Source organism: Nerophis ophidion, linkage group LG07 (assembly GCF_033978795.1).
Source record: "Nerophis ophidion isolate RoL-2023_Sa linkage group LG07, RoL_Noph_v1.0, whole genome shotgun sequence".
Classification (NCBI taxonomy): Eukaryota; Metazoa; Chordata; class Actinopteri; order Syngnathiformes; family Syngnathidae; genus Nerophis; species Nerophis ophidion.
In genome coordinates, this window is record NC_084617.1 from 18,700,407 (window position 1) to 18,844,585 (window position 144,179).

Consider the following 144,179-nt stretch of genomic DNA (forward strand, 5'->3'; position numbering starts at 1 on the left):
AACCCTCCCGATTTTCCCGGGAGACTCCCCAATTTCAGTGCCCCTCCCGAAAATCTCCTGGGGCAACCATTCTCCGGAATTTCTCTCGATTTCCACATGGACAACAATATTGGGGGCGTGCCTTAAAGGCACTGCCTTTAGCGCCCTCTCTCACCTGAAAAGGAGACTATTATGTATGTCTCTGTTATCCATAGGTTTATCTGTAACCCATAATGTAGGCAGGCACGGAGCTATTTCTCAGTGTGTGTTTATCCCAGCCGGCACGTTAATACACTGACACACAATGTCCGGATTCCCATTATGCATTGCTTCGAAAGTACGGCAAGTAGTAATGTCCAAAAACCTAACAGAGACGAAGCAGAAGAAAAAAGAAGAGACATGGTGACGACGAGTAAGAAAAAGAGGTACGCTTGCAAGTTCCAAAATGATTGGAAAAAATCATTTCAGTTCATCCAGGACAGCTCGAAGGGGCAGGAGTGTGCTGCCTGCAAATTTTAGAGATCAGACTTCTCCATTGAACACGGTGGCCGAACGGATATACTCATCCATGAATGGATTATTTTTACACACATATATATATATATATATATATATATATATATATATATATATATATATATATATATATATATACATACACATACATATATGTATATATAGGAAATACTTGAAAATATATACACCCCCCCCCCATCTCCCGAATTCGGAGGTCTCAAGGTTGGCAAGTATGGTGTGCATGAGTGTGTGTCTTCACGCTCAGGAACAGCAACGATCCGACGGCCCCGACCCCCTCTCAACTGGCGATCTCCAGGGGTCGCGTCTCTGGGCGTTTGCTCGGCTGAGCCAATTAACCTCTGAACACAAGTCAGTTAACCTCCACCTGCATCACAGGTGACGAGCAGGTGTGGAAATAAGACGGACGGTGCCAACAAAAAGGTTGGATCGGAGACAACATGACCCAACGCCTTGAAGGTTCAGACCAAAGTCCAAAGTTCAAAGTGTCACAGCCTTGACAGACAAAAGGAAGGCTGCCTGCGCCTCTTATTAACTGAGCCGTTGGGAGCTCAGCTGCTGCTAATGAACTGCACTATCGTGGCTGCTCTTTATTCATCACAGCACACTGAGCGTCTCCTCGTATATGGCCTAGAACATACCTTCTACGGATGACCTTCGATCGGAATATGACACCCAGGAAATGTCAGACGATCTACTTCATTTGCTCTTAAATACCAGCATGTACGTGAAATAAACACACGCGTTCACCTGGAAGCACTTGTTTTACGGTCGGTTAGTCAACGGAGTTAATTTTTAAATGCAACAAAATCATCTGAACATTCTGGAGGACTGGAATTAAACGTAACGCATCAAGTAGCCTTGAAGTAACACTTTTAGGCATCGTTCACACTGCAAAATACCATATTTTCTGGACAATAAGGCGCACTTAAAATCCTGTCACTCTCAAAACTCGACAGTGTGCCTTATAACCCAGTGGGTCTAATGTAAGGAGTAATTTTGGTTGTGCTTACCGACCTCAAAGCTATTTTATTTGGTACATGGTGAAATGATAAGTTTGACCAGTAGATGACAGTCACACATAAGAGATACATGTAGACTGCAAGATGATTCAAGTAAACAACACCAACATTTTATATATCCAAGGGTGTCATCCCATTGGGTTGAGTTTTTTTTTTTTTTCTTGCCCTGAAGTGGGATCTGAGCCGAAGATGTCGTTGTGGCATGTGCAGCCCTTTGAGACACTCGTGATTTAGGGCTATATAAGTAAACTTTGAATGATTGATTGGTATGTAATATAGAACATTACACACGGTGCTCAAAAATATATCAAAATGTTTTAGTACAACTTCGGTAAGCTACGAAATCGCACCGCTTGATGGATTGTACTGTGCTTCAACATACAAGTATTATTATGGTGTGTATAAGGTAAGACCTATTATCTGGCATCTTGTTTCGCAATATTATGCAAAACTAACTTTTCTTATGTTCTGGTACCTGCTGATCTGTATTTGGGATCTGCATAAGTCCTGAAAATTTGCGCGCATCCGGCTTTGTTGTCCAAGGTGACGCCGTTATCAGCAAGCTTCATCTTTTTCTCTCTCTGCTTGTTATGGGACATTCATCCTCTGCTGTTGCCATTTCTAATATGTAGTAGTGTAAAATTCTTACTTATTATATCTGTCAGTAAAACCGCCATAAAAGTCTTAAAACATACCGGTGTAGTGAGTTTAAATTATTCACCCAAGGAACGTTAGTTATTACAGAGTTCCGGTCGGACGTTTTTTTTTTCCCACGGGACACATTTCCGGCCTTGTTATTGCACTGTTTATCAATAATAAGAACAAATTTGACTCAAAAGTTCTGCACTGTGACTGCAATCTTCACACTACACCCCCAAAAAAGGCCAATACCGACATATGTCAAAATTCCAAATACCAGGGCCAATAATCGGCCCGGCTGATAATCAGGCAATCTCTATCTGTTTTACGACAAATTATTATAACATATTACAAAAATCCATTTAAATGGAGAATTAATTCTGAATAGAAAAATCACCCTCAGAATTGTTCTTTTTTTATATTTCCATTTTGATCGATGATTGCGATGAAAATCGATATCAAGCGCGACATGCCACTCCGCCGACTTCTTTCCATTCAAACTGTCACTCGCGTCAAATGGCACACCATTTAAATCGCTGACATGTTTTTTTCTTATAGTGACACACACATCGTGGGATCGACAAACACTGTATCACTCTTGTTGCTCCAGTATCGTTAAACCCAGAGGTCGGCAACCCAAAATGTTAAAAGAGCAATATTGGACCAAAAATTAAAAAAATAAAAATCAGTCTGGAGCCGTTAAAAACGTCAAGTGTTACATCTGTTCGGCATCGTGGTGCCGGGTTCGTTTCCCTCGAGGATGCGTCGAAATTGAACACAGCAAAGGTAAGGTTTAACTATTTATTTGAATAACAAAAGGTGCTAGAAAACAAAAATACTGGAGCTAAGAGAAGACAAAAAAAAGACGCTAGCATGAAAGCTAGGATAAACAAATAGTAAACTAAACTGGCACATAGGCACACAAAGGAGAAAACAAAACATTTAGCATGAGAGCTAAGAATGAATAAAATTGCACAACGTGAGAGCTCGCGAGAATAATACAGGAATTGCATGTAAGCAAAAGTGCAAAGCAGACGTACCGTTGTGTGAAAACAAACTAGAGTCCCAGGCAGAAAAATGAAAAGAAGATGGCTTATAAAGGGAAGGTGATTAACAGAGAACAGGTGTGCGAGAACTGAGACTAGCAGGTGGAAATAATAACTGACCATGGAAACGAACAAAACATGAAGTAAACGGGTCAGAATGGAGAATGAAAACACAGATGGAAAAATAAACAACAACGTGAAGATCCGAGTAACGGATCGTAACATAAAGCCTTATATAAGTGTTAAAATGAAGACAACACATGATGTCAGTGTCTATATTACCTATACTAGCCTACATAGGGACGGCGTGGCGCAGTGGCAGAGTGGCCGTGCGCAACCCGAGGGTCCCCGGTTCAAATCCCACCTGGTACCAACCTCGTCACGTCCGTTGTGTCCTGAGCAAGACACTTCACCCTTGCTCCTGATGGGTGCTGGTTGGCGCCTTGCATGGCAGCTCCCTCCATCAGTGTGTGTGAATGGGTAAATGTGGAAGTAGTGTCAAAGCGCTTTGAGTACCTTGAAGGTAGAAAAGCGCTATACAAGTACAACCCATTTATTTAATTTATTTATTTACTATCAAAATGACAATGTGTCGCAGGCTGATGCAATCTTTGTTGACAGAAATGTTGAAATGTAATATTTGTTCGACACATTTTTACAACATAGGAAAACATTACTAAAATGGAGGCTTCTCAGAGGGTGAGATAAATCCTGAAAGTTACTGGCTAAGAATGGCCAAACGTAAAGATGTGTGTGTTCCAGTCGAAGGAAACGGAAACTATAAATAAAGTGAGCTCAAATATACCTAAAACACAAGGCATAATGATGCATTATGTACATACAGCTAGCCTGAATAGCATTTTAGCATTGATTAGCTTGCAGTCATGCACTTACCAAATATGTCTGATTACCACTCCACACAAGTCAATTACATCAACAAAGCGCACCTTTGTGGATTCACGCACAGCATAAACCGTTTGATGGACAGATAGAAAACAAAGAAGGAGTGGCATAAAACACGTCCTTCTGTGGCAGCATCAAAGAAAGTTGTACATGTAAACAAACTACGGTGCGTTCAAGGACTACCAAAATTTGCACAAAATGGCGCACGCCAAATACTCTCACTAGTGAAGCATATTTAATTTAAACAGTGGGGTTTCTAACAATTAAGAAGGTTTGTGTCATGTTTCAAAGAACCATAGAAACCATATCAAAACAAAACATTTTTTTTTCATTATCTTTTTCCATTTTTATACATTTTTGAAAAAGCGCCAGGGCGCCACGAGGGCAGCGTTAAAGAGCCGCTTGTGTTCGAAATCCGCAAGTTGCGGATCCCCAGTTTAACCCATTATTAATATTTTGCATTTGAACAGAAACATCTTCATTTGCTTCCAAATCTAATATGATATAACGTGATAGGCTCCAGCACCCCCCACAACCCCAAAAGGGACAAGCGGTAGAAAATGGATGGAAGGACAAATGTAAAAAACCACAATTTTGAATTATTTAGTTTAACTTTACAATTGAAGTCTACAATATCTTCTTGGTAGCCAGTGTCCTCTGAGATGGATTTATTTTTATCAGTTACAGATTTTGCAGAAAAAAAAGCCCTGCTATGCAAAACACAGACGTCCACTGCAGAGGACACTGACTGTGGCCGGATCACGCAACGAGCACTGCCTAATTGATATGTCAACAGTATTATATGACTTTTACAACAAACGAGTAATCAAATGAATCACTTTTATGTACGTTACAACGTCAATACCAACGACGTTTGAAGTAACATGGCTGGCTCCTTTTCATGTGGTTGTATGTCAACAAGACAGCTTCAGTAGCAGAGCAAGTTCAATCTTTTTTTTTTTTTACAAATGAAAGCAACAGCCAGCACCACACTAAAATGAACTTGATGTCAAATAGGAGGAGGCAACATCACACTGCAAACACACATGTAAGTATGAGGACACATGCACGCTACTACTTCGAGGGAATAACGAACAACAAATTATTGATTGAAGTGACAAGCTTGCAGTCCCTATAAAGACCTCGTTTGTGATCAAGGAGACGACAGCCATGGAAGCACATACAGATTGTATTAACAAGCACTAACACAATACATTGCAAAGATTCAGCAGAGTCTGCACTAACAAACACAGCTGAGCTTTTTTAAACCATGTGTAGTCATGTGTTTTATGAAATTGCATTGTCCCCTTTGGCCCTTTCTATCCGGCACTCATCGAGGGCGGACGCTCCACTTCCCTCTCCCTTATCTCTCCTGCCTGCTTCTTTGTCTTGTCTTAACTTTCTTGTTGGCTCTTTTTGCACTTCTCTCCAAATCAAAACATTGGAACTATTTAACTGGCATCAACGAAATTGACAAGATCTTGGGTTTGGGGGAACCTGCTGTCGTGACAGAGCGGTTGTTGCTGGACACACGACGAAACTCTTAGGAGAAGAAGGATTGCCGCGTGTCTGGCGACCCCTTTCTGTCGAGGACGTGAAGATATCTGCCTATTCGGAATTATGACAACAGGACATCTGCTGATTGGAGTAAGCCTTGCTCTGGTTTGTCCACAAATTTGAAGTTGCTGGCAGTCTTCAAAGTACCCCAAAGCTGCCACAAATGATTGGAGTATGCGGGAAGAACTGTGGACACCATTGTGATTTTGGATAACATCGGAATGTCTGCCCCACATGATTTTGAGGACCAGTTAATTTCCCCTCAGGGATTAATAAAGTATGTCTGATTCTGATTCATAGACAATTGAGAGTAAAAAGCAAATTTTATCTTCACTCGCATACAAAACTTTCTAACTTGGATTGTTTCCCTTACCATGAGTTGATTAACGTGGACTTAAACAAGTTGAAAAACTTATTCGGGTGTTACCATTTAGTGCTCAATTGTACGGCATATGTACTGTACTGTGCAATCTACTAATAAAAGTCTCAATCAATCAATGGCTTCGAGACTTTCCTGAAGGACAGTGAGGCGAAGACACAACAAACTCCCTTCTTGTCTCTAATGGACACACACCTGTTGTTGTTGACTTTGGACTTACCGGCTGCACGGCATCAAGGCAGCGGAACAGAGACACGCTACAGGCTTACACGCACATGCATCCACAAAAAATATACGCCACACACACATACCCCACCCCCAATCCAACGCCCTTGACGCGAATCCCTCAGGGGTGATGGACGGATGGGCAGCTCCTGAAGAGCTGCAACCGGCCACCGTGGCCCCTCACTCCCTCCCCTCTGTTGCTAGATATCTCGAGTTGTACGTTGTAATATGTATGTGTGGTTTGCTATGGAGTTTTTTTCCCACTCCAGACTGGGGTCTAGATTGTATTTTTTTTACTCATCTTTCCCCAGCGTTTTTACCTTTTTCCTTTCTTTTACGGGGCGTCTTGTGGCGACCCATCAGCATTACTCTTCTGAAACCCTGTACACTGTTTGTCTAATCTTGAACGGGTTTGTGCTGAAAACAACGTTGTGTTGTACTTCTGCAATGACAATAAAGACCTACCTACCCACCTACCTTTGAAATAAACTAATCTTAATCTTGATCTTAATCTAATGCTACTAAATCTTGGCGCTGAAGTCACACGTCACTTAGCAACACGCACCTCCGTTTCAAGGCACATACACTCTGGTTTCATGAAACATCTTAACTGCATATGCCAGATATTTCAAGTTGTTTTTGTTTTAAGTAACATTAACTACTTCCCCATGTAGTTAATTAATTAAAGAGTGATTGCTTTAGTTAATCAGTTACTACTTTTGTAAAGTAACTAATAACTAAAATGATTTACATTCCAAATACATTTTAATTAAAACTGCAAGGTCTTGTTCATGAGTGAGGAAAGAGTGGATCGTGAGATCGACAGGCGGATCGGTGAGGCGTCTTCAGTAATGCGGACGCTGTATCGATCTGTTATGGTGAAGGACCTGAGCCGAAAGGCAAAGCTCTCCATTTACCGGTCAATATACGTTCCCATCCTCACCTATGATCATGAGCTTTGGGTTATGACCGAAAGAACAAGATCACGGGTACAAGCGGCCGAAATGAATTTTGTTCCCCGGGTGGCGGGGCTCTCCCTTAGAGATAGGATGAGAAGCTCTGCCATCCGGAGCAAGCTCAAAGTAAAGCCGCTGCTCCTCCACATCGAGAGGAGCCAGATGAGTTGGTTCGGGCATCTGGTCAGGATGCCACTCTAACACCTCCCTAGGCACGTTCAACCGGTAGGAGGCCACAGGGAAGACCCAGGACACGTTGGGAAGACTATGTCTCCCGGCTGGCCTGGGAAGGCCTCGGGATCCCCCGAGAAGAGCTGAACGAAGTGGCTGGGGAGAGGAAAGTCTGGGCTTCCCTGCTTAGGCTGCTGCCCCCGCGACCTGACCTCGGATAAGCGGAAGAAGATGGATGGATGGATAAAACTGCAAGTAAAACGCTAACTCACTAAGGAGCAAGAACAAAAGAAGTTTATAGGGAAATTCAAAAAATTTAATCTGGCAAAAGCGTATCGCAAATTCCATTGTTTATAATTTATCGTTTATAATTTATTTTGACCATTTATTATTATCCAAGTTACCTAAGACATCAAAGAGCCGTTTCTATATTTTTCCATATATTTTACATTTGTAAATGTAAACAATGTTAATGACCTTAGGAAATGAGTTTAAAGTTATTTTGATGCAACTTTCAGAAAGTGTCAAAAATGGGACCAGGAACAATATTTTGGGGCTGATCCGCATAATTTTCTTTCGGTACTTTACATTGTTACACATTTACTCTGTGTCTCCACGCACAGAGATCAAAGAGAGTGGATGACCAATTAAGAAAGTTGTCAGGACATTTTTGATCAAACCTTCAAGGAATGCCAGAAATGCGATACAGAAGAAGTGATTACATTCCGGGGCTGATCTGGATCACCGTCTTTTCTATTTTGTCTCTATTGAGAGGTTTGCAAATTGAATGTTTTTCTAGTCAACAAACCAATCAGTTACGTTTGGATAGTCCCTAGTGTTGGGTCAAACGATACTGTAGAATGGATGCACCATGGATACTGTGATACTGTGTCCCTCAATACCTGGATGTGTGTGTCACTTTAAAAAAACAATATGTGGCCGATACAACTGTCATATAATTTGACTATGAAGCACCAAATTATGTTTATCAGGAAGCACTTATTTCTGCTCATGAGTGACGGATCGCACTGAAAGAGGCCAAAAGAGTGGTGTGCCGCAGTTGATATCAGTTTGCATCGCCATCATCGATCTAAATCAGAGCTGGACAAATATTTTGACTCGGTGTCCACATTGAGAGAGAAAAATGTGTCTAGGGGGCCAAAGTGTACTGTATGTATGTATAAATGATATATACGCATTTAACTGTAAACATCTCCTGTACAGTATGAGTTTGGGTCCATTTTTTTTCGGAACACTAATACCAAAAGTCACAATGACTGATAGTGTTGCGATCCGCTACTTGGATCACCACATATGGTTTATACTTCCAGTTGTTGTATCACTGTTCTACACTCTTACTTCCTGTTTAGTCAGTCACCATGGTTCCTCATTGATCCCACCTGCTAATCACGGTTTCTGCACACCTGTCCCTTTTTGATTACTCCCCTATTTAAGCCCGTCCCTTTTCGTTATTCTTTCTGGGACTCTAATTTGCCTTCGAGCAACATTCACGACTGTCTACTACCTGTATGTATTTTCTCGCTAGCTCTTACGCTAAGCCACTCGATATTCCAGCTTTCATGCTGAATGTTTTTTTGTTTACTGTTTTGTGTGCTTCGTGCCAAGTATAGTTTTTGTATTTTCTATTCCTAGCTTTCATGCTAGCGCCCGTGGTTTATTTTTGTCTGTTTCCAGTGTTTTTGTTCATAGTCTGTTTTTGTTAAGTATAATAAATCATTTAAACTTACCGTTGCTGTGTTCATGCCGACGCATCCACGAAGGGACCAATTTGGCATCACTATGCCAACCAGTCGTAACAGATAGAATTCTAAAAAAGTTATGCCAGACCACCTTTAAAAAAATGGAATGGAATTTTACAGTTTTTTACTGAATGGGAGACCAAAAATGTACAATAAAATAAATAAAGTGGAATTTACAATATTAACTATGAACAATAAAACACTGAATATTAACAACATATGAAAGTCGCTCCCGTTTAATTTTCAGACCAGCTGTTCGGTAGTTGTGGATCTTTTACAATCAAGCAAAACACAGGGTTTTCCACACATTCATTCATTTGTGGCGGCCCGCCACGAAAGAATGATGGCCGCCACAAATAAAAAAACAAAAAACATAAAAAATATATATATATATATATATATTTTTTTTTTCTTTTTATTTTTATTTTATTTTTTTTCCGTCTTTTGACTCGCTTGATCGCTCATAAAAGCAATGGGACTCTGTCTGTGAATGGAGCTTGTAGTTACATATTATATAAATACTATATAAATATGTATATAAATATGTACATAAAGTGTTGTGATTATATTCCAACTCCGCGTTCTTCTTGGTCATCACCGCCGCCGCTGCCTCTGCCACCCCCCCACCCCCCACCCCCACCTTGCTCCCCCCCGCCCGCCCGTTCACACCACACCACCACAAATAGATGCCTGACCTGTGGGAAACGCTGAAACATAACACAAATGTAAAAAAAAACAGCAAAACATGGATGAAAAATGTTATAAACACCTACAATTAGGGCTGGGCGATATATCGATATACACGATACATCACGGGTTTGTCTCTGTGCAATATAGAAAATGACTATAACAAAATATTCGAGTATACATTCTCACGCAGTTGCTTTTAGCTGCGGGCAATACACTACAGGCTATCCTCGCTCTTTCCTGTCTCTCCTTCTCACAGACAAGCACACTTTCTTACATACGTCACATACTGTCACGTCATACGTCACATACGTATAGGCCCTTGCGGAGCAGAGAGCTAGCAGAATGGGTATTGTTAGCCGTGATGCTAGCAGAGCCATGCGTGTGGTAATACGAGAGAGAGAAGTTGCGAATGAAGGAAGAATTAATTCCCAAGAAAAACAGCAGGGGGTCCATCGTCTGGCGGTGGTTTGGCTTCAAGTGGGAATATGTCCAACAAACAACCGTAATTTGTCAAGCATGCGGCAAAAGCGTTGCTACCAAAAGTAGCATTACTGCTAATATGTAGCATTGTTTGAAAAGTCACCCGCTAGAGAATGAAGAGCATTTGAAACTGCATGTCAACATCTCGGTTTGGTGTCACACACCCACACTATCAAAATGCCAAGGCAAACATTTCCAGATCAACAGCGTATGAAAAAAATATTCAACAACAGAATTTAATAACATCCGTAGCAACCAACCACATAGCGAAGGACGAATACTATTTGATTTTCTATTATGCAGCTCATTTTTATTTGACACTTAAAATGTCTCTGACAATCTTGCACTTTCTGTTTTTGAAATGACATGAATGTTTGTGCCATTGTTTAATAACTGTTTAATAAATACAGTTTTGGTCAATTGACTTAGTTGTGATTTCCTTCTCTGCATGAAAGTTTAAAATGAGCATATTTGATTGCAGTATGAAGAACAATGTTTTAATGTATACACATAGAATCATCATACTGCTGTGATTATATGCATCAAGTGTTAATTCAAGGCCAAGGCAAAATATCGAAATATATATCGTGTATCGCGATATGGCCTAAAAGTATCGAGATATTAAAAAAGGGCCATATCGCCCAGCCCTAGTATACGCCCTCGCGGAGCAGAGAGGTAGCAGACTGGGTAACATTAGCTGTGATGCTAGCAGAGCCGTGCGAGTGGTAATACAAGAGAAAGAAGGTGCAAATGAAGGAAAAATTAATTCCCAAGAAAAACAGCTGGCGGTGGTTCGGCTTCAAGTGGGAAGATGTCGAATAGACTACTTTAATTTGTCAAGTGTGGGGCACAAGCGTTGCTACAAAAAGTGGCATTACTGCTAATATGTAGCATCATTTGAAAAGTCACCTGCTAATAACTTTAATAAATACAGATTTCGTCAAATGACTTAGTTGTGATTTCCTTCTCTGCATGAAAGTTTAAAATGAGCATATATTAATGCGGTATGACACATAGAATCATCATACTGCTGTGATTATATGCATCAAGTGTTAATTCAAGGCTAAGGCAAAATATTGAGATATATATCGTGTATCGCGATATGGCCTAAAAATATCGACATATTAAAAAAAGGCCATATCGCCCAGCCCTATGTAAGTATAAATGTTTTTTGCCCTGATGTGGGATCTGAGCCGATTATGTCCTTGTGGCTTGTGCAGCCCTTTTAAACACTCGTAATTTAGGGTTATTTAAGTAAACATTGATTGATTGATTGATTGATTGATTGATTGATTGATTGATTGATTGATACTGGTGCTGAAAAGAGAGAAGCGAGTAATCGAAATATCAGAGCAATCTCTAGAATGGTTGCCCGTCTCTCATGCTTTTGTCCACCTAAGTATACAATGTTCATCTTGTCTGCATCTCTTCTAGCAGAACACGCGCCGATTCTAAGGCGTTCTATTCTGCATAACAATAGAACATATCCATATAATAAGTTAAAGCTGTAAAGGGAGAGGGAACTACTTCTACCATTGCCTTGTTGTAGGAATAACCAAACACTTGTCCCAACACCGACCAAAAGTGTAGCCACCAGAACACCAATGAGCGAACAACAGCAGTTTTTATTTTTGCACCTTAAAATGAAAACTAAAATGGAACCCCGATTTACAAACTTAATTGTGTGACGCTCTGGTCGCATGACGGCGATTAGTGGCGTGTTACCAAGATGCAGAAGATCGAGGAGGCAACGTGCAGGTAAAATTATTTAATGACGCTCAAAACAAACAATGATGTGTGCCGCTGGGAAGGCACCGAAGCATAAGGAGGGCTATGCAAAAACTAAACTAAAACTGACAGGTACAAAAAAACCAAACGGAATGCTGGAACAAAGCAAAACTCATGGCAGGAGGAAAGTCCCGACAAATAATGGTGGCTCACACTCAACTTAAATAATGTTAATCACCAACAGAAAACAGGTGAGGGGAAAAAGTGCTTGAAGGAATGTGTAAAATAGTTATGAAAAAACATCAACAAAACAGGAAGTGTCACCAAAATAACCACTAAACACGGAAGAACACCAACAAAACCCAACATAAAGGCACGGGCTGCTGTAACCAGCCATGACTAATTGGTTTGTGAACAGGGTTTGTAAATGAAAAAGTGTGTATGCTGAAGCAAATTTCTCCATCAGAAACAATGTAAATATGAATAATGGGTTCCAACTTCAACATAAGTCCATATTTTCGTGAAGGCTTGTACACTTTGAATACAATATAAAGTACTATACAATTATGTTTATCAAACAAACAAGGAAGTAACGAAACCACTATCTTTAATAACGAGCTAAAAGAGACTGTCAAACAGTTTCTACCCATCAGGCATTGTGAATGCTAACTTGTGAATGCTAGTACCCCCAGCTGTCCCCTTTTTACTTCTATCTTTTGAACAAAAGACAGCTACAATGACCAACCCACAACTGTGAACCATCACTGTAGACACCTTTGATCACTAAAGCCACTTTAAACTGCTGCTGTGACCCAATGTCAATTCCATATTTATACTGTTGACAGTGAATCAGAATGGGCAATCATGTTATGTTACTCACTGTGCCTTGTATATAGTTTATACTTTTTATACCTTATTTTAAACTGCTAAACTGTCATTTTTGTATTTTTTATTTTAGCTAAGTACTGTGTGACTTGTTGAAAGGTGGACTAGCGAAGTACGATTTTTATTGTACGGCAAACTGTCTGTTTAACTGTGCAAATGACAATAAACAATCTTGAATCTTGAAAAGAACCACTAAAACGCCCTTTGGTGCCTTCACAAACGTTCAGAAATCACAAAAAGTGCCGCTGAACAAGAGGTCGTCTTTTTCTCCTCTGTAAAATCAATCAATCAATCAATCATAATTGACTTATATAGCCCTTAACCCATGTGTAATGTCCATATTGTTGTTACTCAGCCAGCGTTTGTGGGTCTTATGGACCCGTTGCATTTTGTGGCTTTTAATGCCTCACAATCAAACACTTTTATGTTAAAATACTGAACAGATGTTTACCTTATCCCAATAAACATCTGTTCAGTATTGTTTAACTTATCCCAATAGGGTTTACGGGTTCAAATTTATTTGTCACATGCAGAGTACACCACAGTGAAATGCTTTTTTCCATGCTCTTCAGATATTGCGTACGGTGGGATCCAAACACTAGTTGCAGAATCTAATACACTAAATACCAAAAATACAAATATTTGAATAGCTCTGATGTACAATAATCCCAATACAATAAGTTGCACAATAAGTTACAGAAGTTATAGTAGAGGTATCAGTACAAGTAGAAGTACAGTAGTCAAACACAGTACCAGTGCAAGATTAAATAGTATATACAGTATAGGAACAACACATATTAAGGTGTCTACAGTTCTTTGGCATTTGAGTAGTGGCAGTAGAATAAACAAAGGTGTGGCAACAGTATGACTTCTTAATACTCTTGTTTTTATATTCTTTACAGTATAGGGAGCAACAAATGTTAAGGTGTCTACAGTTCTTTGGCAGTTGAGTAGTGACATGAGTATGAACAAAGGTAATGGAACAGTATGACTTATTTATACTCTTGTTTTTGAATGAACAGTATTGTAGTCCGGTCATTACAGTGTTAAATAAAGTGATTAACATCACAATAAATATATGTTCAGTATTTTAACATAAAAGTGTTTGATTGTGAGGCATTAAAAGCCACAAAATGCAACGGGTCCATCAGACCCACAAACGCTGGCCGAGTAGAAACAATATGAAAGTTGCACGGAAAATTTCTCTGCCAATTCTGGAAAATCCCTTATCTGCTTATTGTGTTAATAGTGTTTTAGTGAGATTATAAAATCATACCTGAAAGTCGGAGGGCTGCGCTGACCGCCAGTGTCTCTGAGAGAAGCCAATGAAGGAGCCAAGATCACAGCTGCCTCTTTGACAGCTGCTGCAGGAAGACGCTAACTCCGCACAAGTCTCCGGTAAGAGCCAACTTAATATCATAATTTTCTCATCCAAAAACTTGCTGGTTGACATGTGGTAGAGAAACATGTTCGCTAAAGCTTCACAACAAACAAAGAACCACCGGCTGTGTTTCGGTTGCAAAAGGCAGATGCAATCCACCGCTTTCCACCAACAGCATTCTTCTTTATAGTCTCCGTTATTAATTGAACAAATTTCAAAGGATTCAGCAACATAGATGTCCAAAATACTGTGTAATTATGCGATGAAAAGAGACGACTTTTAGCCGTAAGTGGTGCTGGGCTAATATGTCCCCTACAACCAATAACGTCACAAACACGCGTCATCATAAGCGTCATCATTCCGCTACGTTTTCAACAAGAAACTACGCGAGAAATTTAAAATTGTAATTTAGTAAACTAAACCGGCCGTAATATTTCATCATTGATATATAAACTATCAGACTGCGTGGTCGGGAATAGTGGGTTTCAGTAGGCCTTTAATGCAGTATGAAGAAGAATGTTTTAATGTAGACACATAGAATCATCATACTGCTGTGATTATATGCATCAAGTGTTCATTCAAGGCTAAGGCAAAATATCGAGATGTATATTGTGTTATCGCGATATGGCCTAAACATATCGAGATATTAAGGGCCTACTGAAACCCACTACTACCGACCACGCAGTCTGATAGTTTATATATCAATGATGAAATATTAACATTGCAACACATGCCAGTACGGCCTTTTTAGTTTACTAAATTGCAATTTTAAATTTTCCGTGAGTTTCTTGTTGAAAACATCGCGGAATGATGACACGTACGCGTGACGTCACGGACTGTCAGGAAATATTAGCGCTGCACCACTCGCGGCTAAAGGTTGTCTGCTTTAACCGCATATTACACAGTATTTTGGACATCTGTGTTGCTAAATCTTTTGCAATTTGTTCATTTAATAATGGAGATCATAAAGAACAATGCTGTTGGTGGAAAGCGGTGTATTGCAGCTGACTTTAACACAGCCGGTGTTTCTTTGTTTGTTGTGAAGCAGCGAACATGTTTTCTTTACGTCAACCAGCATGTTTTTGGACGGGGAAATTGTGATATATATCTTACCGGAGACATCAGTGGATTATTCGTCGTCCTGCAGCAGTTGTCAAAAAAGGCAGCTGTGAGCTTGGCTCTCCTCGGCCTCTCTCTGAGACACTGGCGTGTTCACCGCAGCCATCCGACCTCGAGGTATGTCTTTACAATCTTTAAAATTTCACTAAAACACTGTTAAAACAATAAACAGATAAGGCAAGGGTAGGGAACCTATGGCTCTCGAGCCAGATGTGGCTCTTTTGATGACTGCATCTAGCTCTCAGATAAAGCTTAGCTGACATTGCTTAGCACAATAAGTAATGAATAATTCCGCTGGTAATCACAGTTTTGATTGATTGGTTGATTGATTGATTGAAACTTTTATTAGTAGATTGCACAGTACAGTACATATTCAGTACAATTGACCACTAAATGGTAACACCCGAATAAGTTTTTCAACTTGTTTAAGTCGGGGTCCACGTAAATCAATTCATGATACGCGTTAAAAACAACGTTGAAAATATAAAACATGCTCATGCAGTTTAATCTATACATCCGTTTTTCACCCCACCAGTTCAAAAAGTTGCATTAAGAAGTATTTTATTTATTATTGGTTGGCTTCAGAAAAACAATGTTATTAAAACGAATAAGAGACTTATTATACTCTAAAAATGTTGTTCTTACTTAAAAATGCAGGCATTTAGTTATATTCAGTGTTAACAAATATTATATGGCTCTCACAAAAATACATATTAAAATATTTGGCTTTCATGGTTCTCTCCGCCAAAAAGGTTCCCGACCCCTGAGATAAGGGATCTTCCAGAATTATCCTAGTAAATGTGTCTAATTACATCTGAAGCACTCACACTGCCGCCGCCCGGAGCCGTCGGTTTTTTTGTTTGTTTGTTTTTTTCTAGTCCTTCACTATCAATATCCTCATCTACAAATCTTTCATCCTCGCTTAAATTAATGGGGAAATTGTCGCTTTCTCAGTCCGAATTGCTCTGACTGCTGGTGGCTCACATTATAAACAATGTGAGGATGTGAGGAGCCCTCACACCGGTGACGTCACGCGCATATCGTCTGCTACTTCCGGTACAGGCAAGGCTTTTTTATTAGCGACCAAAAGTTGCGAACTTTATTGTGGATGTTCTCTACTAAATCCTTTCAGCAAAAATATGGCAATATCGCGAAATGATCAAGTATGACACATAGAATGGACCTGCTATCCCCGTTGAAATAAGAAAATATCATTTTAGTGGGCCTTTAAAAAAATGCCATATCGCCCAGCCCTAGTTGGCACAATTTAAAAGTTTGCAAACGGTCACATTTGATGAGAGACATTACGTTGTAACACAAGCTGGATTAGAGGCGTCACAAATGTTTGAAAAGGGAGCGCAGATATTGTGCCTTGTGTTGCATTTGGAATGAACGTGAGAAAGTAGGTGAACGAGAGAGAGAGAGAGAGATGAAAAGGGGGAGGGAGGATGAGAGGAGTGGAGAGAAATGAGACCAGAGAAGATGAGAGAGAGAGAGAGGGAGGGAGAGAGTTGTTAAAACGTGAGCTGGCTCCTCTCAAGCTCGGCAGTGTTGAGTCCGAGCAGGCGGCTGCAGTTCCATCCTACCTGGGTTCTAACGGCATCTGGCCTGAACTCCAGCACGGAGGATAAGTCGCGGAATTCACCCCCACGCAGGTGATTTGACTTTTCACCCAAACACGGACAAGAAGGCGGAGGACGGTGGAAAGCCCAAGTGGCCCCGGGAATCGGACATGGAACCGCACGCCGCGCGGGAAGCCTCGCTGGTGGGAGGAGGAAGAAGGCGTTCCTGAAGAAGACGCGGGAGTTGGTCTTTTTTTTTTTTTTTTAGCTGTAGTGTTTTCTTCTTGTTGTTGTTGTTGATTCTTAATTAAGGAAGTTGGGGGCGAGGGGTGGGCGAGTTGTGGCTTTTTTTTTGACGCGGCGGAACGATGCGCCCCGACCGCCGCTTCATCCTGCTGCTCCTCAACGGAACTGCTTGTTTGGTAAGGACGCGTCTCAAGTCGGACCAAGTCACATGGCACACATCACACGGAAACTCATTAAAAGTGGCGGAAAAAAGACCACTTTTTTTAATTAATTTTTTTTTTTTTTTTTTTCATCATGCTTCAGGCACTGTGACAATTGATTAATAACACAAGTAATTAAACGTGTGTCATTACTTTTTTTTTAAATGTTTATTTATAAATGTAAATATTTACAAACAGTTGACAAACAATAATCAAAATAAGTCCAACAACAGTATAAAACTGTGTGAATGTGAGTGTGAATGTTGTCTGTCGATCTGCGATGAGGTGGCGACTTGTCCAGGGTGTACCCCGCCTTCCGCCCGATTGTAGCTGAGATAGGCGCCAGCGCCCCCCGCAACCCCAAAAGGGAATAAGCGGTAGAAAATGGATGGATGGATAGAAAAATAGTACAAAACAGCGCCAGGGGGTTGTAAATTCAACGTAACAAAAATAGAATACAAAATGTGTGTATTGGTTGGGGACATCTCTGCGCTGCTGATCGCCTCCGCTTGGGATGGTTTCCTGCTGGCTCCACTTTGGACGGGAGTCTTGCTACTGTATTGGATCCACTTTGGACTTGATTCTCACGGTTACGTTAGATCCACTATGGATTGGACTTTCACAATATCATGTTAGATCCGCTCGACATCCATTGCTTTCGGTCCCCTGAGGTTGGGGGTGGTTGCCCACATATGCGGTCCTCTCCAAGGTTTCTCATAGTCATCATTGTCGACGTCCCACTGGGGTGAGTTTTTCTTTGCCCTTATGTGGGCTCTACCGAGGATGTCATTGTGGTTTGTGCAGCCCTTTGAGGCACTTGTGATTTAGGGCTATATTAATAAACATTGATTGATTGATTGACAAAAAATATATATATATATACACAAGAGACTTTACTATGTCACCGCCTCAGGTGAAATATTACGTCATACATGCACTTTTAAAGGAGGTGGAACTGACATTAAAATCCCACTCCGCGTGCACTCAAAAAATTGGCATTTCCTGATCATTATCCTGCACGCGAACACACCACAGGATGCTGGTAATGATGATGTAATGCTTTGATAAGTACAAGATGGCAATTGTTACCCATAATAACAATGATAATAATAAGAGTCGCACTAATGGCGTAACCGAGTGAACCAGCGGGTCGCTTTCCGGCGTGGATAATCAAAACAATTTTGATGATTCATCAGGAATATTTACAATAAAAATGTTTTTTTATACCCACGTACATGTCACACAAAGCTCCCCCAAAATGTAAACCTCTCACATGCTTTTATTCGCCTTTCATGTGTGCTTGCCAAACACACACACACACACACACACACACAAAAAAAAACGCCTTTAATGAGGAATCAGCTTTTTAATTCACACGAGGGAAGTTGAAAACATCCTCCTTCTGCTCGGAAGCCCTCGGGCAGAGCTGGCTCATTACGGTGTTGGGGGATGAGGAGGGAGGGAGGGGTGGTGTATACGGGTGATGCAAATATTACAAAATATTCAGGTAGAAAATGAGTGTTTGTTTGATGTCTTCGGGAAGGCCTCCCGACCTCCTGGCTCGGAAACAAGCGCCCCCTTACACGGCGGTATAGACTCCCCTTATTGGTGTTATAGGCCCCCCTTACATGGTGGTATAGACCCCCCTTATTGGTGTTATTGGCCCCCCTTACATGGCGGTATAGACCCCCCTTATTGGTGTTATTGGCCCCCCTTATATGGTGGTATAGACCCCCTTTTTAGTGATATTGACCCCCTCTTATTGGTGTTATTGGCCCCCCTTATATGGTGGTATGATAGACCCCCTTTCTAGTGATATTGACCCCCCCTCCTAATTGGCGTTATTGGCCCCTCTTAAATGGTGGTATAGACCCCCTTTTTAGTGATATTGACCCCCCTCATTGGTGTTATTGGCCCCCCTTATATGGTGGAATAGACCCCCTTTTTAGTGATATTGACCCCCCTTATTGGTGTTATTGGCCCCCCTTATATGGTGGAATAGATAAACCCCCTTTCTAGTGATATTGACCCCCCCCCTCCTTATTGATGTTATTGGTCCCCCTTATATGGTGGTATAGACCCCATTTTTAGTTATATTGACCCCCCCTCCTTATTGGTGTTATTGGCCCCCCTTATATGGTGGTATAGACCCCCTTTTTAGTGATATTGACCCCTCCCTCCTTATTGGTGTTATTGGCCCCCCTTACATGGTGGTATAAACCCCCTTTTTAGTGATATTGACCCCCATTATTGGTGTTATTGGCCCCCCGTATATGGTGGAATAGATAGACCCCCTTTTTAGTGATATTGACCACCCCCCCTTATTGGTGTTATTGCCCCCCTTATATTGTGGTATAGATAGACCCCCTTTCTAGTGATATTGACCCCCCCCCCCCTTATTGGTGTTATTGGCCCCCCCTTATATTGTGGTATAGACCCCCTTTTTAGTGATATTGACCCCCCCTCCTTATTGGTGTTATTGGCCCCCCTTATATGGTGGTATAGACCCCCTTTTTAGTGATATTGACCCCCCTTATTGGTGGTATAGACCATAGGCGCCGATCTACATTTATGCCAGCGGGTGCTCAGTGTGTGTGTGTGTATTAGTCCGATAACCACAATTTGGGTACCGATACCGGTACCAAAAGTAATTTGGTACTTTTCGAAATAAAGGAGACCACAAAAAATTTCATTATTGGATTTATTTTAACAAAAATATCCTGGGGTAGGTGGCTACTTGTCCAGGGTGTACCCCGCCTTCCGCCCGATTGTAGCTGAGATAGGCGCCAGCGCCCCCCGCGACCCCGAAAGGGAATAAGCGGTAGAAAATGGATGGATGGATGGATATCCTGGGGTACATTAAACATATGTGTCTCGTTGCAATTTTTCTCAAAGAAAATAGTGAACATACAAGACAACTTGTCTTTTAGTAGTAAGTAAACAAACAAAGGCACCTAATTTAGCTGCTGACATATGCAGTAACATATTGTGTCATTTATCATTCTATTATTTTATCAACATTATGAGAGACAAACTGTAAAAATTGATTATTATCTACTTGGTCATTTACTGTTAATAGATGCTTACTTTCTCTTTTAACATGTTCTATCTGCACTTCTGTTAAAATGTAATAATCACTAATTCTTCTGTTGTTTGATACTTTACATTAGTTTTGGATGATACCACAAATTTGGGTATCAATCCGATACCAAGTAGTTACAGGATCCTACATTGGTCATTTTCAAAGTTCTCATCTGTCCAGGGACATATTTCCCAAGTTTATAAACATAATATACATTTTTAAAAAACGAAAGAAGATGTTGTGATGCCAAAAAATGTCAATGTAATCATAGTAGTATCCACTGGATACGCTATTGTATGTGGTATCATTACAGTGGATGTTAGGGGTAGGTCCACTAATGGTGTTTGCTTATATTGTAGCATCCCGGAAGAGTTGGTGCTGCAGGGAATTCTGGAAATGTGTTCTCTGATGTTTATGTTGTGTTGCGGTGCAAATATTCTTCCAAAATGTGCTTGTCATTGTTGTTTAGTGTGGTTTCACTATATGGCACACGTTTATGACAGTGTTGGCATTGTTTATACTGCCACCCTTAGTGTGACATGTTTGGCTGTTGAGTAAATATGCCCTTCATTCGCTCTTGTGTGAGTTCAAAGTCTAGATGATTGTGTCATTAGTTCATTATCGGGCACATTGGTTAAGGTTTGTTAATTATAGACTATATAAATTGTGACGTTTTTATTATATAATACGGACAAAACCTGTCACAAAATTAACAACAACTATATTGATTTTTCAAAAATTGTTTTAAAGATTGAAAGTTGCCACCAATCTCACGTAAGTGCTTGGCATTGTCCGTGGGTGCTTTGCCTATGGTATAGACCCCCCTTATATAGTGATATCAATCCCCCGTATTGGTGGGTTACTCCTGAGGCTGAATCTAAAGATGGAGGATTGTTTGTGCGAGTGTGTTGACACGCGTGCTGGATAATAGGATTAACACTCTGGGCTTCTGGCGACATCGCCCACTTGCTCTTATAATGACATTAACTTCTTTTCTTTTCTCCTCATGTATGCACGGGAGCGAAGGAACAGTCCCCCTGCAGGGCATCATGGCTAATTCATTAACCTTAGTGACATTGATCAATTATACAGCAATTAATGAATCGGGCGAGTTTTAACCCCCCTCCCAAAAAAAAAAAAAAAAAAGAGGCGTAATTAACACACAGGCCCATTTGAAAATTCAATCTTGGGGTGAATTTTTGTCGCAACGGCGCACAAATCCCAGGGAGCTTCGAGTGGTCTCCCGGGGACCTTCTGCAAACGGCCGCAGATCCACTCACTGGCAGGGCACTTCATTAGGTACACGTGCACAATGACGTCTCACTGCAACAGCAGCTTCATTCGCATTATAAAGGTCAGTTTTGGAGTATTCTTTTATTGTCTTGCTCTCCTTCTTATTATTATTGAGCTTTCGAAAAAGTGAAGTGCTTATTTTATTTTCCTTACTATAAAGCGGCCACGAATTTTTTTTAAAACATTTATTTTCCATATGTTAGCCACACAAGACTATAAGTCGCAGATCTATACATTGTGAAAGTACTTGTTTACACAGAAAAATTTTGTAAATATTTATTTACATACCTTAATTATTTCCAAATGGTGTCTGTAACGTGGCAGTAAAACGGCTGATCAAACAAAACAGAAGTCATCGTCATGGACCCACTAGCTGCAGAAGCCAGCTCTCTAATCAGCTAAACAGACTCAATAACTCCATGGTGACCTATTGGTAAATATACAAAAAATAAAATACATGCAGTGTATATACAAACACTCCAACATAAACTAGCTGCTCGCTAAAAACTAGGTTCCGTCCAGTCTTTCTTTCCATTGTTGAGCCACTACAAAATACCTGTTTCTCAGCTGTGGTCTACATGGGCCGTAGCGGTACCCAGTTGTAATACACTGTTCCACCACTTGTGGCAGTAATGACAATAGCAAACAAACAAAAGAAGTCTGGCGCTAAAGTCACAGACATTTAAGCGCACAAATTATGACGGAGGCAAAGCTGTATTTGTAGTTGCAGTATGATTTTATTTACAGTTTAGTTGAAAAACACATTCAGTAATATTTAGTTTATTTATTTGAGCACAACATAATTACCCTATTGTTGTATTTTCCAGACCACAGAGTGCATCGGTGTATGAGCCGCACCCACTATTTTCAAAGCAAAACATGTTTTTCCGTACATTAGGTCTATAAGCCGCAGATATATACGTTGTGACATGATTTATCTGCAAAGAAATATTTTGTAAATGTTTATTTAGATGCCTTGATTGTTTCTAAACGGTGTCTGTAACACGGCAGTAAAACGGCTAATCAAACAAAACAGGAGTCATCGTCATGGACCCACTATCTGCAAAAGCTAGAACTCCAACCAGCTAAAAAAAACAGACTCAATAACTCCACGGTGACGTTTTGGTAAATTTAGGAAAAAATACGTATATACAGTGTTCCCTCGCTACAACATAGTTTACTTTACGTTGTAGATTTCTTGTGTGTGTGTGTGACATTTTTTACAGTGTTGCATGTTTTTTTTGTTTTTTTTACAGCGTATGAATGCGCATTGTGTTGTGCGTCCTGATTCGCTGAGGGACTGTAGACCATGGTCAATCAATCTTCTCCATGCCATGTGTCCCATACAGTACAGAATGCATTCAGCTTGCCTAATTTACTAAATTGTTTGACACGATTATATACTGTACAATACTGTAAACGAAAAAAAATTATTAATAAAAATAACAACCTATAAACGAAAAAACATGCACAGTAAATAAAAAAAAAACATAATGTTAATGAAATAACAATGTAAACAAAAAAAATTAATTGAACGAAAACCTATAAAAATGTGAGTGTGAATGTTGTCTGTCTGTCTGTGTTGACCCTGTGATGAGGTTGCGACTTGTCCAGGGTCTACATTGCCTTCCGCCCAAATGTAGCTGAGATAGGCTCTGTCACGCCAAATTTCTTCCCCCCTACAAAAACCTTCCCCCCGGAAGAAATTTGGCGTGACAGCCCCTCCAATGCCTGAAGGACCCCAATGAGGGCGTGACAATACCAAGTTATATGACTCTTAAGGGTTACAACTGCAAAATTAGCAAAGCAAAAATAGCTTGAAAGGTTAGCATGCTGGAATGCTAATATTTTTTCCTGACCGTTAAGGGTAACAGCTGCAAAATTAGCGATTCAAAAATAGCTTGAAAGGTTAGCATGCTGGAATGCTAATATTTTTTCCTCACCGTTATTTTTCACCTATGACAATCAGCCAATTATAATGCTTTAAAAACAGGCAGCTGTGTGGGCTGCTTTAAGGTCCTTCCACCCCGCATCCCCAAAAAGGGACAAGCAGTAGGAAACAGATGGAGGGATATAAAAATAAAAATTAAATAAAAATAAAAAACAGCCTCCAAACGAAAAAACATGCACAGTAAATGAAAAAAAACATCCTGTAAAAAAATTAACACACATAATGTAAACAAAAATGAAATAGAACAAAAACATATAAAAAAATAAAAATAAAAAACAACCTGCAAACAAAAAAACATGCATAGTAAATGAAAAAACAACAATATGTAAACGAAAAAGCATGCACAGTAAATGAAAAAAAAAACATCCTGTAAACGAAAAAACCTAATGTAAACAACAAGAAAATATATTGAACGAAAACATACAAAAAAATGGAAAAAAATAAATAAAAAAAAACCTGCAAACAAAAAAACATGCACAGTAAATGGAAAAAAAGAATCCTGTAAATGGATGTAAACAAAAAATGTATCTAATGAACAAAAACACATGAACGAGAAAAAAAAAATCAACTGCTACTACAAGCGTTTTTTTTTGGAACGTAACCCCAGCGTTAAACGAGGGAACACTGCATTTACATTTTAAGATAAAACATCTTTTCTGAACTGAAGCGTCTTTCGATAACATCCACAAAAGCTACATTTTCCCAGGCCTTTCTCAACCTTGAACACATCTCTCCTGTAAAGCATCACTGTGTTCATTCTCCTGCCCGCAAATTGTCTGATAATTGAGACATCCTCACCTTGAAAATCTCCATGGCCACACTTCACCAAGTTCATGTCAGGAAACAAAACATTTTAATGTTCTCTGGCGCGTTTAAACGCCAAAAAGAAAAATTCCCGTCCACGTCCAAGATGTCCAACACAAATTCAGGGACACACATTTAGCGATTTCCCGTTACAATAATCGCCATCTGAGCTAGTTATCACTAATCACTAAATCAAGGGTCTTCAACATTTTCCAGGCCAAGGTCGCTCAAACAGAGTTGAGAGTTTATATAACAGAGTTTATACAACAGATTGTAGCTGAGATAGGCACCAGCGCCCCCCGCCACCCCAAAGGGAATAAGCGGTAGAAAATGGATGTTTTAAATTAAATTATGTTTTAAATTTATGTTTTTAACCTGTGATTTTTGAGTTCAAGGATAGGATTATCTCTCCTCTGCTTATGTTTTTTTTTGCCGTGCTACAATCCAATCCAAACATCCATCCATCATCTTCCGCTTATCCAAAGTCAGGTCGCGGGGGCTGCAGCCTTAGCAGAGGAACCTAGACTTCCCTCACTCCCAGCTTTTCCCGCAGTGTCCCGAGGCATCCCCAGGCCAGCTATAAAACGAGGCCAGTGGCCTCCTCCCAGTTAGGCATGCCCAAAACACCTCCAAGGGGCATTCTGACCAGATACCCAAATCTGGTTGTTCTCAAAGTGGAAAAAAAAAATTCAAACACTCCAACATAAACTAGCTCCTCGCTAAGAATTAGCTTTCGTCCGGTCTTTGTTTCAATTGTTGAGCTACTAAAAACTACCTGTTTCTCAGCTGTGGTCTGTGCCCAGTTGTAATGCACTTTGTCACCACTTGTGGCAGTAATGAGAAGATCATACAAACAAAAGAAGACCATAGCGCACAAATTATGACTCAAGCGAAGCTGTATTTTTCAGTTGCGCTAGGATTTTATTTACAGTTCAGTTGAAAAACACATTTACAATTATTTACTTTATTTATTCGAGCACAACATAATTACCCAGCAGGCACATGACATTAAATCAAGGTTGATTTAGGTCCTGACGTTGAGCAACTCAAACATAAAGTTGAAATAACATCTTTTGACTACGTTTAATCAATGTTTAATAAATATATATATATGTATATATATACAAACCCCGTTTCCATATGAGTTGGGAAATTGCGTTAGATGTAAATATAAACAGAATACAAGGATTTGCAACTCATTTTCAACCCATATTCAGTTGAATATGCTACAAAGACAACATATTTGATGTTCAAACTGATAAACATTTTTTTTTTGCAAATAATCATTACATTTAGAATTTGATGCCAGCAACACGTGACAAAGAAGTTGGGAAAGGCGACAATAAATACTAATAAAGTTGAGGAATGCTTATCAAACACTTATTTGGAACATCCCACAGGTGTGCAGGCTAATTGGGAGCAGGTGGGTGCCATGATTGGGTATAAAAACAGTTCCCAAAAAATGCTTAGTCTTTCACAAGAAAGGATGGGGCGAGGCACACCCCTTTGTCCACAACTGTTTGAGCAAATAGTCAAACAGTTTAAGAACAACGTTTCTCAAAGTGCAATTGCAAGAAATTTAGGGATTTCAACATCTACGGTCCGTAATATCATCAAAAGGTTCAGAGAATCTGGAGAAATCACTCCACGTAAGCGGCATGGCCAGAAACCAACATTGAATGATCGTGACCTTCGATCACTCAGACGGCACTGTATCAAAAACCGACATCAATCTCTAAAGGATATCACCACATCGGCTCAGGAACACTTTAGAAAACCACTGTCACTAAATACAGTTTGTCGCTACATCTGTAATTGAAAGTTAAAGCTCTACTATGCAAAGCAAAAGCCATTTATCAACAACATCCAGAAACGCCGCTGGCTTCTCTGGGCCCGAGATAATCTAAGATGGACTGATGCAAAGTGGAAAAGTGTTCTTTGGTCTGACGAGTCCACATTTAAATTGTTTTTGGAAATATTCGACATCGTGTCATGCAGACCAAAGGCGAAGCGAACCATCCACACTGTTATGGACGCAAAGTTTAAAAGCCAGCATCTGTGATGGTATGGGGGTGCATTAGTGCCCAAGGCATGGGTAACTTACACATCTGGGAAGGCACCATTAATGCTGAAAGGTACATACAGGTTTTGGAACAACATATGCTGCCATCTAAGCGCCATCTTTTTCATGGACGCCCTCGTTATTTCAGCAAGACAATGCCAAGCCACATTCAGCACGTGTTACAACAGCGTGGATTCGTAAAAAACGAGTGCAGGTACTTTCCTGGCCCGCCTGCAGTCCAGACCTGTCTCCCATCGAAAATGTGTGGCGCATAATGAAGCATAAAATATGAAAGCGGAGACCCCGGACTGTTGAAAGACTGAAGCTCTACATAAAACAAGAATGGGAAAGAATTCCACTTTCAAAGCTTCAACAATTAGTTTCCTCAGTTCCCAAACGTTTATTGAGTGTTGTTAGAAGAAAAGGTGATGTAATACAGTGGTGAACATGTCCTTTCCCAACTACTTTAGCACGTGTTGCAGCCATGAAATTCTAAGTTAATTATTATTTGCAAAAAAAAATAAAGTTTATGAGTTTGAACATCAAATATCTTTCAATTGAATATGGGTTGAAAACGATTTGCAAATCATGGTTTTCTGTTTTTATTTACATCTAACACAATTTCCCAACTCAAATGGAAACGAGGTTTGTGTATAGTGTATATATAAAATAAATATTCCATACATGTTATATTTTATATTGCTATTACGGTACATTTTTAGTCTTCTTTATACCTGCATTATCCTTTCCATCCTTAAACTTTCCATTCTTTGTAACTGAGCTACTGTGGGGAACAGTTTCCCCTGTGGATCATTAATGTTTGTCTAAGTCTAAGTTTGTCTAAGTCTAATTATTAGAATAATATCAAAGTTTTGAATTTGCATGTAAAACGTGTATTTTTCTGTCAAAATGGAAAGAATGCATTTAGTAGGAAAATATAAAGTACCTTATTGACACAATTATTTCAAGGCTTTCACGGGCCACATCACACTGAGTTTGACACCTACACTATGTACATATTTACATACTTTTAACCTGAAACTTCAAAGGGTACTCAGGGAATAAAAGTCACTCGGCAATCCCAAATTCTTTTGAATTACATATATGTTAAGTAAGAAGGACCATCAAGACAGAATAGGAATATTATCAAGTTTTACTAAAGCTTTAGGAGACCAGTCCTACAGTGCGTTAATAGCAGCATCTAGAAGCGGTCTAAAAATCCAATGGAAAGGGTCTGCTTATTTAGTATAAAAACAGCACCAATCCTGCCCAGAAAGGAATACAGCCTCAATGTTATAATACAAAAAGGGAGTACATCATACTCCCAACATTCCAGCACCTTCAAGGTGAAACAGAGTTTACTAGCACATGGGAAAATACTAGTTGCTTTAAACATGACTATTGATAAAGAACTCTTGAAAATATATGCATTCTCCACATTATGCACTCAAAATAATTTAAATTCAGCGACGGACTAATTGGACTGGGGAGAAGCGGGGGGAACACGGTACATTAAAAATACCTTCAATGAAATGTTTATTTCTATATGTCAAGCACGATTTATACACTTTTTCTCTCTCTGGAGAAAGGAAAAGACCTCATTTAAAAAATTCAATTTGCAGCAATTAAGAAAGCAAACTGAATGTTCAACTAAGTTAAATCAATGTTTATGCGCCTAATGTGCTTTTTAGAGCGAGACACCTTATCGCACGTTCCTTACAGCCAGCAAAGCACATTTTTAATGTGCTTTAATTGAAGAAAAAAAAGAGAAAAAAAAGATCTGTTGACCAAACTGGCTGCAATTTGAGATAAACTCCAACAAGTCAGGCAAATTCAATTAAAACCTTTTTTTTTGTTGTTTTTGGGAGAAAGTGTTCTGCTACTCCCACTCTCTGCGACAGCTGCAAATTACTTCTTTGTTCATTTAAATATAAATATCTACCAACTTATGTTACTCAAGTTAAGCCTAAATTCAAAACATTATTTTGTGGCTTGGATCAAAAGGTGATATTATGTGGTCTTAGAATAGACCCCGCCCTCTTAAGGATTCAAGCGACTTTATTGTCAGAACAGCACATCTAAGGCTATATCTACATTAAGTCGAATAACTCCGTAAACAAATAATTATTCAGCCTAGGCCCCATCAGCCACACTAAACCATCATTTAAGGCAGTGGGGGTACTTGAAGGTATGCCAAGGGGTACGTGAGATTTTTGAAAAATATTCTAAAAATAGCAACAATTCAAAAGTCCTTTATAAATATATTTATTGAATAATACTTCAACAAAATATGAATGTAAGTTCATAAAATGAAAATAAATGCAACAATGCAATATTCAGTGTTGACAGCTAGACTTTTTGTGGACATGTTCCATAAATATTGATGTTAAAAGATGTATTTTTTGGTGAAGAAATGTTCAGAATTAAGTTCATGAATCCAGATGGATCTCTATTACAATCCCCAAAGAGGGCACTTTAGGTTGATGATTACTTTTAAGTGTAGGATTTTTTTTTATATATATATAATTGAGTCACTTGTTTATTTTTCAACAAGTTTTTAGTTATTTTTATATCTTTTTTCCAAATAGTTCAAGACAGACCACTACAAATGAGCAATTTTTTGCACTGTCATACAATTTAATAAATCAGAAACTGATGACATAGTGCTATATTTTACTTCTTTATCTCTTTTTTTCAACCAAAAATGCTTTGCTCTGATTAGGGGATACTTGAATTAAAAAAATTTTCACAGGGGGTACATCACTGAAAAAAGGTTGAGAACCATTGGTTTTAGGACCCCTCCTTGGATAATTTTTTCCACACCTAAGTGTGCTCTGAATTTTTTAAATCTCCGGCTGTTAGCTTTGTATGGACTCATTGATCGTTTACAAACCGAGTTCGGAGAGGAAGTGACGGTAGAAAGACCGCGCCCCACACAGGAAGTGACATCAGAAAGAACACGCCACAGCGAGCTTCATAACAAGCGGTTTTGTAACTTGGCGCTAACCACCAATAAGATGAAGGCGAGTCATCCAGAAACGCGCAATTACAGCAACACTTCTCAGACGGCAAGAGAACTTTCAAATGTCCGGGTCAGCTGTGATTCTACTTACCGAATAACGTTGTCCATTTGTCGAAGGAGAGACAACGAGTATGCGGGCTCCCGTGGATGTGGTAAAAAAGGTAGAGGGTGCTTTGTATTACCTGGCCGACCGGAGAAGACTGCGGAAAACGGCGATTGCATTTGAACTGGCAAAGCAGACTGTATCAGTTATTGTGCGCCATGTATGTCGCGGACTCAACTTCTTGGTCCAGAGTATATAAAGTCACCAAAAATGAATGGACAATGAAGGTGAAGGCAATGTAAATCCCTAGATTGATTGAAATAAAATGTTCTTCATCACATTGTTTATGTGTCTAATAAAGATTTGATTAATTTATGATGGTATAGGTGTGATTCACTACAATAGGACCCCACAACACACTGGATTCCAGTTAATTGAAATACCACAACAGTGGATATTGTTCAGATAAGTTACATTTAAGAACTTGCACACAAAGCAACACTGGAGGTGATTATGACATGCAGATTTTCGGCGCACGCGTACTGGGTTGCGTTCCGCCGGCGGACAGAGGGGCCTAGGGGGTCTTAAACGTGCATTGTGTGTGTGTGTGTGGACAAGGATAACGTTAGGTGGGATTTACCCTGGATAATCTTAGCACATGAGATGGCAGTTTGCGTCACCTTGGAAGGAATAAAAACTGAAAAATAATTATATATACCATATTTCCGATTGTAGCTGTGATAGGCACCAGCGGCCCCCTCGATCTCAAAGGGAATAAGCGGTAGAAAATGGATGGATATTTTCCAGACCATGGGGCGCACCGGATTATAAAACGCATTAAAGGAGTCAAAATATTATGATTTATTTTTTTACTGAAACATATATTTAATGTACCCTAAGATTTGTTGTTAAAATAAATCAATCATCAATCAATCAATGTTTACTTATATAGCCCCAAATCACTAGTGTCTCAAAGGGCTGCACAAACCACTACGACATCCTCGGTAGGCCCACATAAGGGCAAGGAAAACTCACACCCAGTGGGACATCGGTGACAATGATGACTATGAGAACCTTGGAGAGGAGGAAAGCAATGGATGTCGAGCGGGTCTAACATGATACTGTGAATGTTCAATCTATAATGGATCCAACACAAAATAAAGCCAACAATGCAATTTTTTGTGGTCCCTTTTATTTAGAAAAGTACTGAAAAGTCACAAAATAATTCTGGTACCGCTACCATAGAATTGGTATCAGGACAACACAACTACAGGTGATGGTATTAGCTGATCTCACTTATGGATGATCAGTATAGGAATTGTCAGCATAAAGCCCTGATCAGAACACCCTAAAGCATGGGTATCAAACTCTGGCCCGCGGGCCAAATCTGGCCCGCCGTGTAATTTAATTTGGCTCATGAGGCAATATCAATATAGCATTAGAGCTGGCCAGCCGGTGTTATACAGCGTCGGTGCCGCTGTAACACCGCATTCACCGCTACTACTCATACTTGCCAACCCTCCTAATTTTCCCGGTAGACTACTGAAGTTCAGTGCCCCTCCCGAAAATGTCCCGGGGCAACCATTCTCCCGAATTTTTACCGATTTCCACCTGGACAATTATATTGAGGGCGTGCATTTAAGGCACTGCCTTTAGCGTTCTCTACAACCTGTCGTCACGTCCGCTTTTCCTCCATACTAACAGCTTGTCACATAATATTTGTGGCTTTTACACACACACACACACACACACACACACACACACGCACACACACACACACACACACACACACACACACACACACACACACACACACACACACACACACACACACACAAGTGAATGCAATGCATACTTGGTCAACAGCCATACAGGTCACACTGAGGGTGGCCGTATAAACAACTTTATCACTGTTACAAATATGTGCCACACTGTGAACTCACACCAAACAAGAATGACAAACACATTTCGGGTGAACATCCGCACCGTAGCACAACAGAACAAATACCCAGGACCCCTTGCAGCACTAACTCTTCCAGGAAACTTCCAGCAAACTGACCAATAATTAACGTTTTATTCATGAATTTTCTCTTGCTACTTCAAGGCTTGAATGTTTGGTTCATTCATTATTGTTATTTTATTTTCAAATTGATTATTAGCCTGTGGAAAAAATGTAATATTTACCTCAGAAGATTGCAAAGAGAAAAAAAAGGCATAAAGTTTGCATTTAAATTTTATTTGATATGCCATTGATATTTTTTTAACCATTATTATTATTATTTGAAACTGGATTTTGCACGTCACTAAAGTTATATAAGCCTTGCTTGTTCAATATTTAATGCAAAACTTGTTTGGGTCCCTATTAAAAGGTTAATTTGTTCAACCTTGGGCCGCGGCTTTGTTCCGTTTAAAATGTTGTCCCACTCTGTATTTGAGTTCGACACCCCTGCCCTAAGGAGCCCCCGTGTAAAAAAAAAAAGAGCCCTTTGAGGTGCTCTGTAAACTGACATCTGCAGTCCCCTCCAAGGTTTCTCATTGTCATCCTACTGGGTCTGCAATGAGGTGGCTACTTGTCCAGGGTGTACACCACCTACCGCCCGAATGCAGCTGAGATAGGCTCCAGCGACCCCCTGCGACCCCAAAAAAGATGGATGGATCCCACTGGGTTGAGATTTTTCTGGATGTCGTTTTGGCTTGTGCAGCCCTTTGAGACACTCATGATTCAGGGCTGTATAAGTAAACTTTGACTGATTGAACTTTGAAAATGACCGATGACTCTTCACAGCAGGACACTGTAACGCACGAGCGCCTGAAAAGGCATCCCTAAAATGCAACTTTTTTTGTATTTTCTTTTGTATCCCCGACTAAACATGTATTTAAAGTTTCTACATTCAAGAAAATTGTGTTGTACCACTACTCGAAAAACGGTTGACATTGACAGATTGATCCTTTAATCACAAGAATAATCGGTAGATGAAATAATGGTGTGGTGCAGCCCTAAATCAGATGCAACAGATTTCCCGGTGAAGCCAAAGGCACTGATTGGGTGGAAAGCCCCCCCAAAATCCTGCTTAATTTAGTGGAGACCAGACTCCTCCAGTAGCCCCCCAGCACACTGTAGTGACACTTGTCTTCACCTCTTCTCAAAGACTTACAATCCAAATCCAGTCCCAGCCAGGGGAAGAATCAGCATGAGAGGGTTCTAATGGAGACTTCCTGCCTGCAGGCTAAAACTGTCTGAGTCATGCCAAACCACAGCAGTGCTGACACCCCCCCTCCCTCCCACACACACAAACACACACACATCTACATGTACCTCCCAGTCCTGCTCCAAGACAACCTGCTGAGTGGAGAATCCGAGTGCTCCGGTTCCCGAACACGGGTCTTTTTTAACCCACGTTAACACCCGGGCAAGTGCAGAGTCAACCGTGATGGGTCTTAGCTTCGTGAATAGTATGACCTCACAGTGTGGCCACACAGTGAAAGGAATGCGAAATAAAGGACAATAATGTCCACCAATCAACACGCTGCACTAGCTCCGCCTCTTTTGGAACCCAATGGCGCATTGCCTAAACATGTTTTAACAGTGTAAAAGCTTGAATTATTCAAGTTAAAGTAGCAATGATTGTCACACACACACTAGGTTTGGCAAAATTATTCTCTACATTTGACCCGTCAATCTTGATCACCTCCTGGGAGGTGAGGGGAGCAGTGGGCAGCAGCAGTGGCCGCGCCCGGGAATCATTTTTGGTGATTTAACCCCCAATTCCAACCCTTGATGCTGAGTGCCAAGCAGGGAGGTAATGGGTCCCATTTTTTATAGTCTTTGGTATGACTCGGCCGGGGTTTGAACTCACAACCTACCGATCTCAGGGCGGACACTCTAACCACTAGGCCACTGCAACTGGGATGATTATTTATTAGCTTTCAGTGGAAGTGGGAGATAATTGTATTTTAATTGTAATTGTATTGCATTGTATTTTATTCTTAAATGTGACAAATCCTTTAAATTGGGACGCCCCCGTCAACAGTTTTGGCCTCCGGTGCCCATCTGATTTTTTGGCATTAGCTTCGATCCGATACTGTACTTTGACAATAGTTCATAGAAGTAAAAATGTTTATAGCGAGTAACCAAAGTAAACACATCAACCTATTTTACTTAAACATAACCTTTGAAATGAAGAATTTACTAGTATTGTTGTAAATCAATTGATGTATAGAATGTGTGGTACTGAATGCTACATATTGTTTTGAACAAAATAAGGTGGCTCATGCACAGTAAGTATGGATGTCAACAGCATGTAAATGGGATTTGTGCAGCACTTTTGTGATAAAGGGCTATGTAAATAAAGTTTGATTGAGGTATACATATATACATACAGCCCTGTGTTGAGGTGACGACTTGTCCAGGGTGTACGACGCCTTCCGCCCGATTGTAGCTGAGATAGGCACCAGCGACCCACGCGACCCCAAAGGAAATAAGCGGTAGAAAAGAGGATGGATGGATGTATACATACATAGAAATATATATACACGTATACACATGTGCCTATATATATATATATATATATATGACACATGCAAACATACTTTTGTGCATATATAATTATAAATATGATAGATGTAAACACGTACTTTTGTATATATATATATATATATATATATATATATATATACATATATATATATATACACATATATATAGATATATATATATATAAACACATACATATATTTATATATATATATATATATATATGTATATATATATATAAGCACATACATACATATGCATACGTATACATATATACATACATATATACACACACACACATATATGCATGCATATATATATATATATATATATATATATATACACATACATATTTGTGTACATACATACATATTTCAAAATACATAAATATACAATTGCATACGTACATACAAATATTTATATATATGTATTTATGTGTAAAGATATATGTATATATATATATATATATATATATATATATATATATATGAATATATATATATATTTACATATATACATATGGACATACAGACATATACATATATACATCTCTATATATACATATTTATAAGTATGGTACATATATGTTTTTATATTTATGTATATATATATATTTTTTATATGTAAATAATTTATTATTCATTTACTTACAATTTATATATTTTATCACTGCTCCAAAAAATCTGTTTTTATAAATTTACAGTATATATGATTAGAATTATTTTTTTATAATCAGCCTGACCTAAGCCTTGATAATAATCTTTGTGATTAACACATGCTTTCATATTATTTGACAAGGTTTTTCCTGTTTAACTGCAAGTAAGTTAGATATAATTATTGAGTAAGATTGAAATCAAGAGTAATATTATTAATTTACTGTTAAGATGTTATTGAGCCCCGAGCCCCTCTGTAGAGGAAACGTTGGGCTCTAAGGTCAAAAAGATTAAGAACCCTTGAATTCCTGTTTGGAACACTGATTTGACTGTGTTAAAGAGTAACAATACGTGTCATGATGTCATGAATGTTGGACTGGCGGTGAAACAGGATGTTGTCGTTGTTTTAGTGGAAAGGTGAATCTCAGTGCATCGCCTGACAGCCTTGGGGAAAGTGAGTGGGTGTACATAAAACCCTCCAGCAGATTCTAATTAAAATGACTCTCTCATAAGAGAATTTATACAATCTTTTATTTCTTCAACAACCGACGACAAGTTGTGCAAGTACAACCTATGCCGGCGCACTAAACAAGCTCAGCAGACAGGAGGACTCAGCTGCCAGGGCGATCTAACACAAGAAGCTTCATCGCTCTTCCTTCTCCTGGTGTGACCGGAGCGATCAGGCCCCCCTCAGAGTGAGCCTTTCCAATTAAAGCGGGCCGGAGCCACAGGGATCAAACCGTGTGGCTGAGCTCAGTCAATGGATAACTTTCAGACCAGCTTTGGGATTTCCGCAAGGAATGAGGACATGATTGATTAACCATGAATTGATTAACGTGGTTGAAAAACTTATTCGGGTTGTACCATTTAGCGGTCAATTCTACGGAATATGTACTGTACTGTGCAATCTACTAATAAAAGTTTCAATCAATCAATCAATCAATCAATCAATCAACATATAGTTGTGCAGCCACATGGTCGACGATTCTTTGAGTCATCGACTTCTGTGCACGGGGTTGCGCAAAAGTTCCACAATGTGACTCTTTGGGTACATTCTGGACCTTTTAGAGCAGGGGTAGGGAACCTATGGCTCATGAGCCAGATGTGGCTCTTTTGATGACTGCATCTGGCCCTCGGATAAATCTGAGCTGGCATTGCTGAACACGATAAATAATGAATAATTCCAATTGTAATCACAGTGTTAAAAATAATGTTCAAAATATAAAACATTCGCATGCATTTTTAATCCATCCATACGTTTCTACCGCACCTGTTCAAGAAGTTGCATTAATGGTAAGAAGTTATTTATTTATTATTGGTTAGTGTGGGGCTTGCCCTCCTGGGGGTTCTTCAGACCACCAAGCACCGACATGAGAGCCTGTTTCAGGGTTACAATATTGTTTTATTTTTCAATAAGTCCCTCAGTTGCTTTCCAGCAATTGTATTTTTCTCTTTCGTTTTCGCTCGCGCTCTGGCTCCAGCCCCAACCCCGTCTCTCCTCCTGGCTGCTGCTTATAACAGAGTGACAGGTGATTAGATAACAAGGCCCTGATGGGCCGTCCACGCACCTGTCGCTGATTTAGAGGCCGGTCCTGGCACACCTCAGTTCACTGCAGGCCCACAGGCCACGCCCCCTCCACAGTTAGCTTCAGAATAACAATGTTGTTACAAAGAATAACAGACCTATTATACTCTACAAATGTTGGTCTTACTTAAAAATGCACGCGTTTTGTTGTGTTCAGTGTTAAAAAAAATATTATATGGCTCTTACGGAAATACATTTTAAAATATTTGGCTTTTTGGCTCTCTCGGCCAAAAAGGTTCCCGACCCCTGTTTTAGAGGAACGACACCTTTAGGGGTAAGTCCGTTTTTGGGTACTTTGGAAGCTTCAAGTCTGTTTGGCAGTTCCTGAATCAACTGACTTTCTTGTGCTCAAATAGATAACACAGAATTTGGGGCCACATCTGCACAAAACGTGCCCCTAAAAATCCCAACACCATGTTATATGTTCCACAACCTGTCTCAGAAAGACACTTGATCATCTCGGAGGTGTGTTTGGTCCCCCTAAGTCTGTTTTGGGGTACTTGGGAACCTTCAAGTCTGTTTGGCAGTGCCTGAATCAAATGACTTTCTTGTGCACAAATAGATAACACAGGATTTGGGGCCACATCTGCACAAAACTTGCCCCTAAAAATCCCAACCCCATGTTGTATGTTCCACAACTTGTCTCAGAAAGACACTTGATCATCTTGGAGGTGTGTTTGGTCTCCCTAAGTGTCATGTTTTGTGGTCACGTTCTGTTTGGTTTTGGACTCATTGTGCACTCATTGTTTTTGTCATCATGACAACTCATTAGTTTTAACCTGTCATGTCACACACCTGATTCACTTGGACTCATGCACCTGTTAATCACCACAGCACTATTTAAGCCTGCAGTTGCCAGGCAGTCAGCCTGGTGACATCACCCTCTACACACCCTTGTTATCCATGCTCCTTTCTCGTTCCAAATAAGATTTTGTTATTCATGCCATAGTTTGCAAGGTTTATGTCCATAGTTTACGTCGTAGTAATAGTTTTGTTTTCATAGCCAAGTTTTGTACCTCCGCTGAGAGAGCCTTTTGTTTACACTTTTTGTTTTTTGTTTGGTACTTTTTGAGTGATTAATTAAAAGATGTCAGTACCTTCACGACATGTCCGGTCCAGTTGATTTGGACCACGGGAAAACAAACCACACCAAAGTCCTAGTCATGACAATAAGTCTGTTTTGGGGTACTTTGGAATCTTCAAGTCTGTTGGGTAGTTCCTGAATCAACTGACTTTCTTGTGCACAAATAGATAACACAGAATTTGGGGCCACATCTGCACAAAACGTGTCCCTGAGAATCCCAGCCCCAGTTTGTATGTCCACAACCTGTCTCAGAAAGACACTTCATCATCTCGAAGGTGTGTTTGGTCTACCTCACATGTTGGAAAAGCCTCACGCGGCCCAGTTTCTGTTTCACAATGTCAGAATTCAAGTTTCCCCCTCAATGAACCGCAGCTCGCCAGCGCTGGCAGCACTCCAGCACTAGCTTGTTTTGACTGCAGACGGAATGATCTGGCTACTCACTTGTGTTGGCAGCTTTTAAGACAAATGATGGCTGTGTGTTGATTAATTTTGTGTTTGTCTTAAAGTCTGCACGACACAAGCTGTACACGACTATCAATCAATCAATCAATCAATGTTTACTTATATAGCCCTAAATCACTAGTGTCTCAAAGGGCTGCACAAACCACTACGACATCCTCGGTAGGCCCAAATAAGGGCAAGGAAAACTCACACCCAGTGGGACATCGGTGACAATAATGACTACCTTTCACATTTCAACGGCAATGAATACCGCTAACTGGATATCAATCCTGGTACCAGTACCAATTTCCCGTGATCGTGTGTGTGTGTGGTAATAAATGTCCAGTTCTTACACTCATGAGTATAATTTGCAGGTGTTATATCATAGACTTTGCATTAAATGGCAGCATTGTATATATAGGTAATGGTCTGTTGTCAAAGTCAGGAAGAAGTCTTTCCCATTAAAGGCCTATTGAAATTAGATGTTCTTATTTAAATGGGGATAGCAGGTCCATTCTAAGTGTCATACTTGATAATTTCGCGATATTGCCATATTTTTGCCGAAAGGATTTAGTAGAGAAAATCGACAATAAAGTTCGCAACTTTTGGTCGCTCTTAAAAAAAGCCCTGCCTTTCCCGGAAGTAGTGCGCGTGACGTCACAGATTGTCGGACTTCTCACATCCACCCATTGATTACAATCATGGACGCCAGCAGAGCCAGCGATTCTGACCGAGAAAGCGACTATTTCCCCATTGAATTGAGCGAGGATGAAAGATTCGTGTTTGAGAATATTGATAGCGACGGAATAGAAAAAAAAAATACAAAAAAAAGCGACGGCAGTGTGAGCGTTTCAGATGTAATTAGACACATGTACTAGGATAATTCTGGAAGATCCCTTATCTGCTTATTGTTTTAATAGTGTTTTAGTGAGATTTTAAAGATTGTAAAGTAAAGATTGTAAAAACATACCTTGAGGTCGGATGGCTGCGTTGTACACACTGTGTCTCAAAGAGAAGCCAAGCTCAGAGCTGCTGCAGAACGACGAATAATCCATGGATGTCTTCGGTAAGATATATATCACAATTTCCCCATCCAAAAACATGCTGGTTGACATAGAGAAAACATGTTCGCTTGACCGCTCTGCTTTCAAAACAAACAAAGAAATGCCGGCTGGGTCTCGGTGCTAAAGACAGCTGCAATCCACCGCTTTCCACCAACAGCATTGTTCTTTCTTTATAGTCTCCATTATTAAATGAACAAATTGCAAAAGATTCAGCAACATAGATGTCCAAAATACTGTGAAATTATGCGGTTAAAGCAGACGACTTTTAGCTGTGTGTGTGCGCAGCGTTAATATTTCCTCACAGTCCGTGACGTCACGCGTACACGTCATCATTACGCGACGTTTTCAACAAGAAACTCCCGGGAAATTTAAAATTGCAATTTAGTAAACTAAAAAGGCCGTATTGGCATGTGTTGCAATGTTAGTATTTCATCATTGATATATAAACTATCAGACTGCGTGGTCGGTAGTAGTGGGTTTCAGTAGGCCTTTAAGCATAATGTGCCAGTCTTGTCCTTTGAGTCCTACAAAGTGTTAATACTGTAAGTATGGCACTAATCACACACACATATATATATATAAATACATACATACATCCATCCATTTTCTACCGCTTATTCCCTTTCGAGGTCGCGGGGGGCGCTGGCGCCTATCTCAGCTACAATCGGGTGGAAGGTGGGGTACACCCTGGACAAGTTGCCACCTCATGAACATATATAATAAAGTATACACATACACATTTAGAGTAAAGGCCAACAGTTTGTAGACGCCTCATTCAATGTGTTTTATTTATTTTCATAACTATCTACTAGGGCTGTGAATCTTTGGGTGTCCCACGATTCGATTCAATATGGATTCTTGGGGTCACGATTCAATAATATATCGATTTTTTCGATTCGATTCGATTCTCGATTCAAAAACGATATTTTTACGATTCAAAAGGATTCTTCTGTATTCATTCAATACATAGGATTTCAGCAGGATCTACACCAGTCTGCTGACATGCTAGCAGAGTAGTAGATTTTTTTTTTAAAAAGCTTTTATAATTGTAAAGGACAATGTTTTATCAACTGATTGCAATAATGTAAATTTGTTTTGCCTATTAAACGAACCAAAAATATGACTTATTTTATCTTTGTGAAAACATTGGACACAGTGTGTTGTCAAGCTTATGAGATGCGATGCAAGTGTAAGCCACTGTGACACTATTGTTCTTTTTTATTATTTCTTTAAATGTCTAATGATAATGTCAATGAGGGATTTTTAATCACTGCTGTGCTGAAATTATAATTACTATTGATACTGTTGTTGATAATATTCATTTTTGTTTCATTACTTTTGGTTTGTTCTGTGTCGTGTTTGTGTCTCCTCTCAATTGCTCTGTTTATTGCAGTTCTGAGTGTTGCTGGGTCAGGTTCGGTTTTGGAATTGGATTGCATTGTTATGGTATTGCTGTGTAGTGTATTTTTAAAATGAGAATCGATTCTGAATCGCACAACGTAAACGATTCGATTCGTATTCGAATCGATTTTCTCCCACACCCCTACTATATACATTGTAGATTGTCACTGAAGACATCAACACTATGAATGGACACATGTGGAGTTATGTACTTAACAACAAAAAGGTGAAATAACTGAAAACATGTTTTATATTGTAGTTTCTTCAAAATAGCCACCCTTAGCTCAGATTAGTGCTTTGCACACTCTTGGCATTCCCTCCTTGAGCTTCAAGAGGTAGTCACCTGCAATGGTTTTCACTTCACAGGTGTGCTTGAAGCTCATCAAGAGAATGCCAAGAGTGTGCAAATCAGTAATCAGAGCAAAGGGTGGCTATTTTGAAGAAACTTGGAATATGATCCACCTGAGCATAAATAATGAGTCTTCAGTTACCACACGATCAAGCACATGGAGGATGTGACGCTGGTAGGCGGAGGAAATTAAAATATATATATATATATATATATATATATATATATATATATATATATATATATATATATATATTCATTAGGAGTCATGAACTGTGTTTTTTTTAATGGAATTACCTGTTCGCCTCCACCTGGGCGACACAATGCAGAAGAATAATTAGCTGGAAGGGCTGAGTTTGAATGGTGTAACACAGGAGCCTCCCACAGCGATGCTTATTAGGCGTGCAGACGGAGGGGGAAGAAAGCGAATAAAGCAGCAGCGAACACTTAAGACATCTGAGCCGCTCCACTCTTTAATTAAAAATTGATGTCGTATTAGAGATGAAGATTGGAGCGCGATAGCGGAGACAAGCGAGCGCTTATTGAACTCGGCCGCTCTCTCCTCCGCCGCGCCGCGCTCTCAGCAGGCCGACTGTGAGCCTCCAGGCGTCCATTTCGACTCATCCCTTCATTTGACAGCCGTATTAGGAAGACACGCACGCGTTCAAACTCATTAGCCGCACGCCTTCCTTTAAACGTCCGTGTCGAGTCACTTTATCCCCGACAATAATCACAGAGCCAATTGGAGCTGTGGGAACAAATCTCAGGTAAAGAAAAAAAAAAAAAAGTAGTGGTACCTGGGTTGGGTGGCGAAAAATTACAACCGTTCCATCGTCTGTTTGCGTGCAAAGCTCTCATGTACGCTTCAACTTTGGCGGAGTTCTGCGCTCGATCTGCATAGTTGTCAAGATTAACGACTGGGAACAAGTATGACACAAAAGCCCCTTTGTAAAAACATATGGGTATGATATTTGATAGCACTTTACTTGCACTAAAGTGTGCGAAGAGCAAGTATGAACACAATATTTGTCAAGATCGCCTTAGCCAAAGGTAAGCAAACTACGTAAATGTTAATAAAATAGATAGATAGATAGATAGATGGATAGATAGATAGATAGATAGATAGATAGATAGATAGATAGATAGATAGATAGATAGATAGATGGATGGATGGATGGATGGATGGACGGACGGACGGACGGACGGACGGACGGACGGACGGACGGACGGACGGACAGACAGACAGACAGACAGACAGACAGACAGATAGATAGATAGATAGATGGATAGATAGATGGATACTACTTTATTGATTCCTTCAGGAGAGTTCCTTCAGGAAAAATGGGTGCTGAAAAAAAAAAAAATCAATTCACATCCGAATTGCAATTTTTATTTATTCTAAATGTAGAATATAATGTTTTTGTTTGAAATCTTTAAACACATTTTAAATCTAAAAGGGGTCATAATATGATTTTTTTTGGTACATTTAAAACACTTCCTTGCGTAATGGTGGTTCTTTGGTCAAAATGTTCATATCTTACTTCAATAAGCTGAAATCACTTCCCGATGACAAAGTAGCGACTATGTCCGTTAACTACTCCTTTCATGATTTGTATTAAAGCGAGGGTACCTAAGTTTTACTCTTTAACAAAAAAAAAAAAAAAACATGTTAGCATCATAGCAGTAACCATTTCTGAAATAATCATACGTTTGCGTGCTGTCTGTGCCTTATAATTAAGTATTTTAGTAAATAAAACCCCAAAAGACAAAATCATTCGTCAACTCCTCAAGAACCAACCACAGGATTCGGAGCAAGGAAGACTGAGCACATCCCACCAAGGAGCTTCCTCATTGGCTGAAGGGTTATATAGTGAAGTACGTGCACGGTGCAAACTTGTTTACAATAAAGCACAGCTGCAGAACACCCACCTGGAAAGATCGCAATTCATGCACTTGATGTTAAAGCATCCATCCATCTTTTTCCGCTTATCCGAGGTCGGGTCGCGGGGGCAGCAGCCTAAGCAGGGAAGCCCAGACTTTCCTCTCCTCAGCCACTTCGTCCAGCTCTTCCCAGGGAATCCTGAGGCGTTCCCAAGCCAGCAGGGAGACATAGTCTTCCCAACGTGTCCTGGGTCTTCCCCTTGGCCTCCTACCGGTCAGACGTGCCTTAAACACCTCCCTACGGAGGGGTTCGGGTGGCATCCTGACCAGATGCCCGAACCACCTCATCTGGTTTCTACTCGATGTGGAGGAGCAGCGGCTTTATTTTGAGCTCCTCCCGGATGGCAGAGCTTCTCACCCTATCTCTAAGGGAGAGCCCCGCCACCCGGCGGAGGAAACTTATCTCGGGCGCTTGTACCCGTGATCTTATCCTTTCGGTCATAACCCATAGCTCATGACCATAAGTGAGAACGGGAACTTAGATAGACTGGTAAATTTAGAGCTTTGCCTTCCGGCTCAGCTCCTTTTTCACCACAACGGATCAATACAGCGTCCGCATTACTGAAGACGCCGCACCGATCCGGCTGTCGATCTCACGATCCACTCTTCCCTCACTCGTGAACAAGACTCCGAGGTACTTGTACTCTTCCACTTGTGGCAGGGGCAGGGTCAGAGTCTACCCCCCCTCCCCCCCACCCCACCCCACCACCCACCCCCCGCCCGTCCGCCGCGCTCATGCACACATTACTATCAGCGAGGTGCGCAGAGCGGGAGGCGGGATTTACAGTTTGAACTCTGCTTAGAGACACAAGATTTAATGTGATGTACATTGTCTATACCAGGTATTAGCAAACAGACCACATCGGGCCGTTGGTTACTTTAATCCGCCCCGACAAATATTAAAAACAGAATTGAGCAAAGATCTGTTTTGAGAATTGCCACAAAAAAACTGACACTTGACCTTGACGGACTGGCAAAAAAAGGCGAACCACTCAGTGGCCTGGTGGTTAGAGTGTCCGCCCTGAGATCGGTAGGTTATGAGTTCAAACCCCGGCCGAGTTATACCAAAGACTATAAAAATGGGACCCATTACCTCCCCGCTTGGCACTCACCATGAAGGGTTGGAATTGGGGCTTAAATCACCAAAATGATTCCCGGGCGCGGCACCACTGCTGCTCACTGCTCCCCTCACCTCCCAGGGGTTGAGGGGAGTTAGTGCTGCAAGGGTTCTTGGTATTTGTTCTGTTGTGTTACGGTGCGGACGTTCTCCCGAAATGTGTTTGTCATTCTTGTTGGGTGTGGGTTCACAGTGTGGCGCATATTTGTAACAGTGTTAAAGTTGTTTATACGGCCACCCTCAGCGTGACCTGTATGGCTGTTGACCATGTATGCTTGCATTCACTTGTGTGTGTGAAAAGCCGTAGTTATTACGTGACTGGGCCGACTCCTCCCTACGTCCATGTACACAGCGGCGTTTTAAAAAGTCATCAATTTTACTTTTTCAAACCGATACCGATAATTTTGAAACCCATACCGATAATTTCCGATTATACATTTTAAAGCATTCAGCGGCCGATATTATAGACAGTCCAATATTATCCTTAATAAAAACAGTCTATGGAAAAAAAAAAAGATTATGTTTTACAGACCATCTGTAATCGGCTCTTCAGGATGCACCGTTTTGTGGGCGCTCTTATTTATGTGCCTCCACTATGACTGCGTCTTCTCCCCACCGTCTTTGTCACATTTTCAGCGCTTCTACGTGGAGACTACTGACGGATGTAAGCTGTACGTTACTTTGTATTTGAAAGGGCAACAGCGGAGGATGCATGTGCACGTACGAGCCAGTCTGCCCCACAACAAGAGGATAGAGAAAAAGAAAGAGCTTGTTGACTACAATGTTTGGGTGAATTCCAAAAATTGTTTTATACATATCATGGATGACATATGTAAATCCCAAATACACAAAAACAAGTAATAATTGGTAAAACAATCTTAGTTTTGTATAATAAGTCCTTATTTTTTTCTTTTTAGAATCGATGTATCCACGTTTTGTAGATACATATGTGGAGCTTTTGAAAATGTCTAATTATAATTTATATGCCAAATAATATATTGTCATAAATAATACATTCCGCTCAAATATTTAATCGTTCTGAATTGATTTTAAATCTGTCGGAATTCAATCATGAGTTGTTATAAGATTCACATCTCTGATTAACAAACTAGTGTTGTCCCGATACCGATATTTTGGTACCGGTACCAAAATTTCGATACTTTTCAGTACTTTTCTAAATAAAGGGGACCACAAAATATTGCATTGTTGGCTTTATTTTAACAAAAAAATTTTAGGGTGCAAGTTTGACCTAAAATAAAATAGTGAACATACAAGACAACTTGTCTTTTAGTAGTAAGTAAACAAACAAAGGCTCCTAAATGAGCTGCTGACGTATGCAGTAACATAATTATTATGGTAGAAAATAAAATATTAATCTACTTGTTCATTAACTGCTAATATCTGCTTACTTTGTCTTTTAACATGTTCTTTCTACACTTCTGTTAAAATGTAATAATCACTTATTCTTCTGTTGTTTGATACTTTACATTAGTTTTGGATGACACCACAAATTTGGGTAGCAATCCGATACCAAGTAGTTACAGGATCATACATTGGTCATATTCAAAGTCCTCATGTGTCCAGGGACATATTTCCAGAGTTAATAAACATAATATACATTGAAAAAAAAAAGAAAGATGTTTTGATGCCAAAAAATATTGACGTAATCATAGTAGTATCGATTAGATATGCTACTGTACTTTTCAGAGGCGGTATAGTACCGAATATGATTCATATCGCGGTACTATGGCGGTACTATACCGTACAACCCTATAACAAACACAGAATTGTCACAGTTTTGGGTAGGGCTGCACCGATCGATTGATTAAATCGATTCATTCGATACATGTAAGCCTTGATTCATATTATGTTGCTTCGATTGTTCATTTAATGCGTTTAAGTAATTTAAAAAAAGCTTAAATCCAGACCACATAGCTAATGTGCCATTGGGTGCATAGCTGTTGTGTAGCTGCTTGCTCCTAGTAGCCTGTAACCGACCATGTTAAAAAATAAAATAGAATAAAATACCCATCTTGTTGTCACGACGTGGACTTGGGTGCGGTTTGTTTCCCCGTGGTGCAAAGTGATTGGACCGGCGTGAAGGTAATGACATATTTTAATTTTACACAAAAGAGGAACAAACAAAAAGCGCTCACAGAGGAAGTACAAAAACTTGGCTATGAAAACAAAACTTGTACTAAGGCAAAACTATGGACATACAACAAAAACTTGCACTATGGCATTAATAACGAAAAACTTACTTGAAACGAGAAAGGAACAGGGATCATCGGCATGGATAACAAGGTTGTGTCGAGGGTGAGTAGAAGGTGATGTCGCCAGGCTGAATGTCTGGCAACTGCAGGCTTAAATGGTGACGTGGTGATTGACAACAGGTGCATGAGTCCAAGTAAATCAGGTGCGTGAGTCGTGAGAACAGGTGAACTGATTGGTAGTCATGGAAACAAAAACAAACCAGGGTGCGCAAAAAACAGGAACTAATGGAGTCAAAAACAAAACAGAACCTAACTAAACAGAACATGATCACAAAGACATGACACCTGTGTGTTTTTTTGGATGACATTTAGGCTATGTTTTGTTTTTGGGCAAATCCAGTTCACATTACACAAAAGAAATTCAACATCTAATGTGAAGTGAATTATATTTATATAGACTCAAAGCGCTCTCCATAGTGAAACCCAATATCGAAGTTACATTTTTAAACCAGTGTGGGTGGCATTGGGAGCAGGTGGGTAAAGTGTCTTGCCCAAGGACACAACGGCAGCGACTAGGATGGCGGAAGCGGGGATCGAACCTGGAACAGTTAAGTTGCTGGCACAGCCACTCTACCAACCGAGCTATACCGCCCCAATGTGACAGCAATCTGACGCGTAGTCAGTCCTGGAACATCGATGGTAATTCCAGGGATTTTGTGCAATCAAAGTCAACATTCTCTGAGTGGAATTATTGCACGTTGAAGATTAAAAAGGGAGGGAAAACATTTTGGCTCTCGCGGTCTGACCGTGTAGGACAGGGGTCGGGAACCTATGGCTCGTGAGCCAGATGTGGCTCTTTTGATGACTGCACCTGGCTCTCGGATAAATCTGAGCTGACATTGCTTGACACGATAAGTAATGAATAATTTTACTTGTAATCACAGTGTTAAAAACAACGTTCAAAATATAAAACATTCTCATGCATTTTTATGTTCAAGACGTTGCATTAATGGTAAGAAGTAATTTATTCATTATCGATTAGTGTTGGGCTTGCCTTCCTGGGTGTTCTTCAGACCACCAAGCACCGACATGAGAGCCTGTTTCAGGGTTACAATATTTTTTTGTTTTACAATAAGTCTCTCAGTTGCTTTCCAGCAATTGTCTTTTTCTCTTTCATTCTTGCTCCAGTTCCAATCTCGTCTCTCCTCCTGGCTGCTGCTTATAACAGAGCGACAGCTGATTAGATAACAAGGGCCAGGTGGGCCATCTACGCACCTGTCGCTGATTTCGAGTCCGGTCCTGGCACACCCTGCTTCGCTGCAGGACCGCAGGCCACGCCCCCTACACAGTTAGCTTCAGAATAACAACATCATTCCAAAGAATAAGAGACGTATTATACTCTAGAAATGTTGGTCTTACTTACAAATGCACGCGTTTAGTTGTGTTCAGTGTTAAAAAATTTATGATATGGCTCTTACAGAAATACATTTTAAAATATTTGGCTTTCTCGGCTCTCTCAGCCAAAAAGGTTCCGGACCCCTGGTGTAGGACAATGACGTGATTTCCTAAAACGGTCACGCCTGTAAGTTTATGTTTTGGTTTTGGTCAGGTTATGTTTAGTTTTTTGGACATTTTCTGTCTTGGCACTTCTTGGTTTGTTTTCGTCTCCATGCCAACTCATTACTTTTCACCTGTAATGTCACGTCTCTGTCCTCAGCCTCACACCTGTTTTCAATAATTATCATAGCTACTTAAGTCACTCTTTTTCTTGTCTTCATTCTGGGATCTTCGCAAACGCACGCACCCTACCCATGCTGCGCTACCTTCATGCCCTTGAACACCTCGCTATCAATGCCCCTTGTTTTGATCCACGTAAGTTTTGTGTTTATGCCACATTGCACTCTTTTGTTTCATGTCTTTAGTCTTGCTATCGTGCTGTTTAAGTTTATAGTTAAATTGTCTTTCATGCCATTGAGTAAGTGTTTTTGTTTCCCTGTTTTGTATATATTATGTAATTAAAAGATGTACTCACAGTCACGTCTCGCCCGTGCAAATCATTCTCTGCATCGAAGAAACAACTTTAATCCAAGCCAAGTTGTGACAAAAACAATATTTTCACCAGTTTTCAGCTCATTTGTCAACTATTTTCTATTTTAGCGAGAAATTATGGCGCGTATGGTTATTTGACGTCATATTGGTCGGACCACAGCGACCAGAGCGTCCACACTGCAGTGGCATTCGGTACATATCTGATTTATATCCACACGCCAAAGAAGCCTGTCTCTGATTTGTAAAATTTGGAATTGCACAATAAACCCAAACACAGGTCACATATGGGCAAAAAAATTGATCCTGATAGGATTGCGGTCATCTAGTTGCCATGTTATGTTGGCATTTTTATTTCATTTAGCCATGCTTATGCTAAAAAAAAAAAAAAAAGCTTTATTTAAGACACACATAAGTAGAATGGGCTTCACGGTGGCAGAGGGGTTAGTGCGTCTGCCTCACAATACGAAGGTCCTGCAGTCCTGGGTTCAAATCCAGGCTCGGGATCTTTCTGTGTGGAGTTTGCATGTTCTCCCCGTGAATGCGTGGGTTCCCTCCGGGTACTTCGGCTTCCTCCCACTTCCAAAGACATGCACCTGGGGATAGGTTGATTGGCAACACTAAAATTGGCCCTAGTGTGTGAATGTGAGTTTGAATGTTGTCTGTCTATCTGTGTTGGCCCTGCGATGAGGTGGCGACTTGTCCAGGGTGTACCCCGGCTTCCGCCCGATTGTAGCTGAGATAGGCGCCAGCGCCCCCCGCGACCCCATAGGGAATAAGCGGTAGAAAATGGATGGACGGATGTAGAATATGCTTTTAAAAAATCTGCAATAGTGTGAAGGAGGAAACTTGTAATGGAAAGTTGCAATGTTGAATAGGGCATAGAGGTGGCATGTGCAGTTTATTGCGCAATTATTGATAGAAATATGATGTACATTTTCATATTTATCACCATCCTCTCCAAGTGAGTTGGATAGTAGGCAGTATTGTGAGCATTATGCAAAGTACGGTTGACACACCAGCCTGTCAGCTTCCCCCTGCTTTCGCCAAAATGATGGCGCAAATTCCAGTTAAGCGTCTACCAGCCCCTCCCAGTCGCTCTGTCGCCACAGGAAACGGAGTTAACGCGGCACGTCTGTCACAGTAACGGGCTGGTAATCGCTGCTGGAGGGCTGAGAGGCAAGATTGTATTCCCCGCGGAGTGGGCGGCCCGAGTGGGGGGGTCGGGGGGTGGTGGGGCTGCAGCTCACTGAGACTGAATGACTCACAATTCAACTCACTGAGCTCAAACACCCTGACCCACTGGCCAGAGTTTGCATACGGAGCTCAACTTTAGCTTGTGGAAATGAATGCATGTTTATTTATCGTGAATTCCGGATTGTAAGCCGCTACTTTTTTTTCCTACGCTTTGAAACCTGCGGCTTATAAAATTGTACGTCTAATTTATGGACTTTTCTTTGCTGATGGCCATAATGCAAATTGTTTAAAAACAACAAAACAAGCAAAGACACTGAAGAGGTGGATTATTGTTTGTAGTACGGCACCACATTTTGGTGGAGTTTGCTCACTGCAGCAGTGCCCCTCTGTTTAGACTGACCTTTCAACCGGAAGTAGACATGCCGTTCCATTATCGAACTATATATAGCGTTTCTACTCGTATAGATTATTCATTCATTACTACAAGCAACATCTGTATAGTTTTCCTTGCCCTTATGTGACCCTACCGATGATGTGGTAGTGGTTTGTGTTGTGGTTTGTGCAGCCCTTTGAGACACTAGTGATTTAGGGCTATATAAATTAACATTGATTGATTGATTGATATATACTGTATATAACTAAAACAATTCTTATTGACTAAACCGACCCATGTGTGATGTCTGTAGGGGTGTTTTCATGCATATTTGTACATGCTATCGTAATGTAATGAAGCTAGCATCGTTAGCATTGGCGAATATGCTGTTAGCTTACAATCACATTCTTTCTGTAATGTTTCAGTTTCGTTAATTCACCAAAAAGTCACCGTGGACGTTTTGAGTGTGTTTAGCTGATTGGAAAGCTAGCTTCCGCAGCTTCTGGTTCCATGACGATGACTTCTGTTTTGTTTGATCAGCCGTTTTACTGCCGTGTTACAGATGCAGTTTGGAAACAATTAAGGTATGTAAATAAACATTTACAGATCCTTTCTGTGCAACTACATCATGTCACAAAGTATATATTTCCTAGGTTTTGAAACCTGCGGCTTGTAAAATGGTACGGCTAATTTATGGATGTATCTTCGCTGACGGCAATAATGCAAATAGTTACAAAAAAACAAAAAAACAAGCAAAGACACTGAAAAGGTTTATTATTGTTTGTGCTATTGCACTATGTTTTGGTCGAGTTTGCTCACTGCAGGTGTTGTAGTAGCCTTCTGATTAGACTGAGCTTTCAGCTGGAAGTAGAAGTGTCGTTCCGTCTTCTAACAATACATAGCATTTCTACTTGTATAGATTCTTCATTCATTACTCCAAGCAACGTCTTAGTTTTACAGTATAACTAAAACAATTTTTTTTTGACTAAACCCATGTGTGATGTCTGTAGGAGTGTTTTCATGCATATTTGTACGTGCTATCGTAACGTAATGAAGCCAGCGTTGTTAGCATTGGCAAAAATGCTAAGACGTTTACTGTGTTAGTATTATTAAACTACAATCAAATTGTTTTTGTACTTTTTCAGTTCCGTAAATTCACCAAAACGTCACCGTGGAGGTTTTGAGTGTGTTTAGTTGATTGGAGAGCTAGCTTCCGCATCTCGTGGATCCATGACGATGACCTCTGTTTTGTTTGATCAGCCGTTTTACTGCCGTGTTACAGTTACAGTTTGGAAAGATCCACCCATCGATCCATTTTCTACCGCTTGTCCCGTTCGGAGTCGCGGGGGGTGCTGGAGCCTATTTCAGCTGCATTCGGGTGGAAGGCGGTGTACACGCTGGACAAGTCGCCACCTCATCACGCGGCTAACACAGATAGACAGACAACATTCCCACTCACATTCACACACTAGGGCCAATTTAGTGTTGCCAATCAACCTATCCCCCCCAGATTGAAAACAATTAAGGTAATAAATAATAATAAACATTTACAAAATAATTCTGTGAAAATAAATCATGTCACAACGTATCTATCTGCGGTTAAAACTTTGAAAAATATTTTTTCCTTCAAATATAGTGGGGGTGGCTTACACACGGAAAGTACAACATTTGGAAAAAAGTACATTAAAGACTGAAAAACTACATTAAACGTCACATTACATACAGACTGTTGTATCTGTTGACATGTGATACACATTTTTTTTAAAGCGCTGTGTGTCACCAAACATCCTGTTTTTTTTTCCCAATAGTTGCTTAGTAGAGACATTAATTAAGTAAGTGGACATCATGGTGGCATCCAGATCAGATGGCGCCATTTTTCTATAAAATGTGAGAAGAAAGCCTCCGGGGGGTCCGGAGTCACATGGAGGAATTCAGAATCTCAGAGGTATCTTATGAAAATAAACATTTTGGCCGTACCTCATCTTCTAGCACCGATAACAGAAGCACTGAGGGTAGCTTGTGTCTGGACCACAACTTTATTTTGTCTCCTGACACGGAGGCAAAAATTATATGACAAATGAGTTAACACAACTAGGAAGAGAGCAGCACTGGGTGTTTAATGCAAACACGTGAGGCGAGATATCATTTGGGTAAATTCTCCGCACAAATATTAGGGGTGTAACGGTACCCAAACATTTCGGTCCAGTACGTACCTCGGTTTAGAGGTCACGGTTCAGTTCATTTTCGGTACAGTAAGAAAACAACAAAATATACATTTTTGGGTTATTTATTTACCAAATTTGTAAACAATGGCTTTATCCTTTTAATATTGGGAACAATATAATAACTCTGTCCACGTTAATCAACATTAAACTGCATCAAATTGTTGCTCAGATGAAATAAAATGACAAAACTTTTCTTCTACATATAAAAAGTGCAACATTAAACAGTTTCAAGTCAACTCATCATGCTTAATTTATTACAGCATTTGGGAAGCCTGCAGTTGATTTTTATTATATAAGTGAAGTGAAGTGAAGTGAATTATATTTATATAGCGCTTTTCTCAAGTGACTCAAAGCGCTTTACATAGTGACACCCAATATCTAAGTTACATTTAAACCAGTGTGGGTGGCACTGGGAGCAGGTGGGTAAAGTGTCTTGCCCAAGGACACAACGGCAGTAACTAGGATGGCACAAGCGGGAATCGAACCTGCAACCCTCAAGTTGCTGACACGGCCACTCTACCAACTGAGCTTTGAGCAAAATTGTTCAAAGATGTATCGCACCAATAAATGTGAAGATGTTTGCATTTAATTAAACCATTTATTAAATCATTTTTGACACAGAAAAAGCACACATGTTATGGTTGTAAAATAAGTGTAAAAGGTAAACAAATATAAAACTAAATTGTATTCTTTTTTTTTTTTTAAAAGCTGTTATTTTAAATGTATCATTATTTTACTTGTTTGTTACTAATTAATATTCAGGTTTTTTTTCAACTATATTTAAAATTGAGCTTTGGTGGTACAATAAATACTCATGTTTTCAAATTAATAAATCGTGTAATTGTTATATGTTTATCAACATGTAATAGAAAGCTTTCCTGTCCGTAAAACACACACACGCACACACAGCAAAATGAGCTAACGTTACGCTAAAAGCTAATTAGCCTTCGCCTCAAGCCAGAACTGCGAGAGAGCTGAGCTGCAGTTTAAGTTTCTAGAAGGTCAACAGGCTCATAGTGATATTAGTAGTAGTTGACTGGGAGGTGTTTATTATCATTTGGGGAGAGTCCACTGCATTATGCTCACCTGCTAAACACCTATCTGCTCGACGCTGAAGCATTTACTACATGCGCTCTGAATACGCACTGCTGGTTGGCTATTACCGCTATATATACAACCAATCAGATGGTTGTGTGGGTGGGACAAAGCTGGGTGCTGACACAGAGGCAGAAGGAGCAAAGCAGCTTGATAAGACTTTAGCTTAGAAATTCGTTCGGTACACCCCCGTACCGAACCGAAACCCCCATACCGAAACGGTTCAATACAAATACACGTACCGTTACACCCCTAACAAATATATATTACTGCAAACTAATGAATTGATTAATGTGGACCCCGACTTAAACAAGTTGAAAAACTTATTCGGGTGTTGTCATGTTCTGTGGCCACATTTTGTTTAGCTATGTTCTGTTTGGGTTTTGGACTCTTTGTGCACTGTTGTTTGTTTTGTCACCATGACGACCAATTAGTTCACCTGATTCATTTAGACTCACGCACCTGATTTGTTTAGGACTCATGCACCAGCGTTAATCATGTCACCATTATTTAAGCCTGTTGTTGCCAGGTAGTCGGCCTGGCGACATCACTGTTGATACTCTTGATACCCCTGACATTATCTATGCTCATTTTTTCACGTCAAAGTGAGTGTTTTCATTTTTATGTCCATAGTTCTGCCTTCGTACTAGTTTTTGTTTTCTTAGCCAAATATGTTGTCCTCCTCTTTGTTCCTTTTTGAGTAAAATTAAATCATGTCGTTACCTTCACGCCTTGTCCAGTCCAGTGGCTTTGCACCATTGGAAAACAAACCGCGCCATAGTCCAAGTCTTGTCAGGTGTTACTATTTAGTGGTCAATTGTACGGAATATGTACTGTACTGTGCAATCTACTATTACTATTGATACCGGCTCGTTCAAAAAAGTAGCCTTAGTTCAACGATCATCCACGGCGTCCTTTTCACAACCACGCCACCCTTTAGACACGACAAGAAAATACATTTTTGGTGCAAATTTGGGAATTTATTTGCACTGTTATTGTCCACTCACATTGGATCCAACAGATGGCGCAGCGGCTTAGTTTGTTGTCCCCTAACGGGTGGGTACGTGTAGGTATGCCAAGGGTATGAATTTTTTAAAAATATATTCTAAAAATAGCAACAATTCAAAAATCCTTCATAAATATATTTACTGAAAAATACTTGAACAAAATATGACTGTAAATTCATAAACTGTGAAAAGAAATGCAATAATACAAAATTCAGTGTTGACAACTGGATTTTTTGTGGACATGTTCCATAAATATTGATGTTAAAGATGTATTTTTTTGTGAAGAAATGTGTAGAATTAAGTCCATGAATCAAGATGGATCTCTATTTCAATCCCCAAAGAGGGCACTTTAAGTTCTATGTTTATTTTTAAACAAGTTTTTAGTTATTTTTATATCTTTTTATGCAAAAAGTTCAAGAAAGACCACTACAAATGAGCAATATTTTGCACTGTTGTACAATTTAATAAATCAGAAACTGATGACATAGTGCTGTATTTTACTTTTTTTTCAACCAAAAATGCTTTGCTCTGATTAGGGGGTACTTGATTTAAAAAAATGTTCACAGGGGGTACATCACTGAAAAAGGTTGAGAACCACTGACATACGTGTTAATTAGCGCCACCTACAGGACTGGAGTGAGAAAAAAAAATAATCAGATTTTTGGGCTCTGCAGTGTTTGCAGACAACGACCACTCTTCGTCCCAGCAATACGTCTAATTAATAAATTGTGCTTACATTGCACGAGTAAAAGTTAGAAAGCGTGCAGATAGTTAAATATCACACCTCATATACTACCCCCCTCCCCCCAACCATACACACACACACACACACACACACACACACACACACACACGCACACACACGCACAAACACTTAAATGCAAAGTAGCGAGAAAGTTGTAATGCTCTGCAGTCTTTCCGGAAGGCACATAAAAAAGCAAGGCTTGTTGTAATATTCAACCATTTTTAAAAAGAAAAGATTATGCTGCTGACTTGTGGTGACCTTTGAGACGACTCAGCATTTTGTGGGGACAGACTCCTCAAATGCATGCAAATGAAAGCCGAAAAAGACAAAAGCCCGGGCGTCGTAAATGAAAATGCAATTCTACTTCAAGGAAACGACCGTGTCGTCCTACAGCTGCGCCGCGCGGAACTCTTGGTAACATTTGTCTCCCGCAATCAGGCTGAATATGACACCTCCAGCCGCGCCAGCCGCTTAAATGGTGCGTGAAGTAACGCGGTGCTGGCTGCACCTCCTTCCCGCAGCCTCGGAAGCAGGGAGCTAATGAAAAGGCGGCGAGAGACGTGCTCCCTTTTGCCGCAAAGATCACGCCAACCGACATATGCTAACATGTGAGACTCGCTCTCCATGTCACGCTCAGAAAGTCCAGCGTTGCCAACTCATCAAAATTCAAGCGCGGGGTGTTGCAGACCACGCATGAAGAATGAGCACAGCAACAGGTTTCTACTTAAAACGAGGGCTCCAACATGCGAGGTGGGGCCAGATCGCTTCACCCAGATGTTAACCGTGACTCTGTGACTGTAAACTGAAGTCTATTTATTGCTTCAACTAGTTTTTGACACTGAACAGAAGGCACGCTGCATGCAAATTGGAGGATACGGTTTAATCTTATATTGCCGTATTTCCTTGAATTGCCGCTGGTGTCACAGTTAGTTGGTGATGAACCCCATGATGCAGAGATGGAAGCAGGCATTGGATATGAAGACATGATTTAATATAAATAATAGAACAAGAACAAACAAAAAGCACGCACGTGGGTGGACTAACAAACTATGCAAGCTAGCACTGGGAGCTAGAAAAACAAAAAGGAACTTTAGCATGGAAGGTAGTGGAAAACAAACAGAAAAACTGGAAATAGCTAATGCTAACAGAAACAGCTTACCGCTACGACGACCAGGACAAAATGTAGCACGACAGGTAGTAGCTGTAACAAAATGACACGGCAGGTAGCACGACAAGAGTGACATGTGGCAACGACGATGCAATACAATACAATAATCCAGCACTGACTGGAGGAACAAAGCAGGTAAAATATGAGCTGGCCGATTGACATCAGGTGTGACCAGATGCCAATCAGCCGCAGCTGCAGCTGAGTGAAAACGGGACACAGTGAGACAAACAGGAAGCTGAGCCAAAATAAGAGCACTAGACAGGAAATACTAAATACAGAGGAAACAGACAAATGCAGAGGAAAAAACTAAAACATAGACAAACTCAGGGGCGCTAATTAATTTAAAACCTCTTCTCACTCCTGTGCTTACCAAAGGCATGCGGTAAAAGTAAGCATGCGCTAATTATTTTAAAACCTCTTCTCACTCCGGCACTTACCAAAGGTATACAGTAAAAATTTGAGTGTGATGCAAGCTTGGACCTTAAATCCTACTGAATAGCTCTTAATCGTCTTCCCTTTATGCGATTTCGAAATTACCGGTATTGAAATCAGCCTCCTCCATTTTGAAAATGATGACAGGGGAAGTGTCACTCGTGACGTCACGAGTTTGACCAGGCGGTAATACCAAGCATGCGCTATTTATTTTGGGGAGCGAGTTTGCCAAAATTAACTTCTGCATGAAGTTAATCAGCCAAAATACAAAACACAAAACCAGTGAAGTTGGCACGTAGTGTAAATGGTAAATAAAAACAGAATACAACGATTGGCAAATTATTTTCAACCTATTTTCAATCGAACAGACTGCCAAGACAAGATACTTAACGTTCAAACTGGTACACTTTGTTACTTTTTGCAAATATTAGCTCATATGGAATTTGATGCCTGCAAAATGTTTCAAAAAAAGCTGGCACAAGTGGCAAAAAAGACTGAAAGTTGAGGAATGCTCATCAAACACTTATTTGAAGTGAAGCGTATTATATTTATGTAGCGCTTTTTCTCTAGTGACTCAAAGCGCTTTACATAGTGAAACCCAATATCTAATTTTTACATTCAAGCCAGTGTAGGTGGCACTGGAAGCAGGTGGGTAATGTGTCTTGCCCAAGGACACAACGGCACTGACTAAGATGGCGGAAGCGGGGATCGAACATGCAACCCTCAAGTTGCTGGCACGCCCGCTCTACCAACCGAGCTATACACCCCTATTTGGAACATCCCACAGGTGAACAGGCTAATTGGGAACCGGTGGGTACCATGATTGGGTATAAAAGCAGCTTCCATGAAATGCTCAGGCCGTCACCACTCTGCGAACAAATGCGTGAGCAAATTGTTCAGGAACAACATTTCTCAACCAGCTATTGCAAGGAAATTAGGGATTTCACCATCTATGGTTCGTAGTATCATTCAAAAGGTTCAGAGAATCTGGAGAAACCACTGCACGTGAGCATCAAGGCTGAAAACCAACATTGAATGCCTGTGACCTTCAATCCCTAAGGTAGTATTGAATCAAAAACCGACATCAGTGTATAAAGGATATCACCACACACACACACACATATATATATATATATATACATATATATATATATATATATATATATATATATATATATATATATATATACGTATGTGTGGGAAAAATCACAAGACTACTTCATCTCTACAGAACTGTTTTATGAGGAGTTCCCTCAATCATCAGGATGATGATTGAGGTAGAAGTATATATATGTATATATATATATATATATATATATATATATATATACAAACATATATACAGTAGGTCAGTGATTGTCACACGGTAGGGTTCCATTTATTGGTATGCCAACTAATCACTGGATTTAAATGAAGTGTTTTATTTTCCTATATTCAAACACATTGTTACTGTTCAAATTGTAATGTTACAGTGGCCCAAAATATTGAATATACTTGTTAAATAACACCTCTGCTATGGTTTTTAATGAATACTTAGGCCTACTATGCTACTGTATTTTAATGTTGGCCCTTATGGTGATGGTACTTGGAGAGCAAAGTGTTTGCTGGGGTGGTACTTGGTGAAAAAAGTTTGAGAACCACTGGAGTAAGTTATAGGTAGTATTAGGGTTGTCCCGATACTAATATGTTGGTACCGGCACCAAAATGTGTTTTGATACTTTTCGATACTTTGATACTTTTATAAATAAAGTGGACCACAAAAATTGCATTATTGGCTTTATTTTAACAAACAATCCTACGGTACATTAAATATATGTTTCTTATTGCAAGTTCGTCTTTAAATAAACTAGTGAACATACAAGACAACTTGTCTTTTATTAGTAAGTAAACAAACAAAGGCTCCTAATTAGTCTGCTGACATATGCAGTAACATATTGTGTCATTTATCATTCTATTTATTCATCAAAATTATGAAGGACAAGCTGTAAAAGATGATTATTAATCTACTTGTTCATTTACTGTTAATATCTGCTTAATTTCTCTTTTAACATGTTCTATCTACACTTCTGTTAAATGTAATAATCACTTTTTCTTCTGTTGTTTGATACTTTACATTAGTTTTGGATGATACCAAAAAATTGGGTATCAATCTGATACCAAAGTACAGGATCATACATTGGTCATAATTTAAGTCCTTATGTGTCCAGGGATGTATTTGCTGGGTTTGTAAACATAATATGAATTAAAAAAAACAAAAAAAAAACGATTTTATGATTGTAAAAAATATCAATGTAATTATTGTAGTATCGACTAGATACACTCTTGTACTTGGTATCATTACAGTGGATGTCAGGTGTAGATCCACCCATGCCATTTGTTTACATTGTGAGCTATTGTATTCTCCTACAAAATGTAGTGAAGCATGTTTTGCTATTCCTGGTCCTGCAGGGATGATACTTGGAAGAAACTTACTTTATTTTTCACCATGGAGGCGAAGATTAGTGATTTAGAAGTAGCTAAAAAACTGCAGACTACGGATGGACGTCAGCTGCTAGCCATGTCTTAAAGCACCTCTTCCTGAGGGCGTTTCAGAGTTCTAACTTCACCTTTATCTTTAGTTTTCAAGCCAAAATGCATCCATTCTCCCTTTTCTGTCTACACACCGTGTCTGCTTGTAAGTACTCCGTGATTGTGCGCTGCCGAACATGCTCCTCTGCTCGCAAAACCAGCAATGACATGACATGCCCGTTAAAAAAGAACCGGTACTTTTCAGGGGCGGTATAGTACCGATTATATTCATTAGCGGTACTTTACTAATTCTGGTATACCACACGACCTTAGATAGCATAGGTGGTGTTTCTCAAATGGGGGTATGCGTACCCCTGGGGGGTACTTGAAGGTATGCCAAGGGGTACTTGAGATTTTTTTAAAATATTCTAAAAATACCAAATCCTTTATAAATATATTTATTGAATAATACTTCAAGAAAATATGAATGTAAGTTCATAAACTGTGAAGAAAAAAATACAATGCAAAATTCAGTGTTGACAGCTAGATTTTTTTGTGGACATGTTCCATAAATATTGATGTTAAAGATTTCTTTTTTTTTTCTAAGAAATGTTTAGAATTCATTTCATGAATCCAGATGGATCTCTATTACAATCCCCAAAGAGGGCACTTTATGGTGATGATTACTTCTATGTGTAGAAATCTTTATTTATAATTGAATCACTTGTTTATTTTTCAACACGATTTTAGTTATTTGTATATCCATCCATCCATCTATTTACTACCGCTTATTCCCTTTTTGGGGTCGCGGGGGGCGCTGGCGCCTATCTCAGCTACAATCGGGCGGAAGGCGGGGTACACCCTGGACAAGTCGCCACCTCATCGCAGGGCCAACACAGATAGACAGACAACATTCACACTCACATTCACACACTAGGGCCAATTTAGTGTTGCCAATCAACTTATCCCCAAGTGCATGTCTTTGGAGGTGGGAGGAAGCCGGAGTACCTGGAGGGAACCCACGCATTCACGGGGAGAACATGCAAACTCCACACAGAAAGATCCCGAGCCTGGATTTGAACCCAGGACTGCAGGACCTCCGTATTGTGAGGCAGACGCACTAACCCCTCTCCCACCGTGAAGCCCTATTTGTATATCATTTTTACCAAATAGTTCAAGAAAGACCACTACAAATTAGCAATATTTTGCACTGTTATACAATTTAATAAATCAAAAACTGATGACATAGTGCTGTATTTTACTTCTTTATCTCTTTTTTTTTCCAATTAAAAATGCTTTGCTCTGATTAGGGGGTACTTGAATTAAAAAAAAAATGTTCACAGGGGGTACATCACTGAAAAAAGGTTGAGAACCACTGGCATAGGTTAATAGAAATAAGAGCAGAGCCAAAAACACCTTACGAAAATCTTCGATAAAGGACCAAAAACAGCAAGCATCGTCTCATCCGTGACCAAATCAGTCGACGACATGGGCAGGAGTCGACGCCCCGGCACGTGTGTCTTGCTGAAAATCCGATATCTTAGGTTTAGGAACGAAAAAAATAATCGATTTTGCCGCGGACTGCGAAGCTGGGGAACAAATCCGTCCTGGCAGAATGAAAACGAGTTGGGAGTTAATAATCCTGAGCCGGAGTGAGGAGGCCCCAGCAGTCAGGACGCAGGACGAACAGAGCGTGGAGACACGCATGCATAATGCATCATGGCGACGTCTCTGCGGGTTTACACACGCACACACACACGCACACACACACACACAATACAAACACACGTGCACACTGCTTGCATTTGCATGGCTTATAGTAAATGTCTGTGTGTGTGTGTGTGTGTGTGTGTGTGTGTGTGTGTGTGTGTGTGCGTGCGTGTGTGTGTGTCATGATGATGACGGCACGTTAGACACAAACTACCTGTGAATAGATGATTAAAGCTGAATAATCGACCATTACTGAGCTCTCAAGTTCACCCTGCTGAGCACAGATCTGACAGTTCCGTGCGAGGCGGCATTCTCTTTAATTGCAACACCGCGTGTCCTAATTGGACATTAAATTTAATTCTTTTGTGCAAGACAACCACCCCCCACACACACACACACACACCCCACCTACCCGCCCCACTCTTCTAACATCTCTTTGATGCTCCAACCAAATATTTCGAGGCAACAAACGGCTTCCTCTGCGCTTAAGAAGCCGAGAAGCCTGAAGTTTGTTCTTTTAAGATCAGCGAGAACTAAAATACTCGTGTCCTCACGTGACCTTCAAGTGGCCCCCTTTTTGTGGCCGCCGCGGCGAAAAACAAACATGGCGAGTGCCGGCCAACATCGTCTAGGCGCCGCGACTCTGTTGCGGCTAATTGCATGAAACCCGAAAGTTTCACTATGGCGGATTTTTAAATTTTTTTTATGTACTTTTAAAAAAGTTGCATTAGTTGGGTAGGAGTCCCGGCCGAGTCATACCAAAGACTATAAAAATTGGACCCATTGCATCCCTGCTTGACACTCAGCATCGAGGGTTGGAATTGGAGGTTAAAGGGCTACTGAAACCCACTACTACCGACCACGCAGTCTGATAGTTCATACATCAATGATGAAATATTAACATTGCAACACATGCCAATACGGTCTTTTTAGTTTACTAAATTGCAATTTTAAATTTTGCGCGGAAGTATCATGCAAAAAGGTAACGGTGTGATGACTCGTGCGCGTGATGTCACGCATTGTAGAGGACATTTTGTTCCAGCACAGTTCACAGCTGTAAGTTGTCTCTTTTCATCGCATAATTCCACAGTATTATGGACTCTGTGTTGCTGAATCTTTTGCAATTTGTTCAATGAATAATGGAGACGTCAAAGAAGAAAGCTGTAGGTGGGAAGCGGTGTATTGCGGCCGCCTTTAACGACACAAACACAGCCGGTGTGTCATTGTTTACATTCCCGAAAGATGACGGTGAAGCTTTACTATGGGACAGAGCGGTCAAGCGAACACGGTTGGATTGGACTACACACACAAAGTACAGGGTATTATGCAGCGATCTTTTTGAAAGATCGTGTTTAGAAGAGGGTCCCTTGCGAAGGGCAGAGATGGGCATCGCCACCACTCGTCGACTGGTGCTGAAGAAAGGTGCGGGGCCGACCTTCAGGTTGTACAGGTACGACCATATAATCTCACTAAAAGCAGATAGGGGATTTTCCAGAATTATCCTAGTAAATTTGTCTAATAACACCTGAATTGCTCCCAGTGTATAGTCTTTTTTTTTTTTTTTACAAGTCTTTCACTCTCACTTTCTTCATCCACGAATCTTTCATCCTCGCTCAAATTAATGGGGAAATCGTCGCTTTATCGGTCCAAATCGCTCTCTCTGCTGGTGGCCATGATTGTAAACAATGTTCAGATGTTCGGAGCTCTACAACCCGTGACGTCACGCACACATCGTCTGCTACTTCCGGTACAGGCAAAGCTTTTTTATCAGCACCAAAAGTTGCGGACTTTATCGTGGATGTTCTCTACTAAATCCTTTAAGCAAAAATATGGCAATATCGCGAAATGATCAAGTATGACACATAGAATGGACCTGCTATCCCCTTTTAAATAAGAAAATCTCATTTCAGTAGGCCTTTAAATCACCAAAAACAATTCCTGGGCGCGGCCACCGCTGCTGCTCACTGCTCCCCTCGCCTGCCAGGGTGTGATGAAAGGAAATGGGTGAAATGCAGGGAATAATTTCGCCACACCTAGTGTGTGTGTGACAATCATTGGTACTTTAAATTTAACTCAACGTTCGGGATATAACCCGGAAGCAGATACTGTATATTTAATAAAAACAGCAACACTAATGAAGAGGATACGGTTCGCTTCACACATTACGTAAAAAATATCGAGATATATATTGGAAATAGCCATTCAGCATACAGAGCGGAAAACACAACCAAAAATTTAAAAATTGTAGGCTACTTCACGCGACTAAGCCGGCCTACTTCACCGCGGTCTGTAGTCTATTGCGATGAGATGGAGACATGATGGCCAAATTACAATGTCCCGTTTTCTCGCCTGGCCCGGGCGGGCGCCCACTTCCCTCTGGACTGGCACCACCTTAACCAACAAATATTCTGGGGGAAACACTGTTATCTAATCACCTGTCGCTCTGTTAGAGGTAGCGGCCGGGAAGGAGAGGGATGTTGGAGCGAGAGCGAGAACTGACACGAGAAACGATGCCTGAAAAGCACAAAGAGAGACAGCGGTATAGCTCGGTTGGTAGAGTGGCCGTGCCAGCAACTTAAGCGTTCCAGGTTCAATTCCCGCTTTCGCCATCCAAGTCACTGCCGTTGTGTCCTTGGGCAAGACACTTTACCCACCTGCTCCCAGCGCCACCCACACTGCTTTAAATGTAACTATGATATTGGGTTTCACTATGTAAAGTGCTTTGAGTCACTAGAGAAAAGCGCTATATAAATATAATTCACTTCACATTAAAAAAACATAACATTTTGATGTCCATCAATGGGAGATGCAATTAAACAAATATTTATTTAATGGATCAGCTAAGAAAATGTGGAATGTAGATTTTATGCTGAATCCCGAACAAAATACGAATGAGATGAAAGATAATGAAGCAGGTAAATTAAATGCAAATAATAAAGTGAACACACGCTTGAGGCTGCAAACTGATTCCCAATAAGTCTGTATTCCACGCAGTGTGCATGGACACTGGGACTTCACATATAGGTGTGAAAATACCAAAACAGGGCTTCTGTTTGCTGAGACCATGGCTATGACCAGTGACGTGCTGTCAGGGGGGCATGTGAGGCAGTGCTATGAGATGTCCAAAAAACAGTAATACGATAAGTTTCAATATTTCTCTGTTGGTTTATGCTTTCTATGTGATTTTGGTGTGGTTCTTGTATATTTGGATAATTTTCATGGTCAAAATCGCGGAAATTCTGTGTTTCCTGATCAAAATAACGCAGCAGACCAGGAGTGAGGCAGACACAGGTGGTGCCTCCAGGGCTACACACAAAGTGTATAGAGCTTGTATGTGAGAGGGGGCGTGTGCTTGATGCCACGGGGGAAAAGGCAGGCCATGAGGCAGCAAGTACCTCTGCCTCAAAATAGGGGGCGACAGAGGTGGGTAGTAACGCGCTACATTTACTCCGTTACATCTTCTTGAGCAACTTTTGGGATAAATTGTACTTCTAAGAGTAGTTTTAATGCAACATACTTTTACTTGAGTATATTTGTAGAGAAGAAACGCTACTTTTACTCCGCTCCATTTATCTACATTCAGCTCACTACTCGTTACTGATTTGTATCGATCTGTTAGTGCATGGTTTGTTTCTTATTGGTTTGTCAGAGAGACCTTCAACGTAGGATCCATCACATGCCTACGTTTCACCAATCAAATGCAGTCACTGGTGACGTTTGACTCCGTTTCACCAATCAAACAGAGCCAGGCGGTCACATGATTACTGCACACTTTTTTTTTTAATAAACCTTTATTTATAAATTTTAACATTTACAAACAGTTGAAAATCAAAATCAAAGTAAGTACAAAAACTGTACAAAACAGTATAAAAAACATACAAAACAGCGCCTGGGGGTTGTAAATTCAAAGTAACTAAAATAGAATGCGAAATATATATATATATATATATATATATATATATATATATATATATATATATATATATATATATATAAAATAAACAAAGTGCAAAGCCATAGGCACACTCAATCTCAGTAAATAACTTAAATTTGGAACACAGCATCATCGTTTTCACAGCTTTTTGGTTGTTAGAGGTAGAGTGTTTTAATGTAGAGTTCTAAATCTTTTTTAAAGGCACAAAAAAAGGTCGGGTATTGAGAAACTTACATTTATGAAAATACAACTTAGCCAATAGTATAATGAGGTTGCAAAGGTAAAATTCATTTTCAATTTTTTTTCAATACAGTGTAAAACCAAATATATATTATTTAATGTAGAATTTTCTTTTAGTTGCTTAAGAGATATTCCTGGCTCTGAATTTGTTCGTTCCTATTTTTTTTTTTTGTGCATTACTTGTTGCCGTCATCATTAAACGAACAGGTTACTCATCAGTTACTCAGTACTTGAGTAGTTTTTTTCACAACATACTTTTTAATTTTACTCAAGTAAATATTTGGGTGACTACTCCTTACTTTTACTTGAGTAATACATCTCTAAAGTAACAGTACTCTTACTTGAGTACAATATCTGGCTACTCCACCCACTTCTGGGGTGCGATATATTGTTCAATGCCTCAGCAGTAATCTGACTCGCCACACTGGGAGAAATGGGGGCGCTAAAGTTAATGGACACATGTCTCTCCAGGAGAAGCCAGCCTTTTTTCTTTTTTTTTTTTAAACTGTATTTATAACAATTATGGCATTTTTATTAGAGTAAGTCAGCGTTTGTGGGCATTATTGCTGCTTCAGATACAAATACAGAAAGGTAAGATACACTCACAATACTTGATTTATTTTGTTAAAAGAAAATGAGACCGAAAAGTATTCAATAACAATTTTGTCGGATACTTTTTGGACCAATTTGTCATACCATAATATCACTATGATAACCTTTTTATGAAAGCAAATTAGTCCCTTCGTTTTCCTGTTACTCTAATGTGCAACCTAAATCAACAATGGTTAGAACTGCTCATATGAATTTAAGTAAAAAAAGAAGAAAAAAAAGAAGAAAAAAAACTCCAAAAGTATCTAAAAGGGGGAAAAAAGTATTTAGTCAGCCACCGATTGTGCAAGTTCTCCCACTTAAAATGAGGACAGAGGTCTGTAATTTTCATCATAGGTACACTTCAACTGTGAGAGACAGAATGTGGAAAAAAATCCAGGCATTCACATTGTAGGAATTTTAAAGAATTTATTTGTAAATTATGGTGGTATACTCGGTATTCTTTTTCCTCCAAACACGACGAGTTGAGTTTATACCAAAAAGTTCTATTTTGGTTTCATCTGACCACATGACATTCGCCCAATCCTCTGCTGTATCATCCATGTATCCATTTTGGTACAAACTCAACTCGTCATGTTTGGAGGAAGAAGAATACTGAGTTGCATCCCAAGAACACCACACCTACTGTGAAGCATGGGGGTGGAAACATCATGCATTGGGGCTGTTTTTCTGCTAAGGGGACAGGACGATTGATCCGTGTTAAGGAAAGAATGAATGGGGCCATGTATCGTGAGATTTTAAACCAAAACCTCCTTCCATCAGTGAGAGTTTTGAATGGTTGACCAAATACTTATTTTCCACCATCATTTACAAATACATTTTTTAAAATTCCTACAATGTGAATTCCTGGATATTTTTTTTTCACATTCTGTCTTGCAGTCGCTAACTGCGGCTATTGTAGCCAAACACTGTACAACATGCGGCTGGGCTGGCACGCTGTTTGTACAGGTTGTGACTTGGCGGTCACACCAGCAGCACTGAGAGCGCACTCAGCCAAACTACCTTTAGGTCAGGGGTGTCAAACTTATTTCAGATCGGGGGTCACATGGAGAAAAATCTACTCCCAAGTGGACCTGACTGGTAAAATCATGGCTCGATAACTTAAAAATAAAGACAACGTTAGATTGTTTTCTTTGTTTAAAAATACAAGAAAAACATTCTGAAATTGTACAAATCATAATGTGGTTGTTTTTTTGTTTTTTTTAACAAACAACTGTTGCGGTTAATAGTATATATACTTTGTCGTTATTTATATTTTCTGAATACATTATGTGATAATGTTTATTAGTCAATTCATTGGTGTTAATTTTCAATCTATCGAGATAATAATGTCCAAATCAAATTACAGTATGTTATTTATGTATTTTGGTCATTTTCCTCGACTGCTGTACGAAGATGTGGTTTATTTTGTACATATGTAACATCATTTACAGAGATACAAAGAATTGCTATTGTGACATCTGGTGGACACATTTAGTATAGCTGGTTCATTCATCTAAAAATTTTAGGTACATTTTTATACTTAGCAAACTCATCCCGCAGGCCGGATAAAACCTGTTTGCGGGCCTGATACAGCCCTCGGGCCGTGCGATTGACACAACCGCTCTTGGTAATGTTGCAATTAATTATTTTTTCATTTTTTCATTTGATAGCGTAATCATAATACAGGTAATGTGAAAACAGACTTTTTTTTTGTCCCCGCCCAAAACTAAAAGAAGAAAAAAAATTAAAATACTAAAAAAATAAAGTAAAAAAACTCTTCACCACAAGTAGATAGAGTATCACACTGACTAAAAGGGAAACAAGTGACAACAATAATAATCACTAACATACAGAGAAGTGTCACTGAATAAAAACAACAAAAGCAACAAAAACAACAATAAAAAAATATACTTTTTGGTATAAACTCAACTCGTTGTGTTTGGAGGAAGAAGAATACTGAGTTGCATCACAAGAACACCACACCTACTGTGAAGCATGGGGGTGGGAACATCATGCTTTGGGGCGGTTTTTCTGCTAAGGGGACAGGACGATTGATCCATGTTAAGGAAAGAATGAACGGGGCCATGTATTGTGAGATTTTGAGCCAAAACCTCCCAAAGTATTTGTTTGACCAAATACTTATTTTCCAACATAATTTCCAAATAAATTATTTAAAATTCCTACAATGTGAATTCATGGATTTTTTTTTCACATTCTGTCTCTCACAGTTGAAGTGTACCTATGATGAAAATTACAGACCTCTGTCATCATTTTAAGTGGGAGAACTTGCTCAATCGGTGGCTGACTAAATACTTTTTTGCCCCACTGTATGCCTCACCTGGCTGTAAGCATTGTGTGTTGTTAGGATAGCATTGGATTTTAATTACCACTCACGGTAACAAACTGCCGCTGGTGGTTTTGGAATTATTTTTTTGTTTGAAAAACTCAAAAAAACACTCAGTCACGTTAATCTGCACCAAATGATATCAGTTAGAATTGCCCGGTATCGGTCATCATACTGAATGTCATCTGCTGAACTTTAAAAAAGATCAATTTCAACTTTTAACGTGTGTTTCGCACAAAGACGACAATCACCTTTGTTTTATTGTTTAACAGCATCGTAGCGTTATTTGTCGACCCGTCCAAGACTGTGAAACGAGCACACCTTGACTTCTCCACTTTAGGATTTTTTTTTTTTCTTTCTTTCAAATCGATCCCTCTGGCATCTCCAGCTTTCCATTACCAGAGAAGTGCTCGGGGAATAGCCCTCACACCGCAGACTTTTATTTCTAATTCTCCCGCAGCCCGGCTAAAGAATGTAATCAGAGTAATACCTGAGAAGTTTGTAACATGTCTATACGATACACTGTACAACATTGATCAAATGTCATGGTCACCGCCGGACTGTAAATTAAATATTGATTAAACCTTTCATTCATTTTCATGCCACCTTTCTTACACCCTTTTTAATAACGCCGTTCTCTGGTTTCCTGCTTTTTCCCAGGTGGCCCTGAGCCAGGAGGACGACTCCTCCAGCCCAAAGAGCTCCTCAAGAGACTCCTCAAAGACAGTGGGTCTCCTGAGCGGCCAGGCTCCCCTTTCGCCTCTCAGCCGCTGGATGCTTCACGGTAGAAGCCGGGCTGCCAACGCCACCTCTATGGAGCTGCCCTACCGTTCCCCGGTGGCTTTCTCCAAGCAGGAGTTTTCCAAACAGGAGTTCTGGGAAATGCTGGGCAGCGACCTGCTAAAAGCCGACGCCTCTGGCTCCAGGGTCAAGCGGCGGCCCATCGTCAAAACCGGCAAGTTCAAGAAAATGTTCGGCTGGGGAGATTTCTACTCAAACATCAAGACGGTGCGGCTGAACCTGCTCATCACCGGCAAGATCGTAGACCACGGCAACGGCACGTTTAGCGTCTACTTCCGCCACAACTCCACGGGGCAGGGCAACATCTCGGTCAGCCTGGTGCCGCCGGTCAAGGCGGTGGAGTTTGATCTGGAGCGCCAGAGCGTAGTCTACCCAAAGGACTCCAAGATCTTCAACTGCCGCGTGGACTACGAGAAAGTGGACCGCAGCAAGCGCACCTCGCTTTGCAACTACGACCCATCCAAGACCTGCTTCCAGGAGCAGATCCAGAGCCACGTCTCCTGGATTTGCTCAAAGCCTTTTAAAGTCATCTGCATCTACATTTCCTTTTACAGCACGGACTACCGCCTCGTGCAAAAGGTCTGCCCGGACTACAACTACCACAACGAGATGCCCTACTTGCCGTCGGGCTAGAGGACTTGTTGGGGGAAGAATAGGGGACAAAATTGGGGCCAGAGGAAGCGAAGTGCAAGGGGGTTGGGCCGTGAATTGTTTTGGAAGCCACTGTGTAGCCGGACTGGAGGGAGACTATAAAATATATATGCAAAACCAAAACAGTAATTTGTACGAGTCGACGTCACATTCAAGAAGTGGACTGTAGAGAACAATACAAAAGTTCTAACCTCAACCCGGATCTGCTCCTCCATAAAGTCCTCCGTCCCCTCAGCGAGTTTTCAAGAACGTTCCAGCAAGTTAGGAAATATTTTGGCGTCCGGTTGCAATATATCCCTGTCAGAAATACAAAAAAACAAAGAATGGTTGCTTACTGTTTTGGTATTGACTTCTCGGCAAACAGATGAATGTACAGCAAAGTTTCAGTAGCAATCAAGGTTTTGTTGAGGGGATCAGTCCCGAGGTTGATGCATGGCCAGATGTATCTTGAAAAACCACAAACTAAAATACGAGATACCTACCCTTAAAAACGGACAGAACCACCGTTTCATTTTAAACTGGCACCATACTGAATACTTAATACTCATTGGCCCTACAAACTATCAACTTTACCGAGACTAATTTTAACCTAAGCTCAGTCTGTCAGGACTTTAGAATAAAGTTGTACTAAAACAGGGGCCGGTGGTCCAAGAACTGTTAACACACCTTTGAGCAAGGCACTGAAACCCCAACTAATATTTACTTATATTATTCCACACCTGATCGAGTTCGGGTCTTAAACTTGTGGTCTGCAGGCCTTGGCCCTCGAGTTAACTTTGTAGTTCAGTGTAATTGTGGCCTGGGTCCGCAGAGAAAATTGTGTATTTTAAACCAAAAAACGGATTTGCCAAAAAAAGGTTACGAACAAAAAATGTGTCTGAAATTTAAAATCTGTACATTTTAAAACCAACAAAGAAAAATGTTTTTTTGGAGTTACAAATCGTATTTTGGTTGCAAATTGTTTTCTTGGTCATAAATAGTTTCTTCGGTTACGGCTGAACTTCAAACTTGTGGGCGGGGCCTCCTCTGAACAATATGTCAGAAGCCTTTTTATTGGTCCGTCTGAGATTATGGCTTTTGATTGATTGATTGATTTAAACTTTTATTAGTAGATTGCACAGTTCAGTACATATTCCGTACAATTGAGCACTAAATGGTAACACCTGAATAAGTTTTTCAACTTGGGTGGTGGGAAGTGGAGGGGGGTTGGGAGGGGTTAGGTTTGGTTGATATCAGCACTTCTGTCATCAATAATGGTATCATCTGAGAAATGGACATTGAAACAGTGTCGGTCTGACTTCGTAGGATATGTAGAGCGAGCAGTGAACTTTGTGAGCTCAGAAAGCATAAGAACAAGTATTTACATTTGATTATTTACAATCGGGGAGGTGGGATGTGGTGGGGGGAGGGTGTTAGTCTAGGGTTGTAGTTGCCTGGAGGTGTTCTTTTAGTGCGGTTTTGAAGGAGGGTAGAGATGCACTTTCTTTTACACCTGTTGGGAGTTAAGACCTTTGTTAGATCGGAATCTGGGTTTAACGTGGTTTGTGGAGCTCCCCCTGGTGTTGTGGTTATGGTGGTCATTTACGTTATGGAAGTATTTTGACAAGTATTTCGGTATCAGGGAAGTGTAGCAGATTTTATAGACTGGGCTCAGTGCAAGTTGTTTTACTCTGTCCTGCACCCTGAGTCAGCCCAATTTGGAGAAGTGGGTAGGACTGAGGTGTGATCTGGCGTGGAGGTCTAGAAGTAACCTGACTAGCTTGTTCCTGGGATGTTTGGAGTCTAGATTTGAGGGTTCCTGAGGTACCAGGAGGTGCAAGCGTAATCAAAAAAGGGTTGAATGAGAGTTCCCGCTAGAACCTTCATGGTGCTTTTGTTGACCAGAGAGGAGATTCTGTAGAGAAATCTCGTTCGTTGGTTGACCTTTTTGATTACCCTGGGAGCATAGTGTGACCATATTTGGGCGTGACAACTGACTACTTCTGCCCTCAACACATTTGAAGGGAAAATACCAAAAACAACGGGGAGGGTTGATACCGTAAATAAAAAGGCGTCTAACATATTGCTCAAAAGAGGAAGTAACTACAAAAAAGAATCGCTACCACAAAATAAGATCTGCAAAAAAAAACAAAAAAACCTTTTGTTTGAGAAAGTATATTTTTTGTTTGGTTGCATATAAAGACACATTTCTATCCATACCTGGGCGGCTAATAGTTAATTATATAATGATCATTTTGAAACCCACTATAAAGATCGCAAACTACCGTATTTTTTGGACTATAAGTTGAAGTTTTTCTTCATAGTTTGGGCCGGGGTGCGACTTATACTCAGGAGTAACTTATGTGTGAAATTATTAACACATTACCTTAAAATATCAAATAATATTATTTAACTCATTCACATAAGAGACTAGACTTATATAAGATTTCATGGGATTTAGCAATTAGGAGTGACAGATTGTTTGGTAAACATGATCTATATGTTCTAGTTCATAATATGTTACGTTAACATAGCAGGCACCTTCTCAGTTGGTTATTTATGCGTCATATAACGTACACTTATTCAGCCTGTTGTTCACTATTCTTTATTTATTTTAAATTGCCTTTCAAATGTCTATTCTTGGTGTTGGGTTTTATCAAATAAATTTCCCCAAAAAATTGCGACTTATACTCCAGTGCGACTTATATATGGTTTTTTTCCTTCTTTATAATGCATTTTCGGCAGGTGCGGCTTATACTCTGGAGCGACTTATACCCCGAAAAATACGGTACAATAACTGTGCAAACACATGACGGAAAAAATCTCCCATTTCCTGGGGAACTCAACCGTGTCACAATCTGCAACTTTTGCATTAAATTTTACGTTCATAATGATTGAAGGCCTATTTACTCGAATGGTTGAAAATTCAGAAGTGAATACTTTGTGGGGCCCAGCCTCACTTAGACTCTAAGTAAATTGAGGTCGAGACCCCTCTGTAAGAGTGGAAATCAGCAACTTTGCAGGGTCGGGGACGCAACATTTAGCAGGTTTCCACCAGGCTGTTCAATTCCATGGTAAAGTTTGCATCAAAACACCTTCATTAGGCCTATTTGCTAAAAAAATTAAACAGAAAAAACCCCAGTATTTTTACAGAACTGACGAGCAAGGGAAACAAGCGAACAAGCTCTTTTAATTAAAGTTCTGACATAGCGAATAATCCGGTGCTGTCTTTTGTCCCGGCTGTATGAAAATTACATTTTGTTGCCATCAGATTCCTGATTTCACGCCTTGATAACTCTGACTGTTGCGAAGGAGATTGCTCGCTCCCGACAAATACGGCGCTCCCCGCTGTTGGCCCGTTATCGCAGAGGAATGAAAATATTATCAGAGAAAATGCATATCATTTAATTTCCCCCAGAACTAATTAAGCTTTTAGCGAGGGGGCCCGCACGCACAGTATTCCTCTACATAAAGACAGCGGACGCGGGGACGTTTTAGCGCGGTTCCAGTTCAGCCAAGAGTTAAATGTTGTCTTTAAGATAAATGGCCGTCAGCTGTCTCGGTTTATGTCGCGCTTGTAAACAATAGAGGCACAATAGAGCAATGAATTAGGTTGACCTTTGTCGCAATGGATGAGCGGCCATCTGCCTACGTACAGTGGGCTTGAATTCTTATATTTAAAAACTTGTGCGTTCCCAACTCACAATGTTACAAAATAGGTAATTAATATACGAGAAAAAATAATTCACCCTAATAACAGGTGGTATCCTGATTCAATATCAATCTGATATCAGCCATGAGCTTGCATGTACAATGTCCGATACAATGAAGGGAGTGGAACTTTGTTACAACGGAATTTGTTTTCAGTACAACCCGTCCAAGAACAGACATACAGTAGACTTGGTACACACAATGAGAAGAAAAAAAGGTAAAAAGAAAGGGAAACACGGGTGGTAGCAGAAGAAGGAAAAAAAATAAAAAATTCAAAATAAGTTCCTTTGGGGTGGCGGGGTATCCGTTTGAGACCAGGAAAAAAAGCAAATTCCAAAATAAGATCCTTTGGGTTGGGTCCTGGTCGTGGAACTGTGGACCAGCTCTATACTCTCGGCAGGGTTCTTGAGGGTGCATGGGAGTTTGCCCAACCAGTCTACATGTGCTTTGTGGACTTGGAGAAGGCATTCGACCGTGTCCCTCGGGAAGTCCTGTGGGGAGTGCTCAGAGAGTATGGGGTATCGGACTGTCTTATTGTGGCGGTCCGCTCCCTGTACGATCAGTGCCAGAGCTTGGTCCGCATTGCCGGCAGTAAATCGAACACATTTCCAGTGAGGGTTGGACTCCGCCAAGCTTGTCCTTTGTCACCGATTCTGTTCATAACTCTTACGGACAGAATTTCTAGGCGCAGTCAAGGCGTTGAGGGGTTCCGGTTTGGTGACCGCAGGATTAGGTCTCTGCTTTTTGCAGATGATGTGGTCCTGATGGCTTCATCTGACCGGGATCTTCAGCTCTCACTGGATCGGTTCGCAGCCGAGTGTGAAGCGACCGGAATGAGAATCAGCACCTCCAAGTCCGAGTCCATGGTTCTCGCCTGGAAAAGGGTGGAGTGCCATCTCCGGGTTGGGGAGGAGACCCTGCCCCAAGTGGAAAATTCAAGTACCTAGGAGTCTTGTTCACGAGTGGGGGAAGAGTGGATTGTGAGATCAACAGGGGGATCGGTGCGGCGTCTTCAGTAATGTGGACGTTGTACCGATCCGTTGTGGTGAAGAAGGAGCTGAGCCAGAAGGCAAAGCTCTCAATTTACCGGTCGATCTACGTTCCCATCCTCACCTATGGTCATGAGCTTTGGGTCATGACCGGAAGGATAAGATCACGGGAACAAGCGCCCGAAATGAGTTTCCTCCGCCATGTGGCGGGGCTCTCCCTTAGAGATAGGGTGAGAAGCTCTGCCATCCGGGAGGAACTCAAAGTAAAGCCGCTGCTCCTTCACATCGCGAGGAGCCAGATGAGGTGGTTCGTGCATCTGGTCAGGATGCCACCTGAACGCCTCCCTAGGGAGGTGTTTAGGGCACGTCCAACCGGTAGGAGGCCACGGGGAAGACCCAGGACACGTTGGGAAGACTATGTCTCCCGGGTGGCCTGGGAACGCCTCGGGATCCCCCGGGAAGAGCTAGACGAAGTTGAAGGCGTATATGAGAAGGGGTGTGTGGCGTCTATTTTCCGAGTGTATAACACGGATGGACGATTCGATTCGCATCTCGATACTCGAGTTGCGATGCGATTCCATATCGATTTATTCATAAAACAGAAGGATTCGATACTATTAGTATAAGGGCTGGGTGATGTGGACGAAAAAGTATATCTCGATATATTTTTGCTTAAACTCGATATATTTTTCGGGGAAAGTATACATATAAATATATTCAATTTTGAACGATATTTGCTGAAATTGAAGTGAATGACAACTGTACTGTAAAAAGTCAGGATGGGTATTAACGGCACAGAAAATAAACTGTTTAAGTGGCACAGAATTACATAACATAAATAAAATAGAAAAATATTATTTTCACGTAAAATAAATAACACAGCTGTGCAAATAATACAAAATGTATCGAACTCAGATGAAAAAATAAATTTGCAGGCAGGCACTTTTTAATTCCTAATCAACGATGTAATGGACTGTCACACATGTACGGTTCTGTTCAGTGCCGAGTAAGTGACTTGACTTAATTGTGCGGCTATGATCTTCCTCATTTCGTCGTACATTTCGCTTGAATATTCTCTCTTCTCCTCTCCGACTCTCTCGGATGTTTGTTGTGATTTCCCTTCCTGGTTCTTGCCTCTGATTGGCCTGTCCCTAATGTTTTGCCCTACTCTTAACCAATCGTGACTCATCATTTCAAACTAACCAACCAATCATGGATATTCTTTTTCTACGTAAACCAACCAATCGTTGATATTTCCCGTATATTTTGTCCCCTGCCTGTGGAGTTGCACCGGTCCAGTTCTCCTTCTCTTCAATGTCAATCAATTAATCAATCAATCAATCAATCAATGTTTATTTACATAGCACTAAATCACAAATGTCTCAAACGGCTGCACAAGCCACAACGACTTCCTCAGTTCAGAGCCCACAAAAGGGCAAGGAAAAACTCACAACCCAGGGGGTCGTCAATGTGAATGACTTCTCCTCTTCCTCTCTTTTCTTTTGTAGCTAAAAAAACAGCTAAACTACGGAAATAGCTACTTTTTTAAAAAGTGGCGAAGCTCCCGGGAAATGTAGTTACGCTACGTAGCTGGTGGTGGCACAGTTACACTCCATATTTGATTGTATGTTGTTGTGGGTCAGTGCAGTGGGGGGAGACGGGGGAGGGTTTTAATAACCCATGGAGTATTGCTCGGGAGAACAAAGAACACAACAAATATGCAACGTCATTTTAACGCGAAAAGATATATTACGATATTTTCTAAATTTTAATATCTCGTTTAAAAAAAATATCGATATATCGCCCAACCCTAGATAGTATATGAACGGTTGTATAGAATTTGATAGGGTTTATCAAAGGTTCGATTCAAAAGCATTCCTTCCTTCGCGTACACTCCTCATCATAAATAGTTACCATGAATTGATTAACGTGGACTTAAACAAGTTGAAAAATGTATTTGGGTCTTACCATTTAGTGGTCAATTGTATGGAATATGTACTGTATTGTGCAATCTACTAATACAAGTTTCAATCAATCAATCAATCAATCAAAAGTTAAAACCTTGGTACCCAGAGCTCAGAGCAGATCTGTCCAAGCTCAATCTATGAGCATGAACTGATAAAAACTACTCGAATGAGAGCCCGAACGTCTTCTAAAACAACTGATCATTGACTGGCACAGCACGATGTTGACGTCACGTATCTTGTGGGTCTTTATTTGGCGTCCAGCCGTGACACTGGCCTTGTTTTAAAGATGAACTGTCTACTGATTGCTAGTCTCACGCGACAGTCCATGGTCCACGTCTATTGTCGTCTCCACTTAAGTAAATAACGTCACAAGACTCTTCAAGGACAACCCTGGCTCTCGTGTTGTTTCAAAGACAAAACGATAACCCGTTTATGTGTTTACACTCGATTAACCTAAGCTGAATCTCATCGACTGAGGGGGCTGTAACCAACGTAGCCAAACCGGAACATTTCTCGAACCGGATATCCGATCACATCGGTTTATTCTTAACAACACTCATGTGGACGTAAACCTAAAGAGTGGTTTTGATTCTGACCTCGGTCTTCTCGAAGAGTGTATTTGCGGTAACACGGCCGGTCAGTCCGTAAAAAGATCTCAAAGGAACAGGTGTGTATCCATGAATGGCGCAGAAGGAATTTGGGGACCTCTGGTGGAGTCTTGTAGCAACAACATCGCCGAATGCAGATAAGATTCTATGTATTTGAGCCAGCGAGACCAAATTTAAACATTTCACTCTATTTGTCCACTGCTGGTCCTCAAATTTATCATAACTAAAAATAAGGAAGGAACTTTATAGTCGTTGCAACATTTCATTTTCAGCACAAACCCGTTTAAAAGCAGACACTCATTGTTCATGGAGACAGAACAGGAACAAGGTTGCTCTTTTTTTCTGTTTCAGTCAAGTCATTTAAGAAATTAAAAAAATCCCCAAAATGATTCTAGAGCGCGGCCACCGCTGCTGCTCACTGCTCCTCTCACCTCCCAGTGGGTGGAATAAGAGGATGGGTCAAATGCAGAGGGTGATTTCACCACACTTAATGTGTGTGTGACTACCAGTGGTACAAAAAACTGGGGAAAAAAAAGGTAAACACACCAGGCTACGGGCTTTTTAAAGCAAGCAGCTACACAACAGCTAAGCACAAAATAGCACATAAGCTAGACATACGTAATAATGATGATAAAATATTGCAGTAAAAATACCACATTTGTCAATATGAACAAGTATCAAATAGTTATAGTTGAATACTACTGAAGTATTCAAGGCAGAAGCCTATTAGAAAGTATCCAGTAACAAATGTGTCCCCATCATTTAACTTACTGCATCAGGAGCTTAACTCAATTATTGTGACGACTACAGGTGTCAACAAAAAAACAATTACCAATCCACTTCAACTAAAAAACAGCATCAGTCCATCCCATCTTGTTTGTCATACCTACCATAGTTTTGTTTTGTTTTTCCCGATCAAACCTATTCTAACGTTCTAAACTAAAGATACAGATCAATATCTGTATCTGGCAATATTCTAGACTCCAATACACGTATGGTGTGGAAAGCGGAAAATGTATGCCGGGACAACTAACCATACCCAGAAAATTGCTCATTTAGGCCACATTTTCCTGCGGGTTCTGTGATGTGTGCCTCGTTTTTCCCCTCATTCAGTCCACATCAACGCCGGTACTGATTAGCAAAGCTTGACTGCCTAAAAAAAAACTAACATCCTGAGAGGATTTTATCCCCTTTTTTGGTTTCTTAACCAGTGGGTCTGGATGAATGTTCTGCTCATACCTGTGAGAACCCTGCATGTGACTGAATCCATAAAGAAGGATCCAGGCCTAGCTCAAACAACCACCAGGTAGCATCTATGAGTAGATAATACTGTATCATTTCAGACTCATTAGGTCTTCACAGCGAGACAACAGAATTGTTAACTCACGCTTCAAGTGAGAGATGAGGCGAAAACTCTGCCTCGAACCTTGTGGGTAGAGTGTCCGCCCTGAGATCGGTAGGTCGTGAGTTCAAACCCCGGCAGAGTCATACCAAAGACTATAAAAATAGGACCCGTTACCTCCCTGGTTGGCATTCAGCATCAAGGGTTGGAATTGGGGGTTAAATCACCAAAATGATCCCCGAGCGCGGCCACCGCTGCTGCTTACTGCTCCCCTCACCTCCCAAGGGGTGCAACAAGGGAATCGGTTGAACGCATAGAGCAGAGCTGTCAAACTCAAATACAGAGTGGGCCAAAATTTTAAACGGAACAAAGCCGCGGGCCAAGGTTGAACGAATTAACCTTTTAATAGGGACCCAAACAAGTTTTGCATTAAATATTGAACAAGCAAGGCTTATATAACTTTAGTGACATGCAAAATCCAGTTTCAAATAATAATAATAATAATTTAAAAAATATCAATGGCATATCAAATAAAATTTTAATAAAAAATGTATGGCTTTTTTTCTATTGGCAATCTTCTGAGGTAAATATCAATTTTTTTCCCACAGGCTAATAATACATTTGAATATAAAATAATAATAAATGAACCAAACATTCAAGCCGTGAAGTAGCAAGAGAAAATGCATGGATAAAACGTTAATTATTGGTCAGTTTGCTGGAAGTTTTCCGGAAGAGTTAGTGCTGCAAGGGATTCTGGGTATTTTATCTGTTGTGTTACGGTGCGGATGTTCACCCGAAATGTGTTTGTCATTCATATGCAAGGCATACTTGGTCAACAGCCATACAAGTCACACTGAGGGTGGCCGTAAAAACAACTTTAGCACTGTTACAAATACGCGCCACACTGTGAACAAACACCAAGCAAGAATGACAAACACATTTCGGGTGAACATCCGCACCGTAACACAACAGAACAAATACCCAGAACCCGTTGCAGCACTAACTCTTCCGGGAAACTTCCAGCAAACTGACCAATAATTAACGTTTTATTCATGCATTTTCTCTTGCTACTTCAACGCTTGAATGTTTGGTTCATTCATTATTATTTTATTTTCAAATGTATTAATAGCCTGTGGATTTTTTTTAAATATTTACCTCAGAAGATTGCAAATAGAAAAAAAGCCATACATTTTTTATTAAAATTGTATTTGATATGCCATTGATATTTTTTTAATTATTATTATTATTATTTGAAACTGGATTTTGCAGTTGTCCAGGTGGAAATCGGTAAAAATTCAGGAGAATGGTTGCCCCGGGAGATTTTCGGGAGGGGCACTGAACTTCGGAAGAAGTCTACCGGGAAAATTAGGAGGGTTGGCAAGTATGAGTATTAGCGGTGAATGCGGTGTTACAGCGGCACAGACGCTGTATAACACCGGCGGGCCAGCTCTAATGCTAAATTGATATTGCCTCAAGGGCCAAATTAAATTACACGGCGGGCCAGATTTGTCCCACGGGCCAGAGTTTGACACCCATGGCATAGAGTAATTTCACCACACCTACTGTGGTGAAATTTAAAAACCGATCTACACCCACTGTTACCGAATCACACAACTAACATTTGCTTACGTCGGAGTCGTTAGAAGCCGGTCCTTGTGCTCCTGGTGTCAGCAAAAAAAAAAAAAAAAGAATAAAAAAAGTATCAGGCATTGAGCGAGGAAGGACCCAATAAATTCTGGGTGTATATCTGCTGACTGTGAATTTTTTTTTGTTTTGCTAAGTTGTCCTTTGCAATGCTTGCCCCCGATAAAAACACCTTCACAATGGGAGATAAACGAGCAGCCTGAAACCTGTAATTACGTCTTTTTTTTTTTTCAACTGAAGAATGTTGACAATGAATGTTAACAGAGCTGTAAAGAGAGGTGTTTGTTGATGTGGGGTCCTGCCAGGGTCCGTGCTGGAAAAAGTCACAAAACCTAAGGAAGAAGCCAAAGCCCCCGGGAGCATTAAAGTGCTTCGCGCGTACATCGCCCGCCACCAGACGTCTTGCATGTTCTTCTTCCACATCTGAGTGTGACCTCGCCGTGGCTCCCTTACCCCGCCTGTCAACCCTGTTCCCTCGCCGCAGTCCCGCCCCCACCCTCTTGTGAGCAGTCCAGCATATCTCCGCCAGAACTCGTCGTTTCCCCGCCTCCTTATCTGTATCTTGTCATAAAAGCACCGCCGATGAGACCCCCGGGTTGTGAGGTTAGGGACAAGAGCGCAACGGAACCCCCGCCCCCGAGGCACCTCAAAAAACTCCACCTTCCTGCCTCACCATCTGACCTCCGGAGAAATCGGCATTTTTCTCGCATCAGGACGGTAGCTCCGCCTCCCTGGGCTAAGTTGAAGAGACTCCGCCTTCTTAGACTGCGCCTGCTGAGACTCCAATAAAGGAGTGACGAAGCAGACATGTTGAGGCCTTACAGACTGCAACACCTCAGCAAAGGATAGTAACTATAAAATATATATACATACAAATATATATATAAACATATATATATATATAAAGTGTCAGATCTGAATAAAGTTGTATTTCAATGTGGACTCTTCTTTCTGTTTTGTCATGTGGATGATGATTTACTGTGATTTTTTTTTTTCCCCACCATTAAAGTACTGGAAACATTCCAAGGCTGCTGGAAAAAAAAATTGCCTGCTTGTGTTGGGAAGGCTTTTGTTTGTGCGTCTTCCGTGTTTGGAACCTGAGCGAAGTTGCCCTCTCTTTCTACTGCAGGGGTCGGGAACCTTTTTGGTTGAGAGAGCCAAAAAGCCAAATATTTTAAAATATATTTCCGTAAGAGCCATATGATATATATTTTTAACACTGAACACAACTAAGCACATGCATTTTTAAGCAAGACCAACATTTCTAGAGTATAATAGGTCTCTTATTCTTTTTAATAACATTATTATTCTGAAGCTAACTGTGGAGGGGGCGTGGCCTGCGGGCCTGCAGCGACAGGTGCGTAGAAGGCCCACCTGGGCCTTGTTATCTAATCACCTGTCGCTCTGTTATAAGCAGCAGCCAGGAGGAGAGACTGGGCTGGGGCTGGAAATACTATTGCTGGAAAGCAACTGAGAGACTTTTTGAAAAATAAAACAATATTGTAACCCTGAAACAGGCTCTCATGTCGGTGCTGGAGGTTCTGAAGAACCCCCAGAAGGAAGCCCCACACTAACCAATAAAAAAATAAATAACTTCTTACCATTAATGCAACTTCTTGAACAGGTGCGGTAGAAAACGGATGGATGGATTAAAAATGCATGAGAATGTTTTATATTTTGAACATTATTTTTAACACTGTGATTACAAGCGGAATTATTCATTACTTATCGTGTTAAACAACGTCAGCTCAGGTTTATCAGAGAGCCAGATGCAGTCATCAAAAGAGCCACATCTGGCTCTAGAGCCACAGGTTCCCTACCCCTGTTCTACTGGAAATGGTAAAATAACGCTGCCATTCGTTTACGCTGGTGTAAAAAATTTTGTTCCGGGTTTTAAATTATTCTAAATCTAGACACCCCACGGTGTCTATATATATATATATATATATATAAATATATATATATATATATATATATATATATAAATATATATATATATATATATATATATATATATATATATATGTATATACAAACCTATATATACATATACATATACACATATTTATGTATATGTGTGTATATATTTATGTATATATATATATGTGTATATGTATATACATATATATGTATGTATATATATATATGTATATATATATATATATATATATATATATGTATATATATATATATATATATATATATATATATATATATATATATATATATATATATATAGCTCGGTGGTAGAGTGGCCATGCCAGCAACTTGCAGGTTCGATCCCCGCTTCCGCCACCTTAGTTACTGCCGTTGTGTCCTTGGGCAAGACACTTTATCCACCTGCTCCGACAGCCAACCACACTGGTTTAAATGTAACTTAGATACATACTATGTAAAAGCGCTTTGAGTTACTAGAGAAAAGCGCTATATAAAAATATAATTCACTTCACTTCAATAACTTAAAGGGGAACATTATCACCAGACCTATATATGCGTCAATATATACCTTGATGTTGAAGAAAAAAGTCCATATATTTTTTTAACCGATTTCCGAACTCTAAATGGGTGAATTTTGGCGAAAAAAAACGCTTTTCTATTATTCGCTCTCAGAGCGATGACGTCACAACGTGACGTCACCTAGGTAGTCAATCTGCCATTTTCTCAAACACATTACAAACATAGAGTCTAATCAGCTCTGTTATTTTCCGTTTTTTTGACTGTTTTCCGTACCTTGGAGACACCATGCCTCATCGGTGTGTTGTCGGAGGGTGTAACAACATGATCAGGGATGGATTCAAGTTGAATTACGTGGAGTGTGCATCGATTAGCACGGCATGCTAATCGATGCTAACATGCTACTTAGGCTAGCTGTATGTACTTTTGTGGCGATATTTGCATCCAGCCTTTCCCTCCACCCACATTTAATGCCAAACAAACACTTACCAATCGACGGATTTAAGTTGCTCTAGTGTCACAAGATGCAAAAGTCCCGATCGTTTGGTCTGCACATTTTACCAACGATGCTAAGGCAGACATGGCACAGAGATGTATGGATATCCTGCAGATGCATTTCCAACGATAAAGTCAACGAAATCACAAAGGTGAGTTTTGTTGATGTTATTGACTTATGTGCTAATCAGACATATTTGGTCACGGCATGACTGCCAGCTAATCGATGCTAACATGCTATTTAGGCTAGCTGTATGTACATTTGTAGCTATATTTGCATCCAGCCTTTCTCTCCACCCACATTTAATGCCAAACAAACGCTTACCAATCGACGGATTTAAGTTGCTCCAGTGTCACAAGATGCGAAAATCCCGATCGTTTGGTCTGCACATTTTACCGGCGATGCTAAGGCAGACAATCGCCGAATAGCGTCAATAGCTATTCGCTTAATAGCTTCAGTTTCTTCTTCAATTTTGTTTTCGCTATCTGCCTCCATACTCCAACCCTCCGTTTCAATACATGCGTAATCTGTTGAATCGCTTAAGCCGCTGAAATCAGATTCTGAATCCGAGCTAATGTCGCTATGTCTTGCTGTGCTATCCGCCATGTTGGCGTCACTAAATGACGTCACAGGAAAATGGACGATGGATTTAAAGATAGCGAAAATCAGGCACTTTATAGCCTTTTTTCAGGATATTCCATGATGGGTAAAATTTTGAAAAGAACTTCGAAAAATAAAATAAGCCAATGGGAAGTGATTTTTATTGGTTTTAACCGTTCTGAAATTGTTATAATGTTCCTCTTTGAAAACTGTAACAACACCATTTTATTGATGGCAAAAAAGTAGCACAAATAATTATTTTAATATTCACAATAATAAGGGGGGCTAACTTCACACGGTGGCGTGGTGGTGCAAGCAGGCAGGCAGGCAACACTTCAAGAGGGGAGCATGAACACAATTCCTAATTAGCCTCCCCTTCTCTCCGCCCCACAACTCCCTTTCTTGTTGCGCGCCCCTCCCCCCCATCGCTTTACAGCCTAACTGACATTGAATTCAATTTACTTCTTAATTAAATCTGAGACAGGAGTTCAGCTCTGCTTTAAACAAGATCGATTAAGGCGTGGCTGGCGGCGCGCAGCCCTCCGAGTCCCGGTCCTCCCTCCCTCCCTCATTTCCGAGCGCCAGGCCCGCCCGAGGATAACCTCGCTGCACGCCATGAAAGGGGAGCCAAAAGATGCAGAAGAGGAACCTAATTGGAGAGCGGCGCGCTGGCACAGAGGAGCTTTTAGTTGCCTCTTGCGGGGAGAAAAGGCCACTTCGGCGTGAGTAATGACGAGCTGGACCGCGCTCAATTGTGAAAATAACCAGTCACTGCACGCAGGGTGGGGGGGTGGGGTGGCAAGTCCGAAACCATGAAAAAATAACCTTGCGTCTGGAAGTAGCGGACAAAATATGCGAGAGGAGAGAAGACGAGTGGGAGACGGCAGAAGGGACTGACTCATTGTCAGCGCTCGGCTTTTGAATAACAAGGCGGCCATAACGTTGTCATTTGCCTCCATGGCAGATATCGCACTTGGCAGCAAACACTCCGCTTTTTCCGCCGCGCTCTGCTTTGTTTCCTGGTAAAATAACGTATTAAAAAAAAAAAGCAAACCTTGTCACCTGTGGCGTTTTGACATCACTACTCTGATAAACTTAGACTTAGAGAGAAATTGTTCCACACAGTAACTCAGTTTCAAAGGATGGAAAGGGTAAGGAAGGAAAGGATACTGCAGGTATTAAGTACTAAGGAGACTACAAATGTACCATAGTGGCATTAAAAAATGCAATATATATATATATATATATATATATATATATATATATATATATATATATATATATATATATATATATATATATATACGCATACATACATATATACATACATACAGTGGGGCAAAAAAAGTATTTAGTCAGCCACCGAATTATGGTGTAAATTATGGCGGAAAATAAGTATTTGGTCGATCATTCAAAGCTCTCACTGATGGAAGGATGTTTTGGCTCAAAATCTCACGATACATGGCCCCATTCATTCTTTCCTTAACACGGATCAATCGTCCTGTCCCCTTAGCAGAAAAACAGCCCCAAACCATGATGTTTCCACCCCCATGCTTCACAGTAGGTATGGTGTTCTTGGGATGCAACTCAGTATTCTTCTTCCTCCAAACACGACAAGTTGAGTTTATACCAAAATGGATACATGGATGATACAGCAGAGGATTGGGAGAATATCAAGTGGTCAGATGAAACCAAAATAGAACTTTGAACGGGTCTGAGTCAGACCTATCCAGAGTGATTACGATTAAAAATTAAATTGGTTATTTTTGTATAGCACTTTTCTACCTTCAAGGTACTCAAAGCGCTTTTGACACTATTTCCACATTCACACACCGATGGCGGGAGCTGCCATGCAAGGCGCTAACCAGGACCCATCAGGAGCAAGGGTGAGGTGTCTCGCTCAAGGTTGGTAGAAGGAGGGAATCGAACCAGGAACCCTCAGGTTGCTGGCACGGCCTCTCTCCCAACTGTGCCATGCCGTCCCCTACCAAGCCATTATTTATAAGTTCTAATGTGTTAAAATTTTCAGATATTGTGTTTTTAAAAACAATGGACATTATGGTTAGAGTAAAGAACAGCCTTCCAGCTTGTATTGTTAGGTTATTTAAATTAAGAAAAGAAAACTATGGTTTAAAAATTTGCAACTTTACTTACCTCGAGGTAGTGTTGCAATTTTCAACTGGCATTGACTCAAAAATGGTTCCAACAGGCTCCATCTTTTCAAAAAATGTGCTCGCTTGATGCTAATATACATTATTTGCTATTGACATGTGTTGGCCGTGCGATGAGGTGGCGACTTGTCCAGGGTGTACCCCGCCTACCGCCCGATTGCAGCTGAAATAAGCTCCAGCAACCCCCCCCCCCCCATTCAACCCCAAAAGGGACAAGCAGTAGTAAAGGATGGATTGATGGATGCTACTGATTAGCATTCGTGATTTGACATGGCAATTTCCACACATTCAAATTTGGTAAGTAAAACTACAAGTAAGATACACGTTATAATCTAACAACTGGTGCGTAATAAATACAATACTTACAGTATTAACACTTTTAGGGCGCAACAAAAGACCGAACTGACTAGCCATCCCATCCATTCGTTCCCTACCGCGTGTCCCTTTTAGTGCCGCTAGGGCTGGGGTCGGCAACCCGCGGCTCGAGAGCCGCTAATGCGGCTCTCTGGAACTTTTTCAAAAATGTATGAAAAATTGGAAAAAATGAGGGGAAAAAAACATAATTTTTTATTTTAATATGGTTTCTGCAGGAGGACAAACATGACACAAACCTCACTAATTGTTATAAAGCACACTGTTTGCATTAAACATGCTTCACTGATTCGAGTATTTGGCGAGCGCCGTTTTGTCCTACTAATTTTGGCTGTCCCTGAACTCACCGTAGTTTGTTTACACGTACAACTTTCTCCGACTTTCTAGGACGTGTTTTATGCCACTTCTTTTTCTGTCTCATTTTGTCCAACAAACTTTTAACGTTGTGCATGAAAGCACAAAGGTGAGTTTTGTTGATGTTATTGACTTGTGTGGAGTGCTATTCAGACATATTTGGTCCCTGCATGACTGCAAGCTAATCGATGCTAACATGCTATTTAGGCTAGCTGTATGTACATATTGCATCATTATGCAACATTTGTACGTATATTTGAGCTCATGTAGTTTCCTTTCAGTCCTCATAATTCAGTTTATATCTCATGACACACTATCTGTATGTAATATGGCTTTTAATTTTTTGCGGCTCCAGGCAGATTTGTTTTTGTATTTTTGGTCCAATATGGCTCTTTCAACATTTTGGGTTGCCGACCCCAGGGCTGGAGCCAAGCCCAGCTGCACGAGCCAACTCTCCATTAATTAAACCATACTATACTACTTACGTTTTGTACTTGCCACTGGAAATGAGACTCAGAAATGCGATAATAAAACAAAATACACAAACTTGACAGGAGTTATAATAATCAGCTAATTTTTCTTTCTTTCTTTCTTTAGTTTATTTCGAACATGAACACACTTACAGCGTAATACATCACACAATTTCATATTTTTAAACGTTACAATGAAAAAAATGGGATTTCATGATCAAAAAAATATTTATTGAGATACACAAAAGTACCAAATATTGGTACCGTTAAGTACTGGTATCACTTTCCTAGGTATAGGGAATTGGTCCTGTATCGGTTCAAATTTGAACGGTACCTATACCTAAAAACAATATTTTTTATTTGTGACCACATTAAAATGCAGCTAATGCCATCTTGTGCGGTTCAAAACATATGAGAGGTTGCCTGACGACCACAGCTGTTGATCTGTTGTTTTTAATCTTTTGGAATTATTTATTTAAATCCTCAGAGCCAATCTTCATCTTTGTCTAATATCGCCAAAGCGGGATAGGTCACGCTGCGTCTGGACACTTAATGAGTGTGCCGAGAGTGAGGATCTATCGGCTGATTATTGCATGAAAAGCACTTTTATGCACCCTCAAAGATGAATAGTTCTGAGCAATATGAATACTGGAAGGCACCAAAGCATCGTCGATTATCATTTAAAACGGTCCATATCTCGTTCTATTTACACAGTTGGGCCAGGTCATTAGGAAAACCTGCACAGCAGTGGTGTGCTGTCAGGGCCAACAAGCCCTTCTCTGATGGCCTAACATAAACCATGATCATTAACAATACAAGTTAATTGTATTTTCAATTGACTTTCCATAAATATACAAAAAGTATTCATCATATTCTCTTCATCTCATATTAGGCTCCAGTGTTGCTCTTTTAAGTAAAATCACAAGTTGTGATTTACAAAAGCAGTAATAATACCGGATTCATACCCGGCCAGCGGAGAAATCAGCGGTTGTCACATTTTTAACCAACAAAGTAGCAGAGCAAAACGTTGATTAGGTGGCAGATATAACGGTTTGCCTGTCAAGGCCCGGGCGCATTCCAATGTGCACTCATCTGTGTGCTCTGCTAAGAGCACCTGTGCGCGCCACTCTTGCGGAAGCTGCACCGGTGCACAGCTGCACTCAACCATCAGCAATCAGCGCACCTGTCACTGATCAGAAGACCTGCCTTCTTAAACCAGCACAACCTGCTATCCAGGGTCGAAACGTAGCTACCTGTCCTGTACACATGCCTTTGTTCCCACGTCACAAGCTGTGTGTCTCATCTCCCGGCGCTCCTTCTGGTTCTCTGGCTGTATCTTGGATCTCGACCTCCCGCCTGTACACAGACTTTTGACGCCTCGCTATTGCCACGACTCCCTGCCTGTGCTTACGGACCTACAAGGCTGTCTCGCCCCTATTGGACTTCCGCGCCTCTCGTTCAACACTACCGGTAACACGCTACAGCTAATCTCTACACATAGTCGCACACCACATACACTTTGGATTAGTCACACTCCATTCTCTTGTTTATTAATATTATTATTTTGTTTTTTGTTTTATATATATATATAAATATATATATACATACAAATATATATATATATATACATACAAATATGTATATATGTATATGTATATATATATGTATATATATATGTATATATGTATATATATATATATATATATATATATATATATACATATATATATATATATATATATATATATATATATATATATATATATATATATACATATATATATATATATATATATATATATACATACATATATATATATATATATATATATATATATATATATATATATATATATATATATATATATATATATACATATATAAACCCACGGACCGACACTGTTGTACAACGAGATGGTTTTGAAAGTATAATATCAGTATAATATAGTGTTGTAAGGATACCAATATTTTGGTACTGGTACCGGTATTAAAATGATTTAGATACTTTTCTGTACTTTTCTAAATAAAGGGGACCACAAGAAAATTGGCTTTATTTTAACAAAAAATCTTAGGGTACCCTGAGCATTTGTTTCTTATTGCAGTTAAGTCCATTTATAAAATAGTGAACACACAAGACAACTTGTATTTTAGTAGTAAGTAAGCAAACAAAAGATCCTAATTTAGTCCGTTGACATATGCAGTAACCTTTCGTGTCATTTATCATTCTATTATTTTGTCTACATTATTAAGGACAAGTGGTAGAAAATGTATTATTAATCTACTTGTTCATTTACTGTTAATATTTCCTTACTTTCTCTTTCCACATGTTCAATCTACACATCTGTTAAAATGTAATAATCACTTATTCTTCTGTCTGATACTTTACATTAGTTTTGGATGATACCACCAATTTGGGTATCAATCCGATATCAAGTAGTTACAGGATCATATATTGGTCATATTCAAAGTCCTTGTGTGTCCAGGGACATCTGCACACTACTGTGCAGCAGACAGTGCAAACTATCTGCGCATGCAAGGGGCCTCAATCTTACCAATAAAAGCAGATAATAAGCAAAAAATTCAAACTGTGGAATAGAATCTATCTTATAAGTTATCAAAATACCATTTGTCGATTTATATAATAATATATATTAATATTATATATTATATACAAAACCAGCTGTTATATTTCACTAAGGACTGAGGGGAGGTGACGGCAACAGACACCAGAGTATTGTATAGTTGTAAGTATTTATTATATATACAGTATATACTGTACATAGTAAACAAACAATAATAATTAAACTAACCAAGGAAATGGAATGTGACGAGAGTGTGTCTATAGTGTAAGACCATGTGTGTAGATTAGCTGTTGAGTGTTACCGTAAATTTTGAACGAGAGTAAAGGAACACGTATGTCCGTGGGGCAGGCAGATGATCCAAGACGAGCGAGAAACACAGGGGAAGAGTGAGTTCGGGGAATGGAAGCCAGACACGGGATGCTTACAAAGGAACAGAAGACAATACTCCGGCACGGCATGGCAGGTTGTGCAGGCTTAGGAAGGCAGATTGTTCATTCCGGACAGGTGTGCTGATTTCCAATTGATTGTAGCCCGCAGCGGAGAGGGAACGCCCGTGTGCGTGGCCCGCGGTGCTATCACTGGAGCGCACAGATGGATGAGCGGCAGTAGCAAGAGTCTGAGCCGTAACACCAGCAATGTCACGACGTGATTTCAACGCGGGCGCTGTACGTTTCAGAGACTGCATAGTACCGGAAATGATTCATTAGTCTCGCGGTACTATAGTAATACCGGTATACCATTCAACCCTGGCATAATACGACACTTACATGACCATTTAAACACAGGAACACATGTTTCAGTGAACAATTCTTCATGGATTGATGTGTTCGTTTTAAACGAACACGGAAACAATCTCAGCCTCGCCAATGAATCTACTTCCTGCTCATGTCGGACCCACGGTGGCAGCTCGTACAGAAAATGATTACCAGCTTTTGTTACCTGGATACCACCTCCATCCAGAGGCAATTTATTATCATAGCTCTGCCCGCCGCCGCCGCCGCCGCTGAATGCTAATAACCGCCGCGCCGCCGCCGCTGAATGCTAATAACACTTCAACTTCTTTGATATTCCGCTTTGCGTCTCCGGTGCGGTGGCAGTCGTCCCTCTTACTACAGGGGAGAAAGTTGAAATTTCAATGCGCACGGGCACGTATGGAATATTCATTTAGACAGGAAAAAAACGTTGGCGTATGGACTTCTGAAGCGCTTTGGGTGCAAGCAGCATGCTAACCGGGGTGGGAAGGGTCTCTGGTTGGACAGGTCGAAGTGCAAAACCATAGCTCTTCTACTCCACTCCTGGAGGTGGCGCTATCATGTGCATCAGTACCAAAGATGGGAAGTAATGCACAAAATGTACTTAAGTTAAATCTACTTAAGTAATGTGGAGGTTTCCCTCTTGTGGGTTCTTCAGACTACACAGACTGCCAGGAATTCAGGATATATCACTGTTTTATTTTGCTTCAATGGTGCAAAGTCTTTTGCTTTTCAGCACAGTTTCTTTTCTGCGTCAGCACCTCCAACTCCAACTACTCGTTTCCTCACGGCTGTTGCTAGTAAAGACGACAGGTGATTACATAACAAGGCCCACCTGGGCCATCTACGCACCTGTCGCTGTCTTCAAGGCCGGTTCTGACACATCACGTTCTGCGGCAAGCCCGCAGGCCACGCACCCCCTCCACAAGTAACATACTGGATAAACTGTACTTAAGAGTAGTTTTAAACGCAACATTGTTTTTCTGTTTGTATATTGCAAAAACTCTCTTCGTTTCATTCCAATCGCGACATTTAATCAAGTCATTCTGTAAATTCTGGACTTTAAGTAGTTACTTTTTCCCTACAGTTTGAACCCCGTGGCTTAAAATAAGGCGCGGCTAATAAATGGATTTTTCTTCGCTAATGGCCATCGTGCACAAAGTTTCAAAAAACAAACACGCAAATAACACTCTGAAGAGGTGTGTTATTGTGTGTGCTACAGCGCCATCTTTTGGGCGAGTTTGCATTGCCCTTGTGTTAGATTGAGCTTTCAGCCGGAAGTATTAGAGCTGTTCCCCTCTGCGAGCTCTTCACACGACTTAACATTGTTTATTGGTTAAGCGCAATACGTGTTCAACTTCAGCCTAAACCATTTCGGTCTGCAAACATTTTCAATTTATAAGCGTTACAATTGTTTGTTTATGTAAAACTGTTTTGTTTTTATTTTGGTGACCATTGACCGAAGAAATAATGATAAACTAAACTAAACTCATATGGATTCCTCATTTATCACCCCTAACCATGTTTGTAAATTTTACATTATAACTAAAACATTTTTTTTTTTTTTACTAAACCGTCCCATGTGTGATGTCTGTAGGAGTGTTTTATTGCATATTTTATGTGCTATCATGATGTAATCAAGCGAGCGTCGTTAATATTAATATATACTGAAAAAAGGGGAAAAAAAAGAAAAAAAAAATCTTATTTCCCCCCTGGGATAAATAAAGTACTTCTGATTCTGATATTAGCTAGTATTATTGACTTATTCCATAAGTACAACAAACATATACTTCATGTGTAATGACATGCTAATTTTAATTTTTTTTTTTTTTTTTTTTTTTCCCAAATTCCATTGTATGTTATACTCTTCTGACCCCACCCAGATGGCAGTATACGTGTCCACATAAGTGGTCGTAAGACCCCAATTCAGTAGTGTACACAATTTTGGAAATAACGCTATATTATAAAAATATAACGCTATATTATAAAAATACAGACGTTTTGTTAACGCTATATTAGAAAAATTAAAAGAACGATTTACAAACACAAACTATGGGATGAAATAAGAGGAAACGTGACCCCGGAAGTAAATGCGTAATCCCATAGCTTGTGTTTGTAATTGTTTTTTTATTTTATTTTTTTATAATATAGCATTAACAAAACGTCTATTAATCATGAACCCGGAAGTAAATGGGGGGGAAGGTTTTTGTAGTGGGGAAGAAATTTGGCTTGACAGCCCTGCCGAGGATGTCGTTGTGGTTTGTGCAGCCCTTTGAGACACTTGTGATTTAGGGCTATATAAATAAACATTGATTGATTGATTGATAATATGCTAAAATGTCTGTTTTAGTAATATTAACTTACGACGACATTCTTTGTATTGTTTCAGTTTCACAAATTCCTCAGTAAATTCACAAAAATGTCACCATGAACTTATTGAATCCGGTAGGCTGGCTTCCACAGCCAGTGGGTCTATTACGATGACTTTCGTTTTGTTTGATCAGCCGTTTTACTGCTCCGTTACAAACCCTGTTTGGAAACAATTATTGTAAATAAATATTTACCAGAATTTTTCTGCGTGAATAACAAATTTATTTACATACATTTATTCATATACGTATTTATCCAAGGCTTATAGTCCGGTGAGACAAATGTGTGGGAAAAAAATTCTTGAAATTAGTGGCTGTGGCTTATATAGTGCGCTTTATAGTCTGGAAATTACAGTATTCATGATATTTTTATATTACTTGCAAATACATATACATTTTATGCATGCTAACATTAGCAGCCATCAAATTCCAAAAATTTTTAGGTATACACCTCAGAGTAATATATTTTGGTATTTTACGGATGTTACAGTTAGCATTTTAAAAATACTAATAATAGCATGGTAGTTTTTTTTTTTAGCTGATTTAACAGGTATACAATGTCGAGTGTCATATTGTAGTAATTCATTAATGCTAACTGTAAGTATGCTAATTGTTATAACAGTACTGTTAGCATGCTAGCTTTTGCAGCTCATTTTGCTTATATTTTTTGTTAATTGACGCTATCCGCCAGGTGTGCTAACTGTTAGCATTTCAGTACAGCTTTGTTTCTTCAGCAGTTACACATTATTCTTACAAAAATTGCATTTTCTGGTCGTTTAAAAAAGATATATATATATATATATATATATATATATATAAATATATATAATATATATATATATATATATATATATATATATATATATATATATATAGTATATATATGTCTTGATTGGATTATCCGGATAATAGTGCTCGATACCGTGGTAGAGCGCAATATGTAGGTGTGGGAAAAAATCACAAGACTACTTCATCTCTACAGATCTGTTTCATGAGGGGTTCCCTCAATCATCAGGAGATTTTAATGGAAGCATTCACATACAATGGTTTATATAGAGCACAGAGTGGGTGGGTACAAGCAGGCGTAGGGTGTGGGTGATTGGCTCATGTGTTACCTAGGAGGTGTTTCCGTCTATTGGCGGCATGTTGAAATGATTTCACTGCGCTTGTTGAGGGATGATAGATCTGGATGATATATAATAAACAGTTTCTCTTTTAAGCATAGGTTGCATCTTTTATTACCACTGTTGTAAGTGTGTGCTGGATGCAAGAATTTGCCATGTTATTGAATATTCAACATTATTGTCTTTGAGGTTCCAAATGTGTTTGCTGAGTTCTGTAGAATTCTGCAAAGTCTGGTTTCTAAAGGAGGCATTGTGATTATTCCATCTTGTTTTGAACGCTCCTTCGGTTAATCCTACGTACGTGTCGGATGTGTTAATGTCCTTGCGTATTACCTTTGCTTGGTAAACGACTGATGTCTGTAAGCACCTTCCGTTGAGAGGGGCAATCAGGTTTCTTGCGACAGTTACATTCATTATTGGTTTCAGAGTCGTTGAGTCTGGGGGTAGGCAGTCCTTTTGCAATTGCTTTGTTGTGGTTTGAAATGATTTGTTGCATGTTATTCATACAGCTGTAGCTCAATTTAATGTTGTTCTTGTTGAATATTTTTCTTAGGGTGTTGCCTTTGGGGAAGTGTTTGTCGATCAGAGTGAGGAACTTGCGGCCGATGTTGGTTGAGACGTCTTTGCTGAATGGCGGATTGTACCAGATGATGTTGTTTCGTTTTCTGCTCTTTTTTGGTTGGTTTCTTGGGGTGGGTTCATAGGTGAGGGTGAAGTTGTATCCGCTTTCATCAAGTGCTTTCTGGTACGGGGGGGTTGCTTGGTCGAATTCAGCTTTGCTGGATGACAGCATCGATAGCCTTTTATTAATTCCGGTAGGTATTCTTTTCGTGGTGGTGGGTGGGTGGTTGCTGTCGTGGTACAACGTATTGGAGTGTTGTGTTGGGTTTCGTGAATGGTTGGTAGCTGTTATTTTCTCAGGTTGAAAGTGACGTCGAGGAAGTTGACGGTTTCCTTGTTGGCTTCAATCGTGATCCGTAGGCCGTTTTCTTTGAAGATTTGGCATATGCGCTTCTTGGTGTTTCTCGCTGCTCCTTGGCGAGGCGCGGCACACTGCAGTCCATCATCACGGTAAATACCAAGGCACTAAAGACCCAAGCACTAAACTTCGCCTCGGACTACGACTCAATCACAGGCAACGAAAAGAAACATCATCATCCACGCAAAGAACTCCATACTCATCCACAACAGTACACCATGGCAAAAAAAGAACAATTCAACATTTTGACGTTACTATGGGGAGTTTTGACGGAGCAGAAAACGTGCGAACTCGTTGGGGAGTTTCCTCCTCTCCCAGCTTGCTAGCCTCAACCTGAACCTTGGTATTTACCGTGATGATGGACTGCAGTGTTGCCGCGCCTCGCCAAGAAGCAGCGAGAACACCAAGAAGCGCATATGCCAAATCTTCAAAGAAAACGGCCCTACGGATCACGATTGAAGCCAACAAGCAAACCGTCAACTTCCTCGACGTCACTTTCAACCTGAGAAATAACAGCTACCAACCATTCACGAAACCCAACACAACACCTCCAATACGTGCAGCACGACAGCAAGCACCACCCACCCACCACCACGAAAAGATACCTACCGGAAGTAATAAAAGGCTATCGATGCTGTCATCCAGCAAAGCTGAATTCGACCAAGCAACCCCCCCGTACCAGAAAGCACTTGATGAAAGCGGATACAACTTCACCCTCGCCTATGAACCCACGCCAGGAAACAACCAAAAAAGAGCAGAAAACGAAACAACATCATCTGGGTACAATCCGCAATTCAGCAAAGACGTCTCAACCATCATCGGCCGCAAGTTCCTCACTCTGATCGACAAACATTTCCCCAAAGGCAACACCCTAAGAAAAATATTCAACAAGAACAACATTAAATTGAGCTACAGCTGTATGAATAACATGCAACAAATCATTTCAAACCACAACAAAGCAATTGCAAAAGGACCTGCCTACCCCTCAGACTAAACCGACTCTGAAACCAATAAGGAATGTAACTGTCGCAAGAAACCTGATTGCCCTCTCAACGGAAGGTGCTTACAGACATCAGTCGTTTACCAAGCAAAGGTAATACGCAAGGACATTAACACATCCGACACGTACGTAGGATTAACCGAAGGAGCGTTCAAAACAAGATGGAATAATCACAACGCCTCCTTTAGAAACCAGACTTCATATTTGGAACCTCAAAGACAATAATGTTGAATATTCAATAACATGGCAAATTCTTGCATCCAGCACACCTTACAACAGTGGTAATAAAAGATGCAACCTATGCTTAAAAGAGAAACTGTTTATTATATATCATCCAGATCTATCATCCCTCAACAAGCGCAGTGAAATCATTTCAACATGCCGCCATAGACGGAAACACCTCCTAGGTAACACATGAGCCAATCACCACACCCTACGCCTGCTTGTACCCACCCACTCTGTGCTCTATATAAACCATTGTATGTGAATGCTTCCTTTAAAATCTCCTGATGATTGAGGGAACCCCTCATGAAACAGATCTGTAGAGATGAAGTAGTCTTGTGATTTTTTCCCACACCTACATATATATATATATATATATATATATATATATATATATATATATATATATATATATATATATATATATATTTAACTGGCTTTGAAGGTGGGAAACTACCATAATGCCCCCAACATCCTTTGACTTGTCAGTCTGTGGCCCTCAGTGGAAAAAAGGTTTGGCACCTCTGGTCTAATCCTAACTAACAGAAAGCAAATAAAATAATATGACTCACACTTCTTTGAAAAAAGACATAATTATAACAAAGTACCAGAAATGTTGTAATTACCACCAGGGTGTTTATTTACCGAAACCGCAAACATAATGAGGTGTTAATTGGCGAGAGACTGTAAAAAAGTAATTGATACAGTAATGAATATGTATTGTAAACCTTAATAATGTATCTGGAGTGCATGACACAGTTTAAAGGAAAACATTATTGTCAGAATAATTGTAATTAAGTTATCACAAAACTGTGTTTCAATGAGTTCCCGGCAAGTAGACAAAAGCTGTTTTTGATCTTACCAATCAAAAGGCTTGTAAAACGCCACTGCGTAGGATGGGAAGCGACATGAAGGTGTCAGTTTCTTTGATCTATTGTAATCCACAGGAAGATTTTGTCTACAAAGCAGTGAGAAAGCAGGACCTGACCCCCCTCCAGGCACCTTTTCTTTGAACCGTTTTGTGACCAAAGGCAGCGGATGTTTACGACCAATGAACCTTTAGAAACAGCTTTTGCCATTTAATCAGGGAAAGTCCAAATAAAAGAGGCGTACAATCTTTCGTCAGAGCGTGGTGGAAGACTGTACAAAGAGTACAGCCCAGATGTTTCTTCCCAATGAGCTAAATTGAATTATGTCTCTGTTCGATTCCTTTCTTCTTGTCTGTTTAATAGATGTCATCAGTGTTTGAACCTGACAGTTATGACAACATTCACCTTTTTAACACGTACAGTGATACCACAGTTTAATAGTTATATGATCCAAAAGGTCGTACAAAAACCAAATATGTTTTTCCATTTAAAAACATGTAAATCCAATAATTTGTTCCAGACAGGGCAGCAGATATCGGTTACTATTGATTAGTTTGATCAATTAATCGGACAAAACAAACTTTACGGCTTTAATGCATAATTTACAAAAACATTTTTAAATAACTTATTTTTGTGACTTCCACAAACTTCATTCTTTAAAAAAATGCACATCATCAAAATTGAAATTGCACTTTTCCCATGTATGCAATATTAAAATAATAAATAAATAAAAATAAAAATGCAGCACCCACACACCGCTCTCATGTGTGCTCTATTGCAACAACCGTGTGGAAACTATGTCAGTGTATTTAAAGTTCCGGGCACTTTAGTTACACCAGGGATGTCCAAAGTGCAGCCCACCGTGGCTCATTTTTTAATGGCTCATGGCACATTCTAAAAAAATGCTTAAAAAAATAAAAACATAAAAAGTGTAATGAAAGAGCAAACAGGTGAAATGTAACAAGGAAAAAGTTGAAAGGTTTAGTCTAATAACACAAAGCTACCATGCATGTTGTTTTTTTTTTTTTCTTAAAAATGGTCATTGCTCAAAAATAATAATGAATCACAATGTTGTCATGAATTATTGACCTGTCAAAGGCTATAATTGTTTTACATCAAATATTCCACATTGAAATAAAATATTTTTTATTGTGTGTTTGCCATAAAAAAAAAATATTTTTTTTTAATGACAAAAAGGCATTAAAAAAAAACGAAAAAAAAAAAAGTGAACAAATTATTAAAACATATAAATCAATGGGAATTGCTCTAGAAAAAAGATGGAAAGTAAAAAAAAATCGTAAAAAGGATTGACTTATTTTTAACACTATTAGTGATCCCTGAGAATTTTGTAGGATTAAAAAAAGAATTGATCAAAAAGTAATAATGAATACAAATGAATTATTGACCTTTTTTAAGTCTCCAATTACTTAAATATTCCACTTTGAAAGTTTTTCTTTTCGGGGAAAATATTGCATTTTGTGTTTTTGCCATAAAAACAGGGTTGAAAAAATAAAATATATATATAAAAAAACAAATACTATACATATATATATATATATATATATATATATATATATATATATATATATATATATATATGTATATCTCAACAGATAGATCTGAAGTCAATCTAGAGATATAAGCTTTCAAAACAAAATACAAATATATGACTTATTTGTAATATATTTCTGACTGAACCCCTTCCCTGGAGAAACTTTAAAGTTAAAATAAAATAAAATAAAATAAAAAAGTCTACTCTAATGGTTTCGCAAGTAAAACATATCAAAATGGCCCCTGCATGCTTTGATTTTTCAGTTTATGGACACCCCTGAGGTACACTCGATTAATCGAGGTAAAGATTAAAAATGATTTTTTTCTAATCAAAATAATACCTTTCATTGATTAATCATTTCAGCCCAACTCCAGACATCCCAAAAATTGGAACACAAAACACATTTTATGTGGAGTAATCATAATTTTACACACTGAAAACAATGTGAAATACATATACCGTAAATAATGAATAAAAGGTATAAAAATTATCATTTCACATCACTTTTATCTTCACAAAAGCAATCTTGTTGGCAAAAATGACGATGAGCGGCATACAGTAGGTAAGGTGTTTTTTTTTGCCTCATCCTTCAGAATGAAGAATGCGTGAAAAATGCACTACTAACCAAAAAATACCTGATTATGAAGAATGCGTGAAAAATGCACTACTAACCTAAAAAGACCTGATTAATCAGAAAGAGAGAGAGATGATACACTATTATCTGCTCACAGATGCTACCTGGTGGTTGTTTGAACACACTGCGCCTATTCCTGGGCAGACCCACCCCTCAATGCTTCAGTTGCATGCAGGATTCTCACATGAATGAGGTAAAAAAAAATACAACCTTTGCAACAAGTTCTTTCCTGAATGCAATAGCATTTCTCACCTTCTTTATCAAAGTGCTGGCACTTGCAACTTTCTTTATTTGCCTCTTCGGCGAGTTGTTATGTAGTTGTTTTTAATAAAAAAATGTTTAAGTAGAAAGACTGAATCACGAATGCGTGGGAACGATACGAAAGGTTTTGTCGTACGAAAATCGTAGTACAAATATTTATAACTGAATTGTATAAATAGTGGGTCATACGAAAATTGACCAGACGGACATATTGGAGTTAATTTTGGAAAACAAACTACATCCGGAGGTTGACTACAGCCACATTTATTAATGCCATAGTTTTATGGTAAGGCAATAATTAAAGAACCCAATGTTTTTTGTTTTGTTTTTTCCTTTTCCAACCACGCACCAAGCGAGTATAAAATCCATGTTGGCCAATTGAAGCATTTAGAGGTTCTACACTCGTGGTTGGTGCGGCAGCCATTCTTTGCCCAATTTCCAATAAACACCGTGGAGGTGCTTGTAGGTCAATCGGACGCCGGACAGAGAAAACGAAAGCGCGGTGGCGAAGAAGCAGCAGGAGCTGACGGAGGTGACGATGAGAGCACAGATGGCCATGGAGCAGCAACACGGCGCGGGAAGAAAGGAGTCAACTAACAAGGATGGCAACTATTGTATTCCCTCACAACACCTTCAGGGCCTCGACCGCCACTTTTTCCAAAAAGATGTTTTTCAAAAAATAAAAACTACACGGAGGGGACGAGGTTGCCATCATCACAGCATCAACCGCCGAGTTTCATGTGACAACTCCCGTGAGACAAGTGCCACCTGCAATGTGGCAACATCGTCACCAAGGAGGCGTAAAGTATTGGGTCGCCTAAAGTCAGCTGCAATGGCAGGTTCAACAGTTTCTACTTTTTTGGAAGGTCTCGGGCAGGGGTCCCCAAAACTTTGACCAGGGGGCCACATTGGGATAAAACAATTTGGCGGGGGGCCGGGCTGTGCATATATATATATATATATATATATATATATATATATATGTCTTGATTGGATTATCCAGAGAATAGTGCTCGATACCGTGGTAGAGGGCAATATGTATGTGTGGGAAAAATCACTACTTCATCTCTACAGAACTGTTTCATGAGGGGTTCACTCAATCATCAGGAGATTTTAATGGAAACATTTACATACAATGGTTTATATAGGGCACAGAGTGGGTGGGTACAGGCAGGCATAGGGGCGTGGTGATTGGCTCATGTGTGTACCTAGGAGGTGCTTCCGTCTGTGACGGCATGTTGATATGATTTCACTGTGCTTGTTGAGGGATGACAGGTCTGGATGATATATAATAAACAGTTTCTCTTTTAAGCATAGGTTGCATCTTTTATTACCACTGTTGTAAGGTGTGCTGGATGCAAGAATTTGCCATGTTATTGAATATTATACATTATTGTCTTTGAGGTTCCAAATGTGCTTGCTGAGTTCTGTGGAATTCAGCAAGGTCGGGTTTCTAAAGGAGGCCTTATGATTATTCCATCTGGCTTTAAACGCTCCTTCGGTTAATCCTACGTATGTGTTGGATGTGCTAATGTCTTTGCGTGTTACCTTTGCTTGGTAAACGACTGATGTTTGTAAGCAACCCCCGTTGAGAGGGCAATCAGGTTTCTTGCGGCAGTTACATTCCTTATTGGTTTCAGAGTCGTTTAGTCTGAGGGAAGGGAGTCCTTTTGCAATTGCTTTGTTGTGGTTTGAAATTATTTGTTGTATGTTATTCATACAGCTGTAGCTCAATTTAATGTTGTTCTTGTTGAATATTGAACACCCTAAGAAAAATTATATATATATATATATATATATATATATATATATATATATATATATATACATACACACAGTAGAGGCCAAAAGTTTGGACACACCTTCTCATTTCAATGCGTTTTCTTTATTTTCATGACTATTTACATCGTAGATTGTCACTGAAGCCATCAAAACTATGACACCTGTAAATAGAAAAACGTTTTTTACGGAAACACTGGCTTTGATCGGGTCTGAATCGGACCATTCCGGCGTGATTACGGTTAAAAAATAAATGGCAAATGGGTTATACTTGTATTACGTTTGTCTACATTCAAGGTACTCAGAGCATTTTGGCATTATTTCCATTCACCCGTTCACACACACATTCACACACTGATGGCTTGAGCTGCCATGCAAGGTGCTAACCACGACCCAAGGGTGAAGTGTCTTGCTCAAATACACAACAGACGTGACTAGGGTGGTAGAAGCCGGGGATCGAACCAGGAAGCTTCAGGTTTCTAGCACGGTCACTCTCCCTGTACTACTAATACCGGTACACCCTACAACCCTTGTAGGAACGATATTCATATTAATCACAAAACAGTGTATCTACTTTACGGAAATTCACCTTTGAACGGGTCTGAGTCGGACCTTTCCGAAGTGTAATGGAATTTCTGACCTTTTGTACCATATTTTCTGTCCGTCAAAGTCCGAGAGGAAGGCCTGTCAAAAAGCCTTAAGAGGTCTGCTCTTTTCTTTTTTTTCCTATTCGGAACCATTGAAGGATCATAGGTAGGTGAAAGTTGAATTTGTGGTCGGTCTAACCATTCTACAAAATGTTTTGATTGTATCGATTTTGATTGGACGTTGTGGTGAAGAAGGAGCTGAGCCGGAAGGCAAAGCTCTCAATTTACCGGTCGATCTACGTTCCCATCTTCACCTATGGTCATGAGCTTTGGGTCATGACCGAAAGGATAAGATCACGGGTACAAGCGGCCAAAATGAGTTTCCTCCGCCGGGTGGCGGGGCTCTCCCTTAGAGATAGGGTGAGAAGCTCTGCCATCCGGGAGGAACTCAAAGTAAAGCCACTGCTCCTCCACATCGAGAGGAGCCAGATGAGGTGGCTCGGGCAACTGGTCAGGATGCCCCCTGAACGCCTCCCTAGGGATGTGTTTAGGGCACGTCCAACCAGAACGAGGCCACGGGGAAGACCCAGGACACGTTGGGAAGACTATGTCTCCCGGCTGGCCTGGGAACGCCTCGGGATCCCCCGGGAAGAGCTAGACGAAGTGGCTGGGAGAGGGAAGTCTGGGCTTCCCTGCTTAGGCTGCTGCCCCCGCTACCCGACTTCGGATAAGCTGAAGATGATGGATGGATGGATGGATGATAGTATATTATGACTAAGGGATTCAAAGATGTTGCAGAACAAACGAGTCCAAAACAACGGGATTTTGACACATGAAAGAAACATATAAAAGGCCAGTAGACCAATATTAAGTGTGATTTCCATGATTCTGGATCCTCCGGAGGACGTTGTCTGTTTGCATGGGCAATTCAATCCAAATTTGTACTTTTTGATTATGGGTAAATAAAACTTTTGTACTAAACCCACTTTGTTTGCTGTTTAAGCTTCGGACCCTCCACCACAGGAGTTTTTACGATTAAAAATTAAATGGTAAATGGTTTATACTTGTAGACCGTTTTTCTACATTTAAATTACTCAAAGTGCTTTGACACTATTTCCACACTCACCCATTCACACACTGATGGCGGGGGCTGCCATGCAAGGCGCTAACCACGACCCAAGTGTCTTGCTCAAGGACACAACGGACGTTACTAGGTTTGTAGAAGCTGGGGATCGAACCAGGAACACTCAGGTTGCACTCTCCCAACCTCGCCACGCCGGTACCAGGTACCATTGTCATTGGAAACTGGGTAATCCTAATTGGTTATTTAAGTGAGTAAAGGTGTGTCGGCGTATTTCTTCTGAATAAGATGAAGGATGAGGAAACATCACAGTTGTCATGTTTACTTCCTCCTTCGCCCCTCAGGTGTGCGTGCCTCAGCGGCCTGGCGAGCTTTCATCGTGTTGGCGTGGAGGCGCGAAATGTTACAGTTTCTCCTCTTTTCATGTAGCTGAGAAGTGTTTATGCCAAACGCCTCAGAGGGGAATGCGAGCGCTCATCCAGGCAGTCCATGAAAGAGAGGAGGGACCACCAGAAACAAAAGGCGTTTTTTTTTTTTTTTTTTTCCCCTCGCTTCTCCACAGCCACCATGTTTCTCCCTTCAAAAAAAAAAGAAAAGAAACGTGATAACCTTCAAAGCGGCATGTGGTCTCCGGAGAGAAGGGGGGGGGGTTGCCTCTCCCGCCGAGGCCAGACAGGGCTGAACCCCGGGGGTTGACGGGACGAGACGGCGGTGGTGAAGCTGTCCTTCAAAAACCTCGCTCTCCGTGGCCCTGCTGTCTACCTCAAAGAACCCTTAGAGCTTTGCCAACGCTTCGCCTCCCTCGCCATCCCCGACGGAGCAGACACCTTTCTGAAAGCCTCGGTCCAGAAGCCCGGTTCTTCTCTCGCTCTGCCGGTGTTTCAGAACTCCTTGTTAGCGTCAGCACATAAAAACCTTCCTCCATAAAACACAGGAAACAAACAAGCACGAATTTCACCGCTCCGAGTCTTTTGTTTTCGCAGCATTATTAGCGCCGGTGTGGGTCCCAGGTAGTGCCGACTCAGCTGCACAAAACATATTAGTCTTCATTTGCTGCCTCTTCCTTGTCAACACCTCCACTCCTCCTCGCTCTCAGCTGGAGAGCGACAAACAAGGACCACTTCTCACTAACGCTCAACAGAGGCAGGAAGACAATCAATCCTCTAAACCAGGGGCCCCCAAACTTTTTGAGTCGGGGGCCGCATTGTGTTAAAAAAATTTAGCCAAGGGCGGGCTGTATACACATATATATATGTATATATATATATATATATATATATATATATTAGGGGTGTTGGAAAAAATCGATTCGTATATGAATCGAATCTAATACGTTGTGCGATTCAGAATCGATTCACTTTTTTTTAAAAATCGATTTAAAAAAATAAATAATGATATTTTTTTTTGTTTTTAATTAATCAAACAAAACAATACACAGCAATACCATTACAATGCAATCCAATTCCAAAACCAAACCTGACCCAGCAACACTCAGAGCTGCAATAAAGACACAAACACGACACAGAACAAGCCAAAAGTAATGAAACAAAAATGAATATTATCAACAACAGTATCAATATTAGTTATAATTTCAGTATAGCAGTGATTAAAAATCCCTCACTGACATTATCATTAGACATTTATAAAAATAAAAAAAAGAACAATAGTGTCACAGTGGCTTACACTTACATCGCATCTCATAAGCTTGAGATAAAATAAGTCATATTTTTGGTTCGTTTAATAGTTAAAACAAATTTACATTATTGCAATCAGTTGATAAAACATTGTCCTTTACAATTATAAAAGTTTTTTTTTTAAAAATGTACTACTCTGCTAGCATGTCAGCAGACTGGGGTAGATCCTGCTGAAATCCTATGTGTTGAATGAATCCAGAATCGTTTTGAATCGGAAAAATATCGTTTTTGAATCGAGAATAAAATCGAATCGAATCGGAAAAATATCGTTTTTGAATCGAGAATCAAATCGAATCGAATCGGAAAAAATCGATATATTATCGAATCGTGACCCCAAGAATCGATATTGAATCGAATCATGGGACACCTAAAGATTCAAAGCCCTAATACATATATATATATATATATATATATATATATATATACACACGTTAGGTAAGGAAATAACACAGAGGCTATTTCTGTCACGTTGGAAACGCATCGTGAAGCGCGTTGTGTCACCCCGGAATGCACGAGGACCATGATAGGCAGGAATTGCAGGTAAGAGCTAATTTACATATACAAAAATAAAATAACACTGGTACAAAACGGCAAAAGAAAGTGCGTGCCTTCGCACGGGAAGCTAACGCTAAACGTAGCAGTGATTCCAGAGTCCAAAATTGACGTGCCGAGCGCACGCGACGCTAAGGCGTAACTTAGCACAAAGTCGAGATACCAACGTGAGAGTTGCATGAAGCAAACAACGAATCAAGAAAGAACTGAGGTAGAAGGCAGGCTTAAATACTAAGGCAGAAATTAAAACCCAGGTGCGTGTCTAAAGCAGAGCAGGTGGAACAAAATGTGAAACCATGGTAACAAGAATAAAACAGGGAAGTGCACAACTAGGGATCGGAAGAGTCCAAAAATAATCAGGAAACACAAAAGGACTCAAAAACCAAACTAATGTATGATCCAGGCGGCGGATCATAGCAATTTCATCCCTACAAGCCTGTTTCGCAGGTTTCCCTGCTCTCCCTGAAAAGGATAAGCGGTAGAAAATAGATGCATTTATAATAAAATCCTCTAAATAGGAGGGAAACCTGCAAAACAGGAGATTTTATAACCAAATCCCCTGAAAAGCAGGAAAACCTGCAAAACAGGCTTGTAGGGATGAAATAGCCTCTGTGTTTTTTCCTGACCTAATGTATATTCCGGTATTGAGCACACCTTGATGATCGCGGCAGTGCGCTTTAAAGCGCTTAAATTTGGACTTTCCATTACGGGCGGGGGGAAGGCGGAGGAGCCTCCAGCATGACAACGACAAAGGGCTGAAAGTGAGGAGTTCTGCTTGTCTCGTCACATAACATGGATCTCTGTGAGATGTTTTCAATTTGGCCGCTTTTGAAGACGCCAAGCTTCTGCGGGGTTAGGTGGAAAATGGGTGACGGGCTGGGGGGGTTTGATCTTCTCGCATGGGTGGATTTGTTTCAGCATCAAACAAGTCAGGCAATAGAAATAACGACCAGGGTCAACGCTCCGTATTAGACGCCAACCCCTCGTCTTCAACTCGGGATTCTCTTTCTCGCTTTCGCCTCTGCACCTGTCCTTGACTCCTCTTGACCTGAACACCTTGGGGAGGGGGCGCTGTTGAGTTACTCTGAAGTTCCGCAGTAAAAGCTGACCCCCACAAACATGCCAGTGACAGCCCCGGCTTATTGATGGCGGCTCCGGCTCCTTCTGTGTCCCCTGCCTGCGGGCGCCGCCAGGATATAAATCCAGCTAATCTCTTAGCTACATCTCTACAAGCCAGCCGGAGCAGGTCGTTATCCGGGGTCGGGGCCAAAGGGGTGGCCACGCTCGCTTTGAGAACATGACAGGTCACTTCTAGAAGCCGATGTTTGCAATTGTTCTCTCCTGTCACGTCTGTATCAGAGAGGCTGCAATAAAGGCAAGCAACTGATAAGATGGAGGGGGGGTAGAGAAGGGCTGAGGGTCGCAGTGGAGGGGACAACTGCGAGGGGGCGGAGGAACGGATGTTTTATGAGGCCCTTAACATTTACTTCCCCTACGTTTCAATCCGCCGTGTCTGTTAAGGGCGGCCGCTCCTACCGCGCGGTGGTCATCCATCACACACAAAGCGACACGAGCCCCCACGTAGACGGCCATCTCACCGTGATGGAAGGGGGGATCGGCCTTGAGGGGCGCCGGGGGGGGGTGCAGAGAGGAAGCAATACTCCGGCGACGCTTTCCGGGACAAACAAAACAGTCAAGGAGGAAGAGGACGACAAACACCTTTCTTCACAGGTACGCTCTGAAAAGAACATGGAATTCCTGCCACATCGCAAGCAGCCGCCCAGTTAAGCCAAATTTAATCATATATTTTTTTGCCTTCTATCCACATCTAAGGTACTTTTTAGGAGAAGAAAAAAAAAACCTCCTCCCGAAGGGAGGAATTTGTCTTGACAAATTAGAGTATATTTAATTTTTGCTGGGTAAATACTGCAATTATGTCGGAGTGCATGTTCCAGAAACTACTTCAGTTGACTTGTTAGTTAGGTTAGGCCAGGGGTGTCAAACTTATTTTAGATCGGGGGCCACATGGAGAAAAATTTACTACCTAGTAAGCACGATAACTTAAAAATAAAGACAACGTCAGATTGTTTTCTTTGTTTCAAAATAGAACAAGCACATTCTGAAAATGTACAAATCATAATTGGCCCCATTCAGCAACCAATCTTAAAAACACATTTTTTTCTTAGGCCCACTTAGGACGATTTTAAGGAGATTTTTGTATTCACCAATGTTTTCTTAGCTGGGATTTGTTCGTAGGTAAGAACACAATCTACAAGTGCTCCAGAGCACTCTTAGGGTGGCCTGTTTGTTCTTAAGTGTGACAAGTTCCCTTACTTCTATTGTCTAATGGTACATTAATATCATAGATAGATATGTATATATGTATACAGACAGACAGACAGACAGACAGACAGACAGACAGACGGACAGATAGATAGATAGATAGATAGATAGATAGATAAAGACAGATATTTAACAAAATGAGCAATATAGCACGCACGCACACACACACACAAACACACGCACACACGCACACACACACACACACACACACACACACACACACACACACACACACACACACACAATGCCCTGGGAAGGGAGCACATATTTCACGACCATGTACGAAGTGACAAATATTTTTTTGAACGCTTTAAGCTACCGAGAGCTGTCCCCCCTTTCTTAAACTTACGTTTTGACATTATGTATTTCCCTCGTGGGATAATACGAATTTCTCTTCTGTAATCTGTTTTTTTTCTCCATGTGTTTGACGGTCGGCTTTTCCGCCGGAATTGTACCCTTATATGGGGAATTAATGGCTTTTGCCTATTCAAATTACAGAATTAAGGGTGTTTACATATGCATATTGGGGCAATAAGGGTGTGTTTATATGCAAATTATGATGGACAGACACGTGCTCAACATTTGGCATTCAGCAACTTAAGAACAGCAGGTGGGAACAATTTTGGTGTTTAAGAACACGTCATGAATTTGAAAGGACTCCTCTTAGGAAATTACTTAGGAAGAAAGATACGAGGAAAAGTGAGCAACTTATTGCTGAATAAAATTGGTAGAAAATGGGTAGAAAATGGGTAGGGTAGAATAGGGGTAGAAAATGCATTAGATTTTATTTTTTTGTTTGTTTTTTCTTTTATTTAGTTTTTAACTTGGGACTTCCTGCGGGCCGGACTTAGGGGACCCCTGGCTTAAGCAATTAGCTCCTCGTGTAGTTATGCTCGGTGACTGTATACAGAGTTTGCCGTTAATGTATTTCTTGTAAAGTGTACTAAAACGAGCATGGAAGATGGACAAATATGTCGAAAAAACCAACCACTTTCATGTGGTATTGGACAGAAAGGATTACTTGTTTTGTCCTCCACAATGTGAATTTGAAAATGTGGAAGTTATCAGCACAACTGTGAATCCTGTCTGATTCCAATCCATGCAAGTCATCAGAATCAGGTAATACACCAACTTATATTCTTGTCGTCATTAAAGAAAGAAATCTTTGTTTAACATGCTTGTATTTTTATTAAACATCTTTAACATGTTGACAAAAATATCCCTTTCGTACATAAATATAATATATAAATATAAATCATAGATACAAATTATAAATATAAATGATGTATAGACAAGCAGTAGAAATGGATGGATGGATATAAACATATACATACATGCATACATATACACATATATATTTAGTCAAGGTTTCTGTGGTTTATCCGTTATACAGTGCTCAATACCGAGGTAGAGCGGAATATATGTTAGGTCAGGAAAAAAATACAAGAGGCATGTTTCCTTGACCAGCAGGGAAACCTGCGAAAAAGGTTGGTAAGGATGATCTAGCTTCCTGTGTTTTTCCTCACCAAACATACACATATTTATTTATATATAGATTAGGGTTGTGTACCTTAAATGGTGATCCAAAATTAATCTTGATGGATGGATTACGATACAATTCACTAACAATACTTTATAAAACAATGCCGATGTAAACTTTGCATGGTGAAAATACAATTAAATTTATGATGTGAGAACAAGGCCCTGCGATGAGATGTCGACTTTTCCAACAATGTCATTGGTTTATTTTTTAAATAGTGAAGTGAATTATATTTATATAGCGCTTTTTCTCTAGTGACTCAAAACGCTTTACATAGTGACACCCAAAACCCAATATCTAAGTTAAATTTAAACCAGTGTGGGTGGCACTAGGAGCAGGTGGGTAAAGTGTCTTGCCCAAGGACACAACAGCAGTGACTAGGATGGCGGAAGCAGGGATCTAACCTGGAATCCTCAAGTTGCTGGCACGGCCACTCTACCAAAATAAACACGTACAAAACAGGCAGTTCGTGTATTACTAGCAAATAGTAGAACAATCAACTTCAAAGTAGTCCGATCCAAAAACGTAATTAAAGAAATTCTGTTGATTTTTTGTTTAATAGTATTTTTATGTGTTCTACATTGTCAAATGTGAGTATCAAAATTGACCAAAAGACTGAAAGGTTGAGATATTTACGAACGAACCAATGGACTGGCTCATTGACATGAACGATATGTTTGTTTGTATTTGAAGTATGACAGTGATGAATATTTACATCTCAACCCATGACAGAAGCAGCGACAGAGTTGCCCAGGCTGAGTGTAGGTCTTCTTTCCGTTCTAAGGAGGATTAAATTCACTTGGTTGTCCATCCATCCATCCATTTTCTCAGTACAGTAAAGTGAAACAAAATGTGTTTTCAGTACAAGCTGTCGAAGAGCAGACATTCATTAGACAGGGGACCACCTGTGAGCAGGGCCGTAACTAGGATGTGACAACCTAGATCAAAAATTGTCTGTCCAAGAGGAACTTTGAAAAGCTGCAATAATGAGTATCCCAGCCCCATATAAATGATATGACCTTGAGCAACACAATGAATTTCCAGAACAAAAGCTTTAATTGCACTTAAAGTATCACTCATCTAACATCTTTGATAATCAGCATGATTTTGTAACAGTCCACTTTTTTATTCCTATCCTGAAGTTTAGCATATTAAACAATGTTAACGTCATTAAAACATACATTTAAAAAAAGATACCAGTTTCAACCATGACCAGGATTAGAACCCAAAATACAGTAGAGAAGGGATTTATATGTCCCCATTCCTGGGTGGATCTCATGTGAGAGGAAGAGGGGGTGGGTGCGGGGTAAAGGGGAGCATTATCACAATTTCAGAAGGGTTAAAACCAATAAAAATCAGTGGCTTATTTTCTTTTTCGAAAATTTTTTCAAAATTTTACATCTCCCGGAATATCCCTAAAAAACAGCTTTAAAGTGCTTGATTTTCGCTATTTGCGATGCCACTGTCCATTTCCCTGTGACGTCACATAGCGATTCCAATACAAACAATGGCGAATAGCACAGCAAGATATAGCGACATTAGCTCGGATTCAGACTCGGATTTCAGCGCCTGAAGCGATTCAACAGAGTACGCATGTATTAAAACAGATGGTCGGAGTATAGAGGCAGATAGTGAAAACGAAATTGAAGAAGAAACTGAAGCTATTGAGCGAATAACTATTGACGCTATTCGGCCATGCTAACGCTATTCTGCGTTAGCATCGCCGGTAAAATGTGCAGACCAACCGATCAGGACTTTCGCATTGACACTGGATCAATAAGTCAATAACAACAACAACACTCACCATTGTGATTTCGTTGACTTTATCGTTGGGAATGCATCTGCTTTGAATGTCGCAGGATATCCAGACATTCTTGTCATCTCTGTCGTAGCATCGCCGGTAAAAAACAAACAAGGGACTTTCGTATCTCTTGACACTGGAGCAACTTAAATCCGTCGATTGGTAAGTGTTTGTTTGGCATTAAATGTGGATGGAGGGAAAGGCTGGATGTAAATATAGCTACAAATTAAGCATAATGCACACAGCTAACCTACATAGCATGTTAGCATCGATTAGCATGCCGTGCTAATCGATGCACAGTCTACGTATATTAACTTGAATCCGTCCATGATCGTGTTGTTACACCCTCCAAATACACACCGACGAGGCATGATGTCTCCAAGGTACCGGCAAACAGTCGAAAAAAAATCGGTTCAATACAAATACACGTACCGTTACACCCCTACGCATGTATTGAAACGGATGGTTGGAGTATGGAGGCAGATAGCGAAAAAGAAATTGAAGAAGCAACTGAAGCTATTCAGCGAATAGTTATTGACGCTATTCGGCACATGTCTGCCTTAGTATCGCCGGTAAAATGTGCAGACCAAACGATGGGGACTTTCGCATCTTGTGACACTGGAGCAAATTAAATCCGTCAATTGGTGTTTGTTTGGCACTAAATGTGGGTGGAGGGAAAGGCTGGATGCAAATATAGCTACAAATGTACATACAGCTAGCCTAAATAGTATGTTAGCATCGATTAGCATGTTGTGCTAATCGATGCACACTCTACGTAAATCAACTTGAATCTCTCCCTGATCGTGTTGTTACACCCTCCGACAACACACCGACGAGGCATGATGTGTCACAGGTACGGAAAACAGTCAAAAAAAGGAAAATAACAGAGCTGATTTGACTCGATGTGGTAGGGAAAATGGCGTTGATGACCGATGTGACGTCACATTCTGACGTCACGTTCTGACGTCGTCGTTCAGAGAGCGATAAACAGAAAGGCGTTTAATTCGCCCAAATTCACCCATTTAGAGTTCGGAAATCCGTTAAAAAAATATGTGGTCTTTTTTCTGCAACATCAAGGTATGTATTGACACTTACATAGGTCTAGTGATAATGTTCCCCTTTAATTATTTCATAATGCAGTCTGCTGGAAAATATGGAAAGCGCCACTTTACATAGCAACTGACGCTGTGGTCAAAGTTTCAATTGCCACAAAAAGCATTTTGAGATATTCAACACTTTAACGCCAGTTAAGTTAAAGTTAATGTTACATATCAATGATTTTCTCACACACACTAGGTGTGGTGAAATGTCTCCTCTGCATTTGACCCATCCCCATGTTCACACCCTGCAAGGTGAGGGGAGCACTTACCAGCTGGGGAATCATTTTGGTGATTGAACCCCCAATTCCAACCCTTGATGCTGAGTGCCAAGCAGGGAGGTAATGGGTCCCATTTTTATAGTTGTTGGTATGACTCGGCCGGGGTTTGAACTCAAAACCCACAGTTAAAGCGGATAGTGCACCCTCTCAATTTGTCAAGTTTCATGTGTCAGGTAAACTGTGATGAATGCTGCCGTACGAATCAATACAACGAAACAACTGAAAATGGAAACAATAATTTACTCCGAATCATACCTTCTCTTTAGTATTCATTTGGTGTTTAGCAGGGACATGCTGTCAGGGGAGGCACGTGAGGCAGTGCCTCACCTGCCACCAGGTGGCTTAATCATGAGATGTTCCAAAACGAAGTAATAAAATAAAATATGTTTTAATATTTCTCTTTTGGTGTATGCTTTTTATGTGATTTTGGTGTGGTTCCTGTGTATTTTGATCATTTTCATGGTCAAAATTGCGGAAATTCCATGTTTCCTGATCAAAACAAAGCAGCAGATGAGAAGTGAGGCGGACACAGGCGGTGCCTCCACGGCTACACATAGTGTGTATTGGGCGTGTATCGCAAATTTGGGTATCGATACTGATCCGATCCGATACCGACCAGTATCGCCGATACCGATACCGGAAGTGCCGTCATCTGAATGGGGGGGGGGGGGGGGGGTCGATACTTTTGAAAAACAAATTTGTACTTTTGCCTTTTTTAATTGATTATGATAATACTACAACACAGGACAACAATTTAAGTCAAAAAATAAAATATTTATTACAAAAGTAATATCAATAGCAATAAAGTAATGCAAATAAGGTGCAAACAACTACTGAAGCTGGCATGTCGCCTCAAAACACACAAACACTTAAGGTAAATGACAAAACTCTAGTTATTGAACAAAGTTGTAAACATGAACACAAAACAAAAGAACTGAGAATTCAAATAAAAAAGTAATAATATCAATTACAATAAAGTAAGTAGTGCAAATAAGGTGAAAACAAATACTGAACTTGGCTAGTCGCCTCACAACACACAAGAACTTAAGTAAAAAAGAAAACACTAGTTATTAAACCGTTGTAAAAATGAACACAAAACAAAAGAACTGAGGAATTCTTATCGTTATTTTAGTGCAATAAAATACTTTACAGTTTACAACCAAGACATTAAGTCACACTGGAAACGTGTGTGTGCGTGTCCGAGTGAACCTCGGAGCGAATTATACTGATGTGTGTGCGCGAACGCACCAAGCGTCATGTTAATTGTATTTATTTTATTTTATTTTGGGTTGAAGATTAATTTTTAAAGTGTTTTTAAATCTCGTTCGCGACCCATCACTGGGGAGGAGGGTGGAGTGGTGAGGAGCGCTGCGCTGCGCTCACAATTTTTTTTTTTAAATCAGAATGATTCGCTTAATTTGGTGAAGTATCGATACCATCACGCCGGTATCGATACGATACCGATACTCACCAAGTATCGATACTATCGATACTTGGTATCGATACGCCCAGCCCTAGGGCACATGCTTGTTGCCATGTGGAAAAGGCAGGTCTTGAGGCAGCAAGTACCTCTGCCTCAAGGTAGGGGGCGATATATTGTCAACTTGCAGTTCAAGGTCTCAGCAGTACTCTGACTCGCCACACTGGGAGAAGTGGGGGCACTCAAGCGAGCAGACACAGGTCTCTCCAGCGGAAGCCAGCATTTTTTTCTTTTCTTTTTTTTTTAACTGTAGTTATAACAAACATGGCATTTTTATTAGAGTAAGCCAGCGTTTGTGGGTGTTTTTTGTCAGATGCAAAAATATTGTTTAATTTCTTGGAATGAAATTGACTTAAATGAATTTGTCTGCCAATATGGAGGATTATATACTGTATCCAAGATGAAAAACTGGACTTTAAGACAAAATGAATGCAATCATACAAAGTACGTTTTCAAGGAGGATAGCATTGCTGCTTCAGATACAAATACAGAAAGGTAATATTCACTCACAATACCTGATTGATTTTGTTAAAAGCAAATGGGACCAAAAAGTATTTAATAACAACTTTATCAAATAGTTTTTGGATCCATTTATCACATCATAATATCATTATGATTATGTTTTTTGAAAGCGAATAACTCCCTTTTTTCCCCTGTAACTCTGACGTGCAACCTAAATCAACAATGACTAGAGCTGCACATATGAATTTAAGTAAAACAATATTTATGCCTCACCTGGTGTTTAGTTCACCGCATGTCACTGGTGTTTAGATATTTTGGCTATATTGATACAGTAGCTGACTTATACTAACATTTATTTATGATTTACAATGCATGAAAAAAGAAAGAAAAACATTGTTTTCTTGTCTTATGCAAGGGTTGTGAATAATAGGCAAAATTCCAAAGAAAACAGTGCAATTCCCTTTTAATACTTTTCAGACTGCAGAGTTTAAATATGCTTTTGAAACACACAGCCGTTAATGAGTGGATGTATGGGAAATAGATGAGGTTTCAGAGTGTCGGGGTCGGGAGGGGCGTGCGCCTCCATTCAGGCTTCAGCAGTTGCAGTCACCCCTGCAGGTCACCGCTATTAATTACAAACTTTTTCAGCAACCCACCTATTAATCTAAATCTAGAGTCCACACAAAGCTTGATGCCGTGCCAGCCCAGCAGACCAATCACTTAATAGGTCCTCTGCCCTCTGGCCGACCGAAGACGGTGCCCGCCTATCTGCGAGCGAACCATTGACGCAGTCTGACACAAGGTCATGGCGGTGCCCGTGTGACGCCGAAACCTTTTCATATCTGAAAGGAATCTCATAAAGTGAGGCCAGTTAATGAGTACATGTAGGCGATGATCATTGCGGCGATGAACAGCTGGTCGGTGACGCCGTCTGTCCGCCATCGGTCGTTTGTCTTCATTAACGCCGCACGTGGGCCGGCAAGAACCCCGACAGGACCTCGACCACATGTCGGTCAGCCGAGGAGCGCTTGTTTACAACGCATCAACACGGGAGAGAGAGCAGGAGAGGAGAGAGAACAAGACAGAGATGAAGAGCACGAAGGAAGGAGAGAGGGCGGTTCGTGCCATCCTGCAACCTTGTCTTCCCCCGGCCACGCCGGCCCCCGAGCTGCCGTATCCCCCTGTAGCAATTAATCATCTGATAGCGAGCTTACTCAACCGACAAGCGTCTCCCCCACATCCTAATTAAGCTCGGGGAGGAGAGGGAGTGGAGGATGAGGCTAGAGGAGAAACGGCAAGTGCGGTGACGTAAACAACGAAGGGAAGGACGGGGCTCTCAAGGCCGGCACCCTCGGATCGCAGGCGAACGTAATGAAGAGTCGATGCCTAGCGGCGCCCAGGTTCATCCATCAAGCCAGCTGGCCAAGAAGACGTTGCCAAAGTTAGGGAAGAATAAGAAACTAAAGCTGATGACGTTTGGACAGCTGAGAACCAACCCCGGGTCTCGACATGTTTATAGCGAGACAACTTGACTCTTGAGCAAAGTGGAGAGCCGACCAAAGCATTCGCCAATGTCAGAGCGGAAGGGAAATATTTGAAATGTGCATGTTTTCATCTTTGGCCCAAGATGTAGAGAGAGACCTCGCACTCCTCCTCCTGCCCGCAGAGAAACTCATGCCCACGTTGCGGACACCTGCCAGCCAATTAGCCAAGCGGGTATGCAGCAGCTGGACGCCCAGTCGGACATTCCTAGCAGCTGCTAAAGCCAATGGCTCTGATCTCAAGAAGCGCTGGACCGGACCGGCGGGGGAACTAACTAACTAGAAATCACTGAGCCTTCCAGAAACTTCAGTTCAGAGAAAAATATCAATTGTACTGTCTGAGGAGAGGACATTTTGTTTATTTTATGCATTATTCACGTATTAATTATTATCTATCATACACACATTCCATGGTACATGAAAGTCTTCAAACTTTGCCCTTGACATTCAAGTTTGGTTAGACGCTTGAAGTTAAAGCGTCAGGAGCTGAGATTCAATTTTGAAAAGCAAGAAACATCTCCACAACTGCAGGGTTTTCAACCTCGTGTTCCACCAGGAACTTGCAACGTCCCCATTGCACCGATTGCCGCAAATTCAACCAATCCTTGCAAATTAAGCTTGACCACGCAACTTTGTCCAATGCCTTCAATTTCCCTGCACATTTTTGCCGATTCACAATGTTTTGAAAATATAAAAACTACACTTGTGTGTATCTTTTAAGTACAAATAGAGTGGAACAACAAGTTGGCTCATTATTAAAGCTGTTATTTTATATATCTGATTTATGACTTCGAAAAACTTTCAAAGTTTGCGAGTAAGTAGATATGATCAACATACAAACCCCGTTTCCATATGAGCTGGGAAATTGTGTTGGATGTAAATATAAACGGAATACAAGGATTTGCGAATCATTTTCAACCCATATTCAGTTGAATACACTACAAAGACAAGTTATTTGATGGTCAAACTCATAAACTTTATTGTGGGTTCTTCCGAGGATGTTGTAGTCGTAATGATTTGTGCAGTCCTTTGAGACATTTGTGATTTGGGGCTATATAAATAAACATTGATTGATTGATTGATTGATTTTTTTCTTAGCAAATAATAATTAACTTAGAATTTCATGGCTGCACCACGTGCCAAAGTAGTTGGGAAAGGGCATGTTCACCACTTTGTTACATCACCTTTTCTTTTAACAACACTCTATAAATGTTTGGGAACTGAGGAGACACATTTTTTAAGCTTTTCAGGCGGAATTCTTTCCCATTCTTGCTTGATGTACAGCTTAAGTTGTTCAACAGTCCGTGGTCTCTGTTCTCGTATTTTAGGCTTCAAAATTTTTAATGGGAGACAGGTCTGGACTACAGGCAGGCCAGTCTAGGACCCACACTCTTTTACAATAAAGCCACGCTCTTGTAACATGTGGTTTGGCATCGTCTTGCTGAAATAAGCAGGGGCGCCCATGATTTCTCCAGATTCTCTGAACCTTTTGATGATATTATGGACCATAGATGTTGAAATCCCTAAATTTCTTGCAATTGCACTTTGAGAAACGTTGTTCTTAAACTGTTTGAATATTTGCTCACGCAGTTGTGGACAAAGGGGTGTACCTCGCCCCATCCTTTTTTGTGAAAGACTGAGCATTTTTTGGGAAGCTGTTTTTATACCCAATCATGGCACCCACTTGTTCCCAATTAGCCTGCACACCTGTGGGATGTTCCAAATAAGTGTTTGATGGGCCTTCCTCAACTTTTTCAGTATTTATTTCCACCTTTCCCAACTTCTTTGCCACGTGTTGCTGTCATCAAATTCTAAAGTTAATGATTATTTGCCATAAAAAAAAATGTTTATCAGTTTGAACATCAAATATGTTGTCTTTGTAGCATATTCAACTGAATATGGGTTGAAAATGATTTGCAAATCATTGTATTCCGTTTATATTTACATCTAACACAATTTCCCAACTCATATGGAAACGGGGTTTGTAGTATCAATCTCCTGGAGATTTCCCAGCCATTTTGACAGATAATGAACAAGCCAATCATGTGATCGCATGATGTAGAGATAGGAACCGCAGATCCCTTCATCACCAACAACAATGCAAATCATGCAGACTTCGAGAGAGCCAAAAACAGTTACTTTGGGGAAAATTATGATCCAGAACCCCTTCCATCCATCCATTTTCTACCGCTTATTCCCTTTCGGGGTCGCGGGGGGCGCTGGCGCCTATTTCAGCTACAATCGGGCGGAAGGCGGGGTACACCCTGAACAAGTCGCCACCTCATTGCAGGGCCAACACAGATAGACAGACAACATTCACAAACTAGGGCCAATATAGTGTTGCCAATCAACCTATCCCCAGGTGCATGTCTTTGGATTTGGGAGGAAGTCGGAGTACCCGGAGGGAACCCACGCAGTCACGGGGAGAACATGCAAACTCCACATAGAAAGATCCCGAGCCCGGGTTTGAACCCCGGACTACTCAAGACCTTCGTATTGTGAGGCAGACGCACTAACCTCTCTTCCACAGTGATGCTCTGATCCAGAACCTTACAGTTTTAATCCCGAATATAAGCAAGATCATCTACCAGTTTTAAAAGCTCTGTTAAACAAATCCAGCTTCAGTGACACACTAAGCATCATGTAGTTGTACAAGAAATACAATTTGTATTTTAGGACGACTGATAGTATGTCCATATTTCTCATTTACATGAAGAATTAATCATAATGCCCACGAAAGGGTTAACAAGAACAATTCTCCCCGCAGACACTGTCTTCGGTTGTGTGTTTGTTTCCATCTTTAGGTATAAATTGAATGTCACGGATGAATAACTTCAAGATTTATGGCTGAATCCTGCTAATAGCCAGATGAGAGGCATGATTTATAGTCTAGAATACCTTTGATGAGCCGAGACGCGAGGATGCGGGAGCAGTAGAACATCGCTGCCGGCTCACACTCGACTGTGTTCTACAATATCAATCCGCCGCTAAAAAATTGTTGGTCTGCGTTAGCGCTTACAATAACAAAAGTGCTAATATTTGGTTAATATTCAGGTCACAATGTGTATAAAGAGTATTGTTGGCGAATTTTGGATGGTTATTTAGAACAGTGGTTCTCAACCTTTTTTCCCTGTGAACATTTTTTAAATTCAAGTACCCCCTAATCAGAGCAAACCATTTCTGGTTGAAAAAAAAAAGAGATAAAGAAGTAAAGTACAGCACTATCTCATCAGTTTCTGAATTATTAAATTGTATAACATTGCAAAATATTGCTAATTTTCGTGGTCTTTCTTGAACTATTTGGGAAAAAAAGATATAAAAATAACAAAAAATTTGTTGAAAAATAAACAAGTGATTCAATTATAAATAAAGATTTCTACACATAGAAGTAATCATCAACTTAAAGTGCCCTCTTTGGGGATTGTAATAGAGATCCATCTGGATTCATGAATTCAATTCTAAACATTTCTTCACAAAAAAATTAATTTTTAACATCAATATTTATGGAACATGTCCACAAAAAAACCCAGCTGTCAACACAGAAATTGCACTATTGTATTTTTTTTTCACAGTTTATGAACTTATATTCATATTTTGTTGAAGTATTATTCAATAAATATATTTATAAACGTTTGTTGAATTGTTGCTATTTTTAGAATATTTAAAAAAAATCTCACATACCCCTTGGCATACTTTCAAGTACCACCAGGGGTGCGCGTACCCCCATTTGAGAACCACTGATTTAGAAGATATTGTTGGCAAAATAGTGAGCCCTCATTGACTACATTGTCTGCTTTTTTTGTATGTATTTACTTACAACTTAGAATGCGTTTTAAAAAAACATGTGTTCATGACTCAAATAAGGATTGTGAATGATAAACACCACATCTCCCTATAATTTTGGCATATTTCCTGTATGACTGATCTATAATATGGTCAAAATGCAGACAGGTTACTACAGTCAATCTACGGAAATTACAGAAAACTCAGAACATAATATTCAAAATGGCTGACTGACTTTGTGGCATTTTGTGTTGATTGGATGGTATTTTCACATACTTTGCGGATTGCAAATAAAATTGATATGGTTTAATGGATACAATTGAAGACAAGCATATAAGGCCAACTTGTCTTTCCACTCTACTGGTACTTTAACACTGCTGTGCAGGAAATATTGATCTTTAAAAATGTCAATCGTCCCTGCTTGAAGAGTTTTATTTTCCGACAGTGAAAGAGTCGTGAAGTGCAAACTAAAACACACTTTTTGCACACTGAGACAAATGTGTTTGTTGCTGTTATTTTGGATCAGTTAAAAAAAAGTGAAGTGAAGTGAATTATATTTATATAGCGCTTTTATCAAGTGACTCAAAGCGCTTTTACAAAGTGAAACCCTATATGTAAGTTACATTTAAACCAGTGTGGGTGGCACTGGGAGCAGGTGGGTAAAGTGTTTGCCCAAGGACACAACGGCAGTGACTAGGATGGCGGAAGCGGGATCGAACCTGGAACACTCAAGTTGTTGGCACGGCTGCTCTACAAACCAGGCTATACCGCCCAAGTGATTGTTGATCAACCTTTTACTCTGCGAGAAAAACCTACACAATTGCGAACAAAAATCGGGGAGGTTTGGACTTTAGATGTCGTTAGACTAGGGTCATTTCTGTGAGTCTTCCGCTGAATCTAAGCAAGTTTCCCGGCATGTTTTGTTGCCGTTACAATGATTGATTGTTGTAAAGTATCTTTTAAGTGTTATTTTGTACAGGCAGTGTCCTTTTTAGTCATGTATAAGTACATTTTTGCTACATTAGTTGGTAATCTGTCACTCTTAATAATCATCCATCCATCCATCTATCCATCCATCCATTTTTCTACCGCTTATTCCCTTTTTTGGGGTCGCGGGGGCCGCTGGCGCCTATCTCAGCTACAATCGGGCGGAAGGCGGGGTACACCCTGGACAAGTCGCCACCTTATCGCGGGGCCAACACAGATAGACAGACAACCCGGAGGCAACTCACGCATTCACGGGGAGAACATGCAAACTACACAAAGAAAGATCCCGAGCCTGGGATTGAACCCAGGACAGCAGGACATTTGTATTGTGAGGCAGATGCACTAACCCCTCTTCCACCGTGAAGCCCCTCTTAATAATTATGGTTTGCATCCAAGTTTCAGCCAATAAGATGCACATTGTTGCGTCAGACAGGTCTTCCTCAGGGAATAAAAGCCCCTGGTTGTTGGTCCTTCTTACTCAACATACTGTATATGTCATCCAAAAAAATTTGGGATTGACCAGGGTCTTTTATTCACTGAGAAGAATACTGGTCCTTCCTGATATTACCGCATTTGTAAGGACTGGTCTCCCAAAGATTTAGTAAAACTTGGTAATATTACTATTCTGTCTTGGTGTTCCTTCTTACTCAACATATATGTCATCCTAAAAAATTTGGAATTGACGAGTGTCTTTTATTCTCTGAGAGAAAGAGTGGTTGGACGCGACAATTTGGGTGCTCGTCCGGCATGACATATGTTGAGTAAGAAGGACCACAAAGACAGAATAGCAAAATTACCAAGTTTTGCTAAAGCTTTAGGAGACCAGCCCATACAAATGCGGTAACATCATTATCAAGAAGCGGTCTGAAAATCAAATGGAAAGAGTCAGCTTGTTTAGTATGAAAACAGCCTTCTCCCGCCCAGAAAGAAATACAGCCTTATTGTTCTAAACTGATAAGGTAAAAAAGCGAGTACATAGACACGCGACAATTTGGGGGCTCGTCCGGGATGACATATGTTGAGTAAGAAGGACCACCAAGAAAGAATAGCAATATTACCAAGTTTTACTAAAGCTTTAGGAGACCAGCCCTTACAAATAGGTTAACATCATCATCAAAAAGCGGTCTGAAAATCAAACGGAAAGAGTCAGCTTATTTAGTATGAAAACAGCCTTCTCCCGCCCAGAAAGAAATACAACCTTATTGATCTAAACTAATAAGATAAAAAAGGGAGTACATAGACAATCTAGCGTCTTAAAGGTGAAACACAGAGTTTACTAGCGAACAAAAGATAAAAGCACAACGTGTACGCATGGGAAAATACTAGCTGCGTTAAACATGACTATGGATAAAGAAAGAACTCTTAAAAAGATATGCATTCTCCACAACGTTTTATCAAATGGTCTCGCGGGTCAGGAGTTTGACACCCCTGTACTAAATGAAGACCTTTCGTAAGCTTGGCTGCGACTCTAGTCCATTGAAGTTTTGCACGACTTTCAGGATGTGCAGAGGGAAGTTCTAACCTTCCGAGTTCTTGGCTCAATCAATGTGGTCGTTTACAATATTAGACAGGTGGTGGGTAATCAGTGAATGGGAATGTTCTAGAATTGTAGTTTTAGTATAAAGTTTTTTTCCCACTCAGACTTTACGAGCACTGCAGTGTCATCGCAGAATGAGTGCGGATGCCCCGACACCTTTCACCAATCGATTCCCCCCCTCACTCGCCATCACTCTGCCCGCTGAATAATTACCTCGGTCCACAGGTGGAGGGGCTGTGATGCATTGTCCTGATGCAGGCAAATCCTCCTTTGCCCGTTTTTAAAACGGCTGCACCCTTTTTCACTTTTATAGATAGGGGGAGTAAAATATGGCGGTATTTACGAGACAGGCCCTGACAGATTTAATATTTTAATTCGGTTTTATGGCCTGAACATAGGGCCTCGCAGGACTCTTTATGGCCGACGGTATGGTGTGGACGGAGACAGCCGTGCGAAGGCATCAAATGACACGACGGCAAGCGCAACTCTAACCTCAGCACGCGCCCAACCCCCCCTCGCGTCTCCATCAGCCTCGCCGCCATAACTCCAAGACGTGGACATGGCCATCGAGCAGACAGCGCCGATCTAATAGAGGCGAGATTGATGGTTCAAACAATTCGGGGCTGGAGAGCGGGGACAACACGTAGCTATTGGCTGAGAGATTGATGAATCAGAAGACGCGGCTCTAAACTTTTCATGGCTTTTGCAATACCCCGCCAATGCTTCAGACTATTAGCAGCTGATACTGCGGTGCCCCAGAGTTGATTGATGAATGTGACGATTCCCTCTCTTTGCTGCCCGATTGGTTGGTAATTTCAAACCCAGAGACGAGTTATAAAAAAAAACAAAAGAAAAAAAAAACCTGCAGCACCTTTCACCGCTATGAGAGGTTTGATGAATTTTAATGGAAATCAATGGAGTTGGATCACTTTCTCCATGAGAGAACTTTAATCAAAAGAAATTCATTATTTTGCCAGAGTACTTCTACCATCTGACGGAGGGGAAAAAAAACAACAACAACAACAAAAAAAACGTTAACCAATAATAACCATGATGCACGGCCAATTAAAGTGTTTACTGTTTGACAAAAAAAAATAATTGTCCTTAAAGGATTGATACAGTAAAAGTGAGGAGGCTCGGTGAGGGATTCAGAGGTGTTATTTCCAGCGCTATGCTGAGCGGTTCCCATGGGAACTGCAAAATGAGCGTCCACCAGGCCTGGCCCGGTGGCATCATCGATCTGTCTGAGGGACCAACAGCTCAACAAATCGATGGCTCTTTGAGTACTCGCAGCAAAGTGAGCGAGTGGCAGTGCAGCCCTTCTTTCTATACGACACAAATCAGCAGCTTAATTGATGTGCTTCAATTGCCCACCACACACACACACACGCACGCACACACACACACACACACGCACACACACACACACACACACACACACACACACACACATTCACCACACATTCGCCTCACATTCTTAATGTAAAAACTCCACTAGCACAGGGGTAGGGAACCTATGGCTCTAGTGCAGGGGTGTCAAACTCAAATACAGAGTGGGCCAAAATTTTAAACTGAACAAAGCCGCGGGCCAAGGTTGAACAAATTAACCTTTTAATAGGGACCCAAACAGGTTTTGCATTAAATATTGAACAAGCGAGACTTATATAACTTTATAGTGAAATGCAAAATCGAGTTTCAAATAATGCTAATAATTTAAAAATAGCAATAGCATATCAAATCAAATTTAAATAGAAATTGAATGCCTCTTTTCTATTTGCAGCCTTCCCAGGTAAATATCAAAATAAACTTTTCCCAAAGGCTAATAATACATTTTTATATTGTAGCGTCCAGGAAGAGGTAGTACTGCAAGGGGTTCTGTGTGTTTGTTCTGTTGTGTTTATGTTGTGTTACAGTGTGGATGTTCTCCCGAAATTTGCTTGTCATTCTCGTTTAGTGTTGGTTCACAGTGTGGCGCATATTAGTAACAGTCTTAAAGTTGTTTATACGGCCACCCTCAGTGTGACCTGTATGGCTGTTGAGCAAGCTTGCATTGCATTAGCGTGTGTGTGTAAAAGCCACATATATCATGTGACTAGGACGGCACGCTGTTTCTACGTAAGAAAAGCGGACGTGACGAAAGGTTTTATAGGACGCTTGAGGCAGTGCCTTTAAGGCACGCCCCCAATATTGTTGTCCAGGTCGGAATCGGGAGAAATTTGGGAGAATGGTTGCCTCCTGTGATTTTTGGGGGGGGGTTTAGCAAGTATGAGTATTAGTGGTGAATGCTGTGTTACAGCGACACCGCCGCTGTATAGTACCGGTGGGCCAGCTCTAATGTAAATTTGATATTGCCTCAAGGGCTAAATGAAAATACACGGCGGGCCAAATTTGGCCCGCGGGCCAGAGTTTGACACCTATGCTCTAGAGCCAGATGTGGCTCTTTTGATGACTGCATCTGGCTCTCGGATAAATCTGAGCTGACGTTGCTTAACACGATAAGTAATGAATAATTCCACTTGTAATCACAGTGTTAAAAATAATGTTCAAAATATAAAACATTCTCATGCATTTTTAGTCCATCAATTAGTTTTCTACCGCACCTGTTCAAGAAGTTGCGTTAATGGTAAGAAGTTATTTATTTATTATTGGTTAGTGTGGGGCTTGCCCTCCTGGGGGTTCTTCAGACCCCCAAGCACCGACATGAGAGCCTGTTTCAGGGTTACAATATTGTTTTATTTTTCAATAATTCTCCCAGTTGTTTTCCAGCAATTGTATTTCCAGCCCCAACCCAGTCTCTCCTCCTGGCTGCTGCTTATAACAGAGCGACAGGTGATTAGATAACAAGGCCCAGGTGGGCCATCTACGCACCTGTCGCTGCAGGCCCGCAGGCCACACTCCCTCCACAGTTAGCTTCAGAATAATAATGCTATCACAAAGAATAAGAGACCTATTACACTCTAGAAATGTTGGTCTTGCTTAAAAATGCACATGTTTAGTTGTGTTCAGTGTTAAAAAAAATATATTATAAAGGCAGTTACGGAAATATATTTTAAAATATTTGGCTTTTTGGCTCTCTCAGCCAAAAAGGTTCCCGACCTTTGCACTTGCACTATCGTATCCCAGGCAAACAAGGCAAAGCACATTGCTACTGTGTACAATCACACACCACAACAATGAAGAATCAGCTCAAATCATTAATATTGAGTCACACAAATCCATTACATTTAGGCGCGCAAAGCACTTCCTGCTTAGCAGTTTCTCGACGGCAACTGAAGAATAAAGACGTGTGTTGAAGCATCCGTGCATTCTTCTATATTAGCACAATGAAAAGGAGACGCAACTATAAACACATTTAAATCTCGCAATGTGAATCAGGACTGAACATTTTTTTGCCACTATATCTGCAACATTTGAAAAGTATAGGCCGGGGTCTGGAGCCGCATTTGGCTCTTTAGCGCCGCCCTAGTGGCTCTCTGGAGCTTTTTCAAAAATATATGAAAATGGAAAAAGATGAGGGGAAAAAATACATATTTTTTGTTTAAATATGGTTTCTGGAGGAGGACAAACACAAACCCTCCGAAATGTTTTAAAGCACACTGTTTATATTAAACATGCTTCTTTGATTGGAGTATTTGGTGAGCGCCGTTTTGTCCTACTAATTTTGGCGGTCCTTGAACTCACCGTAGTTTGTTTACATCAGGGGTGCCCACACTTTTTCTGCAGGCGAGCTACTTTTCAATTGACCAACTCGAGGGGATCTACCTCATTTATATATATCATTTATATTTATTTATTTATGAAAGAGACATTTTTGTAAACAAGTTAAATGTGTTTAATGATAATACAAGCATGTGTAACACATATAGATGTCTTTCTTTCACAAAGACAAGAATATAAGTTGGTGTATTACCTGATTCTGATGACTTGCATTGATTGGAATCAGACAGTAATGATGATAACGCCCACATTTTCAAATGGAGGAGAAAAAAAGTTGTCCTTTCTGTACAATACCATATGAAAGTGGTTGGTTTTTGGCATCTAATTCATCCAGCTTCCATGCACTTTACAAGAAAAACATTGGCGGCAAATTCCGTAGCTTGCTTGATTGACATTCACGGCACCCGAGGGTCTTGGGAGATGACGCTGGCTGCTGCCAGTTCATTATTATGAAAAAATGACAGAGAGGAAGGCGAGAAACACTTTTTATTTCAACAGACTTTCGCGCCGTCCCTTCCATCAAAACTCTTAAGGCCGACTGCACATTTCCTATCTTCACAATAAAAGCCCTGCTTCATGCTGCCTGCGCTAACAAAATAAGAGTCTCGGAAAGCTGGCGTGCACAAGTGATGTGCACGCCAGCTTTCTGAGGGATCGCTTGTGCACCCCAGTTTTCCGAGACTCTATTTAGTTAGCGCAGGCAGCATGAAGCAGGGCTTTTATTGTGAAGATGGGAAATGTGCAGTCGGCCTTTAGAGTTTTGACGGAAGGTACGGCGCGAGAGTCTGTCGAAATAAAAAGTGTTTCTCGCCTTCCTCTCGGTCATATTTTCATAATAATGATCTTGCAGCAGCCAGCGTCATCTCACAAGACCCTCCGGTACCGTGAATGTCATTTAAGTGACGTCTTGGTGAAGATTGATGATCACTAATTTTTAGGTCTATGTTTTTAAAAAGCCTGGCTGGAGATCGACTGACACACACCCCGCGGTCGACTGGTAGCTCGCGATCGACGTAATGGGCACCCCTGGTTTACATGTATGACTGACACAATGGCTGTGAGAAAGTAAGTAAGCAAGCAAGTAAATTTGATTTGTAAAGCGCTTTCCACAGATAAAATCAAAGCGCTGTAGAAACAAACATAGGTAAAGTAAAACAACAATTCAATTAAAATAACAGGGGCAACATCCTGAACATGATACAAAGTGGATTAAAAGTGATAGTTAAAAGGTGCATTAACTAAAGGCTTTACTAAAAAGAGAAGTTTTCAAATGTTTCTTAAAAGTTGCAACACAGCCAAGATTATGAAGGGACTGGTGCAAATTGTTCCAGAGTCTGGGAGCTATAGCCTAAAATGCCAGGTCTCCACGGGTTTTAAAACAAGCTTTGGGGATCTTTAGAAGACCCTGGCCTAAAGACTGGAGGCTGCGCCCTGAAGAGTAGGGGCATAGCAATTCAGTGATGTACTGAGGGGCCACACCATGCAACGCACAGAATGTCGGGATGAAAATCAACTAATTAAACCAATTAAGCTCAATGCGGATTTTAACTGGAAGTCAATAAAGACTGGATAAAATGGAGTGATAGGGACTGTTCTGGGTCAAAAGTCTGGGAACCACATTTTGTACCGGCTGAAGTCTCTGTAGCGTTGACTTGTTCAAAACAGTTAAAAGAAAATTGCAATGGTCGAAACGAGACGGAATGAACCCAATATTGAGACCCAGATTTTGAGACCCAATTTTGACACTTTAGAAGTATTTCTGAGATGATAAAAACAGTTTTTGGTCAGTTGACGGCAGTGACCCTCCAAAGACATTGACTGATCGAACACAGCCCCAATGTTTCTGAGGCTGCTTTTAACAGACGCACCCAAAGCACCAAGGGAGTTCTTGATCAAGGGGATCTTTTCACAGGGAGCAATGATCAGAGTTTCCGTTTTGTTCGAATTTATCTGGAGGAAATTTGAGGACAACCAGTTTTTAATACAGGATACACACTCCAAGAAATCAGATAAAAAGTGAAAATCTGAATCATTGAAGGATAGCTGGATAGATAGTACTTTATTGAGCCCTTCAGGTTAGTTCCCTCAGGAAAATTACAATTCCAGTGTACAGAATTGAGATCGAATTTAAAAAGTAAAAGTAAATAATGGGAATTATAATAATAGAAAATACTACAATAACAATACAAATAAAAAGCAAGAAAAATAATAAAAATATAACAGTAAAAAAGGGAATATAATGAGAGAAAATAGGCCTAACAAATGAATATCATCTGCATAGAAATGATAAACATTTTTAAAACTACTAATCTGGACTGGACACTGGCCGAGAGTTGGTTGGCGGCCGAGAGTGGAGTCGGCTTTCTTGGTTGCTTTGTTGGGTCTGCTCCTGTCTCTGGCCATACTAACTCCACCCCAGCGGACGATGGCATGGAACACCGCAGAGGCCACCACAGTGTATATGTTTCTTTTAGTTTTTATTCATAGCTTTATGTAGAAGTGGCTGGTTGTATCCGCTGCTTTAATGTCCTTTGTGTTCTTTGATGTTTCCCTCTTACTTGTGTACTATGGCTATGAGTTGTTTTTTTCCCCTTGGCCTCAGTCTGGACCCCCTCTCCAGGGCCCAGGCTTAGACCGATTTATTTTATTTTATTTCAATCTTCTATTTTTGTCTCCCATTCCCCCCCACTTGTTTACCTGTATCTCATCTTTTATGTAAGGGGCGCTGGAAGCCGGCGGACCCGTCAGCAATCCTGTTCTGTCTCCCTGTAATGTTTGTCTGATCTTGAATGGGATTGTGCTGAACATTTTAATTTTCCTGAAGGAACTCTCCTGAAGGAATAAATAAAGTACTATCTAATCTAATCCATCTCATCTAATCAACCTCCCAAGCGGCATCATGTACAAGAAAACTAAAACAGGCCCCAGAACAGAACCACATTGACGGGTTGGACACATTGGACATTAAATCATTAAAAGCAACATTAAAATTTCTTCCATTTATATAAGAAGTAAACCACTGGAGAACAACACCAGAGAGTGGAGAAAAGAAATGTGAAGAAGGCGCTGCAGAGGGACAAAGGAGAGAAAATCCTCCACCCGCTTACGTCTCAACATATTTGGACCGTCAGAAATAACAATATTAGCCGTATCGTCCATTCGGCAATATCATTTTAAAAATGTAGAAGTGCAGGGTGAATTAAGGGGCTGATCAAATTAAATGCAATTGATTCGCTTTGGTGTGACGTCATGATTTTTTGGGTTTCCGAAACACTTTATTATGGTCTACATAACATGTAATGGTGGTTCTTTGATCAATATTTTGCATGGATTTTGCTGTAAAGAAATGTCTTCAGGCCACTTTCTAGCTGCTGCTAAAAAATTATTCGTTTTGAGAGGAGCAGTTGTTTGATGCCCCATTAATGGTGTTTGTTTAAAATAAAAAAATACTTATTTTTAAGACACATTTTCTTGAACATGGATAAAAAAAAATTAACATTACTCATCAATAGTTTATTTGATTTGTTGACATGGACAATTGGAACATTAGAGGCAGTCTGCTACAAATACACCTGCTTGCCCGCAGAGTGCTTCAAACAGGCCCAGTCTGCAACATAGATAATAAACACTGTTTTTAATAATGAAATCTAATTTTTTACTGCTAAATTTAAAGATGAGCTGATTATTATAACTGCAGTCCAATTGTTACATCTTATTTTAGTATTACATTTCGGAGTCTTATTTGTACGTATGATGCTAAGTTGCAAGTCCAAGACAGTATGGTAAAATTTTTGGTGTGTTGGTCAGTTCAGTCTTTGCTGTCCGTTGCGCCGTACAACGTGCGAATACTGTAAGTATTGTACTCTTATTGTAACGTGCTTCTGAGTTGTGGTTTTCATTAACAACATTGAAGGCGGTGGAAATCGCCATGTAGAATCGCTAATGCTAATCTGCGCCATGTCCATAGCAAAGACAATGTATATTAGCATCAAGCTAATATACATCTAGTTACTAATATAATTACTTTTTATTACATGTAATTACCTGCGATGACGTGGCGACTTGTCCAGGGTGTACACCGCCTTCCGCCCGATTGTAGCTGAGATAGGCGCCAGCGCCCCCCGCGACCCCAAAAAAGGGAATAAGCGGTAAAAAATGGATGGATGGATACATGTAATTAATTGCCAGGGAGAGTAATTAATGTGTTACGTAAAAAAAAATAAAAAATAAATATGCCGTTTGCATTTGAGAGAATTTTATGAGCACGTGCGTGTGTGTGTGTGCCTTTAAAAGGTGGTGTCTGTTGCCAAGCAACGTGTGCACCAGCGAGGGTTTCCCTCTATTTGCTAGCTTTTGCAGTTAGCAGTACAGTGGCTATTTGTCGGCTGTTCTGTTATATCTTTTCACCAGCTTGAGTTACCTCTGGTTAATAAAAAGGAGCCGGATCATTGGTGAGGGCATGTGCTCTAAGGCGGATGTGGCAATGCGCTGTAGACCCTAACCGCCCACCGGATCCTTCCTCAGCTACGGTACCTGCTAACGACCATAACAAAAGCACATCAAAAGATACCGGTACGGCGGTATTTTCTCGAATATATACCCCTTTCTAAGCTATACCGATATTAACTTTAATACCCTTATACTGCTTAGCTGTACTTCATAGATACCAGGGTTGTACGGTATAGTACCGTGATACTAATGAATCATAAAGTACCGGTCCTCCGCCCCCCTGTCGTCGTCACGTCATTGCTGGTTTACGAGCAGAGGAGCATGTTCGGCAGCGCACAATCACAAAGTACTTACAAGCAGACAGTGTGTAGACAGAAACGTGAGAACAGACACATTTTGGCTTAAAAACCAACAATAAAAGTGAAGTTTTAACACTGAAACGCCTACCGGAAGAGGTGCTTTAAGGCTAGCTGTTTAGTGTCTTAAGTCCAGCCCTAGTTGGCAGTGTTTTAGCTACTTCTAAATAAGTAATCCTCGCCTCTATGGCAACAAATAAAGTACGTTTCTTACAAGTATCATCCCTGCAGGACGAGGAATAGCTAAACATGCTTCACTACACCGGCATCAAAATGTAAACAAACACCATTGATCCCCACCTGAGATCCTCTGTGATGATACCAAGTACAGGAGTGTATCTGGTCGATACTACTATGATTACGTCAATATATTTTTAAGCATGACAAAATCTTTTTGTATTTTTAAAATTTCCATTATGTATATAAAGTCAGGAAATATGTCCCTGGACACATAAGGACTTTGAATATGACCAATGTATGATTCTGTAACTACTTGGTATCGGATCAATAACCAAATTTGTGGTATCATCCAAAACTAATGTAAAGCATCCAAACAACACAAGAATATGTGGTTATTACATTTCAAAACAAGTGTTAAAAGAGAAAGCAGGCAGATATTAACAGTAAATGAACAAGTAGATTAATAATTCATTTTCTACCACTTTCTACCAATGATAAATGACACAATATGTTACTGCATACGTTAGCAGCTAGATTAGGAGCCTTTGTTTTCTTACTTACTAATAAAAGACAAGTTGTCTTGTATGTTCACTATTTTATTTAACGACTAAATTATAATAAAAAATACATATTCAATCTACCATAACAATTTTTGTTAAAATAAAGCCAATAGTGGAATTTTTTGTGGTCCCCTTTATTTAGAAAAGTACCGAAAAGTATAGAAATAATTGTGGCACCGGTATCAAAATATTGGTATCGGGACAACGCTAATAGATACCCACTTCCTGTAGATGTAGGTCTAGTTAAGCTTGTCCGCATCTGTTAAAATTTTACTTGAATTTTAATAATATTATTTATTCACAAATGAAGGAAAACCTTTGAAGGCTCACTGAAATGCGATGTTCTTATTTAAACGGGGATAGCAGATCCATCCAATGTGTCATACTTGATCATTTCGCGATATTGCCATATTTTTGCTGAAAGGATTTAGTAGGGAACATCCACGATAAAGTTCGCAACTTTTTGTGCTGACAAAAAAGCCCTGCCTTTACCGGAAGTCGCAGACGATGATGTCACAAGTGTGTGGGCTCCTCCTTAGGGTTGGGTATCGAGTATCGATTTGGAACCGGGACTAACTTTCCGATTCCCCCGGTATCGTTCAAAAGTTTAAATTCCGATTCCTAGTTTCGATACCCAGTCCGCCGACCGGAAAAAAAAAATGTCCGCCGACCCGGAAGAAGAAGCCGTTGAACACCAACGAAGAAGCGCCCACTGCCGGAAGTGTTAGCATAGACGAGCCTATGTAGCCGAGCGAGTCAGTCAAGCATAGATAACGGGCGTCGGCGGTCGAAAGTGTGGCTTTATTTGACAAAAAAAAATGAAATATCGGCTAAATGCAACACGTGCGACAGGACTGTTTCGTGCTTAGGAGGGTGCACGTCGAACATGATGAAGCACCTCTGAGTTCATGGAGTACAAATAAATGCGTATCCCGTCTTCGACTCGCTGCGCCGACCGTCCTCCTCTGCCTCTTTCTCTGGCTCCGGCTCCGACGCCCAGCCTGGCACCTCGGTGACTGCACTGCAGACCGAATCCGGTAAGTAAAACAATATATATGCAATAAATAATGTGTTTTGCGCCAACGTTGAGGCAGCTAACAAATTATCCTGCGTATTTTTTCATAGACAATTTACAACCTGCTAGCCAGGCTCCGCGATGTGCTCAGCGTACTGCGTTCACCGTAGCGGCAATGGGGAAGATGTTGGTGCCACAAACGGAAGAGTTGTTTTTACCCTGCCTTTTTATTTATTTATTATTATTTTTTTTTAAAGAAAGAATCGGAATCGAGAATCGTTAGGAATCGGAATCCGAACAAAGAATTGGAATCGTTCGAATTCAAACGATACCCAACCCTACTCCTCACATATTCACATTAGTTTTAATGGGAGCCTCCAACAAAAAGTGCTATTCGGAGCGAGAAAACGACAATTCCCCCATTAATTTGAGCGAGGATGAGAGATTCCTGCTTGAGGATATTGATAGCGAAAATAAAACGCGATTGCATTGGGACGGATTCAGATGTTTTTAGACACATTTACTAGGATAATTCTGGGAAATCCCTTATCTTTCTATTGTGTTGCTAGTGTTTTAGTGAGTTTAACAGTACCTGATAGTCGGAAGTGTGTCTCCACGTGTGTCTTGACGCCAATGTCTCAGGGGAGTCGACGGCAGCTATGGACGAGCTGATCTCCGGTAAAAAGCGACTTTTTACCACAAGTTTCTCACCGAAACCTGCTGGTTGACATTCCGTCGAAATTCATGTTTGCTTGACCGTGCTCTGATCCATAGTAAAGTTTCACCTCCAGGAATTTTAAAGAAGGAATCACCGTGTGTTTGTGTGGCTAAAGGCTAAAGCTTTCTACTTTGACTTCTCCATTATTATCCATCCATTTTCTACCGCTTATTCCCTTTCGGGGTCGCGGGGGGCGCTGGCGCCTATCTCAGCTACAATCGGGCGGAAGGCGGGGTACACCCTGGACAAGTCGCCACCTCATCGCAGGGCCAACACAGATAGACAGACAACATTCACACTCACATTCACACACTAGGGCCAATTTTTTTTTTTGTGTTGCCAATCAACCTATCCCCAGGTGCATGCCTTTGGAAGTGGGAGGAAGCCGAAGTACCCGGAGGGAACCCACGCATTCACGGGGAGAACATGCAAACTCCACACAGAAAGATCCCAAGCCTGGATTTGAACCCAGGACTGCAGGACCTTCGTATTGTGTTAATTGAACAAATTGCAAAAGATTCAGCAACACAGATCTCCAAAATACTGTGTAATTATGCGGTTAAAGCAGACGACTTTTAGCTGTGTGTGTGTCCAGCGCTCATATTTCCCAAGAACCCGTGACGTCTTGCGTACACGTCATCATTACACGACGTTTTCAAGATGAAACTCCCAGAAAATTTAAAATTGCAATTTAGTAAACTAAAAAGGATGTATTGGCATGTGTTTCAATGTTAATATTTCATCATTGATATACAAATTATCAAACTGCATGGTGGGTAGTAGTGGGTTTCAGTAGGCCTTTAAAGAATGTGGAAAAAATACAAATAAATCCAGTCTCCTTAAAAGCGTGCAGTGGGAGATGCGGGGGGAAAACAAATGACGTGGGGGAAGCGGCCGCCTCATTTGCTGTGACATTTGAGGGACACCATCTCAGCGGGGAGAGCGGGATGAGAGACGATGTCGGCGCGTGGAGGCGGGCCCGGCGCTACGAGGTCCGAGCGGGCTGAGCGCGAGGCCGATCGATTAAGGCCGAGCTTTGATAGAGTGTTTGCCACGGGCTGCCATCCAGCCTCCTGCATCCCTAATAAGGGGGAAGATTCACAATGGCAGCTAACTAATGACCCTGCAGGAGCAGAATGGCGGGAGGACTCCCGGGGAGCCCGACTGGGAAAACAACCACTGCACGACGGCAACATTTAAAAAACACAAAAAAAAACAATGCAAGGGAGATGAACTTGGAGGGATAATGAAGATTATATGAAGTAACGTATCTTGTCATAGTCATGTGAACAAGTGACGACACCCCATGGTGCTGGTCTACTTGTGAACACAAAAGTACACAACATTTGTCAAGACTTGCACTCCTGCTGTGTTGCCTGCTGTATTCTTTTTTTATGATAAACACAACACTTTGGTACGGTTATTGGAACCCAAGGTTTGACCTTCTTAAATGGGATTGAAATTTCTCACACAGTTAAATGCTCTCTGAAGAAAAATCCCCACAGCTTTGAGGATATATGTTTTACATTGTGAACAGCGTGGCGCGGTTGGGAGAGTAGCTCTGCCAGCAATCTGAGGGTTCCTGGCTCAATCCCCACCTTCTACCATTCTAGTCATGTCCGTTGTGTCCTTGAGCAAGACACTTCACCCTTGTTCCTGATGGGTCCTGGTTAGGGCCTTGCATGGCAGCTCCCGCCAAAAAACGTATTCGGGTGTTACCATTTAGTGGTCAATTGTACGGAATATGTACTGTACTGTGCAATCTACTAATAAAAGTTTCAATCAATCAATCAAAAAAAATGGGGGAATGTGGAAATACTGTTGTGGAGAGGCGGAGCCGGCAGTCCGACAGCGAGGCGGGGCACACCGTATCCCAGCCCAAGATGGCGACGAGGAGGCATGGTCGGTAGTCCGACAGCGAGGCCGGGAACGGCACGGCCCGGCCCAAAATGGCGGCGAGGAGGCGTAGACGGCGAGCGATCGGCGAGGCGGGGTGAACCGGGAGCGACGCCGCAATCAAGATCAGGTGTGTAGATCGGACAATTGAGTTATCCTCTCGCACTGTATAAAAGGGTGACAGCCGTGAACGTCAGGAAGAGAGGCAGAAAGACGAGAAGGAGCCAAAGGGAAGCTGACACTGAGGGAAAGAGAGACTGAGAGCGCGAGAGAGGCAATGATGCCCGAAGCAGAAAAGCAAATGGAAGAGCGAGGGGGCAGACGGAGCAGCTGAAAAGCAGTCTTTATTGAAAAATAAATAAGTCTAAACCTGCCTTCCTTGGTAGTCCTTGGAACCCGCACGTATTCTTGAGAAGTCACCCACAAGTGTCAAAGCGCTTTGAGTTCCTTAAAACTAGGTAGAAAAGTGCTGTAAAAGTATAACCCATTTACCATTTAAGTATGCGGACGACACAACAGTAGTGGGCCTCATCCATGACAACAATGAAATGGACTACAGGGAGGAGGTGAAACATCTGGTTGACTGGTGAAGAAATCAACAACCTGGTTCTGAACGTCGACAAGAACAAGGAGATCATCGTCGACTTCCGGGAGGCCCCAGTCCAGCCACGCTCCACTCTTCATCAACGGCACAGCAGTGGAGATGGTAAGTAGCACCAAGTTCCTGGGGGTGCAGATAACTGACAATATAACCTGCTCCCCACACACCGGAGCTCTTGTAAAAAGAGCTCAGCAGCGCATGCATATTTTGCGTCGGAATAAAAGAGCACAGCCACCTCCCCCCGTCTCACCACATTCTACAGAGGCACTACAGAGAGCCTACTGACCATCAGCATTTCTGTCTGGACTGGAGCCTGCAGTGCCTCGGACTGGAAGTCTCTGCAGAGAGTGGTGAGGACGGCGGAAATGATCATCAGGACTCCTCTTCCTCCTATCTAGCAGATCGCAAAAAGCAGCTGCCTGACCAGGGCTCAGAACATCTGCAGAGACTCCTCCCACCCCCAACAAGGATTGTTTTCACTGCTGAACTCTAGAAAGAGGTTCCACAACCTCCTTAGCAGAACCTCCAAGTTCTGTAACAGCTTCTTCCCTCAGGCCATAAGACTCTTGAACACATCATAATAATCCCCTCAATTCCACCCAAAAATGGATTAACTCGCTGGAATATAAAATACAATATAACATACATCCAGAAACATGGATGCATATGCAAAAGTGCAATATATTTATCTGTACAGTAATCTATTTTTTTTTTTACTGCACCTTATTGCTCTTTTATCCTGCACTACATACAACGAAATTCCATTTTTATCTGTACCGTGAAGTTCAAATTTGAATGACAATAAAAGGAAGTCTAAGTCTATGCTAGCATGTCTTACAAAGTGTTTTCAAACGACCAGTGGGGGGCGCCACAAATGTCGTTTAATATCGTACGTCAATGAAAGTTGTTGTGTTACACTGGGAGACGAGAGCCTCAGCTTACAATATATCTTCTTGGCTAAATCAATCAATCAAAGTTGACTTATATAGACCTTAATCACTACTGTCTCAAAGAGCTGCAAATGGAAGCACAAATTCCAGTTCCGAGCCTCCTCGTAGCTAGTTGGCGTGGGAAGCGTCTCAATGAACAAGGTAAGATCTCTCCAAGGTTTCTCATAGTCATCAATGTCACTGTCACCGACGTCCCACTGGGGTGAGTTTTCCTTGCCCTTATGTGGGCTCTACCGAGGATGTTGTTGTGGTTTGTGTTGTGGTTTGTGCAGCCCTTTGAGACCCTGGTGATTTAGGGCTATATAAATAAACATTGATTGATTGATATACGTCATCCTGGACAAGCCCCCGAATTGTGCGCCTGACCAGTCTTCCTCTCAGGGAATAAAACACAATGGCCAATCCCAAATTCTTTTAGGATGACATATATGTTGAGTAAGAAGGACCTCCAAGACAGAGTAGCAATATTACCAAGTTATGCTAAAGCTTTAGGGGAACTTAAGTCTTTGGTATGACTCAGCCGGAGTTTGAACTCACAACCTGCCGATAATCAGGGCGGACATTCTAAGCACTAGGCCACTGAGTAGGTTACAAATATCGGGGTCACACTTTATTGCGTTACGTTGTTGGTTTGTGGCGTCAGAAGCGAGCACACAGTATTTTATCCCTACGTGAGGTCCTTTACCTGTGGATGATGTCAAGATAAAACGGTAACCGTGACAACCAAGCGGCAGCCCTGATTGGGATTCAGAGTGCCACATAACGAGCGATTGTGTCGGAATTATTCATCATTTACAATTGACTGCGTGAAGAAGCTCATCCTACACACTCCAGTTGCTTCCTCATCTCCTAAATCTCCTGTGAGCTTCCTACGGATATTCGGCGACACGGCGCGTTGGACCCAAAGACGCCTCCGTAATCATCAGCTGCCTACCTAATATTATTGCGGCGACGGGCGCCGTATTGTCTTTCCCATTGGCTACGGCGGCGGCGCTCTCTCCTTAATCAAATCAAGTCTCGAGAAGCGTGTCATCACCTGCACCCACACCATCTCCTCTTGTCCCTGCACACACACACACACACACGCACACCCACACACACACACACACACACACACACACACACACACACACACACACACACACACACACACACACACACACACAAAAGCGGCAAAAGCATCCACGGATCCAACCAATCACACCCGTGGCCAACAAGGAGCAGGACAAAAAGTTCACAGGTGGATTTGTGGCGGTGTGAACTGTGGCGGAGGTCACTTCAGAACCTACACAAGCATCCCTTATTGAGAGAGTCCTTTGTGGAGGGATATTAATCTCCCTGCTGCCAATCCACAAAGCATGCAAGCCGCAACGCTTATTGGCAGCTCTTTTTCAGGGAAACTTCTTCAAAATCTGCACACAATCTCTACTCATTACCTCCACCAGGATATTATGCAATTGTTCTCATTAGTAATCTACAAACCACCAAAAGGTTTGGGCAGATTTTTATTTAAAGGGGAACTATTATGCAAAATGTTTCTGTTTTTTGCTCCATCCTATCTTGCCGATTGTATTGTACCATACGGTGTTAGCTTTCACTGTTATGCTGATGACACCCAACTCTACATGCCCCTAAAGCTGACCAAAACGCCGGATTGTAGTCAGCTGGAGGCGTGTCTTAATGAAATTAAACAATGGATGTCCGCTAATTTTTTTAAACTTAACGCCAAAAAAACGGAAATGCTGATTATCGGTCCTGCTAGACACTGACCTCTATTTAATAATACAACTTTAACATTTGACAACCAAATAATAAAACAAGGTGACTCGGTAAAAAATCTAGGTATTATCTTCGACCCAACTCTCTCCTTTGAGTCACACATTAAAAACGTTACTAAAACGGCCTACTTTCATCTCCGTAATATCGCTAAATTTCGCTCCATTTTGTCCACTAAAGACGCTGAGATCATTATCCATTATCCTCGTCTCGAATACTGTAACGTATTATTTTCGGGTCTCCCCATGTCTAGCATTAAAAGATTACAGTTGGAACAAAATGCGGATGCTAGACTTTTGACAAGAACAAGAAAGTTTGATCATATTACGCCTGTACTGGCTCACCTGCACTGGCTTCCTGTGCACTTAAGATGTGACTTTAAGGTTTTACTACTTACGTATCAAATACTACACGGTCTAGCTCCATCCTATCTTGCCGATTGTACTGTACCATATTTCCCGGCAAGAAATCTTTGTTGTTTATATGGCCACCCTCAGTGTGACCTGTATGCTAGTGATCAAGTATGCCTTGCATTTACATACATGCGTGTAGAAGCCACATATATATTACGTGACTGGGTCGGCACGCTGTTTGTGAGGAGGGAAAACAGACTTGATGACAGGTTGTAGAGGACGCTAAAGACAGTGCCTTTAAGGCACACCCCCAATATTGTTGTCCGGGTGGAATTCGGGAGAATGGTTGCACCGGGAGATTTTCGGGAGGGGCACTGAAATTCGAGAGTCTCCCGGGAAATCGGTGAATGCGGTGTTACAGCGGCACCGCTATATAACACCGGCGGGCCAGTTCTATTGTTAATTTGATATTGCCTCAAGGGCCAAATTTAATTACACGGCGGGCCAAATTTGGCCCGCGGACCAGAGTTAGACACCCATGGGTTAGAGTGTCCGCCCTGAGATCGGTAGGTCCTGAGTTCAAATCCCGGCCGAGTCATACCAAAGACTATAAAAATGGGACCCATTACCTCCCTGCTTGGCACTAAAATGATGTATAAAGCAAACTATAACCTGCTACCCAAGAATGTACAACAATTCTTCCCAACTAAAGAGGAGAAATATAACCTTAGAGGAAAATCCAATTTAAAACATTTGTATGCTCGTACAACACTTAAAACCTTTAGCATATCAGTATGTGGAATTAAATTATGGAATGGATTAAGTAAATAAATCAAAAAAAGCACCAATATGATTCAGTTTAAGAGACGGTTCCAACTACAAGTGTTCACAAAGTACACAGAAGAAGAATTATGATGAACATCTTGAACCTGTTTTTTCCTATTTTTTATTGGGATAAAAATGATTTATGTATTTAATTGGTTTTTGCTTACTATTGTCATGTTCGGTGGTCTGGATTATTTTTTTAGTTATTTTCTGTTGTTTTGAACTCCATTAGTTCCTGTTTTTTGGTGCACTCTTGTTTGTTTTGGTTGCCATGGTGACTTATGATTTTAACCTGCCGCTGGTGTTCGGACGCTCACCTGGCTCTAATCATGAGACTATTTAAAACGCCCTTGCCAGTCATTGCCAGACATTGCTCCTTTCATGATTAGTTCACGCTGCTTTGTTCATGCCATAGTTCATGATGCTCGTTTTTCATGCCACGGTAAGTCTTGTTTGTTCCAAGCCATAGTTTATGTTGTTTGTTTCATGCCACAGTTTTGTGTTTTTTCCACGCCGTAGTTTATGTTTGTTCTTATTTTGATAGTAAATAATTAAAAATGTTCCTACCTTCACGCCTGGTCCAGAGAAATCGGTTTGCATCCCGGGAGAACAACCCCCCCCCCGTCATGACATCTATGGTATATTATTTATTTATTTATTTACTATTTGTTCACTGTTATGTTACAGAGAACAAGGAAATTGGATAGAATTGCTATGGTATAAAAAGGGGTAGGAATGAATAAGCTCTGCTTCTTCCTGCTCCTTTTCAGACGTGCTGTAATGAAACAACTGTAAATATGTGATGCATTAGATTGTATTGTATGCATGTTCCACATAAACTGAAACTGAACTTTACTGTATACTGCTCATATGTTCATCCAAACATCCTTCAATCAATCAATCAATGTTTATTCATATAGCCCCAAATCACAAATGTCTCAAAGGACTGCACAAACCACGACGACTACGACATGCTCGGAAGAACCCACATAAGGGCAAGGAAAACCCACACCCAGTGGGCAAGGAGAACTCACACCCAGTGGGACGCCAGTGATAATGATGACTATGAGAACCTTGGAGAGGACCTCATATTCCTGTCAAAAGTCTAGCAGCCGCATTTTGTACCAACTGTAATCTTTTAATGCTAGACATGGGGAGACCCGAAAATAATATGTTACAGTAATCGAGACGAGACGTGACAAACGCATGGATAATGATCTCAGCATCTTTAGTGGACAAAACTAGTCAACATACAAAATAATCAGTGCAAGTTTAGTTGCACATTTATAATATCCCACAAGTAATTGAATGCAATATTTTTCAAGATCTTAATTAACAATGTTTTTTTTTTTTGTTATCTCCACCGCCCACATAGTTTACACCCGCTTGACCCTTTAAGGCGTGTGTTGAGGGGTCCCTGTGGGAGACAAATGGAGCTGATAAATATAAATTCATTATCTCGTGGTCGGAGGTCGGGTCTAATCTGAGCCCAGAGGAGCTCGGCCAACTTGGCCACGGCGCGACCCGACTCCGTTACGACTCCTAATCTGATCCCGGGTTAATGTGCTGCCTCTCAGTGACAAAAGCCCCCTCGCTCTCTAGCACTTATCCAGCGTCGCGTCGGAAGAAAGAAAAAAAAAGAAGCAAAATAAATATCATTAACCCACGATTAAAAATCCTGTTGTGTGTCCTGACATCCTTTATTGTGCTCATATCTCTGTCTAATTACAGCATGCTGCAGTAATTACGGCTGTATTAAAAAGTAATGAAGTTATACGAGCGCTTGCCGACCTGACAGGAGCCGGCGAGGCGAAGGGAGGGAGGCGCTCGTCTCTGCCCGCGAGGTGAAATGTCAACTAGATGTCTCTGCAGCACTCAGGAACATCCACAACTCTCAGCGCTCTCCCCGGTGGCCGGGCCGCGATCAATCACCGTGCCCGCCGGGCAGCCATTATTTTTCCGCTTTTTCATAGCCGGTCAACGCGCGATGTTGTAGCCATGGAGATAGGGTCTCGCCCCCAGGGCACGGGATATAAATGGCTGCCTGATCTTTGTAATGGGTGTTAACAGATTTAGGCCCGGCAACACAGGCCATAGAAGACAGCTGCATTAAAGGCCTACTGAAATGAGATTTTCTTATTCAAACGGGGATAGCAGGTCCATTCTATCCGTCATACTTGAGCATTTTGCCATATTGCCATACTTTTGCTGAAAGGATTTAGTAGAGAACATCGACGAAAAAGTTCGCAACTTTTTGTCGCAAATAAAAAAGCCTTGCCTTTACCGGAAGTCGCAGACGATGACGTCACCCGTTGAGGACTCTTCACATCCTCACATTGTTTTTAATGGGAGCCTCCAACAAAAAGAGCTATTCGGACCGAGAAAACGACAATATCCCCATTAATTTGAGCGATGATGAAAGATTTGTGGATGATGATTTTGATAGCGTAGGACTAGAAAATAAATAAATAAATAAATGAAGTAAAAAAAAAAAGGCGATTGCATTGGAACGGAATCAGATGTTTTTAGACACATTTACTAGGATAATTCTGGGAAATCCCTTATCTTTCTATTGTGTTGCTAGTAGAGATGCGCGGATAGGCAATTATATCATCCGCAACCGCATCACTAAAGAAGTCATCCACCCGCAATCCACCCGAACCAACACTTTATCAAAGCCACACCCACTCGACACCCGCCCGTTGTTATATATCTAATATAGACGATGCAAGGCATTAGTGAGGTTAGAAAGTGTAACTCCCTCCAAATACCACAGACACAATGGCTTTCTTGAACTGATTTATTTGAAGGCTTACTTTCCCTTCAAATTCACAGTGAAAACTGTAATAAATAAAGCACGTTACAAACTTAAAAATAATAACATGCACAGCATGTGGATCAAACATTTTACCAAATAAAATACCAACAAATGACAAACAAGTACTTCGTTGGCCTGCATGCTTCTTTTAAGAGAAAATTGTGATCTTCTGGCTCTTATACCCCAAACATTTAAAGTCTTTGTGACACTTTTTAGTCTTTCGCCCTTCTCATTACATAAAAAAAATGTGTACCCATACCCGGAAGTAGGTTCCTTACAATCGTCAACAGACCAAACGAGACACTTCAAAATAAAAGTATGCCCACATACTGTTTCAAAGAGTGCTGCTTGTTTTTCGTATGTGGGTAACAACATTTAACTATTTATAAATGGTTGATTTCAACAGGCTAGTAAGTTAAAGTGTTGTACCTGACAAGTTTGGGCTACCTTGCTTCTGCAGCCTTCATCAGAGGTGTCACATGACGTTGTACCATCAAGAGTTGTCAGGTACAACACTTTACCTACGAGCCTCTATAAATCAACCATTTATAAATACACATCAGTAGGCTAAATGAACCTCTTCAACATAACATTTAACTATGTATAATGTAGCGGCTGGCTACGGGGTGTTAGCCAATGACTTTGGCTGGGGGGCGGGACTTCCGGGAGAGATAGGGAAGTGACGTTTTCGACAGGAAGTGAAAGTTCGAGTTGTCACGGGAAAAGCGTTAGAGACATGAGAGCTGTTGTGTTGTTGTATTACATCTTGTGCAATAAAGACAAGACAAACGAAGAAGTTTTATGAGCCTACATTACTGGGATTATTACAATATATATTTCCGAATTGGTTCAACCGCCACCCGCCCGAATCTATTTAAAATCTATTTTTTCGTCATGTCACCCGCCCGACCCGCGGTTTATCCGCGGACTCCGCGGCTGTGACCGCAAACCGCGCATCTCTAGTTGCTAGTGTTTTAGTGAGATTAAATAGTACCTGATAGTCGGAGGGATCTGTCCACAGGTGTCTTGACACAAGTCTCTGAGGGGAGTCGACGGCAACTGCATGGACGGCGCAAGCTCAGCTGATCTCCGCTAAGAGGCGACTTTGTACCACAATTTTCTTACCGAAACTTGCCGGTGGACAAGTGGTCGGGATCCATGTTCGCTTGACCGCTCTGATCCATAGTAAAGCTTCACCTCCGGGAATTTTAAACAAGGAAACACCGTGTTTGTGTGGCTAAAGGCTAAAGCTTCCCACCTCCATCTTTCTTCTTTGACTTCTCCATTATTAATTGAACAAATTGCAAAAGATTCAGCAACACAGATGTCCAGAATACTGTTTAATTGCGCGATGAAAAGGGACGACTTTTAGCTGCAAATGGTGCTGCGCTAATATTTCCTAACAGTCCGTGACGTCATGCGTCATCATTCCACGACGTTTTCAACAAGAAACTCTGCGGGAAATTTAAAATTGTAATTTAGTAAACTAAACCGGCCGTATTGGCATGTGTTGCAATGTTGATATTTCATCATTGTTGTATAAACTATCAGACTGCGTGGTCGGTAGTAGTGGGTTTCAGTAGGCCTTTAAAACACGTGTTTTCGCCTTGTTGACGGTTTCTCATCACATTTAGTTGGGAGAGAAAGGGCCAATGAATCGTCTCGACGAGCCCTGTTAAGCGAGGGTCAGAAACGAGAGCAAGGCAATTTGAGGTTGGAAATGAGCAACGTCCTCGCTCATTTGAGCGCCCAGGCAGACCTCGGCCTTGCAGACGCCACGTCCTCTTAGGTGTCAACCGCTATGTGTTGCCGCACCCGTTCGGCGTGTTTGTCTCCCAGCATGTGAGCGTGAGACAGCGATTGGAAAGTAGGGTCGTGTGAGGGTCATGTTTTTTGACTTCTCCAGCGCTTTCGATACCATACGGCCAGTTAGGGTTGGGCGATAAATCGATATACCGTATTTTCCGGAGTATAAGTCGCTCCCGAGTATAAGTCGCACCTGCCGAAAAATGCATAATAAAGAAGGAAAAATACATACAGTGGGGCAAAAAATTATTTAGTCAGCCACTGATTGTGCAAGTTCTCCCACTTAAAATGATGACAGAGGTCTGTAATTTTCATCATAGGTACACTTTAACTGTGAGAGACAGAATGTGAAAAAAAAATAATCCAGGAATTCACATTGTAGGAATTTATTTGTAAATTATGGTGGAAAATAAGTATTTGGTCAACCATTCAAAGCTCTCACTGATGGAAGGAGATTTTAGCTCAAAATCTCACGATACATGGCCCCATTCATTCTTTCCTTAACACGGATCAATCGTCCTGTCCCCTTAGCAGAAAAACAGCCCCAAAGCATGATGTTTCCACCCCCATGCTTCACAGTAGGTATGGTGTTCTTGGGATGCAACTCAGTATTCTTCTTCCTCCAAACACGACGTGTTGAGTTTATACCAAAATGGATACATGGATGATACAGCAGAGGAATGGGAGAATGTCATGTGGTCAGATGAAACCAAAATATAACTTTTTGGTATAAACTCAACTCGTTGTGTTTGGAGGAAGAAGAATACTGAGTTGCATCCCAAGAACACCATACCTACTGTGAAGCATGGGGGCGGAAACATCATGCTTTGGGCTGTTTTTCTGCTAAGGGGACAGGATGATTGATCCGTGTTAAAGGGGAACATTATCACCAAACCTATGCAAGCGTCAATTTATACCTTGATGTTGCAGAAAAAAACCCATGTA

At 40.7% G+C, this 144,179-nt stretch overlaps 1 protein-coding gene across 1 annotated transcript; it reads left to right on the plus strand.

The window, feature by feature from the left end:
- Window positions 1-17,006: 17,006 nt before the first annotated feature.
- LOC133555657 (neurexophilin-1) lies at window positions 17,007-70,323 on the plus strand. The gene is made up of 2 exons (XM_061904997.1): window positions 17,007-17,438; window positions 68,377-70,323. The coding sequence occupies exons 1-2, from the start codon at window positions 17,385-17,387 to the stop codon at window positions 69,148-69,150; spliced, it is 828 nt and encodes a 275-aa protein (XP_061760981.1). The 5' UTR covers window positions 17,007-17,384; the 3' UTR covers window positions 69,151-70,323.
- Window positions 70,324-144,179: the final 73,856 nt, after the last annotated feature.

Bases quoted from the DNA above. Each gene is read 5' to 3' on its own strand.
- LOC133555657 (XM_061904997.1), top strand. From the start codon at position 17,385: ATGCGCCCCGACCGCCGCTTCATCCTGCTGCTCCTCAACGGAACTGCT. The intron at 17,439-68,376 runs GTAAGGACGCGT...GCTTTTTCCCAG, and splicing joins TCAACGGAACTGCTTGTTTG to GTGGCCCTGAGCCAGGAGGA.